Source organism: Coregonus lavaretus (assembly GCF_964263955.1).
Source record: "Coregonus lavaretus genome assembly, chromosome: 31".
Lineage (NCBI taxonomy): Eukaryota > Metazoa > Chordata > Actinopteri > Salmoniformes > Salmonidae > Coregonus > Coregonus lavaretus.
This window is the reverse complement of record NC_140018.1, coordinates 33,480,603-33,609,347: the sequence shown is the minus strand read 5'-3', so window position 1 is coordinate 33,609,347 and position 128,745 is coordinate 33,480,603. Positions and strand designations below refer to the sequence as shown.

Here is a 128,745-nt window from a genome sequence, read left to right as displayed (position 1 = left end):
GTTTTCTTTGAGACTGTGGTCCCAGCTCTCTTCAGGTCATTGACCAGGTCCTGCCGTGTAGTTCTGGGCTGATCCCTCACCTTCCTCATGATCATTGATGCCCCACGAGGTGAGATCTTGCATGGAGCCCCAGACCGAGGGTGATTGACCGTCATCTTGAACTTCTTCCATTTTCTAATAATTGCGCCAACAGTTGTTGCCTTCTCACCAAGCTGCTTGCCGATTGTCCTGTAGCCCATCCCAGCCTTGTGCAGGTCTACAATTTTATCCCTGATGTCCTTACACAGCTCTTTGGTCTTGGCCATAGTGGAGTTTGGAGTGTGACTGTTTGAGGTTGTGGACAGGTGTCTTTTATACTGATAACAAGCTCAAACAGGTGCCATTAATACCGGTAACGAGTGGAGGACAGAGGAGCCTCTTAAAGAAGAAGTTACAGGTCTGTGAGAGCCAGAAATCTTGCTTGTTTGTAGGTGACCAAATACTTATTTTCCACCATAATTTGCAAATAAATTCATAAAAAATCCTACAATGTGATTTTCTGGAATTTTTTTTCTCCATTTGTCTGTCATAGTTGACGTGTACCTATGATGAAAATTACAGGCCTCTCTCATCTTTTTAAGTGGGAGAACTTGCACAATTGGTGGCTGACTAAATACTTTTTTTCCCCACTGTATATATACAGTGGGGAGAACAAGTATTTGATACACTGTCGATTTTGCAGGTTTTCCTACGCACAAAGCATGTAGAGGTCTGTAATTTTTATCATAGGTACACTTCAACTGTGAGAGACAGAATCTAAAACAAAAATCCAGAAAATCACATTGTATGATTTTTAAGTAATTAATTTGCATTTTATTGCATGACATAAGTATTTGATACATCAGAAAAGGAGAACTTAATATTTGGTACAGAAACCTTTGTTTGCAATTACAGAGATCATACGTTTCCTGTAGGTCTTGACCAGGTTTGCACACACTGCAGCAGGGATTTTGGCCCACTCCTCCATACAGACCTTCTCCAGATCCTTCAGGTTTCGGGGCTGTCGCTGGGCAATACGGACTTTCAGCTCCCTCCAAAGATTTTCTATTGGGTTCAGGTCTGGAGACTGGCTAGGCCACTGCAGGACCTTGAGATGCTTCTTACGGAGCCACTCCTTAGTTGCCCTGGCTGTGTGTTTCGGGTCGTTGTCATGCTGGAAGACCCAGCCACGACCCATTTTCAATGCTCTTACTGGGGGAAGGAGGTTGTTGGCCAAGATCTCGCGATACATGGCCCCATCCATCCTCCCCTCAATACGGTGCAGTCGTCCTGTCCCCTTTGCAGAAAAGCATCCCCAAAGAATGATGTTTCCACCTCCATGCTTCACGGTTGGGATGGTGTTCTTGGGGTTGTACTCATCCTTCTTCTTCCTCCAAACACGGCGAGTGGAGTTTAGACGAAAAAGCTATATTTTTGTCTCATCAGACCACATGACCTTCTCCCATTCCTCCTCTGGATCATCCAGATGGTCATTGGCAAACTTCAGACGGGCCTGGACATGCGCTGGCTTGAGCAGGGGGACCTTGCATGCACTGCAGGATTTTAATCCATGACGGCGTAGTGTGTTACTAATGGTTTTCTTTGAGACTGTGGTCCCAGCTCTCTTCAGGTCATTGACCAGGTCCTGCCGTGTAGTTCTGGGCTGATCCCTCACCTTCCTCATGATCATTGATGCCCCACGAGGTGAGATCTTGCATGGAGCCCCAGACCGAGGGTGATTGACCGTCATCTTGAACTTCTTCCATTTTCTAATAATTGCGCCAACAGTTGTTGCCTTCTCACCAAGCTGCTTGCCGATTGTCCTGTAGCCCATCCCAGCCTTGTGCAGGTCTACAATTTTATCCCTGATGTCCTTACACAGCTCTCTGGTCTTGGCCATTGTGGAGAGGTTGGAGTCTGTTTGATTGAGTGTGTGTACAGGTGTCTTTTATACAGGTAACGAGTTCAAACAGGTGCAGTTAATACAGGTAATGATTGGAGAACAGGAGGGCTTCTTAAAGAAAAACTAACAGGTCTGTGAGAGCCGGAATTCTTACTGGTTGGTAGGTGATCAAATACTTATGTCATGCAATAAAATGCAAATTAATTTCTTAAAAATCATACAATGTGATTTTCTGGATTTTTGTTTTAGATTCTGTCTCTCACAGTTGAAGTGTACCTATGATAAAAATTACAGACCTCTACATGCTTTGTAAGTAGGAAGACCTGCAAAATCGGCAGTGTATCAAATACTTGTTCTCCCCACTGTATTTGTTATATTTTTAGCAAAATATAATGTAGGTAGTTTAGCAAAAAGTGTGAATTTGCTCCAAACCCCATGCATGCTACCAACGCCTCGTCAGCGACACAAAATAAAATAATTCCGGGTCACGGAATTTCTGAGTTTTTCAAAATAAAGGTCGCCCACGTAATAGTAGAAAAGTATCATTAAACTGTATTTATTCATGACAAAAATAATTGTCTAAACATTAACAATGATTCATATTTGTTCCTATTTAAGTGGTATTTGCATTAAATGTGGGGTTCAAAACATGGTCCAAGGTCAAATAGGGCGGCAGGTAGCTTAGTGGTTAAGAGTGTTGTGCCAGTAACCGAAAGGTCGCTGGTTCTAATCCCCGAGCCGACTAGGTGAAAAATCTGTCGACATGCCCTTGAGCAAGGCACTTAACCCTAATTGCTCCTGTAAGTCGCTCTGGATAAGAGCGTCTGCTAAATGACTATAAAAATAAAAAATGCCTGCAATACACTGTATTCTTCTTCTTCTGTGGGCGTTATGGTGGACTACAACCCAAAAAGGTGTATTGCCGCCACCAACTGGATGGGTTGAAATCAAAACAAGGTAAAAATAAAATCCATACGTGAACTAACTTAATCCACCCAAATAAAAATAGTACATTGACAAAACAAAACTCCTATTTCTTCCTTCTTTCAATTCTCCATATCTCCCTTCTCAGGCTCTAGGGCCTGAGACGGTGGTACGGCTTGTGACAATATTCCATGTAACTCCGTCGAGAAATCTTTCAGCCCCAGGAACCTCTCCGCCGCTTCCACAATGATTTCTATCTTCCTGGACCTTCTCTCCACCTTGGCAGTGCCATTTATCACCATAGCTATAAAGGCCACAAAGTCCACCTTCTTAACCTTTGAAATGTCAGGATCCTGCTGGTGAAAGGCAACCCCTGCAGCCTGCAGTGAAGGCCTTTCCATTTTACATTTACATTTTTGTCATTTAGCAGACGCTCTTATCCAGAGCGACTTACAGTTAGTGGACTTCAAGTGCACCATTCAAACCCTCAACCCTTTTACCAGCTGCTGCATATGATACGCTCTGGATAGCCCTGACTTTGGCTTGCAGGGATTTGTAGTCTTGCATGATGTCTACTTTGATGCTAATTAGCATTTTTCGAATCTGAGAGTAAATAGAGCCGAATATATTGATAAAAGTCACCTTGTCCAAGAGCGATTTAAATGGTTATCAAAACGTCATGCCAGGGTAAGCCTACACGAAACACAGCCCTTATTTTAAGTGTTTCTAAAATTCCCTATAGGAAAAATGAATGGTGGAAAAACGATTGGAACCATTTCCCTGTTTGACCGTTAGGTTTTCTGGGTATTATGACACCTCCACTGTGGGGCTCTATAGCAGGGGTAGGCAACTCTGTTCCTGGAGTGCAGCAGGTTCTGCAGGATTTTGTTCCAACTAGGCACCACACCTGACCAACTGAGCTAATTGATCAGTTCAGTGATTGCCTAAATTCAACACACCTGCTGTTCCAGGTTGGTTCAATCCAGAATATGAAGTGTCTGCGGCACTCCTGGACCAGGGTTGCCTAGCCCTGCACTATAGGCCTATAAATTACATATTGGCTTATAGAGAGAACTATTCTAGGTGCCGGAATAAAGTGGGGTTGGGATTACTCAATAGGGTCTTCATTTTAATTTGACTTTATAACAAGTGGGCTTCGTGTTCGAGCCTATTTCTTCCTATTTAAGAAATAAAAGGTAGGAATACCTGTTTGATGGACGAAATTATAGGCTATACTATAATAACATATATATAATAATGATTTAACAACAATATAATGGAATAAAATAGAATAGAATCAATTAGGGAAGGGAGTTGGTCGCAGAGGTCTGGTGTTGGTGGAAGGACTGGTAAAGGGTGGACCTAGTGCAATAGTAGGAGTTGACTGTACTGATAGTGACGCTGTTGTCTATGGTGATAAGAGTTAACTGTGGAGTCGACCTTACTGATAAATTCATAGATCAGAATAATTTGACAAAACAGATTAATGAAAATAAGGCTGTTGAACCACCAAATCTGAAACATAAATTGTATGGGGTGGCAGGGATGTAGATAATTTTAAACAATAAAGGCAATACTTGGGGAGATACTGACCCTGAATATGGAATGGACCAGCACAGTTGGCCAACATCACTTTTATGGGTTGTAAGAATAGGCAGAAAGAGGTTCATGTCTTTGGTATTGGCCTGTAATTAGTTGCAATGCTTTTTTGTCATTTCATTTGCAATGGCATGTGACTTGGATCATTACCATCATTGATGGTCCTCCCAAATATGTTCACTACCGGGCTTCCCTGGACCTTGATAGTAGAGTGGCTACTATTTTGAGAACAAAATAAAACAAGGATAGCCAACCCTTAGCGTCGTCCCTCAACTAGGCATTTATATTACCATTTATTTGATCAATTCTGACTTTTACTTTTAAAGGTTAATATAAATGTAGTTGAGGGACGATAGCCTACCCTGAGACTGTGAGAGTCATATCCTCTCTGTATTTGCTTAGTTTTGTTAGAAATTGCGTAATTCAAATCTGGTATTGAAATAAGAATCAAGAGATCTTCAATCCAAGCTAAATTTATTATATGCAAAATGTATGGATGATAAGTATGTTGGTTCGTATACGGGCTCACTGAAAAACCTCGCAGGGCAGACAGAGAACTAATCCATTGTTTTAGATTGTTCTTCAAATACTCTGACAGAGAGAGAGTTCCCACCTCTCTGCTGGCCAATCAGAGTAGAGACTTGAGCGTGGTTTAGACTTACTCAGCCAATCCGTTGGCGCACTGGCTGTTCCCCGCCTCTTAGCGCATCCCTGTTTCCAGGCATACGTTTATCATAACAACCTGTCATAGTGAGAAGAGCCAGCTCCCCTAGACACCATTCCTACGTCCAAGGAAGGTTCACAGATCACAAAGAACCAGTATAGTCTAGTATTTGGAGACACAAATCCTTATCTCATTTTACCCCCTAAAACAGCTCTTCACATCAATCACAGCTTGCCAGGTGACACAACCTACAGCAGCCCAGTCTAGAATGCATTCTTTCTAAGTTAGTCATCCCATCAATTAGGAGAATAATAAATCCCCCATAATCCCCCTTTTCACACCCACTGGGTGTGATTCAAAATAAGAAAACACAGGGTGTCATTCATTATAATACAATACAAACAAAAAGAATCACACTTTTATTAATAGGCCATAATGATAAAAAAAAAATTAAACCCTCAGTCCATCTACACCCAACTTGCAAATTGTTACCAGTCACCAAGGAACTTCAAACCATAAAACACAGGATTAATAGAACACAAAACATAAGACTATTAAAACATAAAACACAAACAGAGAAGTATATTTTGGCCCCCTTTAGACACCCTCTAGTGTCACTCCACCAAGCCTGGTAGGTCATATCCTTCATTCCTAGGTTGGAGTCCAGGATTGGGCCGTATCTCACCATCTGTTGGGAAACCACCTTCTCCATCTCCTTTCTCACCAAACCTCAGACACAGGAAATAAGACAACATCCACAAAGAACAAGTATACCCATAGAAGCTATAACTTCACCCAGAATAGTTACAACAATAGTTTTCCATTTACCAAATATGTTTTTTTTGTTGTTTTTTTTATGTTTTTAGGGGGAATGGATCAGCTTAATATTGCAGATAGATTGTATCATCTATCAATGTAATTGTCTGCATCACTTCCAATCCCCCATGTTTTTTTTTATTTATTTTTATTTTTTATATATATACTCCCCTTTATTACTTTTCAACCCCACCGTCCCTTCCCTACTTGGAGCAAACTAGTGAACAACAATGCCCAGGCCTCTACTTCCGGTCTATACTTACTATCTACACCTTATGGACAGAGTTAATTTTATAATAATTCTATTATATATATATATATATATATATTTTTTTATTTTATTTTTTTTGCTCCTGAACTTCTTCTACTCTCAACCTCTCCGATCATTTTCATGATGTCCATCCGGTTTGCTTCTATATGCCATATCTTTCTAACTGTGCTCTTTCCCAAAAGCTCCCAACATACAACCTATATACTTATTATGGACACAGTATGCTTACATTATTAGCTATCTTTGTTATTATTTGTTGTTATTTGTTATTAGTCCCATCCTTCAACTCTATTCAATACCTCCCATCTATCTCTTAACACCATCCATATAGGATTTCTATTTGCCATATATATTTCAACCGTACTGTGATGTTTTACAAAAGTTCTGCACCTTTCTATTCTCATTGCTTCTACAGATTGTGAATTAAAAATAAACATTTTTGCTAAAAGTATTATTATATTATTGATTGATTGACTATGACTTTTCAGATCACCCAGTAATGCTATCTGCAAGGTTAGTTCCAGGTAAATATTGCAATCCTTTAGCCATTCCTGGACCTGTGTCCAAAAACAAGCTACAAATGGACAGAACCAAAACAAATGATCTAATGATTCTGTCTCTTCACAGCAACATCTGCAGAGCTGGGAAGATTGTATCCCCCATATAAATAACATTCTATTGGTAGCAAGAATTTTATATAATAATTTAAATTGAAAGATTCTAATTTTTGAATCCGGTGTCGTTTTGCGTGTCAGTTCATAAACACTATGCCATGGGATCGGTACGTCAAAGATCTCTTCCCAACTATTTTGCAATCTATATGGGACGGCTGTCAATCCTTTGGTCCTTAAGTGAAACTGATATACTTTTTTATTTATCACAGTTTTCCTTAACCAATTATGTTCTTTAATGCAAGGCCGACAGACAAGTTCCTTACTTTCTCCCCCTTCCACTTTCCTCTTCCACTTTTGCGGTAAGGCTGCAATTATTTGGTTGTAATTTTGGGTAGAGCAGACATTTCCATATGTTTTTGTTAGCTGCATGTGCGTCATAACTCCACCAGTTCTACCGATGATATCATTTACGAAGATTATACCTTTTTTAAACATTCTGTCAAAAAATAAAGGTTTTTTGTCAATTAGTATATTTGAATTTAACCACAATATTTGTTGCATTATTTGTTCTGTCGTTTCTGGAGGATTAAATTGAAATTGCAACCAACTTTCTATGGCTTGTTTTAGAAATAGTGACATTTGGGAGATTATTTCCTTTTCAAATAACTGAAAGTGAGAGGTTGTAATCTGAATAAAGGGAAAAAGGCCTTTCTTGAACATTGGGTGAGACAATCTTACTAATTTGCTTGAGAACCAGTTCGGATTTAAGTATAACTTTTGTATGACTGAAGCTTTTAGTGATAGGTCTAATGCTTTAATATTTAATCATTTCTGTCCTCCGAATTCATATTCATTATATAAATATGCTCTTTTAATTTTGTCTGGCTTGCCGTTCCAAATAAAATTGAATATTTTTTTCTCATATAATTTAAAAAACTGTTCGCTAGGCGTAGGCAAGACCATAAGCAAATAGGTAAACTGGGATAATACTAAAGAGTTAATCAGGGTGATTTCTCCACAAATTGACAGGTATTTTCCTTTCCATGGTAGTAAGATCTTATCTATTTTTGCTAACTTTCTATTAAAATGTATTGAAGTGAGATCATTTATTTCCTTTGGGATATGTATTCCGAGTATATCCACATCACCATCAGACCATTTTATTGGTAAACTACATGGTAATGTAAAAATTGTATTTTTTAGTGATCCAATACGTAATATAGTACATTTGTCATAATTTGGTTGTAATCCAGAGAGGTTAGAAAATGTATCTAGATCCTCTATGAGGCTGTGGAGAGATTCTAGTTGTGGATTTAAAAGAAAACATGAATCATCAGCGTACAATGACACCTGTTTTTAAGCCCTGTATTTCTAATCGTCTGATATTATTATTGGATCTGATTTTAATAGCTAACATCTCGATGGCCACAATAAATAGATATGCCGATAGTGGACAACCTTGTTTCACTCCTCTTGACAGTTTAAAACTTTCTGAGAAATAGCCATTATTTACTATTTTACACCTAGGGTTACTATACATGATTTTGACCCATTTTATAAGAGATTCTCCAAAATTGAAATGCTCCAGGCATTTATATATAAACCCCAGTCGAACTTTATCAAATGCCTTTTCGAAGTCTGCTATGAATAGCAGGCCTGGTTTCCCATATTTTCCATAGTGTTCTGTTGTTTCCAATACTTGCCTTATATTATCTCCAATGTATCTTCCATGTAAAAAACCTGTCTGATTAGAATGAATAATATCCGACAATAGCTTTTTAATTCTATGCGCTATACATTTTGCTAGGATTTTTGCATCACAACACTGAAGTGTAAGGGGCCTCCAATTTTGTAAATGGACTGGATCTTTATATTTTCCACTTGTATCCTGTTTCAGTAATAATGAGATCAGTCCTTCTTCTTGAGTGTCAGATAATCTACCATTTACATAGGAGTGGTTAAAACATGCTAATAACGGTCCTCTTAGTATATCAAAAAAGGTTTGGTATACCTCGACTGGTATGCCATCCAACCCTGGAGTTTTCCCAGACTTAAAGTCTTTAATTGCATCCAGAAGTTCCTCCTCTGTAATTTCACCTTCACATGAGTCTTTCTGTGTGGCTGTTAATTTGACATTATCAATAGAAAAAAAATCTCTACAATTAGCTTCAGTTAGAGGAGATGGAGGCGACTGAAAAGAAAACATATGCTTAAAGTACTTTGTTTCTTCCTTCAAAATATCATTTGGTGAATTATGGGTGACTCCGTCAATTGTAACCAGTTTCATTAAGTTCTTTTTGGTAGCATTCCTATGTTGAAGATTAAAAAAGAATTTTGTGCATTTTTCCCCATATTCCATCCAGTTTGCTTTATTTTTATAATATATTACACTCTTTCTTGAATAAGTTTCTCCATTTCTTTTTGTTTTTCCTCTAATTTATTCTGAGCCTCTATGTTACAGTTTTTATTGCCATCTATCTGTTCTGTTAGACTTTCTATTTCCTTTCTTAGTATAAACTCTTTTGACCTAAATTGCTTTTGTTTTCGAGATGAGTACTGAATTGCATGGCCTCTAAAGGCACATTTAAAGGTGTCCCATACAATAAGGGGATTCGCTGTACCTATGTTATGTTGGAAAAAGTCAGTTATAAATTCCTTTGTTCTAATTATAAATAAATTATCATCCAATAGGCTTTGATTAAATTTCCAATATCCTCGCCCACGTGGAAATTCAGTAAGAGTAATGTATATGCCTATTATGTGATGGTCCGATCGCATTCTGTCCCCTATCAACACCTTTTTTACTTTTGGTGCCAACGAGAATGAGATAAGAAAGAAGTCAAGACGACTAGCTTGATTCAGTCTCCGCCATGTATATCTCACTAGATCAGTATATTTAAGCCTCCATATATCTACTAGTTCTAATGTATCCATGACATTCACAATTTCCTTAAGAGCATGTGGGTGATTGTTTGTGGTGTGATTTCCTTTACGGTCCATTGAGCTATTTAAAACAGTATTATAATCCCCCACCATAATAATATTGTCTTGAGTTGCTTGCAGGCTTGATAATTTATTATATATATTGTCAAAGAATTGTGGATCATCATTATTTGGTCCGTAAAGGTTAATGAGCCATATCTGTTTATGGTCCAATAACATATTTAAAATAATCAATCTACATTGTGTATCTATTTGTACAATTTGCACATTCGGATCGAAATTACTATTAATTAATATCATCACCCCTTTTGAATTTCTTTGCCCATGGGAGAAGTATATTTCCCCCCCCCCCCATTCTTTTTTCCACGCTACTTCATCTCGAATTGTTGAATGAGTTTCCTGTATACAATAGATATTATATTCCTTCTCTTTGAGCCATGTAAATATTGTTCTTCTTTTGTTATTATCAGCTAAGCCATTACAATTATAACTGGCTATACTTATTTCACCATACACCATAATGAGATACAAGTTTCAAGTCTATTTATCATTATATATGTTTGTAAATTTACCGATAAAAAATAGCGTAATGATTGAGTGTCCATATAGCTGTACCGTGATATTTGCATTGCTACGGAGTAACCCTTCAATTGTTCTCCACTAATTCCCCTGCTAAAGCCCCTCCCCATCCCAAGTTGAGCCGTCATCCCAGTGATCAGCATCCCACCCACGTCCCTCCGTATCCCTAAGGCCCCGAGAGGCCAGGACCCATCCATCAAAAACAGCACACAGTGCCACCCACAAAACAGAAGCAGATTAACCGCCAAAAGCATTTCCAATGCTTTCACCTCTATATAACTATATATTTTTAAATTATGCATATCCTATTTTCCATCATTATCAATTAATATGCGTAATAATGTCGGCAGTTCACGCGTAGGATTCTAACATATAACCCGGATTGCCATTGTATTACATTTAATTAATTGACAAGCAATTATTATCCTAGCAAATAATTCCCGTGGTCCATCCCATACCCTCACCCCCCAACATCCCCACCCCCCCACAACAGATGCCAGACAAGCACACACGCACATACTCACATACTCCAACACACTCAACCCCCTCCTCCACAGTCCACCATAAAAACAGATACTCAACAGCTGTTATATCCCAGAGCCCAACTCGAGAAATAACTTGATTTACGAGTGCACATACAGTTAAAGCTGAATGAGAAAGCATGCAGATTGAGTAGAAATTGATAACAATGTGAGATTTGATTAATCTACTTAATCTATGTCATGTCCTAGGTGATGGAGATCAGATCCACCCTCTTCACCTGAGACACAAACACTCTGATCCCCTGTTGTAACCATTTCCCCAAGCATCTCCATGCGGTCAGACCTTTGATTATTTTGTGCCACCTGGGCTACAATGATAAACCCCCTCTCTGATTGTCCGAGTGTGACCCCCTCCCCATGGGTTACTGCAGCCAGTGTTGCCAGCACTGCCACTACCTGGGTGGGCGTACCCCACCGGAATCCCCACCGGCTAGGTAAAAGGTCGTCAAGGTTCTCATTAGCAGCTTTGAGAATTTCCTTGTATATTATGCTCTCCCATCAGGGGGCTCTGGCTTTGTAGGACCAACCCTGCCAGGCAGGCTCAGAATCTTGAGGGGGCGGTGCTGCTCAAGTAGGTCTCTGACCGCATTTATTTCTCTGTTTAGGCTGCATATTCACAGCAGGTCCATAAAAGAGATGGGAACTTCTCTTTGGTGTATGGGTCGCTCAGGTGGGTGTCCAGGTTATAGGGTTAGGGATCTTTCCATCATGATAGGACAATGAGAAATTAGATTAGATGTATACTATATTTAAAAATGTATATCCCTCATCTACACAAAATTGAAAGCTCTCTCTCAGTACCCCTGCTCATAGACCCCCGGTCGGCTCTGGGATATGCAACCATTTCCCCTCTCACTCACTTAACGCCGCACCTTTTCAAACACAAAAATGCACACCACATGGTTGACTGGGGAAGAAATGGGCCGAGCGTGCAAACGCACCCGCATCCACATCTGCCGCAAGGGGAAAGGACGCCAGAGAGAACACAGGACCAACCACAACAACCATTCGCCAAAACAACAACCTCCCGCCAAAAAAGCCATGTTCTAATTATTTGTATTTAAATATGTATTATTCTGCTTGTTATATCGTTTTATCCTTTTATAAAATACTATACTTACTATAAATGTTATTTAATATTACAATCCCTATCATTGCTAGTATCAGGTGCTCCAATATTTGACTCCTCTATTACAACTTTTAGAATAGCCAAATATGTTATCAAACCAACCGTTTATGGAGCTATTTATACCAGAGTTCTCAGCCAGTTCGTTCATCAGCGTGGTTACTCCCCTGAAGCTCTTTTGTCACGGACCCGTCCGGTGCTATGTTGTTTGAGGATGAAAGTACAGCACATATATCCAAACAGAACACAAACTCCGCCCCGCTCAGCCAAAAGCATATCTAAAGCTATTCTATTCTGCCATGTCATTAAGCTAGTTGCCGCTGTCTGCTCAGCTAATCCCTTTATTGCATCACGAGTGTGGTTTATAAATCTTTGCTGGTTATAGTAAATATAATTCATCCAATCTACGTTTTTATTAATTGTTGACCACCAAAAAAGACTTGATTCAAACTCAGCTGCGATCTGATTCCTAGCTTTGAATTGTTCTGGAACCCCTCGAGGTACTCCTATCCCATCAAAGGATCCTTTCATCAAAGGATCCCGGGAGGAGGTCCTACTTTCTACGTGACAACTCACCAGTCTCTGACACGTTTGATTGTTTACATATGTAGGTGAGTTCACAATCAGTTATCACCACACAACCATCAGATGTCAGCACGGGCCTGGTTTTGGTTCCTAAAATCCTCTGGCTGCAACAAAGAGGAGAGATTAGTCATGGTCTATTTTAGTTGTGATATTCTCTGTGTAGGAGCAGGAGCTAAGATGCCCTACTCTGTATCCTATCTTACTAGTCCTAGAAAAACAATTAGAATCCCCTGAGACTTCAAATGTAGGCAACCTAGGTCGGAATGACTTTGTTATCGGGGGATACAGATAGTTCAAGTTACTACAAGACTCTTTCACCACATTCCCAGGTGGCTTGCATGGAGGATAAACCTGTTTTTGCGTACTTCAGACTTTCAGACAGTACCTACCCTTCTATGGGTCGCACTGCCATTTCTGGTAATTCCCTACTTTCACAATACTACACCTGTCCCTAAACTGTGTATGGAGATTTACATAACCCCCCCCCCCCCCCCCCCCGCTCAGTATGAGCAACTACATAGTCCCAGGGTGTACATGGTGACATACATATGGTGATGTCCTTCCCTAAAGTCCCTAGTACTTCCCCTTTCCCTACGTCTAGCTGTCTCCTATGCCTTCGTAGACTGTGCTCAGGTATTATTTTATCAACTTGTGTTAGGTTAACTACTACTTCTGGCTGATCAGGAGGGTTTGAGTGTGTTAGGAATATGGCCCCCACAATCAGACAGCTACCTACCGTCGGGAGACCTGTGAATCCCCACCCTCGCCCTGAGAACATGTCAGACGCCAATCCATTGCTTCACCTTCTACTGAACTCACACAGGGATGATCAGACAGGGTAAGGGAATCTTCGTTAAGGAGCCAACCCCCGAGCCTTAATGGTGATCGGTTCTTTCTCCTAACTCTGTGTTTGTTCATCAGGTGTAACTGGGTTTACCTTTTTGCAGTGTGTGACATGCACCCAGGTGGATCTAATAGGACTTGATAGGGCCCTTCCCAACAGGCCTGCTTCCAGTTTTTCTTCTTTTAGGGACTGGATCCACACCCAGTCTCCTGGTGAGATAGAGTGGGTCACCTTCTCCTTTAGTTCACCTGTGGGGCACAAAACCTCTGACACACGGGTGTGGTTAATAAACTATCTTCACACATACATGTTGAGCTCTCAATTTCTATAGTTTTTATTTTTTATTTTTTTTTAGTATTTTGTCCTCTCCTTCGTATATATTTATTATTTAATCCTATCACTCCCCCTTTTTGACACATGATTTGCCCATGTGTCAATATTACCACCTTCCTAAACCATCCCTTAGGTAATTTATCATCCAATTGCCATACCTTTCATTTTTGAGATTGTCTTTTGCTTCTTTATTGCTCCTCCCACTTCCTTTGTCTTTTACCTGACCTGAAGACTGATTGTTGGACATGACAAGTCCATATTTAGGTCACCTAAGTCTTCTGTCTAGCAACAAAGAATAAAAATCTCTATGTTCATGATTAACCCAGTTATATCTAATAGCCCACCAAAAAACCCTCATCATCTTTAAATCACGACCAATGTCATATCCCTCTTTACTCTCTACCATTTGGATAACATCCCTGATGTATGTATGCCTCCTTAGAGTACCAAATTATTTTACCATGGGCTACCATTGCCTTCTCATAGATAAGACCACTTAATTTACCCGTATGCAGTACATAATGGAGTACCCAAACTTTACAGCAGTTTATCATTACCAAAAAGCTCATCATTTGTTTTTTGTTTAACGGTTTTGGCGCTTCAAGTATAGCAGTTTTCCTGGATGAGTTTAACATTCGCCCCTCCTGAGTTATAGTGTGTCCTAGGTAAATGACCTCGCTCTGCCAAAGTTGAAGTTTCTTTTTGCTCACTTTGTGTCCCTGTTCTGCCAGGAAGGTTAACAATTGGATTGTATCCCTCTTACATCCCTCCTGAGTGGGATTAGCCAATAGAATATCATCTACATAAACTAACATTTTTGGCTTCCTTCCCCAGGTTCAAACTTTCCCAAATTCCTAGTTATAACCTGGGCAAAGATTGTAAGACTTTCCGAGTAGCCTTGAGGCATCCTAGCGTAAGTCCATTTCCTTCCCTGAAAAGTAAAGCCAAACCACCCCTGACTATCCGGATGAACTGGGATACTAAAGAAAGCATTAGCTAAATCTATCACTGTAAAATAGGAGTTCTCTGGTTTCAATTGGTTCAGCAATGTATGTGGATCTGGTACTCATGGAGCTCTGGGAATTATATTTCTATTAACCCCCTGCAAGTCCATGACCATCCTCCAGTCGGAGCTAGGTGCCGCCTTTTTAACAGGAAATACTGTAGAGTTGCATTATGCCTCATCTCCAGGAATTATCACCCCTCCCTTAAGTAAATGCTCAAATGTAGGTGTTATCCCTTTTATTGCTTCTGGTTTCATAGGGTATTGCTTTTGGTATGGTCTATTATCGGATCGAGGAATCACTTGTACTGGAGCTACCCCCTTAATTAGTCCTACATCGGCTGGTCCTTGTGACCATAATTTGAACGGAATTGCTGCTAACTCAGCCTCCTGTTCCTGAGTTAAGAAAATCTCTTCCTGTCATCCGTTAAAACTTATCTCCAAGTGGACCCCGGGCAGGGTTTTTGCTCTCCAATTTAACTTTCTTCTTTATCTCCCAGTGGAGTGGCCATACTGATCCCCATTTGGTGTATTCTGCCAGTCAGTAATGTTTTCCCCCTGTTTTATCCATTTACCTAGTGATAACCATTCCTCTGAATGTTCTTTCACTAGGGCAACATGGGGGCTCCACCTTTCTCTGTACAGCCTCTGGCTCTGTGAACCCATTTTAACCCAATTTGAAAAACAACAACCACAAATAGCCAGGCCTCACTTAATTTGGTAGCTCACTTTTATGACCTAAATACTGCCTAACTGAGATGAGCTAATCTCTTTCTCCTGGTTATAATCTAAAGATGGTAGTACACACAAAACACGATACAGATATCCCCAGTCTTAACCCATCAATAATTGTTTGTATCAATCTAATTCCTCATAACTAATCCATTAAACCACTCAAAATTCCTCGAGTATACAATGATTATTTAATTGATTACCCTATCTCTGCTACATGTGATCTCATCTCAAATGATCCATTATCAATTATTTGTTCAACCCCCTAGGAAAATCTGTCTCCCCTGTTTCACCAATCCAGAACCCACCACAGGCTGGCGCTATTTCCCCAGCACAACAGCCAATGCATACTTGCATCCCCGTAACCAAAATAAATTATCGTTCTAGAATGTACCAACAATTTTGTATTTTCCCGCTAACCCATTTCAGTTCGCTATTCAATTTCTTTAACCGTTCTCTCTGATTAGGCCCTAATTAATAAAACAAATACTTGCTATCGTTGATCAGCATACACTTAATGACATTCCTACCATCTGAACTATGTCCTGTCTCTTACATCTCCTCCCCCTCTCCTGCTCCTTCCTACATTATGGGGGAGGCGCGGGAAACTTCCCTACAATCTTCCTTCTTAGGAAATAATGTCATTCGTACTTGTAACATATTTTCATAGTCCTATCTAGAATACTACTAAAGCTATCTTATGCAACTTTTAATACACGTAAAAACTCTCTCTCTCTCCACCCATTCCCTATTGAATAAGTGAGTCTTTCTATTTAACCCCAAAACACGCTACAAATAGTCCATTCAACATTACCAAACCAAATACTCCATCGTACCCATTCAATCAACACATCAGCAGTGGAATTTACACTCATAAATGCAGATTGTTACTCCATGCCTTGAAATGATAAATAGATTTCCACCAATAGCACCATTAATGATTTCTCATCTTACCCTCTGACACAAAATGAAGTTCCCTCACTGTACTACGTTAGCTCTACCATGATAATTAGTTCAATTTAACCCTCTATTTGCTTTGTACTATATTATACATTACGTCTAAAACAACATTACTTATGGTCAGTTTATTCCACCATCACATGATCCAACAACGCCACAACCTTAAACTCATATGGGGCGGCAGGCAGCTTAGTGACCAATAGCGCCGCTCCAACAACCGAGAGGTCGCCGGTTCCAATCCCCGAGCCGTCCAGGCGAAAAATCTGCCGATGTGCCCTCGAGCAAGGCACTCAACCCCAATCGCTCCTGCAAGTCGCTCTGGACAAGAGCGTCTGCCAAATTACCAAAAATGCAAATGTAAATATTCTCTACTTTCTCACCCATGACGTACGTCTACGTTCGGGTGAGCAAGTTTAGAACATCTCTCGTCAGAAACCCACATGCACCTCTCAAATAATCACCACGTGGTGTTCCCAGCCAACTCCCAGTCTATCATGGCTCCAAAAGCCACACTTTCGCTGTCTCCAGCCCCTCCCCTCGCAACTCTACCTATTCCTTGTCCAGGGGGAACAGGCTTTGTGAGGAGCTGTTTCTTGTTTTAGCGCGTTTCCAATATTCTGCCGTTATTCAAAGTACTTTAATCTATTTATTTAAATCAAATGATTCCCACCTAATTAGTTAAAGTTGGTGCATGTTTATATTTCAACGATAAACCGAATTATTTCAGTCTAATTGTTTAACCAGTATTTTGCAGGGTCAAACATCAAACGTTAAATCAAATAATAAACCAAATAGCCTAAACCAAGCACCTAAAACCAGTATTATGCTATGTCAAACATCAAACATCAAATCAAATAATAAACCGAATTGCTTCGACACAACTATTCAAAAGCAGTATTATGCTATGTCAAACACCAAACATCAAATTTCAATCATATCAGCTCAAACGTTTCAGTTCAGTCACACAATTCATCACTTTAGCTTTATGTTCCCAATTGTTTTTAACGGGTTATATGGTTTAAGCAACCACAAACCCAACAGTTACACCCAAATTATACAGTTTGAATAGTTCACATACGTTTTTTTTTTTTTTTTTCCCTAATTGGTTTTTCATCAAGGTACATTATCATTCACACCCTCATGCATACAGTAACACTCTAATTTAAAGTACCTCCTATGGATTTCTAACCATAGCTCGCACCGTTTTTTAAAAAGTACCTCCTATGGATGTTCTATCCATAGCTCGCACCGTTTTTTAAAGGTACCTCCTATGGTTGTCTAACCATAGCTCGCACCTCCCATGGGTTTTAACCATCACAATTATCAAACATTTGCATGGTATTTTATCAAATCGAATTAGTAATCTATAATCGTTATTTATAGAGTAATAGTTCACTTACATCAAACAGGTGCTTCACAAAATTAATTTGGATAAAGCCAATGTGCAAAACTTTAGTTATATTACAATAGGTGTTTGCTTACCTTTTTAGAAGCCCGGGCACTTTGTGAAACACACGGTTCGAAGACAGCGATTGTCCAATAGGCTGGATGAATTCCAGCGAAGTTCTGCTACCAGATCACGTCGGAGGTCACCAATTGTTAGAAATTGCATAATTCAAATCTGGTATTGAAATAAGAATCAAGAGATCTTCAATCCAAGCTAAATTTATTATATGCAAAATGTATGGATGATAAGTATGTTGGTTCGTATACGGGCTCACTGAAAAACCTCGCAGGGCAGACAGAGAACTAATGCATTGTTTTAGATTGTTCTTCAAATACTCTGACAGAGAGAGAGTTCCCACCTCTCTGCAGGCCAATCAGAGTAGAGACTTGAGCGTGGTTTAGACTTACTCAGCCAATCCGTTGGCGCACTGGCTGTTCCCCGACAAATCCTTATCTCATTTTACCCCCTAAAACAGCTCTTCACATCAATCACAGCTTGCCAGGTGACACAACCTACATCAGCCCAGTCTAGAATGCATTCTTTCTAAGTTAGTCATCCCATCAATTAGGAGAATAATAAATCCCCCATAGTTTGTTTTGGTACCCAGTGCCTGAAAAATTATCTACATGTGCTTTTGAGGTATCATAATAAATCTGCGGGAGTCAGATAGGCAAATTGAATGGAGAAATCGAGTGGGAAATTGCGCTCACTTGTCAGTAAACTTGTGGAATGTTTTAGTTCTTATCCAACAAAGACGTGATAAACCCGAATCAGAACGTATATTGTGATGCAACAATCATATTTTATTCAGCGTTCTGTTTCCATGTCCTTGCTCTTTTAGTTTTGACATTGTCTGCCCAGATTTTCATATTTGCCTCCACGATCAACACATCCTTCGAATTGCTCCAGCCTTGGATTTTCTGACTTGTCGGCTTCATCTGCTCATGCTCGAGCAGAGCCAGCCAGTCCAACATGGCTGTACATGTTTCTTATGTAACGTTATACATTTTAATTTTATGTATTCATAATTTCATACCCAAAGCCGCAGTCGAAAGGAGATTCTCCGACTTCAAAAGATGTGCAGACGAAGAATGCAGTAGTAAGTACTTGGCGCTAAACTCACGCGAACTTTCAGGATGCTTCCATCGTTCAATTCACTATCCCCCACCTCATCCCTAGCTAGTTTGACAGGCGTTATCATTGACCGGTTGCCATTTCAAAGGGATGAACTCGGCTAACCTAACTGTCATTAGTAGTAAATACCAATAAATAATAACCTAAGCTTGCTTGGTTGTAGCCGAAGCGAAGCCTCTGCCTGTGTTGGCTACTGCCTGGCTAGTCGCCCAATTCTGGAAGTAGAGCAACGTACGCTAACGTTAGCTCAACTATGCGTTTCTGTACTAACTAACGTTCTATATCGTGGAGCTCCGCCCCATAGGGGAGCTCTGCTCCTATTGGTTTACCCACTGCCCTAAGGCAGCATCAGCCTGAGACAAAATTATGCACACACCTGCAGCCAATAGGAGTACATGTGTCCCTATAAGAGGGGATGCCTCCCCTCAATCAGCCTCCCTTTATCTTCAGCGACTGGACTAGACTGAAGAAGCCAAGAAGAGACGAAGAGAAGACTCAGGACGAGAACGCTGTCGAATTTCCAGTCATCGACGTCGCCCTAAAATGAGCACACCAGGAGATTTTCCACCCCCAAAAGCTCTTTTCATAGCTCAATGCAGATGCTCCTCCATTGCGGCCGGCGACTCCCACGACTTATGTTTCGTGTGTCTAGGGTCCCAGCATGCCAAAGAGGGCATCTGCAGTCCCCCTAACTGCGCCTCCTGCGCCCTCCTTTCTACAAAGGAGAGGAAGCAGCGTTGGGCATTTTTTAGGGAGGATATCCCCCTAGAGGACGTGTTGTCGATACTCTGCTTCAGAGGCGTCATCCGACAGCGCAGACTCAGGGGATGACATTCCTATGGAACAGTCAGACCCCGTCCCTCATACATTCAAGCCTCCCTTTCCTTTGGTTAGCGAGAGGGCTTGTAGTTCCTATGGTGATGACGACACGGGCTCTGAGAAATCAGAAGCCCTGTCCTTCACCGCAGCGTCTCTGAGAACAGACTTTCCGGGTCTCATTGAGAGAGCTGCTAGATGGCTGGAAATACCGCTGCCCCCTATTCCCTCCGCACCGGAGGTTGACTTAAATGGAGGGCGGCCCCTATTCCAGGCCAAGAAGAGCGGCAGAGCCATTAGCTCCTGCCATGCCTTCATTGGCAAAATACGTCGAGGGCTCATGGGAGGCACCTTTAGCGGCGCGTTCGCCGGCTAAAACGTACCTCCCATTCACTAGAGTGGAGGGAAGGTTCCAGGGCCAAGCTAAGGGAATCCCCAGGTTAGAGAGCGCCATGGCGGCGTATCTCGTACCGGGTTCGAGTCCCTGGCCCTCTTCCAGGAAAGCCACGTTGCCATCTCAGAAGGACCGTCTCACAGCACAGCTGTTAGAGAAGTCCTTCAATTTGGGAGCCCAAGCTGTAGCAGCAGCTAACAACATTGCCCTCTTGGCAGCCGCTCTGTCCCGTTTAACCACGGGTAAGACAGCGCTGAAGCCAGAGGAGGTGGAGGAGGCGTCTAGAATTTCTGGCGCCATCCTACACCTAACACAGGCATCGGCCGTCTGCTCGGGGAGGTCCATGGCCACCTCGGTGGTCGCGGAGCGACACCTCTGGTTGTCACTGAAAACCATGAACGAAGCAGACAGAACATCCCGGTCGAACGCCCCCCTCTCTGACGACGGGCTCTTTGGAGTCACCGTCAAAGAGGCGACTGAGAGGTTTTCCAAGCTGGACGAGGAAAAGAAGCAGCTGGCCAGATACCTGCCACTGGCAGGGAGGTTAGGCCCTGCACCGTCTCGTAAACCATCCACTTCCGCCCCCCCAGAGTAGACAAGGATCTACAGCGAGGCGGCGTATCCGGCGCCAGTCGGCGGCCGCAGGAGGCAGGAGAGCGGGCCCAGCCCCCCCAGCAGCCACGGTGGCCCCATTGCAGCCGGCGAGGGAGGTGGTGAGAGCGCCGACCTGGGCCCCTAAGGGAGGCCACAAGAGGAGGCGCACATGACGGGACGCGGGGGAGCGAATGGAGGACACGTCATCCTTGAACGTGACCACTGTTCCCCCCCACCCTTTGGTTGAAGGGATGGGTGATGATGTAAATGCTTTTGTTGATGTGTTGAATAAAGAGTTGGCTCCACCTGACTTGTCAAAAAAGAGCCCCTTTTCCATAATACGTCCGAGAGCGTTCAAATCTCACCCTCTCTCCCTTACCACTCTAAGCGCCGTTCAGCCCACCAAGGGTGCGCTGCTGAACAGGCATTCAGAGTAGGTTCACATAACACTTCAGGTATAAGAAGTGCTTCACATAGCAGACGGCAGTCTCTGTCAGACTCTGACATGATGACGCAGTCGCTATTTGGGGATGGCGCACTATCACAGACTAAGGTCTCTGTTAGTGCGATTCAGACCCATGCGGCGTTCACGGAGGGCCCGATTACCACGGTCACGAAGGTGCCAAGTGCATCGGCGCCCCCACTTCTTTCTGAACGCGCTAATACTCACCACACTGAGTGTAGTTCAGCCCACCAGAGGTGCAGAGCTGAACGCACACAGGAGGTGAAAGGAGGAAAGATACCAAGACGCCGTCAAAGAGACCTCACATTACAGACTCCAAGGAGTACTGTAGTGAGTGTCTCTCATAGCAGGCTGCAGTCTCAGTCAGGAGACATGATGACGCAGCCGCTATTTGGGGATGGCGCACTATCGCAGACCAAGGTCTCGGTTAGTGCGATTCAGACCCATGCTGCGTTCACGGAGGGCCCGATTACCACGGTCACGAAGGTGCCCAGTGTATCGGCGCCCCCACTTCCCTTTGAACGCGCTAATACTCACCACACTGAGCGTGACTCAACCCACCAGAGGTGCAGAGTTGAACACACACAGAAGGTGAAGGTTAAGAAGGTATCAAGGCGCCGCCTTGTGTTACCTCATAGGGACCTCATATTACAGACTCCTATGAGTATTGTAGTGAGGGACTCTAATAGCGAATTGCAGTCACCTACAATGACGCAATCGCTTGCTGAGGATGGTGCCCTGTCGCAGGCTGTGGCCTCGGTCAGTGCAATTCAGACCCGCGCTGCGTTCACGGAGGGCAGGAATACGACGGTTACGGGTTTAACTGACGTCTCTGCCCCCCCTTCTGGTTCAGAACGCACTAATGCTTCCTCTCCCTTTCATGGGAGGCCCGCCTTGGGCTGTTCCACCACCTCAGTGTTGGGGAACAGCGGCGGCAAGGGCCATAGAGGAATACAGGTCCTTCCTACTGAATGTACCACAGCTTCGTGCTCGGCCGCTTTCTCTGTATTGCAGTGGCAGCGAAGCTGCACCCTCTCACGCTGGCTACAACAGACGTTGCAGAAGGGTTATGCTCTCCAATTCCATCGGACCCCACCCCCATTCAGGGGAGTGGTGGAGACGGTGATGAAAAAGTGGCCGCTCTGGTTTCAGAGATTACGGAACTTTTGGCGAAGGAGGCGGTCACAGTGGTTCCCCAGGAGCAAAGGAACAAGGGGCTATATTCACCCTACTTCTTAGTGCCAAAAAAGACAGGGGGAATGAGGCCAATATTGGATTTACGCATTCTCAACGAGAGCGTAACCAAACGGCCCTTTCGAATGCTAACGACAAAACGTCTGCTGGAATGTGTCCAGAAAGGAGACTTTTGTACGAGCATAGACCTAAAGGACGCGTACTTTCATGTGCCGGTACAGCCGCGTCACAGGAAGTTTCTGCGATTCGCCTTTCAAGGGGTGGCGTACGAATACACAAGGATGCCATTCGGGTACGCCCTGGCACCTCGCACGTTTTCCAAGTGTGTGGAGGCGGCATTGGAACCGTTGCGTCGTCAGGGAATACGGGTACTAGCCAACCTAGACGACCTACTGGTTCTCGCCCCCTCAGCAGAGCTGGCGATCACTCACACAACACAGACAGTGATTCATCTCACACGTCTGGGGTTCGCTGTGAATTGGAAAAAGAGCACGCCCTGGCCCAGTCATCAGATTGTCTACCTGGGGATACAGCTAGACACTGTAATGATGAGGGCTCGAATTTCGGACCCCCGAAGGGTAGCCTTGTTGCTAGCCCTGAGGAAGTGTCGTCCGAATCACACGGTGACGGCGCTGTCGATCATGTCACTCTTGGGACTCTTGCACATGCGCAGGATGCAGCGATGGTTCGCCCAACTGAGACTAGACCCTTTGCGTCAACGTCATCGGTTGGTGTTGGTTCCCCTCTCGCTCAGTGCAGATCTGAACTATTGGAGAAACCCGCGCGTTCTCACGCACAGAGTCCCGATAGGCAAAGTGTCCTCTTACATCCCAGTGTTCACAGATGCGTCTCTGACGGGATGGGGAGGGACATGTCAGACCCAAGCGATAGGAGGCGTGTGGCCTCCTTCGAGTCGCCACATCAACCTCTTGGAGTTGGAAACGGTTCGACTGGTTTTGACCCACTTCGCGTCTACCCTTCGGGGTCGCGATGTGCTGGTCTGGTCAGACAACCGGACCACAGTAACCCACATAAATCGCCAAGGAGGAGTCAGGTCTCCTGCTCTCCATCAGGCGGCAGAGGAATTGTGGCTGTGGGCTCACGAGCAGCTTCGCTCGTTGAGAGCAGCACACATTCCGTTCTACTTGAACGTAGGAGCAGACCTCATGTCAAGAGGGGGTCCTCGAGACGACGAGTGGTGTCTGCATCCGGACATTGTTCTCCAAATTTGGGAACAGTTCGGGAGAGCCGAGGTGGATCTATTCGCGTCACGTGTGAACGCGCAATGTCCCCTATGGTTCTCTCTAAGGGAACAGGAAGAACCGCCACTAGGAAGAGACGCCTTTGCGCATCACCCGTGGCCGAGAGTTCTTCTGTATGCATTCCCTCCGCTGTCCTGCATTCTCCCACTGTTAGCCAGGGTGAGATCAGGAGGGAAGTCGCCCAGGGGCTCCTTGGTTTGCGGAGATGAGTCAGATGTTGATTGCGCCACCTTGGCCAATTCCACAGACGGGACGCGTTGTCTCAGGCGGGGGGCACGATAGGGCAGTTGCCCATAATCGGCGATCCACTGAAGGCCTGGCTGCTGAGAGGGACAGGCTAGAGCGCCGTGGGTTATCTGATGCGGTGATCAGGACCATACAGGGTTCATGTGCCAGTTCCACTTCTAAGATGTATGCCAGTAGATGGAACGTGTTTTCACAATGGTGTGTCACACAAGGTGTAGACCCCATGAGCTGTCAGGTTGAGAGTATTCTCTCTTTCCTACAGCTTATGTTTGACAAGCAGCGATCGCCCGCCACCATTAAGGTGTTTGCAGCGGCGATTTCAGCTTGTCATGAGGGGTTTGGCAGAGACAATGTCTTTAGCCACCCTCTAGTGAAACGTTTCCTATTAGGAACGCGGCGGCTTAGGCCAACACCTAGAGCCACGCTTCCTCAGTGGGATTTGGCTTTGGTACTCGAAGCGCTATGTAAGTCGCCGTTTGAGCCATTGAATCAAATACCCCTCAAGATGCTGTCTTTTAAGACAGCGCTGTTGCTCGCTTTGACTACGGCTAAGCGTGTTAGTGATTTGTGTGCTCTTTCGACGAGACCCGACTGCCTGGCCATTAACGGCGATCTGAGCAGAGCGGTGTTACGTCCTAATCCGGCATTTGTGCCGAAGGTTATTAGGAGTTCATATAGATCACAGACCGTGGAGCTGTGGGCTTTTTCTCCTCCTCCTCATAGAGAGAGGAGTGAAGAAAGGCTCCATCGCCTGTGCCCAGTACGCGCCTTGGCGTGTTACGTTGAGCGCACAGCAGCAATTAGGTCATCGCCTCAGCTGTTTGTGTGTCATGGTGCGGCTGCACTAGGTAGACCACTTTCGAAACAGCGTCTGTCTCATTGGCACTGTGAGAGCATTGAGACAGCTTATGAGGCAACGGGGCGACAATTGCCTCAAGGTATCAGAGCTCACTCCACTCGTGGAGTAGCAGCTTCTACTGCCCTTTTCAGAGGAACAGGGGTAGAGGATATATGTAGAGCGGCGTCATGGTCAACACCGGCTCCATTTATCCGTTTCTATCTCTTGGATATGTCTTCTAACTCTTTGGCTCAGTCTGTACTCAGCGTGGCTGAAGGGAGACTTTGAGCTAGGAGGAGAGGAATGCAGGACTGTGGAGACAGGGTCTCTATCAGGTCCGCTTCCGATAGAAGGACATATTTTTGGCATGACTCCTGACTGACAGGTTCAGTACAGTAGAGGGCATGTATTGATCTGCCCACCAGTGATTCACTGGAGTGAGGCGGGATGATGAGGGATAATAGTAGTAACCTGGGTTACGATACTATTAGACCGGTCATGACAATTTGACGGAATGTGACGTCATCTATCTGCTTGTTCAGATTAGTATGAATCATGTTCTGGGATCTGACCACTAATCTCTGGGGTTCCATTGATTGATGGGGCGGCCTACCGTGTACACAATGTAGAGTGACACTTTGTGTCATTCCATTAGTGGTCGGTAGTATTGTAACAGGATATTGAGGTACCATCTATCTGCTAGTACAGATTAGTATGGCCGGTATTCTGGTGATCTGCCCACTAGTCAATGGTGTTGCCATTGGACTAGGTGGGGCGGGTTTTTAACCGATGACGCAGTATATTGTGACACTTGTAGGGTGACAGTGGTTACAGTACTGCGGGAATTGGTTGCAGCCATTGCTAGGCCTGACCTTTTCATTTTGATGGGAAGTGTTGGGCTCGGCAGGGAGTACATTTTGGAGCGCTACGCTCCGCCTTAAACCAATAGGAGCAGAGCTCCCCTATGGGGCGGAGCTCCACGATATAGAACGATTAGTTACCGGAGTGTAACTCCAGTTCTATGAGTGGAGCGGAGCCCCATAGGACTTAAGGTCCTGCCGACCCTATCTAGTCTCGCTGAAGATAAATATCTCGGGAGGCTGATTGAGGGAGGCATCCCCTCTTATAGGGACACCTGTACTCCTACTGGCTGCAGGTGTGTGCATAATTTTGTCTCAGGCTGATGCTGCCTTAGGGCAGTGGGTAAACCAATAGGAGCAGAGCTCCCATATGGGGCTCCGCTCCACTCATAGAACTGGAGTTACACTCCGGTAACTAATCATTAGGAGCTTGCACCATGTAAACAAGTTTTCGGCCTACATATTTTGTTGAAACCAAAGCCACACAAGGGCTCATCGACAATGTTCACAAGTTTGGAGTAGCTAACTAGCTACATAACATAACTTGCCAGTTGATCTGGCAGTCTTCTTAGTTAGCTAGCTAGCTACATTAGCCTACCATACACACAATAGAGATGTGTTAGCTTGATTGTAATCAACTAGCTAACTTACTTACTAAACGGACCATAAAGATATCATACTTCTGTGTTGGCTTAGGAAGCAAATTGCAAGATGGTGTATAGGCATGGTTAGCTATATAGCTAGCTATTGTTGACATAAAAGACTGTCATGTCATTAACCCCTCTGCTTGCAAGTTCTTTTCTTTTTGCATCTACCTTATCAAGATAAAAACAATATTCTATTTAACCTTGATGCTTGGCTTTCTTTTTTGATACTCTGGCTCTGTAAAAAGAGAAGTAGATAACTTTAGAGATGTCTATTCTATTCACGCCCTGATTGTGCATGGGGCACATAGGGTGGACGCCCAGGTCAGTGGCTGGGTCATGGGCCGGAATCTTTGGTAGGGGTTACATCTCCACAACAACTGATCTTTGAAACATTTCTCTCCACAGTGCTCCGGTGCAGGGGGAAAGCTTTCAGCGATTTCACCGGACCAGACTGTCGGTTTCTGTCATTTAAAAAAGGAGAGACTATATATGTCTACTATAAACTCTCAGGCAGACGGACAGATATATGGGCAGGGAGTGTAGGTATAAGTTAATATTTAATTATGTGATAACATTGCAGTCTAGAAGGAATGTTGAAGCATTTTCTGTTTTGTTAACATCATGTTTCGTTCTCTGTTTTTGTTGCAATTTCGTACAATAGGTTGGTAACCGCTTTGGTTACTTCAATAAGGACCAACTTGTAATCAATCACATATACACTGAAAAAGAATTGGAGGTTCCTTCTGAGGTAAATTGATTTAGGCCTATTTCACTACTGCCAATGCATCATCACTTAAACAAGTATCTGGAATGACTGAACTTCTTTCTGAAATGGGTAGTATGACTCAAACAATGTCTTCTTTTTCTTTTCAGGAAACCGACTTTGTTTGCTTTGACACTGGACACGATAAGTTTGACAGTTATGACATTGATTCACTGTTAGGCTCCTCTTTATTGTTAACAGACAAGGAGGAATCTGTGCAAGTAACCACATATACTTTTGACCTAACCAAAAGTGCTGAGAGCACCACAGTGGAAGTGGATAAGCCTACACCTGAAGTGACAATGTCAGAAAATTATGAGATTGATAGGGATGTTCCTGAGGACATTGATAAGGTTGTAGAGGAGGTTCCAGATGAGGTTGTAGAGGAGGTTTCAGATTATGAAGATCTGAGACATTTTGAGCCTTTAGAGTCCTCTCTGCCTCAGCCTGAAACTCTTGACACAAAGGGAGTGGAATCTGACACTGTACTTGAGACCACAGCTGAGAGGATCAAAGATTACCTTCAGAAAGATCAGCAGAGGACAGAGGACTCTGTGCCGGACAGTGTTGTTGAACCAGAGGAAGGTGAGACCAAAGAAACCCCCTCAGAACCTCTATCCAAAGATGATCCTGAGTTAAAGAATGCACCTGATGGTTTTTCAGAAGGCAGACCTATCCCTGAGTTAAAAACGTTTGATGCTGTCACCTCTGATGATGAGGACACTTGGAAGGTGACTCCATATGACGAGGAGGACGAGGAAAGTGACACGTTTGAATATCAGCAGGATGAGGAAAGTGATTATCATCTCAGGGAAACTCCATTGCTGGCTTTTTCTGAAGAACCTTCTAATTTGGAACACAAGAACATTCCGGAATCTGATCAGACAGATGAGGAAGACAGTCTATCAGAGGTACCTCATATACAGAAACAGGACTCCAAGGACAATAACCTGTGGTCTTCATTTGGTGATACAGTTTTTAACATTGTCAGTGGTGGGGAAAGAATAGCTCATGTTGCCGGTTCAGAGGAAGATGACGAGGATGATGACGAAGGTGAAATGACACCAGAGGAGTCTCCCAAAATTGAAGAACCTAAGGAGTCAGAGGAAGCAGAACAGCCACATGAGCTAATCTTTGAGGAACCTGCAGACTCTAATTTCAGTGAGGATGCTGTCAAAGTACCTGATGAGGATTCCCAGACGTTGCAGTTTGAGGATGAATCTGAAGAAGGTGACATTGAACCTTCAACACCTCCTGCTGATGAGGCAAGTCCCTTTGAACACACTAAGGAGGCTTTAGCAGAGAACCTTACAGTAGATGACAGCCCAGTCCCTAAACAGCTCTCAAAGACAGACATGCTCTCAGACTTTGATATTAAAATTAACGAATCAGAGCAGAAACAAGCTGTCGAAGAGTCACAAGTAGATAATACATTGAAACAGGGTGGTACAGAGCTTTTCAGACGATTTCGAGAACCATGCCAGAAGGTCCCAGATCTAAGTAAAAAAACAATGGTGAAAGAGAGCCATCAAGAACTCCTCATAGAGGAGGAGGATTCAATACACCTAGAGGGGGAAGAGATTGAGGAAGAGTTGCTGGAGGATGAAAATGCATCATTGTGTTCATCCAAAACTGAGCACAGTGATGAAAAGGACAAAGACAGTCTATCTGAATTTGGGTCAGAGCAACCCAATAATGATACACAAACCGATGTTGTATCCAGTGATGTGTTGGATGTGGTCCAACACGACGAGGCAATTGACATAGAACCTAAGGTGCATGAGACTGAAAAGGATGCTGAAAGCCACACACCCTCACTTGAAGAGAAGGTTCCGGATCCCTTCCCAAGCCAAGAGCCGAAATACAGTGACGATGTGTTGAGGCTGACACTATTGCGAAACCACTTTAAGGAGGAGGATATGGAGCGCTTCCAAAAGATTCTGGGTCTTCAGAACCTCTTTAGGGTGGAGTTCCTGTTCTCTGACCTGGAGCAGGAGCTGAAGGCTGCCCGGCTGTCCCAGACAAACACCAGTGAGGACATTGAAAAGGCGCTGGAGGCCAATTTGGAAGCCTCTGAAACACCAATCCTGGATGAGATTGAGAGGATGCTGGATGCCCAGGAGAACACTGACCTGCAGCAGGAGGCTGGTGAATTTATTGAGGAAGCTGCCATCTTGGACGACTTCCAGGAGTTGGTGTTCACCCTGCGTCAGAAGTACTCAAACGCCAGAAACAGTGCTCCCTTGGCAGTTGGCAGTCAACTACACCCGGACACAGGTAATATTGCTTTTTTTAAATCCGTTTAAGTTCATGTCAGAGTACAGGAGAATTATAACCTTTTGTTAAATGCATATTTGGAAAGTGTCATACATTGCTAATGACATGATAATAATGCCTGGAGATTTGGTTTGCATAATAAGCTGTATTTATGAAATGCCCAAGAAGTACATCAAAGTAAATAGTAGTCTGTTGACAGAACAAATACACATCCTGACAATGCCAGTGAGATTGCAATGCATGAAAATGTACTCACTGTTTGAACCTCTGAATGTTTCAAAAGATGGGGAAATGTCTGATGCGGAGGAAGAGAAGACATTCCTGACAAAATGTATTCATGACAAAAATAATTGTCTAAACATTAACAACATTCGGAGAGTGCGACCCTGCCTTACACAGGAAGCGGCGCAGGTCCTGGTCCAGGCACTTGTCATCTCCCGTCTGGACTACTGCAACTCGCTGTTGGCTGGGCTCCCTGCCTGTGCCATTAAACCCCTACAACTCATCCAGAATGCCGCAGCCCGTCTGGTGTTCAACCTTCCCAAGTTCTCTCACGTCACCCCCCTCCTCCGCACACTCCACTGGCTTCCAATTGAAGCTCGCATCCGCTACAAGACCATGGTGCTTGCCTTTGGAGCAGTGAGGGGAACGGCACCCCTGTACCTTCAGGCTCTGATCAGTCCCTACACCCAAACGAGGACATTGCGTTCATCCACCTCTGGCCTGCTGGCTCCCCTTCCTCTGCGGAAGCACAGCTCCCCCTCAGCCCAGTCAAAACTGTTCGCTGCTCTGGCACCCCAATGGTGGAACAAGCTCCCTCACGACGCCAGGACAGCGGAGTCACTCACCACCTTCCGGAGACATTTGAAACCCCACCTCTTTAAGGAATACCTGGGATAGGCTAAAGTATTCCTTCTAACCCCCCCCCCCCCCCCCCAAATTGTAAAGTGGTTATCCCACTGGCTATAGGGTGAACGCACCAATTTGTGAGTCGCTCTGGCTAAGAGCGTCTGCTAAATGACGTTAATGTGCCCTTGAGCAAGGCACTTAACCCTAATTGCTCCTGTAAGTCGCTCTGGTTAAGAGCGTCTGCTAAATGACTAAAATGTAAAATGTAAATGATATTTGTTCCTATTTAAGTGGTATTTGCATTAAATGTGCGGTTCAAAACATGGTCCAAGGTCAAATAGGGCGGCAGGTAGCTTAGTGGTTAAGAGTGTTGTGCCAGTAACCGAAAGGTCGCTGGTTCTAATCCCCGAGCCGACTAGGTGAAAAATCTGTCGATATGCCCTTGAGCAAGGCACTTAACCCTAATTGCTCCTGTAAGTCGCTCTGGATAAGAGCGTCTGCTAAATGACTAAAAAAATTAAAATAAAAAATGCCTGCAATACACTGTATTCTTCTTCTTCTTCTTCTTCTGTGGGCTTTATGGTGGACTACAACCTAAAAAGGTGTATTGCCGCCACCAACTGGATGGGTTGAAACCAAAACAAGGTAAAAATAAAATCCATACGTGATAGGGAAACTAACTTAATCCACCCAAATAAAAATAGTACATTGACAAAACAAAACTCCTATTTCTTCCTTCTTTCAATTCTCCATATCTCCCTTCTCAGGCTCTAGGGCCTGAGACGGTGGTACGGCTTGTGACAATATTCCATGTAACTCCTTCGTCGAGAAATCTTTCAGCCCCAGGAACCTCTCCGCCGCTTCCACAATGATTTCTATCTTCCTGGACCTTCTCTCCACCTTGGCAGTGCCATTTATCACCATAGCTATAAAGGCCACAAAGTTCACCTTCTTTAACCTTTAAAATGTCAGGATCCTGCTGGTGAAAGGCAACCCCTGCAGCCTGCAGTGAAGGCCTTTCCATTTTACATTTAAATTTTTGTCATTTAGCAGACACTCTTATCCAGAGCGACTTACAGTTAGTGGACTTCAAGTGCACCATTCAAACCCTCAACCCTTTTACCAGCTGCTGCATATAATACGCTCTGGATAGCCCTGACTTTGGCTTGCAGGGATTTGTAGTCTTGCATGATGTCTACTTTGATGCTAATTAGCATTTTTCGAATCTGAGAGTAAATAGAGCCGAATATATTGATAAAAGTCACCTTGTCCAAGAGCGATTTAAATGGTTATCAAAACGTCATGCCAGGGTAAGCCTACACGAAACACAGCCCTTATTTTAAGTGTTTCTAAAATTCCCTATAGGAAAAATGAATGGTGGAAAAACGATTGGAACCATTTCCCTGTTTGACCGCTAGGTTTTATGGGTATTATGACACCTCCACTGTGGGGCTCTATAGCAGGGGTAGGCAACTCTGTTCCTGGAGTGCAGCAGGTTCTGCAGGATTTTTGACCAACTGAGCTAATTGATCAGTTCAGTGATTGCCTAAATTCAACACACCTGCTGTTCCAGGTTGGTTCAATCCAAAATATGAAGTGTCTGCGGCACTCCTGGACCAGGGTTGCCTAGCCCTGCACTATAGGCCTATAAATTACATATTGGTTTATAGAGAGAACTATTCTAGGTGCCGGAATAAAGTGGGGTTGGGATTACTCAATAGGGTCTTCATTTTAATTTGACTTTATAACAAGTGGGCTTCGTGTTCGAGCCTATTTCTTCCTATTTAAGAAATAAAAGGTAGGCCTACCTGTTTGATGGACGAAATTATAGACTATACTATAATAACATATATATAATAATGATTTAACAACAATATAAGGGAATAAAATAGAATAGAATAAATTAGGGAAGGGAGTTGGTCGCAGAGGTCTGGTATTGGTGGAAGGACTGGTAAAGGGTGGACCTAGTGCTATAGTAGGAGTTGACTGTACTGATAGTGACGCTGTTGTCTATGGTGATAAGAGTTAACTGTGGAGTCGACCTTACTGATAAATGCATAGATCAGAATAATTTGACAAAACAGATGAATGAAAATAAGGCTGTTGAACCACCAAATCTGAAACATAAATTGTATGGGGTGGCAGGGATGTAGATAATTTTAAACAATAAAGGCAATACTTGGGGAGATATTGACCCTGAATATGGAATGGACCAGCACAGTTGGCCAACATCACTTTTATGGGTTGTAAGAATAGGCAGAAAGAGGTTAATGTCTTTGGTATTGGCCTGTAATTAGTTGCAATGCTTTTTTGTCATTTCATTTGCAATGGCATGTGACTTGGATCATTACCATCATTGATGGTCCTCCCAAATATGTTCACTACCGGGCTTCCCTGGACCTTGATAGTAGAGTGGCTACTATTTTGAGAACAGAAAAAATTAAATAAGGATAGCCAACCCTTAGCGTCGTCCCTCAACTAGGCATTTATATTAACATTTATTTGATCAATTTTGACTTACTTTTAAAGGTTAATATAAATGTAGTTGAGGGACGATAGCCTACCCTGAGACTGTGAGAGTCATATCCTCTCTATATTTGCTTAGTTTGTTTTGGTACCCAGTGCTTGAAAAATAATCTACATGTGCTTTTGAGGTATCATAATAAATCTGCGGGAGTCAGATAGGCAAATTGAATGGAGAAATCGAGTGGGAAATTGCGCTCACTTGTCAGTAAACTTGTGGAATGTTTTAGTTCTATCCAACAAAGACGTGATAAACCCGAATCAGAATGTATATTGTGATGCAATAATCATATTTTATTCAGCGTTCTGGTTCCATGTCCTTGCTCTTTTAGTTTTAGTTTTGACATTGTCAGCCCATTGACTTATATCCACTGTAGTGGACATTTGAGTTTCATCCCTCTTCTTGGAATCTTTTGTGCAAGTCTCTTAATTCCTGATGTACTGTACAGAGGACATCCTGGGCTTTTCAGTGATATGTCATTTGATTGGCTGGGAGGCCGGGAACCGCCTCTATCTTTCCTTTCAAAATGGACGGCATAGGAACAAGCACATTTTATGGAAAGATGAGAGGTAAGTCAAATATTGTTTGTCTATGGTTTTGTTACTATGATAATCATATATTTTCTTGTTCATGAAGGTGTTAGGAGTCATATATTTAGTTCTGATAGCAACTAAATTATGTATCTTTTGAAAGATTTGCCATTTTATGAATGTCAATTATAGTGGACATCAGGACTATCTTCATGTAAATAATGACTCCACATTGTCGTAGGAAACAGAACTGAAGCAGAAAGAATTCTTTACCCAATAGATTCAGATTTGGAGTTGTCAGATGATGAGAGAGATGAGGATAAGTTTCAACCAGTGATACAAAACGGTGATGAAGAAGAGGAAGACAATGCAGAAGGCTCAGTTGAAGGGACAGATGCAGACACAGACACAGATACAGACAGGGATGAACAGGAAACTCGTCGCCCTCTGTGGGCCAGGAGTAACATGTATGTTTGATGCAGTTCCACAATTTTAAATTCAGCTGCATTGAGTATTTAAACTGTTATTACTTATCATTTATTATTCTTTTTTCCTTCATATCAGATTTGCACCTGTGTTACCTGGGCTTCCTGTGTGTCAAGATGACCCTACAACACGTGCAGACTGGAGTCCAATTGAATACTTTTCACAGTACATTGACAACAAGGTCTTTGAAGATTTGGCAACATACACAAATCAAAGAGAGCTGCAAATCAAAGGAGTGTGCATGAACACCACGCCACAAGAAATAAAAATCTTCTTGGGCATTTCAGTCCACATGGCCTGCCTTGGCTATCCCAGAATTAAAATGTTTTGGGCCAACAAAACTAAAGTGCCAGTCATAAGTAGCAAAATGACTAGGGATAGATTCTTCAGGATAAGAAATTCCCTCAAGATTGTCAATGACCTGGCTGTAACAGAGGAAACAAAGAAGGCAGATATTCTTTGGAAAGTCAGGCCAATACTCGATCGTGTGCGCCAAGGCTGTCTCAGCCTTGCAAAGCCAGAAAGGGTCTGCATTGATGAGCAAATCATCCCATTCACAGGCCGTTGTCCAGTCAGGCAATATGTTCCCGGCAAGCCAAACCCTACTGGCCTAAAGGTCTTTGTCCTTGCATCCCCAAATGGTCTGATGCTTGATTTTGAAGTCTACCAAGGGAAGAATACCTTTACAGTCCAAAGGTTAGGAGTTGGAGCTGCAGCAGTTCTACGCATGGTTGAATCTGTTCCAACAGGAAGCCACATATTCTTTGACAGGTACTTCACAACCATAGATCTATTGGATGCATTGCTGGCAAAGGGCCTTCCTGCAACTGGAACTATAATGAAGAACCGTGTCCCAAAGCTGTGCCAGCTGCCAGTAGACAAACAGTTGAAAAAAGAGGGGAGAGGAACATCAGTGTCAGTGGCCAGAAAGAGTCCTGAGCTGGCCATCACAAAATGGTTCGACAACAAACCAGTGCTCATGGCATCCACTGTACATGGGAAAGACCCAGAAGACATCTGTACCAGATGGTCCCAGAAAGAAAAGCACCTGGTCCAGGTTAAAAGACCAGCAGTAATTAAGCAGTATAATGATAACATGGGTGGCGTAGATCTTTGTGATCGCATGCTTAGCTTCTATCGTATGTCAAGCAGGACCAAGAAGTGGACATCGCGCGTGATCAGTCACTTCTTTGATGTTGCCATCACCAACTCCTGGATACAATACCAGTCTGACAGCAAAGCTCTGCACAGACCATCCAAGAACACACATCAGTAAATGGACTTCAAACTACTCCTAGCTGAGGAGCTGTTGGAGAGTCCGGAACTGGAAAACAGCTGTGAAGAGAGTGAGGATGAGTATGAGCCACCATCTAAAATGAGGATCCCACAACCAGAGCCATCTGTGCGCAGACTAGGAGTCATGCACATGCCTGAGATGATGGATACCAAGCATGCAGAAAGATGCAGAAATAAGGGCTGCAAGAGCAAGACGTACATGAGATGTACCAAATGCAAGATGTTCCTCTGCATTACCAAAAAGAGAAATTGCTTCCAGGACTTTCACCACTAACAAAGAAAATACTAAGAACAAAATGAAGAGTGAAGGAAAAAGCTAGATTGGATTCAGTTTGACAGAAGGAAAAAATCCAAAATAAATCTGTTACACATTAGTTATATGTTCATTGTTCAAATAACACTGAAAGGATTCAAGGGGCCCAATCAAAGGATATGGACATAACAAAGTGTTAAGCTTTAATAGTAAAGCTATCCTTGCGAAATGTAAGGAAAAGGATTCAAGAATGATTAATGTGTATTGTATAATCAAAATGTCTGTATTCTTGGATAATAATCAATCTACAGCCCAAAATGTATGTATTCTTAGTTCATAAAAACTCTGTAATCTGTAAGAACTCTGTAAAAATTTGTATCTACCAAATGTGTCTCTTTTCGTACTCAAATGATCCTGTTGTCCACTACAGTGGACATGCTGTAAAATTAAAATTAAAATGTAGAAATTGTAGGATGCTTTTTTTAACCCTAAACAGTTATTGAATCACAAAAAATATGATTAGGAAAAACAATATTTTCCTTGGTTCTCAGGAGGATATTTTCATATTTGCCTCCACGATCAACACATCCTTCGAATTGCTCCAGCCTTGGATTTTCTGACTTGTCGGCTTCATCTGCTCATGCTCGAGCAGAACCAGCCAGCCCAACATGGCTGTACATGTTTCTTATGTAACGTTATACATTTTAATTTCATGTATTCATAATTTCATACCCAAAGCCGCAGTCGAAAGGAGATTCTCCGACTTCAAAAGATGTGCAGACGAAGAATGCAGTAGTAAGTACTTGGCGCTAAACTCACGCGAACTTTCAGGATGCTTCCATCGTTCAATTCACTATCCCCCACCTCATCCCTAGCTAGTTTGACAGGCGTTATCATTGACCGGTTGCCATTTCAAAGGGATGAACTCGGCTAACCTAACTGTCGTTAGTAGTAAATACCAATAAATAATAACCTAAGCTTGCTTGGTTGTAGCCGAAGCGAACCCTCTGCCTGTGTTGGCTACTGCCTGGCTAGTCGCCCAATTCTGGAAGTAGAGCAACGTACGCTAACGTTAGCTCAACTATGTGTTTCTGTACTAACTAACGTTTTTTCTGTACTAACTAACGAGATTTGGTTTGCATAATAAGCTGTATTTATGAAATGCCCAAGAAGTACAACAAAGTAAATAGTAGTCTGTTGACAGAACAAATACACATCCTGACAATGCCAGTGAGATTGCAATGCATGAAAATGTACTCACTGTTTGAACCTCTGAATGTTTCAAAAGATGGGGAAATGTCTGATGCAGAGGAAGAGAAGACATTCCTGCACTCTGTGGAGGACACAGACAAGGATAACCTCACTGTGACAGAGACGGGTGAAGAGACTAACACACCTGAGAAGCCTGCCCATGATGAAGGTCACAAGAGACCAGATATGGACATTGAGGAGGATGGCAGGTACTTTAACAGAAACAAAGACAATCAGCTGAGCTCTAAAACTCCAGAAGAAATCCAGAGGGGCCCTCAAACTATTTTGGAAAACATCTTGGACATGGGACTTAGTGTAGACATGGATCACCCTCCCTCAGGTAGGTGTTCATTAAACTTTCCCTACTTTTGAGATTGTGGTGAGATGTAAACTGTGTATGCATTAACCTAATTTGCTTGTGCTGTATTTCCAGGATCTCTGGAGTCACCTGTCACTGATTTCCATGAAGAGGAGCAGAGTGGTTCATCATTCGTATCAGTGCTAATTTTATCTGGTAGTCTCGTCACCCTGTTTTATGAGTACCTTGGAATATATGGTGTTATGGTAAGTTACTTCATGTATTTCTCTCTTATGAATGGTCTTGCCTTCCTATTGTAATTGACTAACTGCCTGCATTTAGTGCTTAGGACTCAAGGATTCATACTTATTTTATGTAGCCTAATTATTGCTGGGACAATGCATGTATTTGTTTTGTTTTTTCAGGGGGGCTTTTTGCTTAAAATTCAACATATTTTGGGTTCTACAGAGGTGCGTTCAGTTGAACGTTTGCTACGTTGCGGAACTGTTTGTACTAAACGACACTTTCCACAAAACGTTATTGTATGTTCTTGAACAGACAGGTACGTTTGCTCCAGTTTGATGAGTGTGAAGAGGTGTGGCTTGAAGCAATGATGCCGCATTCAAAGCTACTGAGAACTCGTGCCGCGTTCAAAACAACTGGGAAGTCGTAACTGGGAACTCGGAAAAATCAGACTTCAGTGCGTTCAAAACAACTGGGAAATCGAAAGAAAAAAAAAACAAGCTCCGACTGGGAAAAATCGATTTGAACGGTCATCCAACTCGGAATTCCAAGTTGGGAGCTCGAGCCTCTTTCTAGAGCTTCGACTTTCCGACCTGAAAATCACTGATGGTATGATTCGACCCAGTTGTCTTGAAAGCATCATGAGTGTGGTATTTAAAGGGCAGTGGCCATGCTGACAGCGTTCCCCAACCCAACCCTTCCCCGTTTGTCAACTGGTCGTTGAGTACGGCACCGTTTCCGTTCAATTAAAAGTTCCAGAACGTCAAAACATACTGAATGCAGCCCGGGTTCATTGATCCGTCCCCCTTTTTTTGTTGACGTGTTCTAGTGAAGTGTAGGCTGAAGTTCAGTGTCCACAGCCGGTATTTGGCTTATTAAATGGGGTATAAATGACACCGTCGCTCGTGTTATACGGCTTTGTCAATTTGGCGTAGAAAGTAATCGCGTTCAAAACTCTAAAAGGAGGCTAGTAGACAGGTTGCTGGAGAAGCAGAGCCAGCATTGGCAAGCTAACGTTAGCTAACTAGCAAGTTTATTAGGTAGTGTGAGAGATTTATTATTTTTATAATTGATGGGATGACTAACTTAGAAAGAATGCATTCTAGACTGGGCTAATGTAGGTTGTGTCACCTGGCAAGCTGTGATTGATGTGAAGAGCTGTTTTAGGAGTTAAGATAAGATAATAATTTGTGTCTCCAAATACTAGACAATACTGGTTCTTTGTGATCTGTGAACATTCCTTGGACGTAGGAATGGTGTCTAGGGGAGCTGGCTCTTCTCACCAGGACAGGTTGTTATGATAAGGACTTATGCCTGGCAACAGGGGTGCGTCAACGGATAGGCTGAGTAAGTCTAAACCACGCTCAAGTCTCTACTCTGATTGGCCAGCAGAGAGGTGGGAAACTCTCTCTCTGTCAGAGTATTTGAGGAAGAACATGTAAACAATGGATTTAGTTCTGTCTGCCCTGCGAGGTATTTCAGTGAGCCCGTATACGAACCAACATACTTATCATACATACATTTTGCATATAATAAATTTAGCTTGGATTGAAGATCTCTTGATTCTTATTCCAATACCAGATTTGAATTACGCAATTTCTAACAGTAGCTAGCAAGATAGGGACATATTGTCCTCTCCTGGGTAGTCACGATAACCACGATGAAGGATCCTCTCGAGTAGTCGACTACGTTGATCAGTTGGTGAAACAAGGATTTTCGGATTTCCGCAAGCGAGCTGCATTGTACGTCACTAGCCAAGCTAACCTGCTAGCCTAGTTAACATCAGATAGCCAGCTCAGCTGTCAAACTAACGTACGGTAGCGTCGCGATGGATTCGGAAGAAACAACCCCTTTACCCACGTTGCCTTAGTTTGTTTTGGTACCCAGTGCTTGAAAAATAATCTACATGTGCTTTTGAGGTATCATAATAAATCTGCGGGAGTCAGATAGGCAAATTGAATGGAGAAAACGAGTGGGAAATTGCGCTCACTTGTCAGTAAACTTGTGGAATGTTTTAGTTCTATCCAACAAAGACGTGATAAACCCGAATCAGAATGTATATTGTGATGCAACAATCATATTTTATTCAGCGTTCTGGTTCCATGTCCTTGCTATTTTAGTTTTGACATCGTCTGCCCAGATTTTCATATTTGCCTCCATGATCAACACATCCTTCGAATTGCTCCAGCCTTGGATTTTCTAACGTGTCGGCTTCATCTGCTCATGCTCGAGCAGAACCAGCCAGCCCAACATGGCTGTACATGTTTCTTATGTAACGTTATACATTTTAATTTCATGTATTCATAATTTCATACCCAAAGCCGCAGTCGAAAGGAGATTCTCCAACTTCAAAAGATGTGCAGACGAAGAATGCAGTAGTAAGTACTTGGCGCTAAACTCACGCGAACTTTCAGGATGCTTCCATCGTTCAATTCACTATCCCCCACCTCATCCCTAGCTAGTTTAACAGGCGTTATCATTGACCGGTTGCCATTTCAAAGGGATGAACTCGGCTAACCTAACTGTCGTTGGTAGTAAATACCAATAAATAATAACCTAAGCTTGCTTGGTTGTAGCCGAAGCGAAGCCTCTGCCTGGAAGTAGAGCAACGTACGCTAACGTTAGCTCAACTATGTGTTTCTGTACTAACCAAAGCCACACAAGGGCTCATAGTCAATGTTCACAAGTTTGGAGTAGCTAACTAGCTACATAACATAACTTGCCAGTTGATCTGGCAGTCTTCTTAGTTAGCTAGCTAGCTACATTAGCCTACCATACACACAATAGAGATGTGTTAGCTTGATTGTAATCAACTAGCTAACTTACTTACTAAACGGACCATAAAGATATCATACTTCTGTGTTGGCTTAGGAAGCAAATTGCAAGATGGTGTATAGGCATGGTTAGCTATATAGCTAGCTATTGTTGACATAAAAGACTGTCATGTCATTAACCCTTCTGCTTGCAAGTTCTTTTCTTTTTGCATCTACCTTATCAAGTTAAAAACAATATTCTATTTACCCTTGATGCTTTCCCTTTCCCTTGATACCCTTCATCTGCTCATGCTCGAGCAGAACCAGCCAGCCCAACATGGCTGTACATGTTTCTTATGTAACGTTATACATTTTAATTTTATGTATTCATAATTTCATACCCAAAGCCGCAGTCGAAAGGAGATTCTCCGACTTCAAAAGATGTGCAGACGAAGAATGTAGTAGTAAGTACTTGGGGCTAAACTCACGCGAACTTTCAGGATGCTTCCATCGTTCAATTCACTATCCCCCACCTCATCCCTAGCTAGTTTGACAGGCGTTATCATTGACCGGTTGCCATTTCAAAGGGATGAACTCGGCTAACCTAACTGTCGTTAGTAGTAAATACCAATAAATAATAACCTAAGCTTGCTTGGTTGTAGCCGAAGCGAACCCTCTGCCTGTGTTGGCTACTGCCTGGCTAGTCGCCCAATTCTGGAAGTAGAGCAACGTACGCTAACGTTAGCTCAACTATGTGTTTCTGTACTAACTAACGTTTTTTCTGTACTAACTAACGAGATTTGGTTTGCATAATAAGCTGTATTTATGAAATGCCCAAGAAGTACAACAAAGTAAATAGTAGTCTGTTGACAGAACAAATACACATCCTGACAATGCCAGTGAGATTGCAATGCATGAAAATGAACTCACTGTTTGAACCTCTGAATGTTTCAAAAGATGGGGAAATGTCTGATGCAGAGGAAGAGAAGACATTCCTGCACTCTGTGGAGGACACAGACAAGGATAACCTCACTGTGACAGAGACGGGTGAAGAGACTAACACACCTGAGAAGCCTGCCCATGATGAAGGTCACAAGAGACCAGATATGGACATTGAGGAGGATGGCAGGTACTTTAACAGAAACAAAGACAATCAGCTGAGCTCTAAAACTCCAGAAGAAATCCAGAGGGGCCCTCAAACTATTTTGGAAAACATCTTGGACATGGGACTTAGTGTAGACATGGATCACCCTCCCTCAGGTAGGTGTTCATTAAACTTTCCCTACTTTTGAGATTGTGGTGAGATGTAAACTGTGTATGCATTAACCTAATTTGCTTGTGCTGTATTTCCAGGATCTCTGGAGTCACCTCCTGTCACTGATTTCCATGAAGAGGAGCAGAGTGGTTCATCATTCGTATCAGTGCTAATTTTATCTGGTAGTCTCGTCACCCTGTTTTATGAGTACCTTGGAATATATGGTGTTATGGTAAGTTACTTCATGTATTTCTCTCTTATGAATGGTCTTGCCTTCCTATTGTAATTGACTAACTGCCTGCATTTAGTGCTTAGGACTCAAGGATTCATACTTATTTTATGTAGCCTAATTATAATAATATAATAATAATATAATTATTGCTGGGACAATGCATGTATTTGTTTTGTTTTTTCAGGGGGGCTTTTTGCTTAAAATTCAACATATTTTGGGTTCTACAGAGGTGCGTTCAGTTGAACGTTTGCTACGTTGCGGAACGGTTTGTACTAAACGACACTTTCCACAAAACGTTATTGTATGTTCTTGAACAGACAGGTACGTTTGCTTCAGTTTGATGAGTGTGAAGAGGTGTGGCTTGAAGCAATGATGCCGCGTTCAAAGCTACTGAGAACTCGTGCCGCGTTCAAAACAACTGGGAAGTCGTAACTGGGAACTCGGAAAAATCAGACTTCAGTGCGTTCAAAACAACTGGGAAATCGAAAGAAAAAAAAAAACGAGCTCCGACTGGGAAAAATCGATTTGAACGGTCATCCAACTCGGAATTCCAAGTTGGGAGCTCGAGCCTCTTTCTAGAGCTTCGACTTTCCGACCTGAAAATCACTGATGGTATGATTCGACCCAGTTGTCTTGAAAGCATCATGAGTGTGGTATTTAAAGGGCAGTGGCCATGTTGACAGCGTTCCCCAACCCAACCCTTCCCCGTTTGTCAACTGGTCGTTGAGTACGGCACCGTTTCCGTTCAATTAAAAGTTCCAGAACGTCAAAACATACTGAATGCAGCCCGGGTTCATTGATCCGTCCCCCTTTTTTTGTTGACGTGTTCTAGTGAAGTGTAGGCTGAAGTTCAGTGTCCACAGCCGGTATTTGGCTTATTAAATGGGGTATAAATGACACCGTCGCTCGTGTTATACGGCTTTGTCAATTTGGCGTAGAAAGTAATCGCGTTCAAAACTCTAAAAGGAGGCTAGTAGACAGGTTGCTGGAGAAGCAGAGCCAGCATTGGCAAGTTAACGTTAGCTAACTAGCAAGTTTATTAGGTAGTGTGAGAGATTTATTATTTTTATAATTGATGGGATGACTAACTTAGAAAGAATGCATTCTAGACTGGGCTAATGTAGGTTGTGTCACCTGGCAAGCTGTGATTGATGTGAAGAGCTGTTTTAGGAGTTAAGATCAGATAATAATTTGTGTCTCCAAATACTAGACAATACTGGTTCTTTGTGATCTGTGAACCTTCCTTGGACGTAGGAATGGTGTCTAGGGGAGCTGGCTCTTCTCACCAGGACAGGTTGTTATGATAAGGACTTATGCCTGGCAACAGGGGTGCGTCAACGGATAAGCTGAGTAAGTCTAAACCACGCTCAAGTCTCTACTCTGATTGGCCAGCAGAGAGGTGGGAAACTCTCTCTCTGTCAGAGTATTTGAGGAAGAACATGTAAACAATGGATTTAGTTCTCTGTCTGCCCTGCGAGGTATTTCAGTGAGCCCGTATACGAACCAACATACTTATCATACATACATTTTGCATATAATAAATTTAGCTTGGATTGAAGATCTCTTGATTCTTATTCCAATACCAGATTTGAATTACGCAATTTCTAACAGTAGCTAGCAAGATAGGGACATATTGTCCTCTCCTGGGTAGTCACGATAACCACGATGAAGGATCCTCTCGAGTAGTCGACTACGTTGATCAGTTGGTGAAACAAGGATTTTCGGATTTCCGCAAGCGAGCTGCATTGTACGTCACTAGCCAAGCTAACTTGCTAGCCTAGTTAACATCAGATAGCCAGCTCAGCTGTCAAACTAACGTACGGTAGCGTCGCGATGGATTCGGAAGAAACAACCCCTTTACCCACGTTGCCTTAGTTTGTTTTGGTACCCAGTGCTTGAAAAATAATCTACATGTGCTTTTGAGGTATCATAATAAATCTGCGGGAGTCAGATAGGCAAATTGAATGGAGAAATCGAGTGGGAAATTGCGCTCACTTGTCAGTAAACTTGTGGAATGTTTTAGTTCTATCCAACAAAGACGTGATAAACCCGAATCAGAATGTATATTGTGATGCAATAATGATATTTTATTCAGCGTTCTGGTTCCATGTCCTTGCTCTTTTAGTTTTGACATCGTCTGCCCAGATTTTCATATTTGCCTCCACGATCAACACATCCTTCGAATTGCTCCAGCCTTGGATTTTCTAACGTGTCGGCTTCATCTGCTCATGCTCGAGCAGAACCAGCCAGCCCAACCTGGCTGTACATGTTTCTTATGTAACGTTATACATTTTAATTTCATGTATTCATAATTTCATACCCAAAGCCGCAGTCGAAAGGAGATTCTCCGACTTCAAAAGATGTGCAGACGAAGAATGCAGTAGTAAGTACTTGGCGCTAAACTCACGCGAACTTTCAGGATGCTTCCATCGTTCAATTCACTATCCCCCACCTCATCCCTAGCTAGTTTAACAGGCGTTATCATTGACCGGTTGCCATTTCAAAGGGATGAACTCGGCTAACCTAACTGTCGTTGGTAGTAAATACCAATAAATAATAACCTAAGCTTGCTTGGTTGTAGCCGAAGCGAAGCCTCTGCCTGGAAGTAGAGCAACGTACGCTAACGTTAGCTCAACTATGTGTTTCTGTACTAACCAAAGCCACACAAGGGCTCATAGTCAATGTTCACAAGTTTGGAGTAGCTAACTAGCTACATAACATAACTTGCCAGTTGATCTGGCAGTCTTCTTAGTTAGCTAGCTAGCTACATTAGCCTACCATACACACAATAGAGATGTGTTAGCTTGATTGTAATCAACTAGCTAACTTACTTACTAAACGGACCATAAAGATATCATACTTCTGTGTTGGCTTAGGAAGCAAATTGCAAGATGGTGTATAGGCATGGTTAGCTATATAGCTAGCTATTGTTGACATAAAAGACTGTCATGTCATTAACCCCTCTGCTTGCAAGTTCTTTTCTTTTTGCATCTACCTTATCAAGTTAAAAACAATATTCTATTTACCCTTGATGCTTTCCCTTTCCCTTGATACCCTTCATCTGCTCATGCTCGAGCAGAACCAGCCAGCCCAACATGGCTGTACATGTTTCTTATGTAACGTTATACATTTTAATTTTATGTATTCATAATTTCATACCCAAAGCCGCAGTCGAAAGGAGATTATCCGACTTCAAAAGATGTGCAGACGAAGAATGTAGTAGTAAGTACTTGGCGCTAAACTCACGCGAACTTTCAGGATGCTTCCATCGTTCAATTCACTATCCCCCACCTCATCCCTAGCTAGTTTGACAGGCGTTATCATTGACCGGTTGCCATTTCAAAGGGATGAACTCGGCTAACCTAACTGTCGTTAGTAGTAAATACCAATAAATAATAACCTAAGCTTGCTTGGTTGTAGCCGAAGCGAACCCTCTGCCTGTGTTGGCTACTGCCTGGCTAGTCGCCCAATTCTGGAAGTAGAGCAACGTACGCTAACGTTAGCTCAACTATGTGTTTCTGTACTAACTAACGTTTTTTCTGTACTAACTAACGAGATTTGGTTTGCATAATAAGCTGTATTTATGAAATGCCCAAGAAGTACAACAAAGTAAATAGTAGTCTGTTGACAGAACAAATACACATCCTGACAATGCCAGTGAGATTGCAATGCATGAAAATGTACTCACTGTTTGAACCTCTGAATGTTTCAAAAGATGGGGAAATGTCTGATGCAGAGGAAGAGAAGACATTCCTGCACTCTGTGGAGGACACAGACAAGGATAACCTCACTGTGACAGAGACGGGTGAAGAGACTAACACACCTGAGAAGCCTGCCCATGATGAAGGTCACAAGAGACCAGATATGGACATTGAGGAGGATGGCAGGTACTTTAACAGAAACAAAGACAATCAGCTGAGCTCTAAAACTCCAGAAGAAATCCAGAGGGGCCCTCAAACTATTTTGGAAAACATCTTGGACATGGGACTTAGTGTAGACATGGATCACCCTCCCTCAGGTAGGTGTTCATTAAACTTTCCCTACTTTTGAGATTGTGGTGAGATGTAAACTGTGTATGCATTAACCTAATTTGCTTGTGCTGTATTTCCAGGATCTCTGGAGTCACCTCCTGTCACTGATTTCCATGAAGAGGAGCAGAGTGGTTCATCATTCGTATCAGTGCTAATTTTATCTGGTAGTCTCGTCACCCTGTTTTATGAGTACCTTGGAATATATGGTGTTATGGTAAGTTACTTCATGTATTTCTCTCTTATGAATGGTCTTGCCTTCCTATTGTAATTGACTAACTGCCTGCATTTAGTGCTTAGGACTCAAGGATTCATACTTATTTTATGTAGCCTAATTATTGCTGGGACAATGCATGTATTTGTTTTGTTTTTTCAGGGGGGCTTTTTGCTTAAAATTCAACATATTTTGGGTTCTACAGAGGTGCGTTCAGTTGAACGTTTGCTACGTTGCGGAACGGTTTGTACTAAACGACACTTTCCACAAAACGTTATTGTATGTTCTTGAACAGACAGGTACGTTTGCTCCAGTTTGATGAGTGTGAAGAGGTGTGGCTTGAAGCAATGATGCCGCGTTCAAAGCTACTGAGAACTCGTGCCGCGTTCAAAACAACTGGGAAGTCGTAACTGGGAACTCGGAAAAATCAGACTTCAGTGCGTTCAAAACAACTGGGAAATCGAAAGAAAAAAAAAAACGAGCTCCGACTGGGAAAAATCGATTTGAACGGTCATCCAACTCGGAATTCCAAGTTGGGAGCTCGAGCCTCTTTCTAGAGCTTCGACTTTCCGACCTGAAAATCACTGATGGTATGATTCGACCCAGTTGTCTTGAAAGCATCATGAGTGTGGTATTTAAAGGGCAGTGGCCATGTTGACAGCGTTCCCCAACCCTTCCCCGTTTGTCAACTGGTCGTTGAGTACGGCACCGTTTCCGTTCAATTAAAAGTTCCAGAACGTCAAAACATACTGAATGCAGCCCGGGTTCATTGATCCGTCCCCCTTTTTTTGTTGACGTGTTCTAGTGAAGTGTAGGCTGAAGTTCAGTGTCCACAGCCGGTATTTGGCTTATTAAATGGGGTATAAATGACACCGTCGCTCGTATTATACGGCTTTGTCAATTTGGCGTAGAAAGTAATCGCGTTCAAAACTCTAAAAGGAGGCTAGTAGACAGGTTGCTGGAGAAGCAGAGCCAGCATTGGCAAGTTAACGTTAGCTAACTAGCAAGTTTATTAGGTAGTGTGAGAGATTTATTATTTTTATAATTGATGGGATGACTAACTTAGAAAGAATGCATTCTAGACTGGGCTAATGTAGGTTGTGTCACCTGGCAAGCTGTGATTGATGTGAAGAGCTGTTTTAGGAGTTAAGATCAGATAATAATTTGTGTCTCCAAATACTAGACAATACTGGTTCTTTGTGATCTGTGAACCTTCCTTGGACGTAGGAATGGTGTCTAGGGGAGCTGGCTCTTCTCACCAGGACAGGTTGTTATGATAAGGACTTATGCCTGGCAACAGGGGTGCGTCAACGGATAAGCTGAGTAAGTCTAAACCACGCTCAAGTCTCTACTCTGATTGGCCAGCAGAGAGGTGGGAAACTCTCTCTCTGTCAGAGTATTTGAGGAAGAACATGTAAACAATGGATTTAGTTCTCTGTCTGCCCTGCGAGGTATTTCAGTGAGCCCGTATACGAACCAACATACTTATCATACATACATTTTGCATATAATAAATTTAGCTTGGATTGAAGATCTCTTGATTCTTATTCCAATACCAGATTTGAATTACGCAATTTCTAACAGTAGCTAGCAAGATAGGGACATATTGTCCTCTCCTGGGTAGTCACGATAACCACGATGAAGGATCCTCTCGAGTAGTCGACTACGTTGATCAGTTGGTGAAACAAGGATTTTCGGATTTCCGCAAGCGAGCTGCATTGTACGTCACTAGCCAAGCTAACTTGCTAGCCTAGTTAACATCAGATAGCCAGCTCAGCTGTCAAACTAACGTACGGTAGCGTCGCGATGGATTCGGAAGAAACAACCCCTTTACCCACGTTGCCTTAGTTTGTTTTGGTACCCAGTGCTTGAAAAATAATCTACATGTGCTTTTGAGGTATCATAATAAATCTGCGGGAGTCAGATAGGCAAATTGAATGGAGAAATCGAGTGGGAAATTGCGCTCACTTGTCAGTAAACTTGTGGAATGTTTTAGTTCTATCCAACAAAGACGTGATAAACCCGAATCAGAATGTATATTGTGATGCAATAATCATATTTTATTCAGCGTTCTGGTTCCATGTCCTTGCTCTTTTAGTTTTGACATCGTCTGCCCAGATTTTCATATTTGCCTCCACGATCAACACATCCTTCGAATTGCTCCAGCCTTGGATTTTCTAACGTGTCGGCTTCATCTGCTCATGCTCGAGCAGAACCAGCCAGCCCAACATGGCTGTACATGTTTCTTATGTAACGTTATACATTTTAATTTCATGTATTCATAATTTCATACACAAAGCCGCAGTCGAAAGGAGATTCTCCGACTTCAAAAGATGTGCAGACGAAGAATGCAGTAGTAAGTACTTGGCGCTAAACTCACGCGAACTTTCAGGATGCTTCCATCGTTCAATTCACTATCCCCCACCTCATCCCTAGCTAGTTTAACAGGCGTTATCATTGACCGGTTGCCATTTCAAAGGGATGAACTCGGCTAACCTAACTGTCGTTGGTAGTAAATACCAATAAATAATAACCTAAGCTTGCTTGGTTGTAGCCGAAGCGAAGCCTCTGCCTGGAAGTAGAGCAACGTACGCTAACGTTAGCTCAACTATGTGTTTCTGTACTAACCAAAGCCACACAAGGGCTCATAGTCAATGTTCACAAGTTTGGAGTAGCTAACTAGCTACATAACATAACTTGCCAGTTGATCTGGCAGTCTTCTTAGTTAGCTAGCTAGCTACATTAGCCTACCATACACACAATAGAGATGTGTTAGCTTGATTGTAATCAACTAGCTAACTTACTTACTAAACGGACCATAAAGATATCATACTTCTGTGTTGGCTTAGGAAGCAAATTGCAAGATGGTGTATAGGCATGGTTAGCTATATAGCTAGCTATTGTTGACATAAAAGACTGTCATGTCATTAACCCCTCTGCTTGCAAGTTCTTTTCTTTTTGCATCTACCTTATCAAGTTAAAAACAATATTCTATTTACCCTTGATGCTTTCCCTTTCCCTTGATACCCTTCATCTGCTCATGCTCGAGCAGAACCAGCCAGCCCAACATGGCTGTACATGTTTCTTATGTAACGTTATACATTTTAATTTTATGTATTCATAATTTCATACCCAAAGCCGCAGTCGAAAGGAGATTCTCCGACTTCAAAAGATGTGCAGACGAAGAATGTAGTAGTAAGTACTTGCCGCTAAACTTACGCGAACTTTCAGGATGCTTCCATCGTTCAATTCACTATCCCCCACCTCATCCCTAGCTAGTTTGACAGGCGTTATCATTGACCGGTTGCCATTTCAAAGGGATGAACTCGGCTAACCTAACTGTCGTTGGTAGTAAATACCAATAAATAATAACCTAAGCTTGCTTGGTTGTAGCCGAAGCGAACCCTCTGCCTGTGTTGGCTACTGCCTGGCTAGTCGCCCAATTCTGGAAGTAGAGCAACGTACGCTAACGTTAGCTCAACTATGTGTTTCTGTACTAACTAACGTTTTTTCTGTACTAACTAACGAGATTTGGTTTGCATAATAAGCTGTATTTATGAAATGCCCAAGAAGTACAACAAAGTAAATAGTAGTCTGTTGACAGAACAAATACACATCCTGACAATGCCAGTGAGATTGCAATGCATGAAAATGTACTCACTGTTTGAACCTCTGAATGTTTCAAAAGATGGGGAAATGTCTGATGCAGAGGAAGAGAAGACATTCCTGCACTCTGTGGAGGACACAGACAAGGATAACCTCACTGTGACAGAGACGGGTGAAGAGACTAACACACCTGAGAAGCCTGCCCATGATGAAGGTCACAAGAGACCAGATATGGACATTGAGGAGGATGGCAGGTACTTTAACAGAAACAAAGACAATCAGCTGAGCTCTAAAACTCCAGAAGAAATCCAGAGGGGCCCTCAAACTATTTTGGAAAACATCTTGGACATGGGACTTAGTGTAGACATGGATCACCCTCCCTCAGGTAGGTGTTCATTAAACTTTCCCTACTTTTGAGATTGTGGTGAGATGTAAACTGTGTATGCATTAACCTAATTTGCTTGTGCTGTATTTCCAGGATCTCTGGAGTCACCTCCTGTCACTGATTTCCATGAAGAGGAGCAGAGTGGTTCATCATTCGTATCAGTGCTAATTTTATCTGGTAGTCTCGTCACCTTGTTTTATGAGTACCTTGGAATGTATGGTGTTATGGTAAGTTACTTCATGTATTTCTCTCTTATGAATGGTCTTGCCTTCCTATTGTAATTGACTAACTGCCTGCATTTAGTGCTTAGGACTCAAGGATTCATACTTATTTTATGTAGCCTAATTATTGCTGGGACAATGCATGTATTTGTTTTGTTTTTTCAGGGGGGCTTTTTGCTTAAAATTCAACATATTTTGGGTTCTACAGAGGTGCGTTCAGTTGAACGTTTGCTACGTTGCGGAACGGTTTGTACTAAACGACACTTTCCACAAAACGTTATTGTATGTTCTTGAACAGACAGGTACGTTTGCTTCAGTTTGATGAGTGTGAAGAGGTGTGGCTTGAAGCAATGATGCCGCGTTCAAAGCTACTGAGAACTCGTGCCGCGTTCAAAACAACTGGGAAGTCGTAACTGGGAACTCGGAAAAATCAGACTTCAGTGCGTTCAAAACAACTGGGAAATCGAAAGAAAAAAAAAACGAGCTCCGACTGGGAAAAATCGATTTGAACGGTCATCCAACTCGGAATTCCAAGTTGGGAGCTCGAGCCTCTTTCTAGAGCTTCGACTTTCCGACCTGAAAATCACTGATGGTATGATTCGACCCAGTTGTCTTGAAAGCATCATGAGTGTGGTATTTAAAGGGCAGTGGCCATGCTGACAGCGTTCCCCAACCCAACCCTTCCCCGTTTGTCAACTGGTCGTTGAGTACGGCACCGTTTCCGTTCAATTAAAAGTTCCAGAACGTCAAAACATACTGAATGCAGCCCGGGTTCATTGATCCGTCCCCCTTTTTTTGTTGACGTGTTCTAGTGAAGTGTAGGCTGAAGTTCAGTGTCCACAGCCGGTATTTGGCTTATTAAATGGGGTATAAATGACAACGTCGCTCGTGTTATACGGCTTTGTCAATTTGGCGTAGAAAGTAATCGCGTTCAAAACTCTAAAAGGAGGCTAGTAGACAGGTTGCTGGAGAAGCAGAGCCAGCATTGGCAAGCTAACGTTAGCTAACTAGCAAGTTTATTAGGTAGTGTGAGAGATTTATTATTTTTATAATTGATGGGATGACTAACTTAGAAAGAATGCATTCTAGACTGGGCTAATGTAGGTTGTGTCACCTGGCAAGCTGTGATTGATGTGAAGAGCTGTTTTAGGAGTTAAGATAAGATAATAATTTGTGTCTCCAAATACTAGACAATACTGGTTCTTTGTGATCTGTGAACCTTCCTTGGACGTAGGAATGGTGTCTAGGGGAGCTGGCTCTTCTCACCAGGACAGGTTGTTATGATAAGGACTTATGCCTGGCAACAGGGGTGCGTCAACGGATAGGCTGAGTAAGTCTAAACCACGCTCAAGTCTCTACTCTGATTGGCCAGCAGAGAGGTGGGAAACTCTCTCTCTGTCAGAGTATTTGAGGAAGAACATGTAAACAATGGATTTTGTTCTCTGTCTGCCCTGCGAGGTATTTCAGTGAGCCCGTATACGAACCAACATACTTATCATACATACATTTTGCATATAATAAATTTAGCTTGGATTGAAGATCTCTTGATTCTTATTCCAATACCAGATTTGAATTACGCAATTTCTAACAGTAGCTAGCAAGATAGGGACATATTGTCCTCTCCTGGGTAGTCACGATAACCACGATGAAGGATCCTCTCGAGTAGTCGACTACGTTGATCAGTTGGTGAAACAAGGATTTTCGGATTTCCGCAAGCGAGCTGCATTGTACGTCACTAGCCAAGCTAACTTGCTAGCCTAGTTAACATCAGATAGCCAGCTCAGCTGTCAAACTAACGTCCGGTAGCGTCGCGATGGATTCGGAAGAAACAACCCCTTTACCCACGTTGCCTTAGTTTGTTTTGGTACCCAGTGCTTGAAAAATAATCTACATGTGCTTTTGAGGTATCATAATAAATCTGCGGGAGTCAGATAGGCAAATTGAATGGAGAAATCGAGTGGGAAATTGCGCTCACTTGTCAGTAAACTTGTGGAATGTTTTAGTTCTATCCAACAAAGACGTGATAAACCCGAATCAGAATGTATATTGTGATGCAATAATGATATTTTATTCAGCGTTCTGGTTCCATGTCCTTGCTCTTTTAGTTTTGACATCGTCTGCCCAGATTTTCATATTTGCCTCCATGATCAACACATCCTTCGAATTGCTCCAGCCTTGGATTTTCTAACGTGTCGGCTTCATCTGCTCATGCTCGAGCAGAACCAGCCAGCCCAACATGGCTGTACATGTTTCTTATGTAACGTTATACATTTTAATTTCATGTATTCATAATTTCATACCCAAAGCCGCAGTCGAAAGGAGATTCTCCGACTTCAAAAGATGTGCAGACGAAGAATGCAGTAGTAAGTACTTGGCGCTAAACTCACGCGAACTTTCAGGATGCTTCCATCGTTCAATTCACTATCCCCCACCTCATCCCTAGCTAGTTTAACAGGCGTTATCGTTGACCGGTTGCCATTTCAAAGGGATGAACTCGGCTAACCTAACTGTCGTTGGTAGTAAATACCAATAAATAATAACCTAAGCTTGCTTGGTTGTAGCCGAAGCGAAGCCTCTGCCTGGAAGTAGAGCAACGTACGCTAACGTTAGCTCAACTATGTGTTTCTGTACTAACCAAAGCCACACAAGGGCTCATAGTCAATGTTCACAAGTTTGGAGTAGCTAACTAGCTACATAACATAACTTGCCAGTTGATCTGGCAGTCTTCTTAGTTAGCTAGCTAGCTACATTAGCCTACCATACACACAATAGAGATGTGTTAGCTTGATTGTAATCAACTAGCTAACTTGCTTACTAAACGGACCATAAAGATATCATACTTCTGTGTTGGCTTAGGAAGCAAATTGCAAGATGGTGTATAGGCATGGTTAGCTATATAGCTAGCTATTGTTGACATAAGACTGTCATGTCATTAACCCCTCTGCTTGCAAGTTCTTTTCTTTTTGCATCTACCTTATCAAGTTAAAAACAATATTCTATTTACCCTTGATGCTTTCCCTTTCCCTTGATACCCTTCATCTGCTCATGCTCGAGCAGAACCAGCCAGCCCAACATGGCTGTACATGTTTCTTATGTAACGTTATACATTTTAATTTTATGTATTCATAATTTCATACCCAAAGCCGCAGTCGAAAGGAGATTCTCCGACTTCAAAAGATGTGCAGACGAAGAATGTAGTAGTAAGTACTTGGCGCTAAACTCACGCGAACTTTCAGGATGCTTCCATCGTTCAATTCACTATCCCCCACCTCATCCCTAGCTAGTTTGACAGGCGTTATCATTGACCGGTTGCCATTTCAAAGGGATGAACTCGGCTAACCTAACTGTCGTTAGTAGTAAATACCAATAAATAATAACCTAAGCTTGCTTGGTTGTAGCCGAAGCGAACCCTCTGCCTGTGTTGGCTACTGCCTGGCTAGTCGCCCAATTCTGGAAGTAGAGCAACGTACGCTAACGTTAGCTCAACTATGTGTTTCTGTACTAACTAACGTTTTTTCTGTACTAACTAACGAGATTTGGTTTGCATAATAAGCTGTATTTATGAAATGCCCAAGAAGTACAACAAAGTAAATAGTAGTCTGTTGACAGAACAAATACACATCCTGACAATGCCAGTGAGATTGCAATGCATGAAAATGTACTCACTGTTTGAACCTCTGAATGTTTCAAAAGATGGGGAAATGTCTGATGCAGAGGAAGAGAAGACATTCCTGCACTCTGTGGAGGACACAGACAAGGATAACCTCACTGTGACAGAGACGGGTGAAGAGACTAACACACCTGAGAAGCCTGCCCATGATGAAGGTCACAAGAGACCAGATATGGACATTGAGGAGGATGGCAGGTACTTTAACAGAAACAAAGACAATCAGCTGAGCTCTAAAACTCCAGAAGAAATCCAGAGGGGCCCTCAAACTATTTTGGAAAACATCTTGGACATGGGACTTAGTGTAGACATGGATCACCCTCCCTCAGGTAGGTGTTCATTAAACTTTCCCTACTTTTGAGATTGTGGTGAGATGTAAACTGTGTATGCATTAACCTAATTTGCTTGTGCTGTATTTCCAGGATCTCTGGAGTCACCTCCTGTCACTGATTTCCATGAAGAGGAGCAGAGTGGTTCATCATTCGTATCAGTGCTAATTTTATCTGGTAGTCTCGTCACCTTGTTTTATGAGTACCTTGGAATGTATGGTGTTATGGTAAGTTACTTCATGTATTTCTCTCTTATGAATGGTCTTGCCTTCCTATTGTAATTGACTAACTGCCTGCATTTAGTGCTTAGGACTCAAGGATTCATACTTATTTTATGTAGCCTAATTATTGCTGGGACAATGCATGTATTTGTTTTGTTTTTTCAGGGGGGCTTTTTGCTTAAAATTCAACATATTTTGGGTTCTACAGAGGTGCGTTCAGTTGAACGTTTGCTACGTTGCGGAACGGTTTGTACTAAACGACACTTTCCACAAAACGTTATTGTATGTTCTTGAACAGACAGGTACGTTTGCTTCAGTTTGATGAGTGTGAAGAGGTGTGGCTTGAAGCAATGATGCCGCGTTCAAAGCTACTGAGAACTCGTGCCGCGTTCAAAACAACTGGGAAGTCGTAACTGGGAACTCGGAAAAATCAGACTTCAGTGCGTTCAAAACAACTGGGAAATCGAAAGAAAAAAAAAACGAGCTCCGACTGGGAAAAATCGATTTGAACGGTCATCCAACTCGGAATTCCAAGTTGGGAGCTCGAGCCTCTTTCTAGAGCTTCGACTTTCCGACCTGAAAATCACTGATGGTATGATTCGACCCAGTTGTCTTGAAAGCATCATGAGTGTGGTATTTAAAGGGCAGTGGCCATGCTGACAGCGTTCCCCAACCCAACCCTTCCCCGTTTGTCAACTGGTCGTTGAGTACGGCACCGTTTCCGTTCAATTAAAAGTTCCAGAACGTCAAAACATACTGAATGCAGCCCGGGTTCATTGATCCGTCCCCCTTTTTTTGTTGACGTGTTCTAGTGAAGTGTAGGCTGAAGTTCAGTGTCCACAGCCGGTATTTGGCTTATTAAATGGGGTATAAATGACAACGTCGCTCGTGTTATACGGCTTTGTCAATTTGGCGTAGAAAGTAATCGCGTTCAAAACTCTAAAAGGAGGCTAGTAGACAGGTTGCTGGAGAAGCAGAGTCAGCATTGGCAAGCTAACGTTAGCTAACTAGCAAGTTTATTAGGTAGTGTGAGAGATTTATTATTTTTATAATTGATGGGATGACTAACTTAGAAAGAATGCATTCTAGACTGGGCTAATGTAGGTTGTGTCACCTGGCAAGCTGTGATTGATGTGAAGAGCTGTTTTAGGAGTTAAGATAAGATAATAATTTGTGTCTCCAAATACTAGACAATACTGGTTCTTTGTGATCTGTGAACCTTCCTTGGACGTAGGAATGGTGTCTAGGGGAGCTGGCTCTTCTCACCAGGACAGGTTGTTATGATAAGGACTTATGCCTGGCAACAGGGGTGCGTCAACGGATAGGCTGAGTAAGTCTAAACCACGCTCAAGTCTCTACTCTGATTGGCCAGCAGAGAGGTGGGAAACTCTCTCTCTGTCAGAGTATTTGAGGAAGAACATGTAAACAATGGATTTTGTTCTCTGTCTGCCCTGCGAGGTATTTCAGTGAGCCCGTATACGAACCAACATACTTATCATACATACATTTTGCATATAATAAATTTAGCTTGGATTGAAGATCTCTTGATTCTTATTCCAATACCAGATTTGAATTACGCAATTTCTAACAGTAGCTAGCAAGATAGGGACATATTGTCCTCTCCTGGGTAGTCACGATAACCACGATGAAGGATCCTCTCGAGTAGTCGACTACGTTGATCAGTTGGTGAAACAAGGATTTTCGGATTTCCGCAAGCGAGCTGCATTGTACGTCACTAGCCAAGCTAACTTGCTAGCCTAGTTAACATCAGATAGCCAGCTCAGCTGTCAAACTAACGTACGGTAGCGTCGCGATGGATTCGGAAGAAACAACCCCTTTACCCACGTTGCCTTAGTTTGTTTTGGTACCCAGTGCTTGAAAAATAATCTACATGTGCTTTTGAGGTATCATAATAAATCTGCGGGAGTCAGATAGGCAAATTGAATGGAGAAATCGAGTGGGAAATTGCGCTCACTTGTCAGTAAACTTGTGGAATGTTTTAGTTCTATCCAACAAAGACGTGATAAACCCGAATCAGAATGTATATTGTGATGCAATAATGATATTTTATTCAGCGTTCTGGTTCCATGTCCTTGCTCTTTTAGTTTTGACATCGTCTGCCCAGATTTTCATATTTGCCTCCACGATCAACACATCCTTCGAATTGCTCCAGCCTTGGAATTTCTAACGTGTCGGCTTCATCTGCTCATGCTCGAGCAGAACCAGCCAGCCCAACATGGCTGTACATGTTTCTTATGTAACGTTATACATTTTAATTTCATGTATTCATAATTTCATACCCAAAGCCGCAGTCGAAAGGAGATTCTCCGACTTCAAAAGATGTGCAGACGAAGAATGCAGTAGTAAGTACTTGGCGCTAAACTCACGCGAACTTTCAGGATGCTTCCATCGTTCAATTCACTATCCCCCACCTCATCCCTAGCTAGTTTAACAGGCGTTATCGTTGACCGGTTGCCATTTCAAAGGGATGAACTCGGCTAACCTAACTGTCGTTGGTAGTAAATACCAATAAATAATAACCTAAGCTTGCTTGGTTGTAGCCGAAGCGAAGCCTCTGCCTGGAAGTAGAGCAACGTACGCTAACGTTAGCTCAACTATGTGTTTCTGTACTAACCAAAGCCACACAAGGGCTCATAGTCAATGTTCACAAGTTTGGAGTAGCTAACTAGCTACATAATATAACTTGCCAGTTGATCTGGCAGTCTTCTTAGTTAGCTAGCTAGCTACATTAGCCTACCATACACACAATAGAGATGTGTTAGCTTGATTGTAATCAACTAGCTAACTTGCTTACTAAACGGACCATAAAGATATCATACTTCTGTGTTGGCTTAGGAAGCAAATTGCAAGATGGTGTATAGGCATGGTTAGCTATATAGCTAGCTATTGTTGACATAAGACTGTCATGTCATTAACCCCTCTGCTTGCAAGTTCTTTTCTTTTTGCATCTACCTTATCAAGTTAAAAACAATATTCTATTTACCCTTGATGCTTTCCCTTTCCCTTGATACCCTTCATCTGCTCATGCTCGAGCAGAACCAGCCAGCCCAACATGGCTGTACATGTTTCTTATGTAACGTTATACATTTTAATTTTATGTATTCATAATTTCATACCCAAAGCCGCAGTCGAAAGGAGATTCTCCGACTTCAAAAGATGTGCAGACGAAGAATGTAGTAGTAAGTACTTGGCGCTAAACTCACGCGAACTTTCAGGATGCTTCCATCGTTCAATTCACTATCCCCCACCTCATCCCTAGCTAGTTTGACAGGCGTTATCATTGACCGGTTGCCATTTCAAAGGGATGAACTCGGCTAACCTAACTGTCGTTAGTAGTAAATACCAATAAATAATAACCTAAGCTTGCTTGGTTGTAGCCGAAGCGAACCCTCTGCCTGTGTTGGCTACTGCCTGGCTAGTCGCCCAATTCTGGAAGTAGAGCAACGTACGCTAACGTTAGCTCAACTATGTGTTTCTGTACTAACTAACGTTTTTTCTGTACTAACTAACGAGATTTGGTTTGCATAATAAGCTGTATTTATGAAATGCCCAAGAAGTACAACAAAGTAAATAGTAGTCTGTTGACAGAACAAATACACATCCTGACAATGCCAGTGAGATTGCAATGCATGAAAATGTACTCACTGTTTGAACCTCTGAATGTTTCAAAAGATGGGGAAATGTCTGATGCAGAGGAAGAGAAGACATTCCTGCACTCTGTGGAGGACACAGACAAGGATAACCTCACTGTGACAGAGACGGGTGAAGAGACTAACACACCTGAGAAGCCTGCCCATGATGAAGGTCACAAGAGACCAGATATGGACATTGAGGAGGATGGCAGGTACTTTAACAGAAACAAAGACAATCAGCTGAGCTCTAAAACTCCAGAAGAAATCCAGAGGGGCCCTCAAACTATTTTGGAAAACATCTTGGACATGGGACTTAGTGTAGACATGGATCACCCTCCCTCAGGTAGGTGTTCATTAAACTTTCCCTACTTTTGAGATTGTGGTGAGATGTAAACTGTGTATGCATTAACCTAATTTGCTTGTGCTGTATTTCCAGGATCTCTGGAGTCACCTCCTGTCACTGATTTCCATGAAGAGGAGCAGAGTGGTTCATCATTCGTATCAGTGCTAATTTTATCTGGTAGTCTCGTCACCCTGTTTTATGAGTACCTTGGAATATATGGTGTTATGGTAAGTTACTTCATGTATTTCTCTCTTATGAATGGTCTTGCCTTCCTATTGTAATTGACTAACTGCCTGCATTTAGTGCTTAGGACTCAAGGATTCATACTTATTTTATGTAGCCTAATTATTGCTGGGACAATGCATGTATTTGTTTTGTTTTTTCAGGGGGGCTTTTTGCTTAAAATTCAACATATTTTGGGTTCTACAGAGGTGCGTTCAGTTGAACGTTTGCTACGTTGCGGAACGGTTTGTACTAAACGACACTTTCCACAAAACGTTATTGTATGTTCTTGAACAGACAGGTACGTTTGCTCCAGTTTGATGAGTGTGAAGAGGTGTGGCTTGAAGCAATGATGCCGCGTTCAAAGCTACTGAGAACTCGTGCCGCGTTCAAAACAACTGGGAAGTCGTAACTGGGAACTCGGAAAAATCAGACTTCAGTGCGTTCAAAACAACTGGGAAATCGAAAGAAAAAAAAAACGAGCTCCGACTGGGAAAAATCGATTTGAACGGTCATCCAACTCGGAATTCCAAGTTGGGAGCTCGAGCCTCTTTCTAGAGCTTCGACTTTCCGACCTGAAAATCACTGATGGTATGATTCGACCCAGTTGTCTTGAAAGCATCATGAGTGTGGTATTTAAAGGGCAGTGGCCATGCTGACAGCGTTCCCCAACCCAACCCTTCCCCGTTTGTCAACTGGTCGTTGAGTACGGCACCGTTTCCGTTCAATTAAAAGTTCCAGAACGTCAAAACATACTGAATGCAGCCCGGGTTCATTGATCCGTCCCCCTTTTTTTGTTGACGTGTTCTAGTGAAGTGTAGGCTGAAGTTCAGTGTCCACAGCCGGTATTTGGCTTATTAAATGGGGTATAAATGACAACGTCGCTCGTGTTATACGGCTTTGTCAATTTGGCGTAGAAAGTAATCGCGTTCAAAACTCTAAAAGGAGGCTAGTAGACAGGTTGCTGGAGAAGCAGAGCCAGCATTGGCAAGCTAACGTTAGCTAACTAGCAAGTTTATTAGGTAGTGTGAGAGATTTATTATTTTTATAATTGATGGGATGACTAACTTAGAAAGAATGCATTCTAGACTGGGCTAATGTAGGTTGTGTCACCTGGCAAGCTGTGATTGATGTGAAGAGCTGTTTTAGGAGTTAAGATAAGATAATAATTTGTGTCTCCAAATACTAGACAATACTGGTTCTTTGTGATCTGTGAACCTTCCTTGGACGTAGGAATGGTGTCTAGGGGAGCTGGCTCTTCTCACCAGGACAGGTTGTTATGATAAGGACTTATGCCTGGCAACAGGGGTGCGTCAACGGATAGGCTGAGTAAGTCTAAACCACGCTCAAGTCTCTACTCTGATTGGCCAGCAGAGAGGTGGGAAACTCTCTCTCTGTCAGAGTATTTGAGGAAGAACATGTAAACAATGGATTTTGTTCTCTGTCTGCCCTGCGAGGTATTTCAGTGAGCCCGTATACGAACCAACATACTTATCATACATACATTTTGCATATAATAAATTTAGCTTGGATTGAAGATCTCTTGATTCTTATTCCAATACCAGATTTGAATTACGCAATTTCTAACAGTAGCTAGCAAGATAGGGACATATTGTCCTCTCCTGGGTAGTCACGATAACCACGATGAAGGATCCTCTCGAGTAGTCGACTACGTTGATCAGTTGGTGAAACAAGGATTTTCGGATTTCCGCAAGCGAGCTGCATTGTACGTCACTAGCCAAGCTAACTTGCTAGCCTAGTTAACATCAGATAGCCAGCTCAGCTGTCAAACTAACGTACGGTAGCGTCGCGATGGATTCGGAAGAAACAACCCCTTTACCCACGTTGCCTTAGTTTGTTTTGGTACCCAGTGCTTGAAAAATAATCTACATGTGCTTTTGAGGTATCATAATAAATCTGCGGGAGTCAGATAGGCAAATTGAATGGAGAAATCGAGTGGGAAATTGCGCTCACTTGTCAGTAAACTTGTGGAATGTTTTAGTTCTATCCAACAAAGACGTGATAAACCCGAATCAGAATGTATATTGTGATGCAATAATGATATTTTATTCAGCGTTCTGGTTCCATGTCCTTGCTCTTTTAGTTTTGACATCGTCTGCCCAGATTTTCATATTTGCCTCCACGATCAACACATCCTTCGAATTGCTCCAGCCTTGGAATTTCTAACGTGTCGGCTTCATCTGCTCATGCTCGAGCAGAACCAGCCAGCCCAACATGGCTGTACATGTTTCTTATGTAACGTTATACATTTTAATTTCATGTATTCATAATTTCATACCCAAAGCCGCAGTCGAAAGGAGATTCTCCGACTTCAAAAGATGTGCAGACGAAGAATGCAGTAGTAAGTACTTGGCGCTAAACTCACGCGAACTTTCAGGATGCTTCCATCGTTCAATTCACTATCCCCCACCTCATCCCTAGCTAGTTTAACAGGCGTTATCGTTGACCGGTTGCCATTTCAAAGGGATGAACTCGGCTAACCTAACTGTCGTTGGTAGTAAATACCAATAAATAATAACCTAAGCTTGCTTGGTTGTAGCCGAAGCGAAGCCTCTGCCTGGAAGTAGAGCAACGTACGCTAACGTTAGCTCAACTATGTGTTTCTGTACTAACCAAAGCCACACAAGGGCTCATAGTCAATGTTCACAAGTTTGGAGTAGCTAACTAGCTACATAACATAACTTGCCAGTTGATCTGGCAGTCTTCTTAGTTAGCTAGCTAGCTACATTAGCCTACCATACACACAATAGAGATGTGTTAGCTTGATTGTAATCAACTAGCTAACTTGCTTACTAAACGGACCATAAAGATATCATACTTCTGTGTTGGCTTAGGAAGCAAATTGCAAGATGGTGTATAGGCATGGTTAGCTATATAGCTAGCTATTGTTGACATAAGACTGTCATGTCATTAACCCCTCTGCTTGCAAGTTCTTTTCTTTTTGCATCTACCTTATCAAGTTAAAAACAATATTCTATTTACCCTTGATGCTTTCCCTTTCCCTTGATACCCTTCATCTGCTCATGCTCGAGCAGAACCAGCCAGCCCAACATGGCTGTACATGTTTCTTATGTAACGTTATACATTTTAATTTTATGTATTCATAATTTCATACCCAAAGCCGCAGTCGAAAGGAGATTCTCCGACTTCAAAAGATGTGCAGACGAAGAATGTAGTAGTAAGTACTTGGCGCTAAACTCACGCGAACTTTCAGGATGCTTCCATCGTTCAATTCACTATCCCCCACCTCATCCCTAGCTAGTTTGACAGGCGTTATCATTGACCGGTTGCCATTTCAAAGGGATGAACTCGGCTAACCTAACTGTCGTTAGTAGTAAATACCAATAAATAATAACCTAAGCTTGCTTGGTTGTAGCCGAAGCGAACCCTCTGCCTGTGTTGGCTACTGCCTGGCTAGTCGCCCAATTCTGGAAGTAGAGCAACGTACGCTAACGTTAGCTCAACTATGTGTTTCTGTACTAACTAACGTTTTTTCTGTACTAACTAACGAGATTTGGTTTGCATAATAAGCTGTATTTATGAAATGCCCAAGAAGTACAACAAAGTAAATAGTAGTCTGTTGACAGAACAAATACACATCCTGACAATGCCAGTGAGATTGCAATGCATGAAAATGTACTCACTGTTTGAACCTCTGAATGTTTCAAAAGATGGGGAAATGTCTGATGCAGAGGAAGAGAAGACATTCCTGCACTCTGTGGAGGACACAGACAAGGATAACCTCACTGTGACAGAGACGGGTGAAGAGACTAACACACCTGAGAAGCCTGCCCATGATGAAGGTCACAAGAGACCAGATATGGACATTGAGGAGGATGGCAGGTACTTTAACAGAAACAAAGACAATCAGCTGAGCTCTAAAACTCCAGAAGAAATCCAGAGGGGCCCTCAAACTATTTTGGAAAACATCTTGGACATGGGACTTAGTGTAGACATGGATCACCCTCCCTCAGGTAGGTGTTCATTAAACTTTCCCTACTTTTGAGATTGTGGTGAGATGTAAACTGTGTATGCATTAACCTAATTTGCTTGTGCTGTATTTCCAGGATCTCTGGAGTCACCTCCTGTCACTGATTTCCATGAAGAGGAGCAGAGTGGTTCATCATTCGTATCAGTGCTAATTTTATCTGGTAGTCTCGTCACCCTGTTTTATGAGTACCTTGGAATATATGGTGTTATGGTAAGTTACTTCATGTATTTCTCTCTTATGAATGGTCTTGCCTTCCTATTGTAATTGACTAACTGCCTGCATTTAGTGCTTAGGACTCAAGGATTCATACTTATTTTATGTAGCCTAATTATTGCTGGGACAATGCATGTATTTGTTTTGTTTTTTCAGGGGGGCTTTTTGCTTAAAATTCAACATATTTTGGGTTCTACAGAGGTGCGTTCAGTTGAACGTTTGCTACGTTGCGGAACGGTTTGTACTAAACGACACTTTCCACAAAACGTTATTGTATGTTCTTGAACAGACAGGTACGTTTGCTCCAGTTTGATGAGTGTGAAGAGGTGTGGCTTGAAGCAATGATGCCGCGTTCAAAGCTACTGAGAACTCGTGCCGCGTTCAAAACAACTGGGAAGTCGTAACTGGGAACTCGGAAAAATCAGACTTCAGTGCGTTCAAAACAACTGGGAAATCGAAAGAAAAAAAAAACGAGCTCCGACTGGGAAAAATCGATTTGAACGGTCATCCAACTCGGAATTCCAAGTTGGGAGCTCGAGCCTCTTTCTAGAGCTTCGACTTTCCGACCTGAAAATCACTGATGGTATGATTCGACCCAGTTGTCTTGAAAGCATCATGAGTGTGGTATTTAAAGGGCAGTGGCCATGCTGACAGCGTTCCCCAACCCAACCCTTCCCCGTTTGTCAACTGGTCGTTGAGTACGGCACCGTTTCCGTTCAATTAAAAGTTCCAGAACGTCAAAACATACTGAATGCAGCCCGGGTTCATTGATCCGTCCCCCTTTTTTTGTTGACGTGTTCTAGTGAAGTGTAGGCTGAAGTTCAGTGTCCACAGCCGGTATTTGGCTTATTAAATGGGGTATAAATGACACCGTCGCTCGTGTTATACGGCTTTGTCAATTTGGCGTAGAAAGTAATCGCGTTCAAAACTCTAAAAGGAGGCTAGTAGACAGGTTGCTGGAGAAGCAGAGCCAGCATTGGCAAGCTAACGTTAGCTAACTAGCAAGTTTATTAGGTAGTGTGAGAGATTTATTATTTTTATAATTGATGGGATGACTAACTTAGAAAGAATGCATTCTAGACTGGGCTAATGTAGGTTGTGTCACCTGGCAAGCTGTGATTGATGTGAAGAGCTGTTTTAGGAGTTAAGATAAGATAATAATTTGTGTCTCCAAATACTAGACAATACTGGTTCTTTGTGATCTGTGAACCTTCCTTGGACGTAGGAATGGTGTCTAGGGGAGCTGGCTCTTCTCACCAGGACAGGTTGTTATGATAAGGACTTATGCCTGGCAACAGGGGTGCGTCAACGGATAGGCTGAGTAAGTCTAAACCACGCTCAAGTCTCTACTCTGATTGGCCAGCAGAGAGGTGGGAAACTCTCTCTCTGTCAGAGTATTTGAGGAAGAACATGTAAACAATGGATTTTGTTCTCTGTCTGCCCTGCGAGGTATTTCAGTGAGCCCGTATACGAACCAACATACTTATCATACATACATTTTGCATATAATAAATTTAGCTTGGATTGAAGATCTCTTGATTCTTATTCCAATACCAGATTTGAATTACGCAATTTCTAACAGTAGCTAGCAAGATAGGGACATATTGTCCTCTCCTGGGTAGTCACGATAACCACGATGAAGGATCCTCTCGAGTAGTCGACTACGTTGATCAGTTGGTGAAACAAGGATTTTCGGATTTCCGCAAGCGAGCTGCATTGTACGTCACTAGCCAAGCTAACTTGCTAGCCTAGTTAACATCAGATAGCCAGCTCAGCTGTCAAACTAACGTACGGTAGCGTCGCGATGGATTCGGAAGAAACAACCCCTTTACCCACGTTGCCTTAGTTTGTTTTGGTACCCAGTGCTTGAAAAATAATCTACATGTGCTTTTGAGGTATCATAATAAATCTGCGGGAGTCAGATAGGCAAATTGAATGGAGAAATCGAGTGGGAAATTGCGCTCACTTGTCAGTAAACTTGTGGAATGTTTTAGTTCTATCCAACAAAGACGTGATAAACCCGAATCAGAATGTATATTGTGATGCAATAATGATATTTTATTCAGCGTTCTGGTTCCATGTCCTTGCTCTTTTAGTTTTGACATCGTCTGCCCAGATTTTCATATTTGCCTCCACGATCAACACATCCTTCGAATTGCTCCAGCCTTGGAATTTCTAACGTGTCGGCTTCATCTGCTCATGCTCGAGCAGAACCAGCCAGCCCAACATGGCTGTACATGTTTCTTATGTAACGTTATACATTTTAATTTCATGTATTCATAATTTCATACCCAAAGCCGCAGTCGAAAGGAGATTCTCCGACTTCAAAAGATGTGCAGACGAAGAATGTAGTAGTAAGTACTTGGCGCTAAACTCACGCGAACTTTCAGGATGCTTCCATCGTTCAATTCACTATCCCCCACCTCATCCCTAGCTAGTTTGACAGGCGTTATCATTGACCGGTTGCCATTTCAAAGGGATGAACTCGGCTAACCTAACTGTCGTTAGTAGTAAATACCAATAAATAATAACCTAAGCTTGCTTGGTTGTAGCCGAAGCGAACCCTCTGCCTGTGTTGGCTACTGCCTGGCTAGTCGCCCAATTCTGGAAGTAGAGCAACGTACGCTAACGTTAGCTCAACTATGTGTTTCTGTACTAACTAACGTTTTTTCTGTACTAACTAACGAGATTTGGTTTGCATAATAAGCTGTATTTATGAAATGCCCAAGAAGTACAACAAAGTAAATAGTAGTCTGTTGACAGAACAAATACACATCCTGACAATGCCAGTGAGATTGCAATGCATGAAAATGAACTCACTGTTTGAACCTCTGAATGTTTCAAAAGATGGGGAAATGTCTGATGCAGAGGAAGAGAAGACATTCCTGCACTCTGTGGAGGACACAGACAAGGATAACCTCACTGTGACAGAGACGGGTGAAGAGACTAACACACCTGAGAAGCCTGCCCATGATGAAGGTCACAAGAGACCAGATATGGACATTGAGGAGGATGGCAGGTACTTTAACAGAAACAAAGACAATCAGCTGAGCTCTAAAACTCCAGAAGAAATCCAGAGGGGCCCTCAAACTATTTTGGAAAACATCTTGGACATGGGACTTAGTGTAGACATGGATCACCCTCCCTCAGGTAGGTGTTCATTAAACTTTCCCTACTTTTGAGATTGTGGTGAGATGTAAACTGTGTATGCATTAACCTAATTTGCTTGTGCTGTATTTCCAGGATCTCTGGAGTCACCTCCTGTCACTGATTTCCATGAAGAGGAGCAGAGTGGTTCATCATTCGTATCAGTGCTAATTTTATCTGGTAGTCTCGTCACCCTGTTTTATGAGTACCTTGGAATATATGGTGTTATGGTAAGTTACTTCATGTATTTCTCTCTTATGAATGGTCTTGCCTTCCTATTGTAATTGACTAACTGCCTGCATTTAGTGCTTAGGACTCAAGGATTCATACTTATTTTATGTAGCCTAATTATAATAATATAATAATAATATAATTATTGCTGGGACAATGCATGTATTTGTTTTGTTTTTTCAGGGGGGCTTTTTGCTTAAAATTCAACATATTTTGGGTTCTACAGAGGTGCGTTCAGTTGAACGTTTGCTACGTTGCGGAACGGTTTGTACTAAACGACACTTTCCACAAAACGTTATTGTATGTTCTTGAACAGACAGGTACGTTTGCTTCAGTTTGATGAGTGTGAAGAGGTGTGGCTTGAAGCAATGATGCCGCGTTCAAAGCTACTGAGAACTCGTGCCGCGTTCAAAACAACTGGGAAGTCGTAACTGGGAACTCGGAAAAATCAGACTTCAGTGCGTTCAAAACAACTGGGAAATCGAATGAAAAAAAAAAACGAGCTCCGACTGGGAAAAATCGATTTGAACGGTCATCCAACTCGGAATTCCAAGTTGGGAGCTCGAGCCTCTTTCTAGAGCTTCGACTTTCCGACCTGAAAATCACTGATGGTATGATTCGACCCAGTTGTCTTGAAAGCATCATGAGTGTGGTATTTAAAGGGCAGTGGCCATGTTGACAGCGTTCCCCAACCCAACCCTTCCCCGTTTGTCAACTGGTCGTTGAGTACGGCACCGTTTCCGTTCAATTAAAAGTTCCAGAACGTCAAAACATACTGAATGCAGCCCGGGTTCATTGATCCGTCCCCCTTTTTTTGTTGACGTGTTCTAGTGAAGTGTAGGCTGAAGTTCAGTGTCCACAGCCGTTATTTGGCTTATTAAATGGGGTATAAATGACACCGTCGCTCGTGTTATACGGCTTTGTCAATTTGGCGTAGAAAGTAATCGCGTTCAAAACTCTAAAAGGAGGCTAGTAGACAGGTTGCTGGAGAAGCAGAGCCAGCATTGGCAAGTTAACGTTAGCTAACTAGCAAGTTTATTAGGTAGTGTGAGAGATTTATTATTTTTATAATTGATGGGATGACTAACTTAGAAAGAATGCATTCTAGACTGGGCTAATGTAGGTTGTGTCACCTGGCAAGCTGTGATTGATGTGAAGAGCTGTTTTAGGAGTTAAGATAAGATAATAATTTGTGTCTCCAAATACTAGACAATACTGGTTCTTTGTGATCTGTGAACCTTCCTTGGACGTAGGAATGGTGTCATGGGGAGCTGGCTCTTCTCACCAGGACAGGTTGTTATGATAAGGACTTATGCCTGGCAACAGGGGTGCGTCAACGGATAAGCTGAGTAAGTCTAAACCACGCTCAAGTCTCTACTCTGATTGGCCAGCAGAGAGGTGGGAAACTCTCTCTCTGTCAGAGTATTTGAGGAAGAACATGTAAACAATGGATTTAGTTCTCTGTCTGCCCTGCGAGGTATTTCAGTGAGCCCGTATACGAACCAACATACTTATCATACATACATTTTGCATATAATAAATTTAGCTTGGATTGAAGATCTCTTGATTCTTATTCCAATACCAGATTTGAATTACGCAATTTCTAACAGTAGCTAGCAAGATAGGGACATATTGTCCTCTCCTGGGTAGTCACGATAACCACGATGAAGGATCCTCTCGAGTAGTCGACTACGTTGATCAGTTGGTGAAACAAGGATTTTCGGATTTCCGCAAGCGAGCTGCATTGTACGTCACTAGCCAAGCTAACTTGCTAGCCTAGTTAACATCAGATAGCCAGCTCAGCTGTCAAACTAACGTACGGTAGCGTCGCGATGGATTCGGAAGAAACAACCCCTTTACCCACGTTGCCTTAGTTTGTTTTGGTACCCAGTGCTTGAAAAATAATCTACATGTGCTTTTGAGGTATCATAATAAATCTGCGGGAGTCAGATAGGCAAATTGAATGGAGAAATCGAGTGGGAAATTGCGCTCACTTGTCAGTAAACTTGTGGAATGTTTTAGTTCTATCCAACAAAGACGTGATAAACCCGAATCAGAATGTATATTGTGATGCAATAATGATATTTTATTCAGCGTTCTGGTTCCATGTCCTTGCTCTTTTAGTTTTGACATCGTCTGCCCAGATTTTCATATTTGCCTCCACGATCAACACATCCTTCGAATTGCTCCAGCCTTGGAATTTCTAACGTGTCGGCTTCATCTGCTCATGCTCGAGCAGAACCAGCCAGCCCAACATGGCTGTACATGTTTCTTATGTAACGTTATACATTTTAATTTCATGTATTCATAATTTCATACCCAAAGCCGCAGTCGAAAGGAGATTCTCCGACTTCAAAAGATGTGCAGACGAAGAATGCAGTAGTAAGTACTTGGCGCTAAACTCACGCGAACTTTCAGGATGCTTCCATCGTTCAATTCACTATCCCCCACCTCATCCCTAGCTAGTTTAACAGGCGTTATCGTTGACCGGTTGCCATTTCAAAGGGATGAACTCGGCTAACCTAACTGTCGTTGGTAGTAAATACCAATAAATAATAACCTAAGCTTGCTTGGTTGTAGCCGAAGCGAAGCCTCTGCCTGGAAGTAGAGCAACGTACGCTAACGTTAGCTCAACTATGTGTTTCTGTACTAACCAAAGCCACACAAGGGCTCATAGTCAATGTTCACAAGTTTGGAGTAGCTAACTAGCTACATAACATAACTTGCCAGTTGATCTGGCAGTCTTCTTAGTTAGCTAGCTAGCTACATTAGCCTACCATACACACAATAGAGATGTGTTAGCTTGATTGTAATCAACTAGCTAACTTACTTACTAAACGGACCATAAAGATATCATACTTCTGTGTTGGCTTAGGAAGCAAATTGCAAGATGGTGTATAGGCATGGTTAGCTATATAGCTAGCTATTGTTGACATAAGACTGTCATGTCATTAACCCCTCTGCTTGCAAGTTCTTTTCTTTTTGCATCTACCTTATCAAGTTAAAAACAATATTCTATTTACCCTTGATGCTTTCCCTTTCCCTTGATACCCTTCATCTGCTCATGCTCGAGCAGAACCAGCCAGCCCAACATGGCTGTACATGTTTCTTATGTAACGTTATACATTTTAATTTTATGTATTCATAATTTCATACCCAAAGCCGCAGTCGAAAGGAGATTCTCCGACTTCAAAAGATGTGCAGACGAAGAATGTAGTAGTAAGTACTTGGGGCTAAACTCACGCGAACTTTCAGGATGCTTCCATCGTTCAATTCACTATCCCCCACCTCATCCCTAGCTAGTTTGACAGGCGTTATCATTGACCGGTTGCCATTTCAAAGGGATGAACTCGGCTAACCTAACTGTCGTTAGTAGTAAATACCAATAAATAATAACCTAAGCTTGCTTGGTTGTAGCCGAAGCGAACCCTCTGCCTGTGTTGGCTACTGCCTGGCTAGTCGCCCAATTCTGGAAGTAGAGCAACGTACGCTAACGTTAGCTCAACTATGTGTTTCTGTACTAACTAACGTTTTTTCTGTACTAACTAACGAGATTTGGTTTGCATAATAAGCTGTATTTATGAAATGCCCAAGAAGTACAACAAAGTAAATAGTAGTCTGTTGACAGAACAAATACACATCCTGACAATGCCAGTGAGATTGCAATGCATGAAAATGTACTCACTGTTTGAACCTCTGAATGTTTCAAAAGATGGGGAAATGTCTGATGCAGAGGAAGAGAAGACATTCCTGCACTCTGTGGAGGACACAGACAAGGATAACCTCACTGTGACAGAGACGGGTGAAGAGACTAACACACCTGAGAAGCCTGCCCATGATGAAGGTCACAAGAGACCAGATATGGACATTGAGGAGGATGGCAGGTACTTTAACAGAAACAAAGACAATCAGCTGAGCTCTAAAACTCCAGAAGAAATCCAGAGGGGCCCTCAAACTATTTTGGAAAACATCTTGGACATGGGACTTAGTGTAGACATGGATCACCCTCCCTCAGGTAGGTGTTCATTAAACTTTCCCTACTTTTGAGATTGTGGTGAGATGTAAACTGTGTATGCATTAACCTAATTTGCTTGTGCTGTATTTCCAGGATCTCTGGAGTCACCTCCTGTCACTGATTTCCATGAAGAGGAGCAGAGTGGTTCATCATTCGTATCAGTGCTAATTTTATCTGGTAGTCTCGTCACCCTGTTTTATGAGTACCTTGGAATATATGGTGTTATGGTAAGTTACTTCATGTATTTCTCTCTTATGAATGGTCTTGCCTTCCTATTGTAATTGACTAACTGCCTGCATTTAGTGCTTAGGACTCAAGGATTCATACTTATTTTATGTAGCCTAATTATTGCTGGGACAATGCATGTATTTGTTTTGTTTTTTCAGGGGGGCTTTTTGCTTAAAATTCAACATATTTTGGGTTCTACAGAGGTGCGTTCAGTTGAACGTTTGCTACGTTGCGGAACGGTTTGTACTAAACGACACTTTCCACAAAACGTTATTGTATGTTCTTGAACAGACAGGTACGTTTGCTCCAGTTTGATGAGTGTGAAGAGGTGTGGCTTGAAGCAATGATGCCGCGTTCAAAGCTACTGAGAACTCGTGCCGCGTTCAAAACAACTGGGAAGTCGTAACTGGGAACTCGGAAAAATCAGACTTCAGTGCGTTCAAAACAACTGGGAAATCGAAAGAAAAAAAAAAACGAGCTCCGACTGGGAAAAATCGATTTGAACGGTCATCCAACTCGGAATTCCAAGTTGGGAGCTCGAGCCTCTTTCTAGAGCTTCGACTTTCCGACCTGAAAATCACTGATGGTATGATTCGACCCAGTTGTCTTGAAAGCATCATGAGTGTGGTATTTAAAGGGCAGTGGCCATGTTGACAGCGTTCCCCAACCCTTCCCCGTTTGTCAACTGGTCGTTGAGTACGGCACCGTTTCCGTTCAATTAAAAGTTCCAGAACGTCAAAACATACTGAATGCAGCCCGGGTTCATTGATCCGTCCCCCTTTTTTTGTTGACATGTTCTAGTGAAGTGTAGGCTGAAGTTCAGTGTCCACAGCCGGTATTTGGCTTATTAAATGGGGTATAAATGACACCGTCGCTCGTGTTATACGGCTTTGTCAATTTGGCGTAGAAAGTAATCGCGTTCAAAACTCTAAAAGGAGGCTAGTAGACAGGTTGCTGGAGAAGCAGAGCCAGCATTGGCAAGTTAACGTTAGCTAACTAGCAAGTTTATTAGGTAGTGTGAGAGATTTATTATTTTTATAATTGATGGGATGACTAACTTAGAAAGAATGCATTCTAGACTGGGCTAATGTAGGTTGTGTCACCTGGCAAGCTGTGATTGATGTGAAGAGCTGTTTTAGGAGTTAAGATAAGATAATAATTTGTGTCTCCAAATACTAGACAATACTGGTTCTTTGTGATCTGTGAACCTTCCTTGGACGTAGGAATGGTGTCATGGGGAGCTGGCTCTTCTCACCAGGACAGGTTGTTATGATAAGGACTTATGCCTGGCAACAGGGGTGCGTCAACGGATAGGCTGAGTAAGTCTAAACCACGCTCAAGTCTCTACTCTGATTGGCCAGCAGAGAGGTGGGAAACTCTCTCTCTGTCAGAGTATTTGAGGAAGAACATGTAAACAATGGATTTAGTTCTGTCTGCCCTGCGAGGTATTTCAGTGAGCCCGTATACGAACCAACATACTTATCATACATACATTTTGCATATAATAAATTTAGCTTGGATTGAAGATCTCTTGATTCTTATTCCAATACCAGATTTGAATTACGCAATTTCTAACAGTAGCTAGCAAGATAGGGACATATTGTCCTCTCCTGGGTAGTCACGATAACCACGATGAAGGATCCTCTCGAGTAGTCGACTACGTTGATCAGTTGGTGAAACAAGGATTTTCGGATTTCCGCAAGCGAGCTGCATTGTACGTCACTAGCCAAGCTAACTTGCTAGCCTAATTAACATCAGATAGCCAGCTCAGCTGTCAAACTAACGTACGGTAGCGTCGCGATGGATTCGGAAGAAACAACCCCTTTACCCACGTTGCCTTAGTTTGTTTTGGTACCCAGTGCTTGAAAAATAATCTACATGTGCTTTTGAGGTATCATAATAAATCTGCGGGAGTCAGATAGGCAAATTGAATGGAGAAATCGAGTGGGAAATTGCGCTCACTTGTCAGTAAACTTGTGGAATGTTTTAGTTCTATCCAACAAAGACGTGATAAACCCGAATCAGAATGTATATTGTGATGCAATAATCATATTTTATTCAGCGTTCTGGTTCCATGTCCTTGCTCTTTTAGTTTTGACATCGTCTGCCCAGATTTTCATATTTGCCTCCACGATCAACACATCCTTCGAATTGCTCCAGCCTTGGATTTTCTAACGTGTCGGCTTCATCTGCTCATGCTCGAGCAGAACCAGCCAGCCCAACATGGCTGTACATGTTTCTTATGTAACGTTATACATTTTAATTTTATGTATTCATAATTTCATACCCAAAGCCGCAGTCGAAAGGAGATTCTCCGACTTCAAAAGATGTGCAGACGAAGAATGTAGTAGTAAGTACTTGGCGCTAAACTCACGCGAACTTTCAGGATGCTTCCATCGTTCAATTCACTATCCCCCACCTCATCCCTAGCTAGTTTGACAGGCGTTATCATTGACCGGTTGCCATTTCAAAGGGATGAACTCGGCTAACCTAACTGTCGTTAGTAGTAAATACCAATAAATAATAACCTAAGCTTGCTTGGTTGTAGCCGAAGCGAACCCTCTGCCTGTGTTGGCTACTGCCTGGCTAGTCGCCCAATTCTGGAAGTAGAGCAACGTACGCTAACGTTAGCTCAACTATGTGTTTCTGTACTAACTAACGTTTTTTCTGTACTAACTAACGAGATTTGGTTTGCATAATAAGCTGTATTTATGAAATGCCCAAGAAGTACAACAAAGTAAATAGTAGTCTGTTGACAGAACAAATACACATCCTGACAATGCCAGTGAGATTGCAATGCATGAAAATGAACTCACTGTTTGAACCTCTGAATGTTTCAAAAGATGGGGAAATGTCTGATGCAGAGGAAGAGAAGACATTCCTGCACTCTGTGGAGGACACAGACAAGGATAACCTCACTGTGACAGAGACGGGTGAAGAGACTAACACACCTGAGAAGCCTGCCCATGATGAAGGTCACAAGAGACCAGATATGGACATTGAGGAGGATGGCAGGTACTTTAACAGAAACAAAGACAATCAGCTGAGCTCTAAAACTCCAGAAGAAATCCAGAGGGGCCCTCAAACTTTTTTGGAAAACATCTTGGACATGGGACTTAGTGTAGACATGGATCACCCTCCCTCAGGTAGGTGTTCATTAAACTTTCCCTACTTTTGAGATTGTGGTGAGATGTAAACTGTGTATGCATTAACCTAATTTGCTTGTGCTGTATTTCCAGGATCTCTGGAGTCACCTCCTGTCACTGATTTCCATGAAGAGGAGCAGAGTGGTTCATCATTCGTATCAGTGCTAATTTTATCTGGTAGTCTCGTCACCCTGTTTTATGAGTACCTTGGAATATATGGTGTTATGGTAAGTTACTTCATGTATTTCTCTCTTATGAATGGTCTTGCCTTCCTATTGTAATTGACTAACTGCCTGCATTTAGTGCTTAGGACTCAAGGATTCATACTTATTTTATGTAGCCTAATTATAATAATATAATAATAATATAATTATTGCTGGGACAATGCATGTATTTGTTTTGTTTTTTCAGGGGGGCTTTTTGCTTAAAATTCAACATATTTTGGGTTCTACAGAGGTGCGTTCAGTTGAACGTTTGCTACGTTGCGGAACGGTTTGTACTAAACGACACTTTCCACAAAACGTTATTGTATGTTCTTGAACAGACAGGTACGTTTGCTTCAGTTTGATGAGTGTGAAGAGGTGTGGCTTGAAGCAATGATGCCGCGTTCAAAGCTACTGAGAACTCGTGCCGCGTTCAAAACAACTGGGAAGTCGTAACTGGGAACTCGGAAAAATCCGACTTCAGTGCGTTCAAAACAACTGGGAAATCGAAAGAAAAAAAAAAACGAGCTCCGACTGGGAAAAATCGATTTGAACGGTCATCCAACTCGGAATTCCAAGTTGGGAGCTCGAGCCTCTTTCTAGAGCTTCGACTTTCCGACCTGAAAATCACTGATGGTATGATTCGACCCAGTTGTCTTGAAAGCATCATGAGTGTGGTATTTAAAGGGCAGTGGCCATGTTGACAGCGTTCCCCAACCCAACCCTTCCCCGTTTGTCAACTGGTCGTTGTGTACGGCACCGTTTCCGTTCAATTAAAAGTTCCAGAACGTCAAAACATACTGAATGCAGCCCGGGTTCATTGATCCGTCCCCCTTTTTTTGTTGACGTGTTCTAGTGAAGTGTAGGCTGAAGTTCAGTGTCCACAGCCGGTATTTGGCTTATTAAATGGGGTATAAATGACACCGTCGCTCGTGTTATACGGCTTTGTCAATTTGGCGTAGAAAGTAATCGCGTTCAAAACTCTAAAAGGAGGCTAGTAGACAGGTTGCTGGAGAAGCAGAGCCAGCATTGGCAAGTTAACGTTAGCTAACTAGCAAGTTTATTAGGTAGTGTGAGAGATTTATTATTTTTATAATTGATGGGATGACTAACTTAGAAAGAATGCATTCTAGACTGGGCTAATGTAGGTTGTGTCACCTGGCAAGCTGTGATTGATGTGAAGAGCTGTTTTAGGAGTTAAGATAAGATAATAATTTGTGTCTCCAAATACTAGACAATACTGGTTCTTTGTGATCTGTGAACCTTCCTTGGACGTAGGAATGGTGTCATGGGGAGCTGGCTCTTCTCACCAGGACAGGTTGTTATGATAAGGACTTATGCCTGGCAACAGGGGTGCGTCAACGGATAAGCTGAGTAAGTCTAAACCACGCTCAAGTCTCTACTCTGATTGGCCAGCAGAGAGGTGGGAAACTCTCTCTCTGTCAGAGTATTTGAGGAAGAACATGTAAACAATGGATTTAGTTCTCTGTCTGCCCTGCGAGGTATTTCAGTGAGCCCGTATACGAACCAACATACTTATCATACATACATTTTGCATATAATAAATTTAGCTTGGATTGAAGATCTCTTGATTCTTATTCCAATACCAGATTTGAATTACGCAATTTCTAACAGTAGCTAGCAAGATAGGGACATATTGTCCTCTCCTGGGTAGTCACGATAACCACGATGAAGGATCCTCTCGAGTAGTCGACTACGTTGATCAGTTGGTGAAACAAGGATTTTCGGATTTCCGCAAGCGAGCTGCATTGTACGTCACTAGCCAAGCTAACTTGCTAGCCTAGTTAACATCAGATAGCCAGCTCAGCTGTCAAACTAACGTACGGTAGCGTCGCGATGGATTCGGAAGAAACAACCCCTTTACCCACGTTGCCTTAGTTTGTTTTGGTACCCAGTGCTTGAAAAATAATCTACATGTGCTTTTGAGGTATCATAATAAATCTGCGGGAGTCAGATAGGCAAATTGAATGGAGAAATCGAGTGGGAAATTGCGCTCACTTGTCAGTAAACTTGTGGAATGTTTTAGTTCTATCCAACAAAGACGTGATAAACCCGAATCAGAATGTATATTGTGATGCAATAATGATATTTTATTCAGCGTTCTGGTTCCATGTCCTTGCTCTTTTAGTTTTGACATCGTCTGCCCAGATTTTCATATTTGCCTCCACGATCAACACATCCTTCTAATTGCTCCAGCCTTGGATTTTCTAACGTGTCGGCTTCATCTGCTCATGCTCGAGCAGAACCAGCCAGCCCAACATGGCTGTACATGTTTCTTATGTAACGTTATACATTTTAATTTCATGTATTCATAATTTCATACCCAAAGCCGCAGTCGAAAGGAGATTCTCCGACTTCAAAAGATGTGCAGACGAAGAATGCAGTAGTAAGTACTTGGCGCTAAACTCACGCGAACTTTCAGGATGCTTCCATCGTTCAATTCACTATCCCCCACCTCATCCCTAGCTAGTTTAACAGGCGTTATCGTTGACCGGTTGCCATTTCAAAGGGATGAACTCGGCTAACCTAACTGTCGTTGGTAGTAAATACCAATAAATAATAACCTAAGCTTGCTTGGTTGTAGCCGAAGCGAAGCCTCTGCCTGGAAGTAGAGCAACGTACGCTAACGTTAGCTCAACTATGTGTTTCTGTACTAACCAAAGCCACACAAGGGCTCATAGTCAATGTTCACAAGTTTGGAGTAGCTAACTAGCTACATAACATAACTTGCCAGTTGATCTGGCAGTCTTCTTAGTTAGCTAGCTAGCTACATTAGCCTACCATACACACAATAGAGATGTGTTAGCTTGATTGTAATCAACTAGCTAACTTACTTACTAAACGGACCATAAAGATATCATACTTCTGTGTTGGCTTAGGAAGCAAATTGCAAGATGGTGTATAGGCATGGTTAGCTATATAGCTAGCTATTGTTGACATAAAAGACTGTCATGTCATTAACCCCTCTGCTTGCAAGTTCTTTTCTTTTTGCATCTACCTTATCAAGTTAAAAACAATATTCTATTTACCCTTGATGCTTTCCCTTGATACCCTTCATCTGCTCATGCTCGAGCAGAACCAGCCAGCCCAACATGGCTGTACATGTTTCTTATGTAACGTTATACATTTTAATTTTATGTATTCATAATTTCATACCCAAAGCCGCAGTCGAAAGGAGATTCTCCGACTTCAAAAGATGTGCAGACGAAGAATGTAGTAGTAAGTACTTGGGGCTAAACTCACGCGAACTTTCAGGATGCTTCCATCGTTCAATTCACTATCCCCCACCTCATCCCTAGCTAGTTTGACAGGCGTTATCATTGACCGGTTGCCATTTCAAAGGGATGAACTCGGCTAACCTAACTGTCGTTAGTAGTAAATACCAATAAATAATAACCTAAGCTTGCTTGGTTGTAGCCGAAGCGAACCCTCTGCCTGTGTTGGCTACTGCCTGGCTAGTCGCCCAATTCTGGAAGTAGAGCAACGTACGCTAACGTTAGCTCAACTATGTGTTTCTGTACTAACTAACGTTTTTTCTGTACTAACTAACGAGATTTGGTTTGCATAATAAGCTGTATTTATGAAATGCCCAAGAAGTACAACAAAGTAAATAGTAGTCTGTTGACAGAACAAATACACATCCTGACAATGCCAGTGAGATTGCAATGCATGAAAATGAACTCACTGTTTGAACCTCTGAATGTTTCAAAAGATGGGGAAATGTCTGATGCAGAGGAAGAGAAGACATTCCTGCACTCTGTGGAGGACACAGACAAGGATAACCTCACTGTGACAGAGACGGGTGAAGAGACTAACACACCTGAGAAGCCTGCCCATGATGAAGGTCACAAGAGACCAGATATGGACATTGAGGAGGATGGCAGGTACTTTAACAGAAACAAAGACAATCAGCTGAGCTCTAAAACTCCAGAAGAAATCCAGAGGGGCCCTCAAACTATTTTGGAAAACATCTTGGACATGGGACTTAGTGTAGACATGGATCACCCTCCCTCAGGTAGGTGTTCATTAAACTTTCCCTACTTTTGAGATTGTGGTGAGATGTAAACTGTGTATGCATTAACCTAATTTGCTTGTGCAGTATTTCCAGGATCTCTGGAGTCACCTCCTGTCACTGATTTCCATGAAGAGGAGCAGAGTGGTTCATCATTCGTATCAGTGCTAATTTTATCTGGTAGTCTCGTCACCCTGTTTTATGAGTACCTTGGAATATATGGTGTTATGGTAAGTTACTTCATGTATTTCTCTCTTATGAATGGTCTTGCCTTCCTATTGTAATTGACTAACTGACTGCATTTAGTGCTTAGGACTCAAGGATTCATACTTATTTTATGTAGCCTAATTATTGCTGGGACAATGCATGTATTTGTTTTGTTTTTTCAGGGGAGCTTTTTGCTTAAAATTCAACATATTTTGGGTTCTACAGAGGTGCGTTCAGTTGAACGTTTGCTACGTTGCGGAACGGTTTGTACTAAACGACACTTTCCACAAAACGTTATTGTATGTTCTTGAACAGACAGGTACGTTTGCTCCAGTTTGATGAGTGTGAAGAGGTGTGGCTTGAAGCAATGATGCCGCGTTCAAAGCTACTGAGAACTCGTGCCGCGTTCAAAACAACTGGGAAGTCGTAACTGGGAACTCGGAAAAATCAGACTTCAGTGCGTTCAAAACAACTGGGAAATCGAAAGAAAAAAAAAAACGAGCTCCGACTGGGAAAAATCGATTTGAACGGTCATCCAACTCGGAATTCCAAGTTGGGAGCTCGAGCCTCTTTCTAGAGCTTCGACTTTCCGACCTGAAAATCACTGATGGTATGATTCGACCCAGTTGTCTTGAAAGCATCATGAGTGTGGTATTTAAAGGGCAGTGGCCATGTTGACAGCGTTCCCCAACCCTTCCCCGTTTGTCAACTGGTCGTTGAGTACGGCACCGTTTCCGTTCAATTAAAAGTTCCAGAACGTCAAAACATACTGAATGCAGCCCGGGTTCATTGATCCGTCCCCCTTTTTTTGTTGACATGTTCTAGTGAAGTGTAGGCTGAAGTTCAGTGTCCACAGCCGGTATTTGGCTTATTAAATGGGGTATAAATGACACCGTCGCTCGTGTTATACGGCTTTGTCAATTTGGCGTAGAAAGTAATCGCGTTCAAAACTCTAAAAGGAGGCTAGTAGACAGGTTGCTGGAGAAGCAGAGCCAGCATTGGCAAGTTAACGTTAGCTAACTAGCAAGTTTATTAGGTAGTGTGAGAGATTTATTATTTTTATAATTGATGGGATGACTAACTTAGAAAGAATGCATTCTAGACAGGGCTAATGTAGGTTGTGTCACCTGGCAAGCTGTGATTGATGTGAAGAGCTGTTTTAGGAGTTAAGATAAGATAATAATTTGTGTCTCCAAATACTAGACAATACTGGTTCTTTGTGATCTGTGAACCTTCCTTGGACGTAGGAATGGTGTCTAGGGGAGCTGGCTCTTCTCACCAGGACAGGTTGTTATGATAAGGACTTATGCCTGGCAACAGGGGTGCGTCAACGGATAAGCTGAGTAAGTCTAAACCACGCTCAAGTCTCTACTCTGATTGGCCAGCAGAGAGGTGGGAAACTCTCTCTCTGTCAGAGTATTTGAGGTAGAACATGTAAACAATGGATTTAGTTCTCTGTCTGCCCTGCGAGGTATTTCAGTGAGCCCGTATACGAACCAACATACTTATCATACATACATTTTGCATATAATAAATTTAGCTTGGATTGAAGATCTCTTGATTCTTATTCCAATACCAGATTTGAATTACGCAATTTCTAACAGTAGCTAGCAAGATAGGGACATATTGTCCTCTCCTGGGTAGTCACGATAACCACGATGAAGGATCCTCTCGAGTAGTCGACTACGTTGATCAGTTGGTGAAACAAGGATTTCCGCAAGCGAGCTGCATTGTACGTCACTAGCCAAGCTAACTTGCTAGCCTAGTTAACATCAGATAGCCAGCTCAGCTGTCAAACTAACGTACGGTAGCGTCGCGATGGATTCGGAAGAAACAACCCCTTTACCCACGTTGCCTTAGTTTGTTTTGGTACCCAGTGCTTGAAAAATAATCTACATGTGCTTTTGAGGTATCATAATACATCTGCGGGAGTCAGATAGGCAAATTGAATGGAGAAATCGAGTGGGAAATTGCGCTCACTTGTCAGTAAACTTGTGGAATGTTTTAGTTCTATCCAACAAAGACGTGATAAACCCGAATCAGAATGTATATTGTGATGCAATAATGATATTTTATTCAGCGTTCTGGTTCCATGTCCTTGCTCTTTTAGTTTTGACATCGTCTGCCCAGATTTTCATATTTGCCTCCACGATCAACACATCCTTCGAATTGCTCCAGCCTTGGAATTTCTAACGTGTCGGCTTCATCTGCTCATGCTCGAGCAGAACCAGCCAGCCCAACATGGCTGTACATGTTTCTTATGTAACGTTATACATTTTAATTTCATGTATTCATAATTTCATACCCAAAGCCGCAGTCGAAAGGAGATTCTCCGACTTCAAAAGATGTGCAGACGAAGAATGCAGTAGTAAGTACTTGGCGCTAAACTCACGCGAACTTTCAGGATGCTTCCATCGTTCAATTCACTATCCCCCACCTCATCCCTAGCTAGTTTGACAGGCGTTATCATTGACCGGTTGCCATTTCAAAGGGATGAACTCGGCTAACCTAACTGTCGTTAGTAGTAAATACCAATAAATAATAACCTAAGCTTGCTTGGTTGTAGCCGAAGCGAACCCTCTGCCTGTGTTGGCTACTGCCTGGCTAGTCGCCCAATTCTGGAAGTAGAGCAACGTACGCTAACGTTAGCTCAACTATGTGTTTCTGTACTAACTAACGTTTTTTCTGTACTAACTAACGAGATTTGGTTTGCATAATAAGCTGTATTTATGAAATGCCCAAGAAGTACAACAAAGTAAATAGTAGTCTGTTGACAGAACAAATACACATCCTGACAATGCCAGTGAGATTGCAATGCATGAAAATGTACTCACTGTTTGAACCTCTGAATGTTTCAAAAGATGGGGAAATGTCTGATGCAGAGGAAGAGAAGACATTCCTGCACTCTGTGGAGGACACAGACAAGGATAACCTCACTGTGACAGAGACGGGAGAAGAGACTAACACACCTGAGAAGCCTGCCCATGATGAAGGTCACAAGAGACCAGATATGGACATTGAGGAGGATGGCAGGTACTTTAACAGAAACAAAGACAATCAGCTGAGCTCTAAAACTCCAGAAGAAATCCAGAGGGGCCCTCAAACTATTTTGGAAAACATCTTGGACATGGGACTTAGTGTAGACATGGATCACCCTCCCTCAGGTAGGTGTTCATTAAACTTTCCCTACTTTTGAGATTATGGTGAGATGTAAACTGTGTATGCATTAACCTAATTTGCTTGTGCTGTATTTCCAGGATCTCTGGAGTCACCTCCTGTCACTGATTTCCATGAAGAGGAGCAGAGTGGTTCATCATTCGTATCAGTGCTAATTTTATCTGGTAGTCTCGTCACCCTGTTTTATGAGTACCTTGGAATATATGGTGTTATGGTAAGTTACTTCATGTATTTCTCTCTTATGAATGGTCTTGCCTTCCTATTGTAATTGACTAACTGCCTGCATTTAGTGCTTAGGACTCAAGGATTCATACTTATTTTATGTAGCCTAATTATAATAATATAATAATAATATAATTATTGCTGGGACAATGCATGTATTTGTTTTGTTTTTTCAGGGGGGCTTTTTGCTTAAAATTCAACATATTTTGGGTTCTACAGAGGTGCGTTCAGTTGAACGTTTGCTACGTTGCGGAACGGTTTGTACTAAACGACACTTTCCACAAAACGTTATTGTATGTTCTTGAACAGACAGGTACGTTTGCTCCAGTTTGATGAGTGTGAAGAGGTGTTGCTTGAAGCAATGATGCCGCGTTCAAAGCTACTGAGAACTCGTGCCGCGTTCAAAACAACTGGGAAGTCGTAACTGGGAACTCGGAAAAATCAGACTTCAGTGCGTTCAAAACAACTGGGAAATCGAAAGAAAAAAAAAACGAGCTCCGACTGGGAAAAATCGATTTGAACGGTCATCCAACTCGGAATTCCAAGTTGGGAGCTCGAGCCTCTTTCTAGAGCTTCGACTTTCCGACCTGAAAATCACTGATGGTATGATTCGACCCAGTTGTCTTGAAAGCATCATGAGTGTGGTATTTAAAGGGCAGTGGCCATGCTGACAGCGTTCCCCAACCCAACCCTTCCCCGTTTGTCAACTGGTCGTTGAGTACGGCACCGTTTCCGTTCAATTAAAAGTTCCAGAACGTCAAAACATACTGAATGCAGCCCGGGTTCATTGATCCGTCCCCCTTTTTTTGTTGACGTGTTCTAGTGAAGTGTAGGCTGAAGTTCAGTGTCCACAGCCGGTATTTGGCTTATTAAATGGGGTTTAAATGACACCGTCGCTCGTGTTATACGGCTTTGTCAATTTGGCGTAGAAAGTAATCGCGTTCAAAACTCTAAAAGGAGGCTAGTAGACAGGTTGCTGGAGAAGCAGAGCCAGCATTGGCAAGCTAACGTTAGCTAACTAGCAAGTTTATTAGGTAGTGTGAGAGATTTATTATTTTTATAATTGATGGGATGACTAACTTAGAAAGAATGCATTCTAGACTGGGCTAATGTAGGTTGTGTCACCTGGCAAGCTGTGATTGATGTGAAGAGCTGTTTTAGGAGTTAAGATAAGATAATAATTTGTGTCTCCAAATACTAGACAATACTGGTTCTTTGTGATCTGTGAACCTTCCTTGGACGTAGGAATGGTGTCTAGGGGTGCTGGCTCTTCTCACCAGGACAGGTTGTTATGATAAGGACTTATGCCTGGCAACAGGGGTGCGTCAACGGATAGGCTGAGTAAGTCTAAACCACGCTCAAGTCTCTACTCTGATTGGCCAGCAGAGAGGTGGGAAACTCTCTCTCTGTCAGAGTATTTGAGGAAGAACATGTAAACAATGGATTTAGTTCTCTGTCTGCCCTGCGAGGTATTTCAGTGAGCCCGTATACGAACCAACATACTTATCATACATACATTTTGCATATAATAAATTTAGCTTGGATTGAAGATCTCTTGATTCTTATTCCAATACCAGATTTGAATTACGCAATTTCTAACAGTAGCTAGCAAGATAGGGACATATTGTCCTCTCCTGGGTAGTCACGATAACCACGATGAAGGATCCTCTCGAGTAGTCGACTACGTTGATCAGTTGGTGAAACAAGGATTTTCGGATTTCCGCAAGCGAGCTGCATTGTACGTCACTAGCCAAGCTAACTTGCTAGCCTAGTTAACATCAGATAGCCAGCTCAGCTGTCAAACTAACGTACGGTAGCGTCGCGATGGATTCGGAAGAAACAACCCCTTTACCCACGTTGCCTTAGTTTGTTTTGGTACCCAGTGCTTGAAAAATAATCTACATGTGCTTTTGAGGTATCATAATACATCTGCGGGAGTCAGATAGGCAAATTGAATGGAGAAATCGAGTGGGAAATTGCGCTCACTTGTCAGTAAACTTGTGGAATGTTTTAGTTCTATCCAACAAAGACGTGATAAACCCGAATCAGAATGTATATTGTGATGCAATAATCATATTTTATTCAGCGTTCTGGTTCCATGTCCTTGCTCTTTTAGTTTTGACATCGTCTGCCCAGATTTTCATATTTGCCTCCACGATCAACACATCCTTCGAATTGCTCCAGCCTTGGATTTTCTAACGTGTCGGCTTCATCTGCTCATGCTCGAGCAGAACCAGCCAGCCCAACATGGCTGTACATGTTTCTTATGTAACGTTATACATTTTAATTTCATGTATTCATAATTTCATACCCAAAGCCGCAGTCGAAAGGAGATTCTCCGACTTCAAAAGATGTGCAGACGAAGAATGCAGTAGTAAGTACTTGGCGCTAAACTCACGCGAACTTTCAGGATGCTTCCATCGTTCAATTCACTATCCCCCACCTCATCCCTAGCTAGTTTGACAGGCGTTATCATTGACCGGTTGCCATTTCAAAGGGATGAACTCGGCTAACCTAACTGTCGTTGGTAGTAAATACCAATAAATAATAACCTAAGCTTGCTTGATTGTAGCCGAAGCGAAGCCTCTGCCTGGAAGTAGAGCAACGTACGCTAACGTTAGCTCAACTACCGTATTTTCCGCACTATAAGGCGCACTTAAAAGCCTTTAATTTTCTCAAAAAACGACAGTGCGCCTTATAATCCGGAGCGCCTTATATATGGATCAATTGGTTAATTGGTTGATCCATACTGGTTGTACACGGCGCTCAAGGTGCTCTGTCAAAATGTTTCAGTATGAAAAAACAATAAAAACAATTTAATAATAATGAAATGTTTCAGTACGACTGGTAAACTACAAAGCCGCACCACTTGCAGCATTACGGTAGCCAGTACACACCGGTATTGTGCTTACTCACAGTCCCACACCACGTGTGTGTGTATAAAGACCCCAAAATGGCACCTTTCAAGAGACACGCTTACGACGCAGAGTTCAAGCTCAAGGCTGTCGGTCATGCAGTAGCATATGGGAATAGAGCAGCAGCGAGAGAATTCAACATTAATGAATCAATGGTACGGAAGTGGAGGAAGCAAGAAGATGACCTGCGCCAAGTAAAGAAGACTAAACAGAGTTTCCGCGGGAACAAAGCGAGATGGCCACAGTTAGAGGACAAACTCGAACAGTGGGTTGTTGAACAGAGAGCAGCAAGTAGAAGCGTCTCTACAGTCACTATTCGAATGAAGGCAACAGCGCTAGCACGGGACATGACAATCGATGAATTTCGAGGCGGTCCTTCTTGGTGCTTTCGTTTTATGAAAAGACGTAATCTCTCCATCCGCACACGAACTACCGTCTCGCAGCAACTGCCAAAAGATTACCAAGAAAAGCTGGTCACTTTCCGCGCATACTGCAAAAAGAAGATCACTGAAAAGAAGATCCGGCCAGAGCACATCACCAACATGGACGAGGTTCCACTCACCTTTGATATTCCCGTGAACCGCACTGTGGAGAAAACGGGGACCAGTACGGTGTCTGTACGTACCACAGGGAATGAGAAGTCATCCTTCACTGTAGTCCTCGCCTGCCAGGCTAATGGCCAGAAACTTCCACCCATGATTATTTTCAAGAGGAAGACCTTGCCAAAAGAGAACTTTCCAGCCGGCGTCGTCATCAAAGCTAGCCCGAAGGGATGGATGGATGAGGAAAAGATGAGTGAGTGGCTGAGAGAAATTTACGTCAAGAGACCGGGTGGCTTTTTCCACACAGCTCCGTCCCTATTGATCTACGACTCAATGCGCGCCCATATCACCGATGCTGTCAAAAAACAAGTGAAGCAAACTAATTCGGAGCTTGCCGTCATTCCGGGTGGATTAACTAAAGAACTCCAGCCGCTAGATATTGGTGTCAACAGGGCGTTCAAAGCTAGACTGCGAGCTGCGTGGGAGCAGTGGATGACAGAAGGCGAACACACGTTCACCAAGACGGGGAGACAGCGCCGGGCGACTTACGCCACTATCTGCCAATGGATCGTGGATGCCTGGGCTGATATATCGGTCTCAACTGTGGTCAAAGCTTTCACGAAGGCAGGAATAATCTCTGAACTGCCAGGCAACAGCAGCGACACTGACTCGGATAATGACGAGAGGGAGCCGGGCAGGTTGGATGCCGTAGTCGCCCAACTGTTCAATTCGGACACTGAAGAAGAAGAATTCGAGGGGTTCGTGGATGGGGAATGAACTGAAAAAGTGAGCTTTACGTGTTATATGTAACTGAACAATGTTGAGTTATGCACTAACGTTTGATTTAGTGGTATCAGACTGTTTCTTTTACTACGTGTTTACTGAATCAGGGAAAGGTTCCTCTCCACGTTTGGGAGAAGAGTGAGCAAGGCTGGGAGATATTGTTAATATGCACATTAACGTTTGAACAACATTACCATGGGAGTGAACGGAGTTGTCAGAACGCTTAATAAAGTTTGACTTTATCTGACTGTTTTGTTGACATTCCTTTTAGCACAGCTCCATCTAGTGGATGCATAACGCAACCCCAGTCAATTCATTTGACTACAGTATCTTCTATTCTATGCGCCTTATAATCCGGTGCGCCCTATATATGAAAACAGTTCTAAAATAGGCCATTCATTGAAGGTGCGCCTTATAATCCGGTGCGCCTTATAGTGCGGAAAATACGGTATGTGTTTCTGTACTAACCAAAGCCACACAAGGGCTCATAGTCAATGTTCACAAGTTTGGAGTAGCTAACTAGCTACATAACATAACTTGCCAGTTGATCTGGCAGTCTTCTTAGTTAGCTAGCTAGCTACATTAGCCTACCATACACACAATAGAGATGTGTTAGCTTGATTGTAATCAACTAGCTAACTTACTTACTAAACGGACCATAAAGATATCATACTTCTGTGTTGGCTTAGGAAGCAAATTGCAAGATGGTGTATAGGCATGGTTAGCTATATAGCTAGCTATTGTTGACATAAAAGACTGTCATGTCATTAACCCCTCTGCTTGCAAGTTCTTTTCTTTTTGCATCTACCTTATCAAGTTAAAAACAATATTCTATTTACCCTTGATGCTTTCCCTTTCCCTTGATACCCTTCATCTGCTCATGCCTCGAGCAGAACCAGCCAGCCCAACGTGGCTGTACATGTTTCTTATGTAACGTTATACATTTTAATTTTATGTATTCATAATTTCATACCCAAAGCCGCAGTCGAAAGGAGATTCTCCGACTTCAAAAGATGTGCAGACGAAGAATGTAGTAGTAAGTACTTGGCGCTAAACTCACGCGAACTTTCAGGATGCTTCCATAGTTCAATTCACTATCCCCCACCTCATCCCTAGCTAGTTTGACAGGCGTTATCATTGACCGGTTGCCATTTCAAAGGGATGAACTCGGCTAACCTAACTGTCGTTAGTAGTAAATACCAATAAATAATAACCTAAGCTTGCTTGGTTGTAGCCGAAGCGAACCCTCTGCCTGTGTTGGCTACTGCCTGGCTAGTCGCCCAATTCTGGAAGTAGAGCAACGTACGCTAACGTTAGCTCAACTATGTGTTTCTGTACTAACTAACGTTTTTTCTGTACTAACTAACGAGATTTGGTTTGCATAATAAGCTGTATTTATGAAATGCCCAAGAAGTACAACAAAGTAAATAGTAGTCTGTTGACAGAACAAATACACATCCTGACAATGCCAGTGAGATTGCAATGCATGAAAATGTACTCACTGTTTGAACCTCTGAATGTTTCAAAAGATGGGGAAATGTCTGATGCAGAGGAAGAGAAGACATTCCTGCACTCTGTGGAGGACACAGACAAGGATAACCTCACTGTGACAGAGACGGGTGAAGAGACTAACACACCCGAGAAGCCTGCCCATGATGAAGGTCACAAGAGACCAGATATGGACATTGAGGAGGATGGCAGGTACTTTAACAGAAACAAAGACAATCAGCTGAGCTCTAAAACTCCAGAAGAAATCCAGAGGGGCCCTCAAACTATTTTGGAAAACATCTTGGACATGGGACTTAGTGTAGACATGGATCACCCTCCCTCAGGTAGGTGTTCATTAAACTTTCCCTACTTTTGAGATTGTGGTGAGATGTAAACTGTGTATGCATTAACCTAATTTGCTTGTGCTGTATTTCCAGGATCTCTGGAGTCACCTCCTGTCACTGATTTCCATGAAGAGGAGCAGAGTGGTTCATCATTCGTATCAGTGCTAATTTTATCTGGTAGTCTCGTCACCCTGTTTTATGAGTACCTTGGAATATATGGTGTTATGGTAAGTTACTTCATGTATTTCTCTCTTATGAATGGTCTTGCCTTCCTATTGTAATTGACTAACTGCCTGCATTTAGTGCTTAGGACTCAAGGATTCATACTTATTTTATGTAGCCTAATTATTGCTGGGACAATGCATGTATTTGTTTTGTTTTTTCAGGGGGGCTTTTTGCTTAACATTCAACATATTTTGGGTTCTACAGAGGTGCGTTCAGTTGAACGTTTGCTACGTTGCGGAACGGTTTGTACTAAACGACACTTTCCACAAAACGTTATTGTATGTTCTTGAACAGACAGGTACGTTTGCTCCAGTTTGATGAGTGTGAAGAGGTGTGGCTTGAAGCAATGATGCCGCGTTCAAAGCTACTGAGAACTCGTGCCGCGTTCAAAACAACTGGGAAGTCGTAACTGGGAACTCGGAAAAATCAGACTTCAGTGCGTTCAAAACAACTGGGAAATCGAAAGAAAAAAAAAACGAGCTCCGACTGGGAAAAATCGATTTGAACGGTCATCCAACTCGGAATTCCAAGTTGGGAGCTCGAGCCTCTTTCTAGAGCTTCGACTTTCCGACCTGAAAATCACTGATGGTATGATTCGACCCAGTTGTCTTGAAAGCATCATGAGTGTGGTATTTAAAGGGCAGTGGCCATGTTGACAGCGTTCCCCAACCCAACCCTTCCCCGTTTGTCAACTGGTCGTTGAGTACGGCACCGTTTCCGTTCAATTAAAAGTTCCAGAACGTCAAAACATACTGAATGCAGCCCGGGTTCATTGATCCGTCCCCCTTTTTTTGTTGACGTGTTCTAGTGAAGTGTAGGCTGAAGTTCAGTGTCCACAGCCGGTATTTGGCTTATTAAATGGGGTATAAATGACACCGTCGCTCGTGTTATACGGCTTTGTCAATTTGGCGTAGAAAGTAATCGCGTTCAAAACTCTAAAAGGAGGCTAGTAGACAGGTTGCTGGAGAAGCAGAGCCAGCATTGGCAAGTTAACGTTAGCTAACTAGCAAGTTTATTAGGTAGTGTGAGAGATTTATTATTTTTATAATTGATGGGATGACTAACTTAGAAAGAATGCATTCTAGACTGGGCTAATGTAGGTTGTGTCACCTGGCAAGCTGTGATTGATGTGAAGAGCTGTTTTAGGAGTTAAGATAAGATAATAATTTGCGTCTCCAAATACTAGACAATACTGGTTCTTTGTGATCTGTGAACATTCCTTGGACGTAGGAATGGTGTCATGGGGAGCTGGCTCTTCTCACCAGGACAGGTTGTTATGATAAGGACTTACGCCTGGCAACAGGGGTGCGTCAACGGATAGGCTGAGTAAGTCTAAACCACGCTCAAGTCTCTACTCTGATTGGCCAGCAGAGAGGTGGGAAACTCTCTCTCTGTCAGAGTATTTGAGGAAGAACATGTAAACAATGGATTTAGTTCTCTGTCTGCCCTGCGAGGTATTTCAGTGAGCCCGTATACGAACCAACATACTTATCATACATACATTTTGCATATAATAAATTTAGCTTGGATTGAAGATCTCTTGATTCTTATTCCAATACCAGATTTGAATTACGCAATTTCTAACAGTAGCTAGCAAGATAGGGACATATTGTCCTCTCCTGGGTAGTCACGATAACCACGATGAAGGATCCTCTCGAGTAGTCGACTACGTTGATCAGTTGGTGAAACAAGGATTTTCGGATTTCCGCAAGCGAGCTGCATTGTACGTCACTAGCCAAGCTAACTTGCTAGCCTAGTTAACATCAGATAGCCAGCTCAGCTGTCAAACTAACGTACGGTAGCGTCGCGATGGATTCGGAAGAAACAACCCCTTTACCCACGTTGCCTTAGTTTGTTTTGGTACCCAGTGCTTGAAAAATAATCTACATGTGCTTTTGAGGTATCATAATAAATCTGCGGGAGTCAGATAGGCAAATTGAATGGAGAAATCGAGTGGGAAATTGCGCTCACTTGTTAGTAAACTTGTGGAATGTTTTAGTTCTATCCAACAAAGACGTGATAAACCCGAATCAGAATGTATATTGTGATGCAATAATCATATTTTATTCAGCGTTCTGGTTCCATGTCCTTGCTCTTTTAGTTTTGACATCGTCTGCCCAGATTTTCATATTTGCCTCCACGATCAACACATCCTTCGAATTGCTCCAGCCTTGGATTTTCTAACGTGTCGGCTTCATCTGCTCATGCTCGAGCAGAACCAGCCAGCCCAACATGGCTGTACATGTTTCTTATGTAACGTTATACATTTTAATTTCATGTATTCATAATTTCATACCCAAAGCCGCAGTCGAAAGGAGATTCTCCGACTTCAAAAGATGTGCAGACGAAGAATGCAGTAGTAAGTACTTGGCGCTAAACTCACGCGAACTTTCAGGATGCTTCCATCGTTCAATTCACTATCCCCCACCTCATCCCTAGCTAGTTTGACAGGCGTTAACATTGACCGGTTGCCATTTCAAAGGGATGAACTCGGCTAACCTAACTGTCGTTAGTAGTAAATACCAATAAATAATAACCTAAGCTTGCTTGGTTGTAGCCGAAGCGAAGCCTCTGCCTGTGTTGGCTACTTCCTGGCTAGTCGCCCAATTCTGGAAGTAGAGCAACGTACGCTAACGTTAGCTCAACTATGTGTTTCTGTACTAACTAACGTTCTATATCGTGGAGCTCCGCCCCATAGGGGAGCTCTGCTCCTATTGGTTTACCCACTGCCCTAAGGCAGCATCAGCCTGAGACAAAATTATGCACACACCTGCAGCCAATAGGAGTACAGGTGTCCCTATAAGAGGGGATGCCTCCCCTCAATCAGCCTCCCTTTATCTTCAGCGACTGGACTAGACTGAAGAAGCCAAGAAGAGACGAAGAGAAGACTCAGGACGAAAACGCAGTCGAATTTCCAGTCATCGACGTCGTCCTAAAATGAGCACACCAGGAGATTTTCCACCCCCAAAAGCTCTTTTCAGAGCTCAATGCAGATGCTCCTCCATGGCGGCCGGCGACTCCCACGACGTATGTTTCGTGTGTCTAGGGTCCCAACATGCCAAAGAGGGCATCTGCAGTCCCCCCAACTGCGCCTCCTACGCCCTCCTTTCTACACAGGAGAGGAAGCAGCGTTGGGCGTTTTTTAGGGAGGATATCCCCCTAGAGGACGTGTTGTCGATACTAGCCTCTGCTTCAGAGGCGTCATCCGACAGCGCAGACTCAGGGGATGACATTCCTATGGAACAGTCAGACCCCGTCCCTCATACATTCAAGCCTCCCTTTCCTTTGGTTAGCGAGAGGGCTTGTAGTTCCTATGGTGATGACGACACGGGCTCTGAGAAATCAGAAGCCCTGTCCTTCACCGCAGCGTCTCTGAGAACGGACTTTCCGGGTCTCATTGAGAGAGCTGCTAGACGGCTGGAAATACCGCTGCCCCCTATTCCCTTCGCACCGGAGGTTGACTTAATGGAAGGCGGACCCTATTCCAGGCCAAGAAGAGCGGCAGAGCCATTAGCTCCTACCATGCCTTCATTGGCAAAATACGTCGAGGGCTCATGGGAGGCACCTTTAGCGGCGCGTTCGCCGGCTAAAACGTACCTCCCATTCACTAGAGTGGAGGGAAGGTTCCAGGGCCAAGCTAAGGGAATCCCCAGGTTAGAGAGCGCCATGGCGGCGTATCTCGTACCGGGTTCGAGTCCCTGGCCCTCTTCCAGGAAAGCCACGTTGCCATCTCAGAAGGACCGTCTCACAGCACAGCTGTTAGAGAAGTCCTTCAATTTGGGAGCCCAAGCTGTAGCAGCAGCTAACAACATTGCCCTCTTGGCAGCCGCTCTGTCCCGTTTAACCACGGGTAAGACAGCGCTGGAGCCAGAGGAGGTGGAGGAGGCGTCTAGAATTTCTGGCGCCATCCTACACCTAACACAGGCATCGGCCGTCTGCTCGGGGAGGTCCATGGCCACCTCGGTGGTCGCGGAGCGACACCTCTGGTTGTCACTGACAACCATGAAGGAAGCAGACAGAACATCCCGGTCGAACGCCCCCCTCTCTGACGACGGGCTCTTTGGAGTCGCCGTCAAAGAGGCGACTGAGAGGTTTTCCGAGCTGGACGAGGAAAAGAAGCAGCTGGCCAGATACCTGCTACTGGCAGGGAGGTTAGGCCCTGCACCGTCTCGTAAACCATCCACTTCCGCCCCCCAGAGTAGACAAGGATCTACAGCGAGGCGGCGTATCCGGCGCCAGTCGGCGGCCGCAGGAGGCAGGAGAGCGGGCCCAGCCCCCCCAGCAGCCATGGTGGCCCCATTGCAGCCGGCGAGGGAGGTGGTGAGAGCGCCGACCTGGGCCCCTAAGGGAGGCCACAAGAGGAGGCGCACATGACGGGACGCGGGGGAGCGAATGGAGGACACGTCATCCTTGAACGTGACCACTGTTCCCCCCCACCCTTCGGTTGAAGGGATGGGTGATGATGTAAATGCTTTTGTTGATGTGTTGAATAAAGAGTTGGCTCCACCTGACTTTGTCAAAAAAGAGCCCCTTTTCCATAATACGTCCGAGAGCGTTCAAATCTCACCCTCTCTCCCTTACCACTCTAAGCGCCGTTCAGCCCACCAAGGGTGCGCTGCTGAACAGGCATTCAGAGTAGGTTCACATAACACTTCAGGTATAAGAAGTGCTTCACATAGCAGACGGCAGTCTCTGTCAGACTCTGACATGATGACGTGGTCGCTATTTGGGGATGGCGCACTATCACAGACTAAGGTCTCTGTTAGTGCGATTCAGACCCATGCGGCGTTCACGGAGGGCCCGATTACCACGGTCACGAAGGTGCCAAGTGCATCGGCGCCCCCACTTCTTTCTGAACGCGCTAATACTCACCACACTGAGTGTAGTTCAGCCCACCAGAGGTGCAGAGCTGAACGCACACAGGAGGTGAAAGGAGGAAAGATACCAAGACGCCGTCTTGGTTTACCTCAAAGAGACCTCACATTACAGACTCCAAGGAGTACTGTAGTGAGTGTCTCTCATAGCAGGCTGCAGTCTCAGTCAGGAGACATGATGACGCAGCCGCTATTTGGGGATGGCGCACTATCGCAGACCAAGGTCTCGGTTAGTGCGATTCAGACCCATGCTGCGTTCACGGAGGGCCCGATTACCACGGTCACGAAGGTGTCCAGTGTATCGGCGCCCCCACTTCCCTTTGAACGCGCTAATACTCACCACACTGAGCGTGACTCAACCCACCAGAGGTGCAGAGTTGAACACACACAGAAGGTGAAGGTTAAGAAGGTATCAAGGCGCCGCCTTGTGTTACCTCATAGGGACCTCATATTACAGACTCCTAGGAGTATTGTAGTGAGGGACTCTAATAGCGAATTGTAGTCACCTACAATGACGCAATCGCTTGCTGAGGATGGTGCCCTGTCGCAGGCTGTGGCCTCGGTCAGTGCAATTCAGACCCGCGCTGCGTTCACGGAGGGCAGGAATACGACGGTTACGGGTTTAACTGACGTCTCTGCCCCCCCTTCTGGTTCAGAACGCAGTAATGCTTCCTCTCCCTTTCATGGGAGGCCCGCCTTGGGCTGTTCCACCACCTCAGTGTTGGGGAACAGCGGCGGCAAGGGCCATAGAGGAATACAGGTCCTTCCTACTGAATGTACCACAGCTTCGTGCTCGGCCGCTTTCTCTGTATTGCAGTGGCAGCGAAGCTGCACCCTCTCACGCTGGCTACAACAGACGTTGCAGAAGGGTTATGCTCTCCAATTCCATCGGACCCCACCCCCATTCAGGGGAGTGGTGGAGACGGTGATGAAAACACCCAAAAAAGTGGCCGCTCTGGTTTCAGAGATTACGGAACTTTTGGTGAAGGAGGCGGTCACAGTGGTTCCCCAGGAGCAAAGGAACAAGGGGCTATATTCGCCCTACTTCCTAGTGCCAAAAAAGACAGGGGGAATGAGGCCAATATTGGATTTACGCATTCTCAACGAGAGCGTAACCAAACGGCCCTTTCGAATGCTAACGACAAAACGTATGCTGGAATGTGTCCAGAAAGGAGACTTTTGTACGAGCATAGACCTAAAGGACGCGTACTTTCATGTGCCGGTACAGCCGCGTCACAGGAAGTTTCTGCGATTCGCCTTTCAAGGGGTGGCGTACGAATACACAAGGATGCCATTCGGGTACGCCCTGGCACCTCGCACGTTTTCCAAGTGTGTGGAGGCGGCATTGGAACCGTTGCGTCGTCAGGGAATACGGGTACTAGCCTACCTAGACGACCTACTGGTTCTCGCCCCGTCAGCAGAGCTGGCGATCACTCACACAACACAGACAGTGATTCATCTCACAAGTCTGGGGTTCGCTGTGAATTGGAAAAAGAGCACGCCCTGGCCCAGTCATCAGATTGTCTACCTGGGGATACAGCTAGACACTGTAATGATGAGGGCTCGAATTTCGGACTCCCGAAGGGTAGCCTTGTTGCTAGCCCTGAGGAAGTGTCGTCCGAATCACACGGTGACGGCGCTGTCGATCATGTCACTCTTGGGTCTCATGTCATCAGCCGACTCTGTGGTTCCGCTGGGACTCTTGCACATGCGCAGGATGCAGCGATGGTTCGCCCAACTGAGACTAGACCCTTTGCGTCAACGTCATCGGTTGGTGTTGGTTCCCCTCTCACTCAGTGCAGATCTGAACTATTGGAGAAACCCGCGCGTTCTCACGCACGGAGTCCCGATAGGCAAAGTGTCCTCTTACATCCCAGTGTTCACAGATGCGTCTCTGCCGGGATGGGAGGGACATGTCAGACCCAAGCGATAGGAGGTGTGTGGCCTCCTTCGAGTCGCCACATCAACCTCTTGGAGTTGGAAACGGTTCGACTGGTTTTGACCCACTTCGCGTCTACCCTTCGGGGTCGCGATGTGCTGGTCTGGTCAGACAACCGGACCACAGTAACCCACATAAATCGCCAAGGAGGAGTCAGGTCTCCTGCTCTCCATCGGGCGGCAGAGGAATTGTGGCTGTGGGCTCACGAGCACCTTCGCTCGTTGAGAGCAGCACACATTCCGGGCTACTTGAACGTAGGAGCAGACCTCATGTCAAGAGGGGGTCCTCGAGACGACGAGTGGTGTCTGCGTCCGGACATTGTTCTCCAAATTTGGGAACAGTTCGGGAGAGCCGAGGTGGATCTATTCGCGTCACGTGTGAACGCGCAATGTCCCCTATGGTTCTCTCTAAGGGAACAGGAAGAACCGCCACTAGGAAGAGACGCCTTTGCGCATCACCCGGGCCGAGAGTTCTTCTGTATGCATTCCCTCCGCTGTCCTGCATTCTCCCACTGTTAGCCAGGGTGAGATCATGAGGGAAGTCAGTGATACTGGTAGCCCCCGATCGCCCAGGGGCTCCTTGGTTTGCGGAGATGAGTCAGATGTTGATTGCGCCACCTTGGCCAATTCCACATCGACGGGACGCGTTGTCTCAGGCGGGGGGCACGATAGGGCAGTTGCCCATAATCGGCCAACCACTGAAGGCCTGGCTGCTGAGAGGGACAGGCTAGAGCGCCGTGGGTTATCTGATGCGGCGATCAGGACCATACAGGGTTCATGTGCCAGTTCCACTTCTAAGATGTATGCCAGTAGATGGAACGTGTTTTCACAATGGTGTGTCACACAAGGTGTAGACCCCATGAGCTGTCAGGTTGAGAGTATTCTCTCTTTCCTACAGCTTATGTTTGACAAGCAGCGATTGCCCGCCACCATTAAGGTGTTTGCAGCGGCGATTTCAGCTTGTCATGAGGGGTTTGGCAGAGACAATGTCTTTAGCCACCCTCTAGTGAAACGTTTCCTATTAGGAACACGGCGGCTTAGGCCAACACCTAGAGCCACGCATCCTCAGTGGGATTTGGCTTTGGTACTCGAAGTGCTATGTAAGTCGCCGTTCGAGCCATTGAATCAAATACCCCTCAAGATGCTGTCTTTTAAGACAGTGCTGTTGCTCGCTTTGACTACGGCTAAGCGTGTTAGTGATTTGTGTGCTCTTTCGACGAGACCCGACTGCCTGGCCATTAATGGCGATCTGAGCAGAGCGGTGTTACGTCCTAATCCGGCATTTGTGCCGAAGGTTATTAGGAGTTCATATAGATCACAGACCGTGGAGCTGTGGGCTTTTTCTCCTCCTCCTCATAGAGAGAGGAGTGAAGAAAGGCTCCATCGCCTGTGCCCAGTACGCGCCTTGGCGTGTTACGTTGAGCGCACAGCAGCGATTAGGTCATCGCCTCAGCTGTTTGTGTGTCATGGTGCGGCTGCACTAGGTAGACCACTTTCGAAACAGCGTCTGTCTCATTGGCACTGTGAGAGCATTGAGACAGCTTATGAGGCAGCGGGGCGACAATTGCCTCAGGGTATCAGAGCTCACTCCACTCGTAGAGTAGCAGCTTCTACTGCCCTTTTCAGAGGAACAGGGGTAGAGGATATATGTAGAGCGGCGTCATGGTCAACACCGGCTCCATTTATCCGTTTCTATCTCTTGGATATGTCTTCTAACTCTTTGGCTCAGTCTGTACTCAGCGTGGCTGAAGGGAGACTTTGAGCTAGGAGGAGAGGAATGCAGGACTGTGGAGACAGGGTCTCTATCAGGTCCGCTTCCGATAGAAGGACATATTTTTGGCATGACTCCTGACTGACAGGTTCAGTACAGTAGAGGGCATGTATTGATCTGCCCACCAGTGATTCACTGGAGTGAGGCGGGATGATGAGGGATAATAGTAGTAACCTGGGTTACGATACTATTAGACCGGTCATGACAATTTGACGGAATGTGACGTCATCTATCTGCTTGTTCAGATTAGTATGAATCATGTTCTGGGATCTGCCCACTAATCTCTGGGGTTCCATTGATTGAGTGAGGCGGCCTACCGTGTACACAATGTAGAGTGACACTTTGTGTCATTCCATTAGTGGTCGGTAGTATTGTAACAGGATATTGAGGTACCATCTATCTGCTAGTACAGATTAGTATGGCCGGTATTCTGGTGATCTGCCCACTAGTCAATGGTGTTGCCATTGGACTAGGTGGGGCGGGTTTTTAACTGATGACGCAGTATATTGTGACACTTGTAGGGTGACAGTGGTTACAGTACTGCGGGAATTGGTTGCAGCCATTGCTAGGCCTGACCTTTTCATTTTGATGGGAAGTGTTGGGCTCGGCAGGGAGTACATTTTGGGGCACTACGCTCCGCCTTAAACCAATAGAAGCAGAGCTCCCCTATGGGGCGGAGCTCCACGATATAGAACGATTAGTTACCGGAGTGTAACTCCAGTTCTATGAGTGGAGCGGAGCCCCATAGGACTTAAGGTCCTGCCGACCCTCTCTAGTCTCGCTGAAGATAAATATCTCGGGAGGCTGATTGAGGGGACGCATCCCCTCTTATAGGGACACCTGTACTCCTACTGGCTGCAGGTGTGTGCATAATTTTGTCTCAGGCTGATGCTGCCTTAGGGCAGTGGGTAAACCAATAGGAGCAGAGCTCCCCTATGGGGCTCCGCTCCACTCATAGAACTGGAGTTACACTCCGGTAACTAATCATTAGTAGCTTGCACCATGTAAACAAGTTTTCGGCCTACATATTTTGTTGAAACCAAGGGCTCATAGTCAATGTTCACAAGTTTGGAGTAGCTAACTAGCTACATAACATAACTTGCCAGTTGATCTGGCAGTCTTCTTAGTTAGCTAGCTAGCTACATTAGCCTACCATACACACAATAGAGATGTGTTAGCTTGATTGTAATCAACTAGCTAACTTACTTACTAAACGGACCATAAAGATATCATACTTCTGTGTTGGCTTAGGAAGCAAATTGCAAGATGGTGTATAGGCATGGTTAGCTATATAGCTAGCTATTGTTGACATAAAAGACTGTCATGTCATTAACCCCTCTGCTTGCAAGTTCTTTTCTTTTTGCATCTACCTTATCAAGTTAAAAACAATATTCTATTTACCCTTGATGCTTTCCTTTTTGATACTCTGGCTCTGTAAAAAGAGAAGTAGATAACTTTAGAGATGTCTATTCTATTCACGCCCTGATTGTGCATGGGGCACGTAGCGTGGACGCCCAGGTCAGTGGCTGGGTCATGGGCCGGAATCTTTGGTAGGGGTTACATCTCCACAACAACTGATCTTTGAAACATTTCTCTCCACAGTGCTCCTGTGAAGGGGGAAAGCTTTCAGCGATTTCACCGGACCAGACTGTCGGTTTCTGTCATTTAAAAAAGGAGAGACTATATATGTCTACTATAAACTCTCAGGCAGACGGACAGATATATGGGCAGGGAGTGTAAGTATAAGTTAATATTTAATTATGTGATAACATTGCAGTCTAGAAGGAATGTTGAAGCATTTTCTGTTTTGTTAACATCATGTTTCGTTCTCTGTTTTTGTTGCAATTTCGTACAATAGGTTGGTAACCGCTTTGGTTACTTCAATAAGGACCAACTTGTAATCAATCACATATACACTGAAAAAGAATTGGAGGTTCCTTCTGAGGTAAATTGATTTAGGCCTATTTCACTACTGCCAATGTATCATCACTTAAGCAAGTATCTGGAATGACTGAACTTCTTTCTGAAATGGGTAGTATGACTCAAATAATGTCTTCTTTTTCTTTTCAGGAAACCAACTTTGTTTGCTTTGACACTGGACACGATAAGTTTGACAGTTATGACATTGATTCACTGTTAGGCTCCTCTTTATTGTTAACAGACAAGGAGGAATCTGTGCAAGTAACCACATATACTTTTGACCTAACCAAAAGTGCTGAGAGCACCACAGTGGAAGTGGATAAGCCTCCACCTGAAGTGACACTGTCAGAAAATTATGAGATTGATAGGGATGTTCCTGAGGACATTGATAAGGTTGTAGATGAGGTTCCAGATGAGGTTGTAGAGGAGGTTTCAGATTATGAAGATCGGAGACATTTTGAGCCTTTAGAGTCCTCTCTGCCTCAGCCTGAAACTCTTGACACAAAGGGAGTGGAATCTGACACTGTACTTGAGACCACAGCTGAGAGGATCAAAGATTACCTTCAGAAAGATCAGCAGAGGACAGAGGACTCTGTGCCGGACAGTGTTGTTGAACCAGAGGAAGGTGAGACCAAAGAAACCCCCTCAGAACCTCTATCCAAAGATGATCCTGAGTTAAAGAATGCACCTGATGGTTTTTCAGAAGGCAGACCTATCCCTGAGTTAACTTTTGATGCTGTCACCTCTGATGATGAGGACACTTGGAAGGTGACACCATATGACGAGGAGGACGAGGAAAGTGACAAGTTTGAATATCAGCAGGATGAGGAAAGTGATTATCATCTCAGGGAAACTCCATTGCTGGCTTTTTCTGAAGAACCTTCTAATTTGGAACACAAGAACTGTCACGGTTTCGGCCGAGGCTGCTCCTCCTCCTTGTTCGGGCAGGCTTCGGCGGTCGTCGTCTCCGGAGTACTAGCTGCCACCGTTCTTTGTTTTTGATGTTTGTTTGGTTTGGTCTGTTTGGTACACCTGTTCATGTTTAGTGTTGATTATGTGTCCTATAAGTTCTCGTTGTTTCTGTCATGTGTTGTGTGTAATTGGTTTCACCTGTCTGTTGGTGCTGTTCACTTTTTGCCAGTCGCTAGCGTGTACCGTCGCACTGTTGTTTTCGTGCGCAGTCTGTTTTGTGTTTTACGCACTGTTGCGTATTGTTCGCCTCCGGGTTGGTTAGACCCGTTTGTTATTTTGTCTTTTCAAGTAAAGACTGGTTTGACTTAGCTCCTGTGTCCTGCACTTGATTCCGCACCACATCCGCATCAGATACCCTGACAGAATTACACACCTTCCCATGGAGTCAGCAGGAGCAACAGCAGCGCCTGAGTCGTTGGAGGAGCGCGTCCGCAGCCAGGATGATCAGATCCATCGACTTGGGACCGCTCTGCAGGACGTCATCAACACCTTACACCGATGGGAGTCCAGAGGGGTACCCACACCCCACCTATCACACCATCACCATCGGTCGGTCCGCCCGTCCAAGGTCCGGAACCCAGTGGGATTCGGCTCTCGCTCCCGAGGGCGTATGACGGCACGGCTGCCGGGTGTCAGGGGTTCCTCCTGCAGGTGGAGCTCTACCTGGCCACTGTACACCCGGTGCCCTCGGGACACGAGAGCGTTTCCGCCCTCATCTCCTGTCTCACAGGCAAGGCGTTGGAATGGGCCAACGCCAAATGGAGGAGGATAGACGCCACCACTATGCGGAGTTCTCCCGTCGCTTCAGGGCCGTGTTCGACCATCCACCTGAGGGGAAAGCGGCGGGGGAGCGTCTATTCTACCTCCGACAGGGGAGGAGGAGCGCACAGGAGTTCGCACTGGAGTTCCGGACTCTAGCGGCAGATGCAGGGTGGAATGAACGGGCCCTTATCGATCACTTTCGATGTAGTCTACGGGAGGACGTCCAACGTGAGTTGGCTTGCAGGGACACCAACCTCACGTTCGACCAGTTGGTCGACATGTCCATCCGTCTTGACACCCTGCTGGCCACCCGTGGACGTCCCGAGTGGGGTCCGTCCATTCCATCCTCCAGCACCTCCGAGCCGAGCCCTATGGAGCTCGGGGGTGCTGGCGCTAGAGAGAGGAGGAGAAAGAGTCCCCTGCACCAATTGTGGCCGTGGGGGGCACACTGCGGCCAGGTGCTGGGGAGGGTCTCCAGGAGGAGGGGACAACAGGCCACGCACTGGGGAGCCATCCCAGGTGAGTAGACGCCCCACTTACCCAGAGCTCTCTGTTGTGCATTTTTGTATACCTGTAAGTTTTCCACAGGTTGCACCTCATTCCCAGCATAAGGCGCTAGTAGATTCAGGCGCAGCTGGGAATTTTGTTGATCGGAAATTTTGTTTAGATTTAGGGGTTCCCCTCCTTCCGGTTGACGCTCCATTTCCCGTTCATGCATTAGATAGCCGCCCGTTGGGTTCGGGGTTGATTAGGGAGGTCACAGCACCACTTAAGATGTGTACGCAGGGGGGTCATGAGGAGACTTTTCAGCTATATCTGATCGACTCTCCTGCGTACCCGGTGGTGCTGGGAATTCCCTGGTTAAGTACCCATAACCCTTCCATTTCGTGGCAACAGAGGGCTCTCAAGGAGTGGTCTGCTCAGTGTGAGGGGCGATGTCTGGGTGTTTCCGTGGGGGCGACCTCGGTGGAAAGTCCAAACCAAGTGCCCGCAATGCACATTCCCCCTGAATATGGGGATTTGGCACTTGTGTTCAGTAAATCGAGGGCGACGCAGTTGCCTCCTCACAAACAGGGGGATTGTGCGATAGACCTCCAGGCAGGAGCGGCGCTCCCGCGGAGCCACGTATATCCTTTGTCTCAAGAGGAGAAAAGGGCTATGGAGACTTACATAGCCGAATCTTTGAGACAAGGATACATACGGCCCTCCACTTCCCCTGCGTCCTCAAGCTTCTTTTTTGTGAAGAAAAAGGATGGAGGGTTGCACCCGTGCATTGATTACCGTGGTCTCAATCAGATTACTGTGAAATACAGTTATCCACTCCCTCTGATTGCGACTATGACGGAATCATTGCACGGAGCGCGGTTCTTCACAAAACTGGATCTCAGGAGCGCATATAACTTGGTGCGCATTAGGGAGGGCGATGAATGGAAAACAGCCTTTAGTACCACCTCGGGTCATTACGAGTATCTCGTCATGCCATACGGGTTGATGAATGCTCCTTCAGTCTTCCAATCCTTCGTGGATGAGATCTTCCGAGACATGCAGGGGCAAGGTGTGGTCGTGTACATTGATGACATTCTGGTGTACTCTTCTACCCGAGCCGAGCATGTAGCCCTGGTGCGTCGAGTGTTGAGGAGGCTGTTGGAGCACGACCTGTATGTCAAGGCGGAGAAATGTCTGTTTTTCCAGGAGTCGGTCTCCTTTTTGGGTTATCGGTTGTCCGCGTCAGGGGTGAAGATGGAGGTGGACCGTGTGTCAGCCGTGCGTAATTGGCAAACCCCAACCACTGTTAAAGAGGTGCAGCAGTTCTTGGGCTTTGCGAATTACTACCGGAGGTTTATCCGGGGTTTTGGACAGGTGGCAGCTCCCATCACGTCTCTTCTGAAGGGGGGTCCGGTGCGCTTGCAGTGGTCAGCTGAGGCGGACAGGGCTTTTGGGAAACTGAAGGGCCTGTTTACTTCGGCTCCGGTGCTGGCGCATCCGGATCCCGCCTTACCATTTCAAGTACAGGTGGACGCGTCTGAGGCCGGTATAGGGGCCGTTCTATCTCAACGGTCCGGCACGCCACCTAAACTCCGCCCCTGTGCTTTTTACTCTAAAAAGCTCAGCCCGGCGGAGCGAAATTATGACGTAGGGGACAGGGAGCTGTTAGCCGTGGTACAGGCCCTAAAGGTGTGGAGGCATTGGCTTGAGGGGGCTCAACACCCTTTCCTCATTTTGACTGACCATCGGAACCTGGAGTACATCCGGGCAGCTAGGAGACTGAACCCTCGCCAGGCTCGGTGGAACATGTTTCTAGCCAGGTTCTTATTTAAAATCACGTACATCCCTGGGTCCCAGAACGGTAAGGCAGACGCCCTGTCCCGGCAGTATGACACAGAGGAGAGGTCCGTTGAGCCCACTTCCATACTACCGGAGTCTTGTCTAGTGGCACCGGTTGTGTGGGAGGTCGATGCTGAAATCGAGCGGGCGTTGCGTACCGACCCTAGCCCTCCACAGTGTCCTGTGGGTCGGACGTACGTTCCGCTCGAGGTTCGGGATCGACTCATTTATTGGGCTCACACGTCACCCTCCTCTGGACATCCTGGTATTGGCTGGACAGTGCACTGTCTTAGTGCTAAGTACTGGTGGCCCACGTTAGCCAGGGATGTGAGGGTTTATGTCTCCTCCTGCTCGGTGTGCGCCCAGTGTAAGGCGCCTAGACATCTGCCTAGGGGTAAGTTACAACCCCTGCCCGTTCCACAACGACCATGGTCTCACCTCTCGGTGGACTTCATCACTGACCTTCCCCCCTCGCAGGGGAATACCACTATACTGGTCGTTGTGGACCGGTTCTCTAAGGCCTGTCGTTTGCTCCCTATGCCGGGCCTTCCTACAGACCGCCGAAGCTCTATTCACCCACGTTTTCCGGCACTACGGGGTACCCGAGGATATTGTGTCTGATCGAGGTCCCCAGTTCACCTCCAGAGTCTGGAGAGCATTTATGGAGCGTTTGGGGGTCTCGGTGAGCCTTACCTCGGGTTACCATCCTGAGAGTAATGGGCAGGTGGAACACGTGAACCAGGATGTGGGTAGGTTTCTTAGATCATACTGCCAGGGCCGGCCGGAGGAGTGGGCACGGTATGTTCCTTGGGCAGAAATGGCCCAGAATTCCCTACGCCACTACTCAACTAACCTAACCCCTTTCCAATGTGTGTTAGGTTACCAGCCGGTTCTGGGACCATGGCAGCAGAGCCAGATCGAGGCTCCTGCGGTGGATGAGTGGGTGCGGCGCTCGGAGGAGACGTGGAACGCTGCACACGTCCATCTGCAGCGGGCCATCCGTCGTCAGAAGGTGAGCGCCGATCTCCACTGCAGTGAGGGGCCGGTGTACGCACCTGGTGATCGAGTCTGGCTCTCTACCAGAAACCTGCCCCTCCGCCTGCCCTGCCGGAAACTGGGTCGGCGGTTTGTGGGGCCGTTTAAAGTCCTGAGAAGATTGAACGAGGTGTGTTACAGATTACAACTGCCTAGTGACTATCGTATTAACCCCTCGTTCCATGTGTCTCTTCTCAGGCCGGTGGTAGCTGGTCCACTCCAGGAAGATGAGATCAGAGAGACTCCTCCGCCCCCATTGGACATCGAGGGGGCACCGGCGTACACCGTGCGGTCCATCTTGGATTCGAGACGTCGGATGGGGGGTCTCCAATATCTCGTGGAGTGGGAGGGGTACGGCCCGGAGGAGCGGTGCTGGGTGCCGAGGAGGGACATCTTAGACCCGTCTCTTCTGACTGAGTTCCATCGTGGTCATCCCACGTGCCCTGCTCCGCGTCCTCCTGGTCGTCCTCGAGGCCGGGGTCGGCGCACGGCTGGAGCCGCGCGTCAAGGGGGGGTACTGTCACGGTTTCGGCCGAGGCTGCTCCTCCTCCTTGTTCGGGCAGGCTTCGGCGGTCGTCGTCTCCGGAGTACTAGCTGCCACCGTTCTTTGTTTTCGATGTTTGTTTGGTTTGGTCTGTTTGGTACACCTGTTCATGTTTAGTGTTGATTATGTGTCCTATAAGTTCTCGTTGTTTCTGTCATGTGTTGTGTGTAATTGGTTTCACCTGTCTGTTGGTGCTGTTCACTTTTTGCCAGTCGCTAGCGTGTACCGTCGCACTGTTGTTTTCGTGCGAGGTCGGTTTTGTGTTTTACGCACTGTTGCGTATTGTTCGCCTCCGGTTGGTTAGACCCGTTTGTTATTTTGTCTTTTCAAGTAAAGACTGGTTTGACTTAGCTCCTGTGTCCTGCACTTGATTCCTCACCACATCCGCATCAGATACCCTGACAAGAACATTCCGGAATCTGATCAGACAGATGAGGAAGACAGTCTATCAGAGGTACCTCATACACATAAACAGGACTCCAAGGACAATAACCTGTGGTCTTCATTTGGTGATACAGTTTTTAACATTGTCAGTGGTGGGGAAAGAATAGCTCATGTTGCCGGTTCAGAGGAAGATGACGAGGATGATGACGAAGGTGAAATGACACCAGAGGAGTCTCCCAAAATTGAAGAACCCAAGGAGTCAGAGGAAGCAGAACAGCCACATGAGCTAATCTTTGAGGAACCTGCAGACTCTAATTTCAGTGAGGATGCTGTCAAAGTACCTGATGAGGATTCCCAGACGTTGCAGTTTGAGGATGAATCTGAAGAAGGTGACATTGAACCTTCAACACCTCCTGCTGATGAGGCAAGTCCCTTTGAACACACTGAGGAGGCTTTAGCAGAGAACCTTACAGTAGATGACAGCCCAGTCCCTAAACAGCTCTCAAAGACAGACATGCTCTCAGACTTTGATAGTAAAATTAACGAATCAGAGCAGAAACAAGCTGTCGAAGAGTCACAAGTAGATAATACATTGAAACAGGGTGGTACAGAGCTTTTCAGACGATTTCGAGAACCATGCCAGAAGGTCCCAGATCTAAGTAAAAAAACAATGGTGAAAGAGAGCCATCAAGAACTCCTCATAGAGGAGGAGGATTCAATACACCTAGAGGGGGAAGAGATTGAGGAAGAGTTGCTGGAGGATGAAAATGCATCATTGTGTTCATCCAAAACTGAGCACAGTGATGAAAAGGACAAAGACAGTCTATCTGAATTTGGGTCAGAGCAACCCAATAATGATACACAAACCGATGTTGTATCCAGTGATGTGTTGGATGTGGTCCAACACGACGAGGCAATTGACATAGAACCTAAGGTGCATGAGACTGAGAAGGATGCTGAAAGCCACACACCCTCACTTGAAGAGAAGGTTCCGGATCCCTTCCCAAGCAAAGAGCCGAAATACAGTGACGATGTGTTGAGGCTGACACTATTGCGAGACCACTTTAAGGAGGAGGATATGGAGCGCTTCCAAAAGATTCTGGGTCTTCAGAACCTCTTTAGGGTGGAGTTCCTGTTCTCTGACCTGGAGCAGGAGCTGAAGGCTGCCCGGCTGTCCCAGACAAACACCAGTGAGGACATTGAAAAGGCGCTGGAGGCCATTTTGGAAGCCTCTGAAACACCAATCCTGGATGAGATTGAGAGGATGCTGGATGCCCAGGAGAACACTGACCTGCAGCAGGAGGCTGGTGAGTTTATTGAGGAAGCTGCCATCTTGGACGACTTCCAGGAGTTGGTGTTCACCCTGCGTCAGAAGTACTCAAACGCCAGAAACAGTGCTCCCTTGGCAGTTGGCAGTCAACTACACCCGGACACAGGTAATATTGCTTTTTAAAAATCAGTTTAAGTTAATGTCAGAGTACAGGAGAATTAAAACCTTTTGTTAAATGCATATTTGGAAAGTGTCATACATTGCTAATGACATGATAATAATGCCTGGAGATTTGGTTTGCATAATAAGCTGTATTTATGAAATGCCCAAGAAGTACAACAAAGTAAATAGTAGTCTGTTGACAGAACAAATACACATCCTGACAATGCCAGTGAGATTGCAATGCATGAAAATGTACTCACTGTTTGAACCTCTGAATGTTTCAAAAGATGGGGAAATGTCTGATGCGGAGGAAGAGAAGACATTCCTGACAATTTATTCATGACAAAAATAATTGTCTAAACATTAACAATGATTCATATTTGTTCCTATTTAAGTGGTATTTGCATTAAATGTGCGGTTCAAAACATGGTCCAAGGTCAAATAGGGCGGCAGGTAGCTTAGTGGTTAAGAGTGTTGTGCCAGTAACCGAAAGGTCGCTGGTTCTAATCCCCGAGCCGACTAGGTGAAAAATCTGTCGATATGCCCTTGAGCAAGGCACTTAACCCTAATTGCTCCTGTAAGTCGCTCTGGATAAGAGCGTCTGCTAAATGACAAAAAAAAAAACTTTAAAAAAATGCCTGCAATACACTGTATTATTCTTCTTCTTCTTCTGTGGGCTTTATGGTGGACTACAACCTAAAAAGGTGTATTGCCGCCACCAACTGGATGGGTTGAAACCAAAACAAGGTAAAAATAAAATCCATACGTGATAGGGAAACTAACTTAATCCACCCAAATAAAAATAGTACATTGACAAAACAAAACTCCTATTTCTTCCTTCTTTCAATTCTCCATATCTCCCTTCTCAGGCTCTAGGGCCTGAGACGGTGGTACGGCTTGTGACAATATTCCATGTAACTCCTTCGTCGAGAAATCTTTCAGCCCCAGGAACCTCTCCGCCGCTTCTACAATGATTTCTATCTTCCTGGACCTTCTCTCCACCTTGGCAGTGCCATTTATCACCATAGCTATAAAGGCCACAAAGTCCACCTTCTTAACCTTTAAAATGTCAGGATCCTGCTGGTGAAAGGCAACCCCTGCAGCCTGCAGTGAAGGCCTTTCCATTTTACATTTACATTTTTGTCATTTAGCAGACGCTCTTATCCAGAGCGACTTACAGTTAGTGGACTTCAAGTGCACCATTCAAACCCTCAACCCTTTTACCAGCTGCTGCATATGATACGCTCTGGATAGCCCTGACTTTGGCTTGCAGGGATTTGTAGTCTTGCATGTCTACTTTGATGCTAATTAGCATTTTTTGAATCTGAGAGTAAATAGAGCCGAATATATTGATAAAAGTCACCTTGTCCAAGAGCGATTTAAATGGTTATCAAAACGTCATGCCAGGGTAAGCCTACACGAAACACAGCCCTTATTTTAAGTGTTTCTAAAATTCCCTATAGGAAAAATGAACGGTGGAAAAACAATTGGAACCATTTCCCTGTTTGACCGCTAGGTTTTATGGGTATTATGACACCTCCACTGTGGGGCTCTATAGCAGGGGTAGGCAACTCTGTTCCTGGAGTGCAGCAGGTTCTGCAGGATTTTGTTCCAACTAGGCACCACACCTGACCAACTGAGCTAATTGATCAGTTCAGTGATTGCCTAAATTCAACACACCTGATGTTCCAGGTTGGTTCAATCCAGAATATGAAATGTCTGCGGCACTCCTGGACCAGGGTTGCCTAGCCCTGCACTATAGGCCTATAAATTACATATTGGCTTATAGAGAGAACTATTCTAGGTGCCAGAATAAAGTGGGGTTGGGATTACTCAATAGGGTCTTCATTTTAATTTGACTTTATAACAAGTGGGCTTCGTGTTCGAGCCTATTTCTTCCTATTTAAGAAATAAAAGGTAGGCCTACCTGTTTGATGGACGAAATTATAGGCTATACTATAATAACATATATATAATAATGATTTAACAACAATATAATGGAATAAAATAGAATAGAATAAATTAGGGAAGGGAGTTGGTCGCAGAGGTCTGGTGTTGGTGGAAGGACTGGTAAAGGGTGGACCTAGTGCTATAGTAGGAGTTGACTGTACTGATAGTGACGCTGTTGTCTATGGTGATAAGAGTTAACTGTGGAGTCGACCTTACTGATAAATGCATAGATCAGAATAATTTGACAAAACAGATGAATGAAAATAAGGCTGTTGAACCACCAAATCGGAAACATAAATTGTATGGGGTGGCAGGGATGTTGTGGAGGATCAGAAAGTTAAGACTCAAAAAAATGAGGGGAATTATCATGCTATTTCAATGGCAATACATTCCATTATGCAGCATAATGAAAAGTGTGATTTCGAATTTTGGGAGGAAGTTGCCAAAACATTGCAATGGCCAATTGGAAAACCCATTGTCACCAAACGTAGTATCAAACATTTTAGGAATATGTGGGACAAGAATAGAGGTAACATTCAGTTTTGTTAATCAGATTGAGGAACAAGGTTGAGTTGACCAATCCTTTGAGCCGTCACCCATATGTAATGAGACAGGAGATGAGGATGACAGCATAAACTTTAGTCAGTGCAACAGTCAAAGACAATAAACTAACTGATACAAAAACACCAAACACAGAGGGGGGAGGAGAAATGCAGTGAAACGTAAATATGGTGAGGAATGTGTCACACAGCACAAGAAACCCCAAACACTTTTGTTTCTGTAAATCACCAAATAACAGTAAACAAGCAATGATTGTATTGGCCTATCTCCAGATAGTCAAAAGGATGTAGCATCTGCTACTTTTCTATGCAACTCAGAATCATGTTGAGTTCAAGTACAGCCATTGTAAAATGGATTTAGTCTTAAAGGGGACTGTGACACATCTATACAATCTATTGCTAGTGACAACAAAGTGAAATTAAACAAAATGGTAAAAGAGAACGTAAATGAGGTTCAGGTACAAAATATTTGGTAGGCTCAGTGCCTCACATCCCTAGAATCATGTAGTTAAGTAGGCCTCAAACAGTACTGGGGAAAATCTTAATATTATTAATGGGGGGGGGGGGGGATATAGATCATTTTAAACAATAAAGGCAATACTTGGGGAGATATTGACCCTGAATATGGAATGGACCAGCACAGTTGACCAACATCACTTTTATGGGTTGTAAGAATAGGCAGAAAGAGGTTCATGTCTTTGGTATTGGCCTGTAATTAGTTGCAATGCTTTTTTGTCATTTCATTTGCAATGGCATGTGACTTGGATCATTACCATCATTGATGGTCCTCCCAAATATGTTCACTACCGGGCTTCCCTGGACCTTGATAGTAGAGTGGCTACTATTTTGAGAACAGAAAAAATTAAATAAGGATAGCCAACCCTTAGCGTCGTCCCTCAACTAGGCATTTATACGAGGGACGATAGCCTACCCTGAGACTGTGAGAGTCATATCCTCTCTATATTTGCTTAGTTTGTTTTGGTACCCAGTGCTTGAAAAATAATCTACATGTGCTTTTGAGGTATCATAATAAATCTGCGGGAGTCAGATAGGCAAATTGAATGGAGAAATCGAGTGGGAAATTACGCTCACTTGTCAGTAAACTTGTGGAATGTTTTAGTTCTATCCAACAAAGACGTGATAAACCCGAATCAGAATGTATATTGTGATGCAATAATCATATTTTATTCAGCGTTCTGAATAGCCTAGTTAACATCAGATAGCCAGCTCAGCTGTCAAACTAACGTACGGTAGCGTCGCGATGGATTCGGAAGAAACAACCCCTTTACCCACGTTGCCCCTGATGACAGAATCTGATCAACTGTCTGTCTTCTACGTATTATTTCTAACGGAACTTCAATATGTAAGTAGTTGGCTACAGTGTTGATACTGCCAATGTATGGAGGATATCTTGTTGAACTCTTTCTATAATAGCTATTGTAGCTAGCTGGCTAGTCAAGTCTTAGGCCGCCGTATGGCTGGCTGGCTTGCTAGCTAGCTACATTGAAACTGAATCATGTTGGCAGCTTCAATGTCTTGGGGAATGATCTTGTCCTCCAATACCTAATGCGTTTCCCCAATAGTTGCAGCCTAGAATGGATCACTAGATTGCTCTTTAGTTTCGATGTTTTCAAAGTGGAAGTTGCCAGCCCTCTTCCTCATAGAAAACTAAATGTCACACTTACCAGACTGGCAGTATCTGTTCTTCCTCTATCTGTGTCTCAGATAGAGAGGTGTCTTCAAGTTGTTGAATTTTACTTTGACATGTTCCCCTTGCATAACTATCACCTGAGGTTACAGGCCATTTAAATATACATGTGGCTCATGTCTAGTGATGTTATGCAATAATCTGTTTTGTTTATTGCCCATCTTACAGGGTGAAAGGGCACACGATGCAATCTTTTGCACTCTAAATCCTAGGCCTAAGGCTTGTTAGTTAGATCCATGCTGTGGTGATTCATTTAGCTAATCCCTGAATTTCACTGAGCGACTGCGATGGAAGTTCTGTGTTGTGCCTGTATGCCACGTGCATTGTGCAAAGGTCTCCATGGTTGGACAGTGTTAGGGCTCCAGGCCAATCCAATCCCCATTGATTACGTAAGGTTAAGGCAAATATTCTCTCTTTATTGATTTTGATCAACAACTGGGTTATAGGCTAGGTCTATTTCTAAACCCACCTTGATTTGATCTGAAGATGTGCTTCGCATTGACTGAGAGGGTGCTCAGTGGGATAACCATTAGCCATGCTTTTAAACAGAACACTGTAATGCCTGATGGTTTAGTTCAATGTTTAACATCACTGATTTTCCTCTGTCATCTCAGCCCAACTATTGCCCAACTTATTTGCTAAGCCAGACATGTGCTGTAGTAACACTGATTGGGCCTGTGTGTCTCCCCAGATGGTCACCTGCCTGCCAGAGCAATGGAAGCCAGGTCCAGACTTCTACGGCGTGTCCTGGGAACCCGTGCTGGTCACTGCAGGTGCCGGGGTCATCGGCTTCCTCTTCCTCTTCTGGAGGAGCATTCTATCTGTAAGTCCTTGTTGTACAGTCACTGCTTTCATAATTTCATCATCTGAATGATTCATGTTATTCTATGATGTATCGTATGCTACTGTTGAGGAGGCTGTTTGCTGCCACTTTTCTTTTCCCTTTCTCACAGGTCAAAAGCAAGTCATATCTAAGTAAGTTCTTCTACTTCTCTCTGGCAATTTATGGTGCGTAGTGAATCCTCATTCATATTGCCTACAGGCTGGTGTCCTTGTCACGTGTAAACCATGTCTGAATTCATACTCTTGTCATATGTTTTATTAGCTACTGAAAAAGAGATGACGGACAGGATGGAAAGGCTTGAACAAGAGAAGAAGGAGATACTCCAAAAGGTTGCTGAACTGCAGCAACAGGTAAGTTGCAGAGACTTTTCACTGACCAAGATCCAGAATTTTGGGTTCAACGTGAATTAAGGGACATAACAATGTTTTGATAATGTATTTCTACTGGGTTCCCCTCAGGGCGAAGAACTTAAAGAAAAGCAAAAGCAATCTGAGAAATCTGTCACTTCATCTCTGGAGAAGATCCAGGAACTGGAGGTGAGTCTCTAGGAAATATTATCTTGATCACACATCATTGTCATGCTGACTATTTTTTATAAATTTTTTGTTTTCCATAGTGTTTGAATTGACACACCATTTTATTTTTCTATCCAATAGAATATTGTGCAAGAGATGGAGAGACAAAATGAGCGCCTGGACAAGGAAAATAACTTACTCGCCAGATCCTTTGACGATGAGCGAGCCAATACTGCGAAACATGAAGATGTGGTGAGTAGTATTGAGCGATTAGCCGGAATAAAAATGTTCCCCCTGGTTTCAAAACAACCAATTGTCTGACATCTGTTCAATTCTTTTAATTCAATTAAGTTTGTTTTATTCTGTGAGCTCAATGTGCCGTTTCTCTAGAGAAATCAAATCAAGCACAAACTTTGAGACGTTGTAGGAAGTTTTAATTTTCAACAGGCAAATAAATATTCAACATAGTTTAGTGCAGAAAATTTGGTAATTGACTACAGAGAGGAAAGGACAGCCTGCAAACGAGAGAGATAACTGTTAATATTTATTATTTATTGTTTATTTCACTTTTGTTTACTATCTACTTCACTTGCTTTGGCAATGTTAACACATGTTTCCCATGCCAATAAAGCCCTTAAATTGAAATTGAATTGAATTGATAACCGCCCTAGAGAGCAGTTGCTTCTTGATGTAGACAGCATAGGCAGCTACTATTAGCCAGCTACTAGCCTAAATAGGATGACTCGTTGGTGAGCACAGAGAAAGATGGTTGTCATTATGCTTATCATTATCTTTGCCCATAGATGTCTGAAATGGACAAAACCATTGAGAAGTTGAAGCGCAGCAGGAAGAAGACCCAGGACGCACTCTCAAAGGTATAGTTCATATAAGTGAACATGCCCAATGAAAACATGTCAAATATGTTAACATTGCAACAATCAAATGTAAAGTGTCCATTTCCTTTAATTATCCTTGTCATTGAATCTGTAGGCTACCATTCTGATGGATGAAGCCAAGCTCCGTGAAGATGCCCAGAAAGTCCAGCGCCAGGTTCTGGAGAAGGATATTGCCACCCTGAAGGAGGAGAACCTCTCAGTGAGTACCAATACAGAACAACGATTCACACTTGAAGCCTCATGTGTAGGACTCATTGGCCATGCAGGGCCTGCATAGAACTGTCTTTATGACCTCATTTCCTTGTTACAGCTGCACCATGCTGCCAAGTTGTGGGAGGAGAAGCACAGGGAGATGAGCGAGCAGATCAAAGTCTACCAGAAGTCCCAGAAAGACCTGGAGGATTCCCTCGTTCAGAAGGACCACAACGTTGAGGTGAGTTTTTTTTTTAAAGTTACGATATTGTTACACCGCATCAATTCCTTTTCACACCTTCTCAAACGCACCCTGATGACAAAGAAACATGGCACCTGTATTATGTTAAGAAAAATCCTTCTTCTTGACTGATTCCAGGGGAAAAGTGTAGTGTATAATTGGTGGTTCTCTCCCTCTCTGGCAGGTTTTATCTGACCTGCTAGGAGACCTGGAGGCCTGCGATGACCTGAAAGATGGAGTTGTGGCTAACGGGGAAGCTTCTAATGGTAAGTCATCTGACACAGTGTCCTAATCAGAGGAGGCTGGTGGGAGGAGCTATAGGAGGACGGGCTCCTTGTAATGTCTAGAATGGAATAAATTGAATGGTACCAAACACATCAAACACATGGAGACAACGTGCTTGACTCCGTTCCATTTATCCCATTACAGTGAGCCAGTCCTCCTATAGCTCCTCCCACCAGCCTTCTCTTATGTTTTTTACATTGGATAAAAGTAGAGACTCAGAGCTAGAAAATGGTATATCATACACTACAGTTGAAGAACAATGGGAAATTAATTCTGCTTTGAAAGTTGATAAACTTGTAACCCCACTTTTGAGAAAATGATCAATTTAATGTTTTGGTACACCTACTGGAGAGCTCCTCTTTGTCTATACCCATTCAGCATTGTTCACACCCTCTTAAGCCAATGCCCCACCCCTCTCTTTAAGGATTCACATGTGCTAAACAGTGAGTACTGTAGTGTACTAAACAACCAAAGATTTCAAGACTAAAGGGTAGTTTATACTACGTCTATCGACGTGTCTGTAGACAGTTGTCGCAGTGACATCATGAACATTCTATTGTCGTCCGACATCAAACTTGTCGTTGTCGTTATGAAAAAGTATAAACCCAAAAACAACAGGCTGCATGACATCAGCAGCCTGGTGGTCCAAAATAGCAGAACTGTTGTATTTGAACACCAATAAACCCATCTGTTTAAAAATGAATTTAGTTATGTCAATCTAGCAAACCAGGCAACTAAAAGCACATTTCTAAACAATGTTTTGGTTAGTTTCTAGCTTGTTAGCAGCTAGCTAATGTTAAGTTAGCTGGCTAGCCAGTTCAAATAATGACCATATCATATAGCTGACAACGTCTTAACTTTAGCTAATTTGTATTCATTATTACAGGAAAATAAACTCTCAACAAGATCATTATTTACAAGTTAAGGGCGAGATAATTACAGGAAATAGCTTACGGTTGTGAGTGTGATGAAGTAAAAGCAGGGCATTCTACCAGAGAATTTTGGAACTTGGACACTGTCTCGTTGGCCTAACGTTATATCCAAATTTGACTTTTGTGCCGGTCATGTTCTTCACATTACCATCTCTGGTAAACACACACATTATATAAAATAAAATCAATGTTTATTTGTCACATGCACAGGATACAGAAGGTGTAAACGGTACAGTGAAATGGTTACTTGCATAGTGGAGTCTTTTGTTTAGACTAGCTAGCTAAACAATTAACCATAATTCCAACTCGACGTTACTACCCTGTATGAATCTGCTGGTAGCTAAAAATAACCAACTAGGTTCAATGCTACCTAGCTAACATTAGGCTATATCTAGCGATGCAAATGGCTCTGAGATACGAGTAATATTACTACACAGATCATACACGTAACGTTAGCTAGCGAGCCAGCCGGCTAACAGTAAGCTTTATTTTGCAATGAAAACGACTTTCTGACAAAATTAGAAACTTAGAATATCGTAAAATGTAGCTAGCTAGACTCTCTTACCTGAATACATGGATGAACACTTCTCCCTCTGTCACGGATGCCATGGTTGCCCTTAGTTTGAAGATGTAATCCGGAGACGGGTGTTTTATACAACTGCCTTCTTTCTGTGTGTTCTCTTTTCGACTCCCTCCACATATTTGCAATCAAACAACAAAATTTTCTCCATCTCCTTAGCTATCATACTATGCTTCCACTGGATTTCAAAGCTCGGTTCTCCAGAAAGTGGAGAGCATCTTTCAAAAAAGCAAAGTTAGAAAGGATTACCTACACATACTGAGAAGCTCATGTTATAGACAGAAGCGTGCTACATGGCAGACCAATCCAAACTCATCTCATTATGTCCAGCCCATCCATTATCTCAGCCAATCATGGCTGGCAGGAAGGTTCCTGTCTTTTTCTGTGGCTAAACCAACTAGGCTCGTAATTTAACAATTGTATTTGTATTTACAGATGGCATACAAGTTTGTTATTAAGGCACATGAAAGTTCACATGTTCCAGAAGGCATTTCTGCCAAAAAACTAATTTTGATAAATGTTTACATTCAAATGCCTCTCCTGTGAAGTAGTGACGTACGACATACGCCTAGTTTCCTGAAACGTGTCAGTAATGTGTTTACAATTATGTTTGATCCATTTCAGACAAGCAGACCGTCATCCAAAACCGCATTAAGCAAATAATGGACGTCTCTCGGGTAAGACTGAGTTCATTCTTGAACGGACCAACATTTCTGTGTACCTGAAAGCCAATAAAACTGATGCTCAGAACCAAGAAGTGTGTCAACTCTTACGCTAACTTTTGGCACAACTTACCACAGGTCCAGACCACTCTGTCTGTCGTGGAAGAAGAGCGCGATCGCTTCATGACCAAGCTGCTGAACAAAGCTGCTTTGTTCTCAGTGGCACCACAGCATGTAAAAAACATTGTTCAATGTCTTTTACTGTATTCTTTTATTGTGAAGTTTGAGGTTTTCAAATGCACTTTAAATTGAGAGTTTGATTTAATTTGTGTGTCACCTTTCAGGAAGCTGACCAAGGAGGAGTTTGAGCGCCGCAACAAGAAAGACATGCTGACGGAGGTGGACGGCAAGGCCCTAGAGGCCGAGGAGGAGGTCAAGGTGTATAGGCAGCGCATCAAAGAGATCCAGGACGAGCTGAAACGGACCGAGAAGTCCTACAAAGCCCAGATGATTGAGCAGGAGCAGAAATCCCACGAGAGCTGGGTATGTACAGTACAACTTTATTAGTCCATTTGTTACAGAAACAATGGAAATGTGTCTTTTTCTCATTTCTCAACCCCCACCGATGGCACATACAGTAGGACAAGAACATTTTTTAAAGTCTACTGTTTGGCCAGTAAATTGTAAGGTGAATTTAGTCCAAAACGGGAGATTTTAAATGTCTCTCTTTCTTCTCTCTAGGTGATTGCACGTGCTGCTGAGCGAGCTCTGTTGGACGAGAAGAAGGAAAGAACTAACCTTCGTAACAAGTGAGTGCAACACTAATACAACAGACTCAATTGGGCTATACCAATGCAGGGCTCTAGGCTTATTCAGTTGATGGCACCAGCACATGATTTGGTCGCACCAATTTTTCGCCACTGCACAGAGATGGTGACCTGACCTGTGTCCCATAATGTACCTGCATTCCATACAGAACCAGGCTAATAATGACTAGCCATCTTTTAAATTAGCATGCCCTTGTGTTCCTACATTGATTTGGATATATTTACTCAGGGTTCAACGTGAACTGTTTTTTAAATGCATTGGGAAGCATGCTTTCTCTCTATATTCAGCTAGTAATAGGCTACATTTGGATATTAATTAATGATGTATTAAAAAGCTGTATGATATAATTTTGCAATGTAAGACATTATTCTATTCGTTAGAATTGCATTGCATTAATTGCAGAATTTTGTTTCTAAAGTAGGCCTGTCTATTAAATATTTTTTTACATCTCAAAATAGGACATTGTCCCTTTAAGACAGACTGCTTTTCAAAGCAGAGGTCAATATGTCTACAGTAGGCCAGCCAAGAGGAATGCTAGTTTTCTTTTTGTACACTATCAACAGTAGCCAGTATAAGAAAAAATAATAATCCTGTGACAAGTAAGACAACTGAGATGGTAGTCTAGGATTGAAAAAGTAAGATATTTCATCTAACATATCCAGGGAATGCATGGTTGGTATTTTGATGTGCAACCTGTCGAAATAGAATCCAAAATGATCCGATTTATTTTTGGACAACTTTGTGCATATTGGCCTAGGCTATATTATTCACCACCTGAGGATGTGGGAACTCAAAACACTTATCTAGATTGCTAACTCTAAATATGATAATGTTACTAGATAGCCAATGTAGGCTAATTCATTAATATATTAGCGAATGTAATGTCCTACAAAAACCTTCCAGCTCTAGGCCTATACAGGCTACTTGATGTAGCCTTATTCACCGCAAATGGCGCGCTCCGCGGCGCATCAAAACCATATACTACATAGCCTACTCCAGTTGTAAAGTGGTGCCATGAACTCCATATTGAGAGGTGAGAAATGTAATTATATACTCACAGAAAGCAGTGACTCTCCTCTCTGTAACTAGAACAACAGTAGTTGCTTTGCAAACTGTATTTTTCCCGCAATTGCATTTTAAGCAACGGTCATATGGTTGTGCTTATTAGAATGCACCTCTCACCTATTGCTCACTCAAAATGGGGACAGGCAGATCCGTTCATATGGTCTATTTTTGGTCAATTGCACAATCATAATAATAAAGAAAAAATAAGCAAATTGTGAACCAAAAACTAACGTGACCGGCTAAAAAAGATTCACTGGCACCCTAGCAACCAATTTAAAATTGGTCGCACTGCCAAGTCAAAGGGTCGCAAATGCAAGTGTTTTGGTCGCAGTTTTGAGCCCTGAAATGCAGTAAGCTATATTAGTCTAGGTTTGGAGGTACAGTATTGAGAAGCTAAATGCCTGTTCTCTTTTTTACCCTAGACTGACTGACATGTCCAGCAAGCTGAATGAGCTCCGTAGGCCTCTGTTCAAGCCCACCCCTGGGATGGCTCCCATGCCTCTCCGACGAGGTAAGAACCAATCCTCAGAGTTCCCTTTGTTATTTCGTGCTGGCGACTGGCACGTCTGTGGCGCATTCAGTAAGGCAAAATCATCAGAATATAACTTGCAGATAGAAATGAAATGAATAGGGCTGAAATGACTCTATTCTTGAAGACAGAGAATCATATATTTATATCTGAACGTTCTGTAACGTTCCTGAACTGCCCACTGTGTTTCATACCTGGCAGGGCTAATTTCTATTGTCTTGTCGGTTGGATTTCAGCTGTGACTGCATTTCAGATTAGTTCTTGGATGTTTTGACTGTCTGATACCCCATCTGCTGTTTGATCTCTACTTTCTGAAATGCATGTTTTCCTGATGTTTTGATTTGAATTCCTTGAAGCTGGTCCAATGTGGAGAGACTGACAGCGGTATTTGGCTGTGTGGTGTTGGTTGTGTGTTTTGTTGTTTTAAAGGTTGTTAAATGCTTTTGCTAAACAGGTGATTCGTACGGGCCCTCACCTGTGAGTGGCGGTGCCCCGTCCCCCCCTCTCATGATAGAGGGTCCCGGGCGCCCCCCCTCTGCCCCCGTGGGGCGAAGGAACGAGCTCTACGGTGAGACTCCTGAACCCTCGCCCCGGACAGCCTTGGCCCTTCTGATTGGCCGAGCAGTACCATCCCTCAGCCAATCAAACCCCTCCTTGTTCACCCTTGTATGCCCCGACTCGCTGCTCTCTTTTTCACCTTTCCTTTTCCCCTTTCTTCACCTCCCCTGTGGTGTTTCAATCATTTCCCTTCCTTATTTTTCTTCCTACTGCTCTCATCCTGCTCCTAGTTGGTACCCACCTCTGACCTTTTCCTCTTCCTTTTTTTTGTCTTCTGATTACTTCCTTTTTGATTTTCTATTACATTCTTTCATGTCTCTTTCACTGCCATCTTTTATCCCTCTACTGCCATACCCATCTTTCTCACCTGTGTTTGAGTGTCCAGATGATCCAGAATGTTCCCATGCCTTCATTTGCTTTCACAATTTGGAATAACGCCTCTTGCTCTTCCAGTACTATGGTGTTGTTTTTGTTGTGTTCAGCTGTTGTGAGATCATATGTAAGGGGCAACTCGTTCGGTTACCAAAGCTTTAGCCTTTGCTTTATTTTTTTAAACCATATGAGATGTGGTATTAATATTTATCCGCAAGTGTTCTAGTTCTAGAAGAGTAATATCCTACCATGACATGACCAAACATTTTCCTCGGACTACAAATAGACCAGACTTTGCTATAAATAGATGGTAGCATGAACCAGCAACGTGGTCTAGAGTCAGGTGTCTAATGACAACCAGGAGAGCCAAGATTAGCATTCGAGAAGATGAGAATATGGCATCACCGTGTATTTTGTGTCCAATAGGACCACGACCTCCATCTGACCCTCACGGCCGTTACCCTCCTGACCACAAACACCCAGTGGCTGCTAGACCTGGTAGAGATTATATTTGTAGTCACTGAGGGTTGATGTAGTATTATTCCCTAATTGTGCCCTTATCCTAAATCTCCTCTAATCATTCTGCCCTTTGCTCCTCCACAGACACAATGGCCCCACGTACATCCTCACTAAGCAATCTGGACTGCTCGGTAAGTTTCAGTCAATTTCCACAGCTTATTTGTTTCCTTATTACGTAACCATGTCAGGAGGGAAAAAGTGACATGGAACTAGAGAAGGAAAGTTTCAATGAAACCCCTTCAGTACTTACTGTGGTGTGTGCATCTCTCCCCCCTGTTCCTCCATCATGTGGCTGTGTTTGCACTAAAGCAGACCACTCCACTAGAGTCAGAGTCACAGGCTGAGGCCCAGGCCTCCACAGAGAACCCAGAGGCAGTGAGTATTATGTTCCAGGCAGCGGTGGCAGGGATTGCGGATGTGTGTGTGAGCATGCTTACCCCAGCTGTGGATCAGTGGCTGGAGTGGCAGGCAGCTGGGTAGTGGCTTCACATGGTTGTCAGACTTAACATTGCTGGCTGGATTCTGACATGCGTAGTTACTTGTCTTAAGGCGCTTACAGACGGGCCTCGGTAAACGGCAATTGAACCTCGAGAAAATCCTGTAGAGACCAGCGGTCCCCGGTTGTTGTCAGTTCGAAGGTTGTCATTAAAACATTGTTTGATTGGTTGGCAAGATGAACTCTGCTCATTGGTCAACCATGTGCCGCTCAAGACTTCAGCTAATTTAATATTTTGAAGCCTTGAGTGCCGAGCCAGCGGCGCCGCTCACTGGAGTGAGTACCACGACCCGAGCCACTAGCAAAACTGCTTGCATTTTGCCGCTCTACTCCCATTTGAAGTCTGATACCTTCGCCGCTTACCGCGGCCCGTCTGTAAGCGCTTTTACATGTTCCTTACATTAAGACACCCTCCCTCTGACCCCCACTGAGTGAAATGGTGGCACTGTTCTACAAAGCCTTAACTTCAGCACAACTACATGATGGATATCTCAAATGTGTTATCATTTAAAGCTGTGTGTGTGTTTGAGGTTAATGCTTTGTGGAAACGGTCCTGATTCCGAAATCAGTGTGATTCTTGTGGAACTGTGTAACTTGACTTATTGTGGGTTATTGTTGTCTTTCTCACATGTGCATGATTGTGTTTGTTTTGTTCTAACCTAACGAAACTGTTTGAATCACATGAAAGAGGTCTTCACTGTTGGTGCCAGCAACAGGGCTACAAGCACAATGGACATATTGCTATTCTTCGTTTTAATGTTTGTTGTTCCTCCAGAACTCTCGACCTCAGGGTCCTGGCTCCCTCCTGGTCTCTCCCATCAGCTCCCCCCCCGACTCAGGCCCCGGCCCCCTCAGACCAATCATCAGCTATCCCTCCGGACTCTGCTACCGTCCCCCTCCCGGCCCCGGCCCCCACCACATCCCTCCTCCCCCACCCCCACCCTTCATGCCTCCCGTGTACCGACCAGACAACGGACACTCAGGCATGATGCCTCCCGGACCCCCACCGCCTAATGGACACCCGCCTGGTCCCATGATCCCACCCAAATATCGGCCTCCACCACCTGGTGCTTACAATCCCCCTTCCCCACACCACTGGGGCCCTCCTCCACCTTCTCACTATGGACCGGTGCCTCCCTCATTCGGTAGGTGGTGAATTCTGGCCCCCAGCTTTTACCTCAAGTTGACTCTTTGCTATTAGTATTTCAGTTGTGGTTAGTAATGCTATTGTTATGTTGGTACTATGGTATTATATTTGTTTTCCCTTCTACCTAGGTGTTTCCAGCGGCACTCCTATGGCCCGACCCATGGGACCCCTACGTACCTACGGGCACTATGGACCACGTGATCATTCCATCCCACCCCAGCACCTGCCCCCTTGGGCGGCCCCATACCCTCCTCACGGCGGCCCCAGAGACTTCCCTGGGCAGCCCCCCATGCAGCCACAGGCCCCCCATGGCCATGACTCTTCTGTGGGCCCCCAGCCCGGCATTGGCTCCCAGGGCCAGGGGCAAGACTACAGCTCCCAGCAGGCAACAGCTGCCCCCCAGGACTCAGTCAGCTCTGCCATGGCAGAGCCTTAGACACCCACCAACCGTTAACGACCCGGCTACATTTAATCAACCACGATTCATCTCTTTATTTTTCTTAAAGTATCTTTTCTTAAAGCATCTTAAATGTTAGTGTTCCTATTAAAGCATCAGAAAATCAATGTCTTATGTTTCATATGTTTGAGTAGTGACTGAGGCTTGCCACTCTGCAAGAAGGCCTATTGTGCAATAACATTTATATTGTATGACTGAGGATTTTCAGTTTTTAAAAGGGTATTATGTTGGTTTTGTATTAATTTCACAATGTTATGGAAATTATTAAAAATAAAGGGGCCCCAAGCTTTTTGGGTTGCTTGCGCTGGTTCTAATCCCCGAGCCGACTAGGTGAAAAATCTGTTGATGTGCCCTTAAGCAAGGCACTTAACCCTAATTGATCATGTAAGTCGCTTTAGATAAGAGCGTCTGCTAAATGACTAAAAATGTTTACAAAAAATGTATCAATCATTTCAGAAGTACAGTATTATCTTAACTCTTCCCAAAACAGTCTTCAGAATGAACTGAAAAGGAAGGTTGTGTAAATTGATAGTCAGAGATGTATTTACTATTCTTAGGATATTTTATTAATAAAGCTGGTAAAAAGTACTGCAGTTATGTTATCTATTGTTCATATGAAGCATATGACAACTCTTCAGATACATTTTAGTTTAAAGGAAATGTCTGATAGTGCTCAATGTATTTGTTTTGTATGGATAGCTATATTACATGTGAAAAGCCATTAATCACCCACTAACTGAACACCTGTCATATTACCTTCACATTTGTTTGTCTTTTTTTTGTTCTTATGTTACATCAGGGATGCATCACATTTGTCAATTTATTTTCAAGTAAAAAAAGAACCTGATATTTCTTGCACATGATTAAAGTCCGTATTTGCATTACATTTATATCATTGCGCTCAGATAATGTATGCTTTGGTGAGAAATATTTGTTTAACTCTGAGTAGGTCCCAGAGCGTTTCTTTGTACCCACAGACAATATTTACTGCTACCAAAACACTTGACTGATTTGATTATTAATGGCATATCTGGAATGGTATTATGTACACTGTTATCAAGGCTGTCAAATGATTGTATAGTTGGGCTCTGCTCTGCCTTATACAGTATGTGAAGCCATAAATGGAGTTACTGAAGGTTAATCATGATGACTAAGTGAATTTTCTGTCGGCCACACCCTACACTTGAATTTGCTCTCTTTGTACATGCTATCAATAACAGCTACAGTAATACCCATCTGTTTATTCCTGAAGTGGTTAATTCTGGTAATTGCTATGGGCACTCCTGCAAAGCCTTCACTAGTCTTGCATGACAGTGGCTATGGTAGTGAGCATCAAATACGTGATCCATTGTGGTTCAATTGTGACTGACTGATCTACAAATAATTAGCAGTTTATTTTATGATGAAAGGTCATTTGTAGATCAGTCAGCAGTCACCTGCAATGTCGAACAAGCCAAGTGAAAATTTGACATGTGTTTAGTTAGGATTCGCTCCTTTAGTAAGTGTAAAGGAGGACTACTATTCAAACAGCATTTTGTTGTTTATTAGAAATGAAAGCAGTGTAAATTGTCAATCCAATGATAAATGTTCATTTTCTCACAACCTGTCACCCAAAGCACAACACTGTATTGACAATCGTCAACCTTGTCAGACAGCACACACAATAATATGCACTGATTAGTGTCTAAATGCCACATTCAAAACAACTGGGAACTTGGAAAGACAACTGGGAACTCCCAACTGGGATATCTTTTTGAACGGTCATACAACTCGGAATTCCAAGTCGGAAACTCTTTCTAGAGCTCCGACTTGAAGATCACTGACGTCATGATTTTACCTCATTCTTTTCAGAGTTCCCAGTTGTCTTGAAAGCACCATAAGTATATTCAGTTAGTGCCATTACAAAAAAAATATCAAAATATTAATAAAAATGTAGACAATGTTTTAATAGTGGTTAGCCATTGTGGCATTGATGGGAACAGCATTCAAAACAAAGGTAGAAATCAACTTCAGTTACATGCAGCATCCTTTTTCAAATCCCTTTACAACAGGATGACATCATAGCATCTCAGAATCCTTTTTTAATGGTAATAAAATGCATCCTTACTTCCGCCCATCCTTGAAGTAATCACAGATCTGTGATAGTATAGATTAAAGCAAATATCCCAATATATTGCTTTTACCTATTAAATAATGCCAGATAAGTGATAAGGGTGCATTTTTAAGTAAATGAACAGGGCAGTTATGTTTTCACTCTGTGGCAGTTGTGTCAAAATATCTCATTGTGCCCATTTGAAATTGGCACCAGGATATGACATCATCAATACACCGCTTGACCACCTATGACCATGTTGTTCCTCTTTTGTCCCCAAACGGAAAGACAGAGGAAGACTAAAGACGAGGCTGGTTGTTTTTCTGCTGGTTGCTTGACATACAGTGCCAATTGTTAACTCAACTCTTATTTTCCATTGAACGTCATGCAGAGAGGAGAAAAAAAGTTATCGCTAATTGGCATCAGAGGGGTCAAATGCAGCGTTCGTAACCAAGTGGGAATTTACCATATAAGACTGGGAAAAATCCATTTGAACGGCCCTCCAACTGGAAATTACTAGTGAGAAACTCGTATATATCATCCTGAGCTCCCACTTCTCCCACATGCTGACCTCTGACGTCACCTATTAAGGAAATGACCTGGATAACAGCCTTTTCGGCAGTTAAATTCAACAACAAAACCTTATTTATAAAAAGCAATCTATTAATATGGTTTTTTAACACTCATTTGTTTACCAGCATGATAGCTTTTAGTTTATGGCTTAGGAAGCTTGTTGGCCATTAGACAAATCAGCCTTTCTCAACAAGTTCAAAGCACGTGAATGCATCCAACTGGTATTTACGACTTCACAACTGGTAAATTCCCACCTCCCACCTGGTTACGAACGCAGCATTATACAGTAGGGTGTTGTCACCGCTGTAGTTAATATGTGTCATCCAGGGCCATCCTATGACAGAGTTGAGGGTGTGGCCTTTGGGCCTGCTGGGTTTAGTATTGCTGATGTGAGTGGAGGCGGATACGCAGTAGGTACACCAAACTTTGTTGGATGTCTGATGACTACAGTGGAATTCTGTGGTGCTTCTGCTTTCTTGATGTGCTCCATTCAGTGACCTCGGTTATTAATCTTTGTGCAACGTCTGGTGGAGGTGGAGATAGAGTGGCTTCTTTGTCAGGAGCTGGAGCTTCTTCCTCTTGAAGTCAGTGGGCTTCTTGTACCTGACATCCGATAGCATAAATAAGTGATTATTTCAAACTGTATATTCAAAGGGCAGACTGACCAACAACAACAAAAAATAACACTCAAATCTGAGATTCTCCAAAGAATTAGTTATCAAATTAGATTTATTTTCATCTTTAAATAAAATAGAGAGTACATTTAAAGGAAGTTAATCTGGAAAATTCAACAATGTGTCACTCACAACTCGATCACAATGGGACCAGGTTTGATCTCATCCATTTCCATGAAGGCAAAACATTTTGTGCTGGTAAACCCCTTCTTGGGTTTATAGTGCTTGAACTCAAAGAAAATAGCTACCCCTGGAACATGAACAAAATTCAGGATTAACAATTGTCCGCCCAATCCCTCTGCAAGGATTTGAACATAAACGGACACTGTAGTAGCTTAATATTACATGATACTAGCTAAATAGAGGCCCCACTACTAATTCAGTAGAAATAGAAAGTTTGACTACCTTTTGGTAGTCTCTCGATATGTCTCTGGATCTCGATGTCTACGCTGAAGTGAATGTATGTGTCCTCCTTTCGGGTAGCCACAGGTGTGTCTTGCACCGGGTTCAAATCAATGCCATTCACATCTGTTGGGAAACAAAACGTTCAGATTCACTTGGGCTGTTCTGCAGGAAAAATATATAAAAAATGTACTGTCAAGCGTCAACTCAACAGAGATAATTCTTTTTACAAAATGTCTAGATTATCACTGTTTCAGACCTTACCATTTCAGATGTGAAGGTAAGCAACTCATCTCAGCATTTTAAACAATATAGCCTACATACAGTACCTTTCACACTAACTGTCATGTAGGGATCAATGCATTGCCCTGCATCTTTCAGCCCAATCTTGTCAATCTTTATCGTGAGCAGCGACATCCCGGGCTCTGAGGGTAACCGTGGCAACAATGTACCTGTTGGAGACATGAAAGCTGTAACTTTCTAAAGAAATACAATAATTGCATAAAACATTACCACTTTCCCAGAACTAATGCAGCTGAAATCAATATAATGTTGGCGTCCGAAATGGAACCCTACTCCCTATATAGTGCACTACTTTTGACTAGGGACCATAGGGGCCGTATTGCACTATATAGGGAATAGGGTGTAATTTGGGACGTAACCAGTGTTTATACTTGCAGATCCTTTTTCAAGTCATTACTGTCAGCATTATTTTACTTATACAATAATAGGCAGCAGAAGAAGTTGTAGACTGACTAACAGGTAAGGCTAAGATGACATACCCATTTTGGTGAACGCTTGTAAAAAAAAGAAGACATTGTAAAGTAGATTCAACAACTAAAGTTATCTAGTAGTAGTAGTAGTATAGATATAGTATAGATATAGATAATAACAAACTGTCTATTAGTAGGCAATCATATTCATGCTACAACAAAACCTATTGACTTAGGGTCCTTTAGTAGGGCTGATAGTTTAGAGATCAAGAGGTCAATTAAGGAACATACCTTCAGGTAATGCTTTACTCCTGAGTGTTTCACTCGCTCATAGAAGCTGTTGTAGTCTTCCAGCTTCCATTCGGGATGGTGGTGTAGTATCTCTGTGCCTTTCCTCCAAATTATCTGAAAGACAAAGTTTGAAGAAATCAAACTTAGCATCTATACAGTACTTCTTAGCTAAACTTTGTGAGTGTTCAGTCAGTCCAAAGATAGACCTACCTCAGCGTAGAGTTGTGGCATGTTTGCAGTGGTATCCTCCAGTGTCTGTGAGTAACTGGCCATGTACTCTGCGGCATCCTGCCATCTATGGTGCAGCAAGACCTCCCTGATGTGTTGGAGGCAGTTCCTTGTGGTCTTGTGAAAGCCAGTCTCACGGGGTGTCTCTGTAATGAAACAGACATAGCTACTGATTAATAAGACTAAAGAGAGCATCTTATGTAAAGATGAAAACGATAATCAGACACTGACATACACTACGTGACCAAAAGTATGTGGACACCTGCTCGTCAAACATCTAATTCCAAAATCATGGGCATTAATATGGAGTTGTACACCCTTTGCTGCTATAACAGCCTCCACTCTTCTGGGAAGGCTTTCCACTAGATGTTGGAACATTGCTGCGGGGACTTGCTTCCATTCAGCCACAAGAGCTTAAGTGAGGTTGGGCGCTGATGTTGGACGATTAGTCCTGGCTGGCAGTCGGCATTCCAATTCATCCCAAAGGTGTTTGATGGGGTTGAGGTCAGGGCTCTGAGCTAGCCAGTCAAGTTCTTCCACATTTCTGTATGGACCTCGCTTTGTGTACGGGGGCATTGTCATGCTGAAACAGGAAAGGGCCTTCCCCAAACTGTTGCCACAAAGTTGGAAGCACAGAATTGTCTAGAATGTCAATGTAAGCTGTAGCGTTAAGATTTCCCTTCACTGGAACTAAGGGTCCTAGCCCAAACCATGAAAAACAGCCCCAGACTATTATTCCTCCACCACCTAACTTTACAGTTGGTGCAATGCATTCTGGCAGGCAGCGTTCTCCTTGCATCCACCAAACCCAGATTCTTCCGTCAGACTGCCAGATGGTGACATATGTGACAACGCGTATCCACTGCTCCAGAGTCCAATGGCGGCGATCTTTACACCACTCCAGTCGACGCTTGGCATTGCGCATGGGGATCTTAGGCTTGTGTGCGGCTGCTCGGCCCGACTAACAGTTATTGTGCTGACATTGCTTTTAGAGGCAGTTTGGAACTCGGTAGTGAGTGTTGCGACCTAGGATTGATGATTTTTACAAGCTATGTGCTTCAGCACTCTGCGGTCCTCTGTGAGCTTGTGTGGCCTACCCCACTTCGCACTTCGCGGCTGCGCCGTTATTGCTCCTAGACGTTTCCACTTCACAACAACAGCACTTTAAGTTAACTGAGGCAGCCCTAGCAGGGCAGAAACTTGACGAACTGACTTGTTGGAAAGGGTGGCATCCTATGACCGTGCCACGTTGAATGTCACTGAGCTCTTCAGTAAGGACATTCTACTGCCAATGTTTGTGTATGGAGATTGCATGGCTGTGTACTCGATTTTATACACCTGTAAGCAACGGGTGTGGCTGAAATAGCCGAATCCAATAATTTGAAGGGGTGTCCACATACTTTTGTGTATACATAGTGTATGTAGCACCAATCGGTAGGCAGGACCTTGAACTAGCTGGTTTAGCTTACTCGAGGGTTCACATATTCGTCTACACACTGTATTTTATCAATTACCTTTAAATATAGGAGGCGCCAGGGGTAGGTTTGGCTTCTTGATTCGTTTTCTGTTGATTGATTCATCATCATCTGAAGACTCATTTTCGCCCAGTTCTTCTCCAGGTACCCTGAGTTCCGACTCCAGATCATCCATGACTCACCATTTGAAGTTCGACCTATTTTCGTAAACAATCATGTGAAAGCCACAATATATATATATATATATACAGTGGGGAGAACAAGTATTTGATACACTGTCGATTTTGCAGGTTTTCCTACGCACAAAGCATGTAGAGGTCTGTAATTTTTATCATAGGTACACTTCAACTGTGAGAGACAGAATCTAAAACAAAAATCCAGAAAATCACATTGTATGATTTTTAAGTAAAATTTGCATTTTATTGCATGACATAAGTATTTGATACATCAGAAAAGGAGAACTTAATATTTGGTACAGAAACCTTTGTTTGCAATTACAGAGATCATACGTTTCCTGTAGGTCTTGACCAGGTTTGCACACTCTGCAGCAGGGATTTTGGCCCACTCCTCCATACAGACCTTCTCCAGATCCTTCAGGTTTCGGGGCTGTCGCTGGGCAATACGGACTTTCAGCTCCCTCCAAAGATTTTCTATTGGGTTCAGGTCTGGAGACTGGCTAGGCCACTGCAGGACCTTGAGATGCTTCTTACGGAGCCACTCCTTAGTTGCCCTGGCTGTGTGTTTCGGGTCGTTGTCATGCTGGAAGACCCAGCCACGACCCATTTTCAATGCTCTTACTGGGGGAAGGAGGTTGTTGGCCAAGATCTCGCGATACATGGCCCCATCCATCCTCCCCTCAATACGGTGCAGTCGTCCTGTCCCCTTTGCAGAAAAGCATCCCCAAAGAATGATGTTTCCACCTCCATGCTTCACGGTTGGGATGGTGTTCTTGGGGTTGTACTCATCCTTCTTCTTCCTCCAAACACGGCGAGTGGAGTTTAGACGAAAAAGCTATATTTTTGTCTCATCAGACCACATGACCTTCTCCCATTCCTCCTCTGGATCATCCAGATGGTCATTGGCAAACTTCAGATGGGCCTGGACATGCGCTGGCTTGAGCAGGGGGACCTTGCGTGCACTGCAGGATTTTAATCCATGACGGCGTAGTGTGTTACTAATGGTTTTCTTTGAGACTGTGGTCCCAGCTCTCTTCAGGTCATTGACCAGGTCCTGCCGTGTAGTTCTGGGCTGATCCCTCACCTTCCTCATGATCATTGATGCCCCACGAGGTGAGATCTTGCATGGAGCCCCAGACCGAGGGTGATTGACCGTCATCTTGAACTTCTTCCATTTTCTAATAATTGTGCCAACAGTTGTTGCCTTCTCACCAAGCTGCTTGCCGATTGTCCTGTAGCCCATCCCAGCCTTGTGCAGGTCTACAATTTTATCCCTGATGTCCTTAAACAGCTCTCTGGTCTTGGCCATTGTGGAGAGGTTGGAGTCTGTTTGATTGAGTGTGTGTACAGGTGTCTTTTATACAGGTAACGAGTTCAAACAGGTGCAGTTAATACAGGTAATGAGTGGAGAACAGGAGGGCTTCTTAAAGAAAAACTAACAGGTCTG

At 43.7% G+C, this 128,745-nt stretch overlaps 6 protein-coding genes and 1 long non-coding RNA gene across 9 annotated transcripts; 6 read left to right on the top strand and 1 right to left on the bottom strand.

Moving 5' to 3' along the window:
* Positions 1 to 18,875: 18,875 nt before the first annotated feature.
* Positions 18,876 to 45,246, top strand: LOC311107175 (uncharacterized protein; the record flags this gene model as incomplete). The annotated part of the gene is made up of 7 exons (XM_084149665.1): positions 18,876 to 19,002; positions 26,757 to 26,890; positions 27,013 to 27,099; positions 27,225 to 29,391; positions 40,832 to 41,134; positions 41,228 to 41,361; positions 45,077 to 45,246. The coding sequence occupies 7 exons, from the start codon at positions 18,876 to 18,878 to the stop codon at positions 45,155 to 45,157; spliced, it is 3,033 nt and encodes a 1,010-aa protein (XP_084005791.1). The 3' UTR covers positions 45,158 to 45,246.
* LOC311106367 lies at positions 33,141 to 34,197 on the top strand. Its single transcript, XR_014610318.1, has 2 exons — positions 33,141 to 33,333; positions 33,859 to 34,197. It is a non-coding gene; the product is annotated as an uncharacterized lncRNA (long non-coding RNA).
* A 12,326-nt stretch (positions 45,247 to 57,572) lies between the features above and the next one.
* LOC311106340 (uncharacterized protein) lies at positions 57,573 to 65,925 on the top strand. The gene is made up of 6 exons (XM_084148669.1): positions 57,573 to 58,028; positions 58,122 to 58,255; positions 61,943 to 62,245; positions 62,339 to 62,472; positions 65,323 to 65,625; positions 65,719 to 65,925. Exons 1-3 carry the CDS (start codon positions 57,599 to 57,601, stop codon positions 62,021 to 62,023), a joined length of 645 nt encoding a protein of 214 aa, XP_084004795.1. The 5' UTR covers positions 57,573 to 57,598; the 3' UTR covers positions 62,024 to 62,245; positions 62,339 to 62,472; positions 65,323 to 65,625; positions 65,719 to 65,925.
* A 3,135-nt stretch (positions 65,926 to 69,060) lies between these two features.
* Positions 69,061 to 73,155, top strand: LOC311106344 (uncharacterized protein). 2 transcript variants are annotated; one of them, XM_084148673.1, is made up of 4 exons: positions 69,061 to 69,072; positions 69,566 to 69,868; positions 69,962 to 70,095; positions 72,940 to 73,155. In XM_084148673.1, exons 2-4 carry the CDS (start codon positions 69,574 to 69,576, stop codon positions 73,018 to 73,020), a joined length of 510 nt encoding a protein of 169 aa, XP_084004799.1. In that variant the 5' UTR covers positions 69,061 to 69,072; positions 69,566 to 69,573; the 3' UTR covers positions 73,021 to 73,155. The 2 variants fall into 2 exon arrangements, with proteins under 2 accessions (XP_084004799.1, XP_084004798.1); XM_084148672.1 differs by lacking the exon at positions 69,061 to 69,072 and having other exon boundaries at positions 69,413 to 69,868.
* A 44-nt stretch (positions 73,156 to 73,199) lies between these two features.
* Positions 73,200 to 86,940, top strand: LOC311106345 (uncharacterized protein). Its single transcript, XM_084148674.1, has 7 exons — positions 73,200 to 73,242; positions 73,336 to 73,469; positions 77,179 to 77,481; positions 77,575 to 77,708; positions 80,547 to 80,849; positions 80,943 to 81,076; positions 86,854 to 86,940. Exons 5-7 carry the CDS (start codon positions 80,555 to 80,557, stop codon positions 86,932 to 86,934), a joined length of 510 nt encoding a protein of 169 aa, XP_084004800.1. The 5' UTR covers positions 73,200 to 73,242; positions 73,336 to 73,469; positions 77,179 to 77,481; positions 77,575 to 77,708; positions 80,547 to 80,554; the 3' UTR covers positions 86,935 to 86,940.
* An 11,073-nt stretch (positions 86,941 to 98,013) lies between these two features.
* Positions 98,014 to 121,815, top strand: LOC311107174 (uncharacterized protein; the record flags this gene model as incomplete). The annotated part of the gene is given in 24 exon segments (XM_084149664.1): positions 98,014 to 98,871; positions 103,735 to 103,817; positions 103,874 to 105,350; positions 109,068 to 109,211; positions 110,248 to 110,379; positions 110,510 to 110,531; positions 110,662 to 110,750; positions 110,859 to 110,936; positions 111,057 to 111,167; positions 111,719 to 111,790; positions 111,906 to 112,010; positions 112,122 to 112,244; positions 112,429 to 112,510; positions 114,666 to 114,718; positions 114,842 to 115,012; positions 115,016 to 115,246; positions 115,445 to 115,512; positions 117,019 to 117,107; positions 117,580 to 117,693; positions 118,482 to 118,553; positions 118,659 to 118,705; positions 118,884 to 118,949; positions 119,846 to 120,215; positions 120,346 to 121,815. Coding segments are annotated over 24 exon segments (4,965 nt in total). The 3' UTR covers positions 120,654 to 121,815.
* A 380-nt stretch (positions 121,816 to 122,195) lies between these two features.
* LOC311106353 (axin interactor, dorsalization-associated protein-like) lies at positions 122,196 to 127,357 on the bottom strand. Of its 2 annotated transcripts, XM_084148690.1 has the most exons (7): positions 127,162 to 127,357; positions 125,630 to 125,793; positions 125,420 to 125,533; positions 124,745 to 124,867; positions 124,419 to 124,541; positions 124,146 to 124,263; positions 122,196 to 123,942 (listed from the first exon to the last, which is right to left on the bottom strand). In XM_084148690.1, the coding sequence occupies exons 4-7, from the start codon at positions 124,830 to 124,832 to the stop codon at positions 123,846 to 123,848; spliced, it is 426 nt and encodes a 141-aa protein (XP_084004816.1). In that variant the 5' UTR covers positions 124,833 to 124,867; positions 125,420 to 125,533; positions 125,630 to 125,793; positions 127,162 to 127,357; the 3' UTR covers positions 122,196 to 123,845. The 2 variants fall into 2 exon arrangements, with proteins under 2 accessions (XP_084004816.1, XP_084004815.1); XM_084148689.1 differs by lacking the exons at positions 122,196 to 123,942; positions 124,146 to 124,263; positions 124,419 to 124,541 and having other exon boundaries at positions 124,781 to 124,867.
* Positions 127,358 to 128,745: the final 1,388 nt, after the last annotated feature.

Bases quoted from the DNA above. Each gene is read 5' to 3' on its own strand.
- LOC311106340 (XM_084148669.1), top strand. From the start codon at position 57,599: ATGCCCAAGAAGTACAACAAAGTAAATAGTAGTCTGTTGACAGAACAA. The intron at 58,029-58,121 runs GTAGGTGTTCAT...CTGTATTTCCAG, and splicing joins CATGGATCACCCTCCCTCAG to GATCTCTGGAGTCACCTCCT. The intron at 58,256-61,942 runs GTAAGTTACTTC...ATGTTTCAAAAG, and splicing joins TTGGAATATATGGTGTTATG to ATGGGGAAATGTCTGATGCA.
- LOC311106344 (XM_084148672.1), top strand. From the start codon at position 69,439: ATGCCCAAGAAGTACAACAAAGTAAATAGTAGTCTGTTGACAGAACAA. The intron at 69,869-69,961 runs GTAGGTGTTCAT...CTGTATTTCCAG, and splicing joins CATGGATCACCCTCCCTCAG to GATCTCTGGAGTCACCTCCT. The intron at 70,096-72,939 runs GTAAGTTACTTC...ATGTTTCAAAAG, and splicing joins TTGGAATATATGGTGTTATG to ATGGGGAAATGTCTGATGCA.
- LOC311106345 (XM_084148674.1), top strand. From the start codon at position 80,555: ATGTCTGATGCAGAGGAAGAGAAGACATTCCTGCACTCTGTGGAGGAC. The intron at 80,850-80,942 runs GTAGGTGTTCAT...CTGTATTTCCAG, and splicing joins CATGGATCACCCTCCCTCAG to GATCTCTGGAGTCACCTCCT. The intron at 81,077-86,853 runs GTAAGTTACTTC...ATGTTTCAAAAG, and splicing joins TTGGAATATATGGTGTTATG to ATGGGGAAATGTCTGATGCA.
- LOC311106353 (XM_084148689.1), bottom strand. From the start codon at position 127,297: ATGGATGATCTGGAGTCGGAACTCAGGGTACCTGGAGAAGAACTGGGC. The intron at 125,794-127,161 runs GTAATTGATAAA...GTTTCATTACAG, and splicing joins GGCGCCTCCTATATTTAAAG to AGACACCCCGTGAGACTGGC. The intron at 124,868-125,419 runs GTATGTTCCTTA...TGTCTCCAACAG, and splicing joins GAGTAAAGCATTACCTGAAG to GTACATTGTTGCCACGGTTA.